The sequence below is a fragment of the Protopterus annectens genome, chromosome 2.part0 (genome assembly GCF_019279795.1).
Source record: "Protopterus annectens isolate FY-2018-M chromosome 2.part0, PAN1.0, whole genome shotgun sequence".
NCBI classification, from domain to species: domain Eukaryota; kingdom Metazoa; phylum Chordata; order Ceratodontiformes; family Protopteridae; genus Protopterus; species Protopterus annectens.
Window position 1 is genome coordinate 1,246,963,415 of NC_056728.1, and position 144,179 is coordinate 1,247,107,593.

Genomic DNA, 144,179 nt, shown 5'->3' on the forward strand with positions numbered 1-144,179 from the left:
CGTGCAGACAAGTGGCTACAGCAATCACACACATGCACATGGAAGGTAGGTCCATGGCTGTTGAATTCTAACAATACATGAGGTAGCAATGTTGACCGAGGAAACATTCCCTCTGTACTAGTAACCCATGACACCCATCATATCATACAACAGTCCATGTGTTATGCATGTCATCACACATGTCCACCAATTGCAATGCATACAAACATGGCTACATGACAGGCATGTAGGACCAACACACATGTACATGTAGTGGTGTGCATGCAGCTACCATGCATGTGCAGTAGCTGATGTATGTAATTCATCTGTGCCTAACTACAAAATGCAGTTGCACTGCAGCCCCATCATTGACACCTGTATATGGTGAAATACTGACAGTACGGTAGGATGTACATCAGGTATGGATGGATGTGTGTACATAAAGTGGTGATCCACCTTTGCAGATGGATATTTGCCGGGGATGGCTCACAGGTGTGTCACAAGCCATCCTACCATTACATGTGCAAAAAGTACACTATGTTACTGTTACTTGATGGTGAAGACATAATACCTACACTGTGGTCGGGTGTTACTGACTGTAAGTCACTTGACATCTGTAACGCTTACATCCTCCCGTGTGCATATAGCAGTACAATTGCCGAAGGTAGCGTTGGTACACATAATGCGGCCAATACTGCTGCATGTCTGTCAGATGTATCATCATACAGCAGGTGTATCATTCACAGTACTGCCATGTGTGTTTGCTTGTGTGACCATATATGCCACATATGGTGGGGAATACATCCCAATTGTTACACACCCCTGTACACTGTTGTAGAGATCTGTACATACTGCAGTGTGGAAAGCATGATGTAGGCAGGGGTGGTGTGTGTATCGCACACATGTCAGCTATCCGTATGTAAATGACATTTGTGGACTCCAGTGTGTGTGTGTGTGTGTGTGTGTGTGTGTGTGTGTGTGTGTGTGTGTGTGTGTGTGTATGTATGTATGGCTGTCTGGTCTGGTGCATGGAGTGAGGGTGTATGCTACCATACAGAACAGACAGGATCCCTAACCCCTCATGGTGATGCAGTCTACTACCCTGTTGATGCCATCGGTCTCAGCCTTACTGGCTACCTGTACATGTTCATTCTCTGTGTCGCGTCGTGTGGGTGCATAGTACTGTGAGGGTGATTACCACATAGGCAGAGATCCTCACCTCAACACTATCGAGTGTCCGTTATAGTGTTGTTGACCCCGTGAGTGTGGGCATGTTACTGTGTGTTTCTGTGCATGTCTGTGTGTGTTCTCATCCTGTAATGTGACAGGGTATTACTGCTACACAGTGAGGCCTCATGCTATCAAGTGGCCTCTAATGTTATCACCGGCCAGACCGCTGTGTAAACCCCCCGCACCATGTCAACATACCTGCGATGTGACATGGTATGGATGTCACGTCTCTAGCCACTGTAGCCTGTTAAACAGCCCACATGCTTCTGGATCAGTAGATGTGTGGACATCTGTGGTATGGTAGCTTTTCTAACAGTCAGGTTGAGGTTACGTATAGCATGCTGGTATTGCCATACATGCCTGTGAGTACTCCACATTTACACATGGGAAACTGCAAACACTGCTACTTGTTGGCACATGCAAGTAGACCATAAGGAGGGAACCAGAGCATCATTACCAACATGCAGTTACTGTTGTTACCAAGACACATACTGTGAATATATAACAATGCATTATAAACCTGTACTACATGGTATGTCTGGTGCATGTCAACAGTGCACAACTAATGTAATATACACTTCTCTCACTATTCTGTTCACCCTGTGCATCAGACCATTTGAGCATGTCCCTGCACCGATGGTGTGGATGACAGGGATGCTGCGCAGGCATCATCATATGCACAGGGTGATAATGTTTGCCAGGGGCATAGGCTGCACCAGTGGATGACATCATGTGTGTGGGTAAGGGCTGGTGATCTGATTGGACATGTGTGGTAGTTATGCATGTGGGTGTTGCGGTACCCTACAGATGTTTTTGCTGTGTGCGTGTATGAGTGCACACAGTTCTGCCTTTTACCAGGCCTACACAGGGGTATTATTGACAGCTCCAGATTGTGCAGACCAGGACGTACAGCTCACTGTGTCCGGCCACGCCACGTGACCTGTGCCTGCCAGGGATTGCACGGGCACTACCAGGCGGAGGTACAGATTGGCTACTGTCCGATGACACATGTCCACTGGAACCGTGTCCCTGCTGGGAACATCCAGGGCCACATCCACATGGCCTGCTGTGTCCTGGTGTGGACAGCGCAGCACCAGCTGCACTGCTACTGCTACCAGCACTATGGGAGCGGGCATATGAGATGGCTCATTCACGTTGACCTGCACTAGGTGGTGTAGCTGGCCTACGTCCACATGGCCTACGCCTCACTCCTACCAGATGTTCCAGCACAGACAGCTCATGCTCGCAGATTGCCATGCCACAGTCAAGGAGTCTGACCATGTCACACAATCGCCTGTCCAGAACATCAGCAATCTGCTGTTGAGCATTTGCCAATGCCTGGATGTTATCATTTAGAGTACAGATAGCAGCCCTCTGAAGCCTCTGCCCTTCTCTGTTCTGCTGTTCAGCACATGCCTGTGCCAACATTACAGTCTGGAACATGCGTCTGGTGACACCAGCTGCTGTGCTCTGTCCTGCAGGTGCATGTCTGCCAGAGGTCCTCCTACGAGCAGCACTGGCCACATGCCTGTGTGGCACATCTGCAGTCATTACACTGACACCATGGTGTGGAGAAACACCTTCTGTAGCCACCACATGTTCCTGTTCCAAGCTAACACATGCTGTCTGTCCTTCCTCTATGGCCACTGGTGATGGGGTATGTGTTGGCATGAGAACTGTTTGCTGGGAAGAGGGAGACATAGCTGGGATGGCAACCACTGGCATAGATTCAGCCCTGACAACCCTGCCTGTACCTCATGCATATGTTCATCACTGCTAGTATCTTTGGGGACACTCACATCAGATGGACCTCAGGAGGGTAACGCACCTACATCACCTGTGAATGCAAAGAAAGACTCTACATTACAATAGACACACACAGACAGACAGACACACACACACAGACAGACACGCACACACACAGACACACACACACACACAGACACACACACACAGACACACACACACACACACACACAGACACACACACACTATGCATGTGATTTGACAGACGGCATGCAGCATGCATGTGATACAGCAGACGGCATGCAGCTCAGACATTAATAGTGGTAGTTACCATACCTCCCTGGGTTGCACACAACAGCAAGCAGGTGTTATATCAGTAGCCATGCAGTTCACACAATCATGGTAATAAGCATGCATCCCTGTGATACACCATGTGGACCAGCAAGGTTAACAGTACATATGGCTGAAGTGACCTTGACATGTAATCTGCTGACGTGTGCATTGACATGCATACATGTCTGACACAATGGTGTCCTGACACATGTACAGCATTGTAATGGATATCACATTGCAGTGTTGTCTGTATGCCCTACAGGTAGAATGCACGTTTAGCAAATGTGCATGAGCATGGAAGGGTAGTGTGAGGCGTCTACATTGCTATACAGTGTGAAGTACAGACACTGTGCCATTGCATGGCATCATGAGGCATCTATATTGCTATACAGTGTGTAATATGCACACATTGCATAGCCATAACTGCGTGCATACACATGACATAACTGTGGATTGTGACCCACGTTGCTGAGGTGTATACACACCAAACCATGCTGTGTCATGTGACAGGTCACTGGAAGATCTACGGATGACACCCCTGCACAACTACTACAGTGTCATAGCTGCCTGGCAACCATGTCCACACATGGCAGACTTGTCAATACACCATGTCCCACATGACATTGATGTACCACACACACGAGGTGCACGGCTGATGGTGATGTCCTACAGCAGCAAGGGAAATGTATGGTATCTGTGGCCTGATGTGGTGTCAATGTATGTGGAAGCTGTACAGGTGACTACTGTCATGCTATGACACAGTCCTGATGCTCAACACATCTTATATGGTCGACTTATGTGACACCTCCACTAGCTGTGCACAGGCTTTTAGGATGTCCAGTGTACCACATCAACTGTATAATCAGTCAACTAAGGCTATAGTTGGACCATGTGTGGACAATGTGCAACAGGGTGTATACACATCACATCTACTGTGTGGCTACATGTCTCTGGCCATCCTCCATGGCCATGTGTGAACATGTGTTGGCCAAATGTTTGTGATGGCCATCTATCTCACATGTCTGTGTAGTCCCACATGACATACACCCATAGATGTCAGATATGTCACCATCCACAGGGCTATGCAGACAACAGGTTGTATGTTTGGTATGTGGGGTATGTATTATAGGATAGTGTGACAATATTGCAGCCAGAACACTACATGTCTGGGTCATGTCAGATGGCACATCACAATGTGTGCACCCATTGCAGGGGCATATAACACCCAGCTCACTGTGTGGTACTGTTTGCGTACCACTCATGTGTTGTTCTAATGTATAGTACATATGCCTACATTGAACAACACCTCCACCGTTGTATGCACAGCTGTCCACACATGTAGCAATGACAGATACTGTGGTTTCATGTCGGTGTTTCATTTCATTTGTATATATTGCACATGGGTAGCCAGTGTGAATGATGGGAGATGCGACCTGTATATCATGACTGGACCATACATCATGTGTACGTGTGTTAACTGGCCACATGGTGAATAGATATATGCATTAACATGCCTGATACTGATGACAGTCTCACCTGCAATGGACTGATGTCTGTGTGGCACACCAGAGGTACCTATATAGGGGTGACACAGCAGTTTGAACATTATCCATGACTGTATGACAGCCACAGGGTGCACTGTGCATGTTAACACATTTGCCTGTACAATAGCATATAGTATGCACATGTGTGCATACACAGGGTAGCATACTGTAGTATGCAGCACGTGTGTAAACAACCCTTACATATGTTACATTACATATTGTACAGTGACACATGCAACTAAATGGGATATAATAGTCATATGTGCAGTAGTGACTTACCAGGCAACTCCAGGCTCATTGGTTGGGAGACACCCACCTCCATGATGGCAGCTAGTGTTTGTGGATGCTGTTCTGAGGGTGTCCCCAGGCTGGCCAGTAGCTCCTCAGTGTGTGTGAGTGGGGGCTAGGTTGGTGGCCCACCACCTGTTCCACCTTGTTCCCTGGTGATTGCAGTGGCACGCTGTTTCGCATGTCGTATCAAGTTTGTGCAGTGTCTGCACACCTGCTGGTAGGTGCAGTTATGGCCACCCACAACATTAACCATCCTGCGAAGGTCCTGCCACAGGTTGTCATGCTGCTGGGCATGCTGTGGCACATGGCTGAACAACACCTCATAGTTCTCATGGAGGTACAGGATGAGGACATCATCCTCCTGGTGGCTGTACGCTGGCAGGCATGAACGAGGCATTATCTGGAAGACATAATGATGGTGACAGGTCACAGTATCACAGAGATGTACAGAGATACAGATGCACATACTTTTGTATTAAATATAGTACATCTGCACCGTTATGTTTGCAAATCATCATGACACTGACATGGCTGACATGTTTGTGTCACACACATGTAACACCCATTATGCATTGGATATCATCGCCCTATATGTGTGTCACCTCTTTACATTGTTCATACTCCATGTGAATGCTGTCTTGATGTGGGCATGTCTGTTTGCCTGTACTGGTGTTCTTACCTATCAGCACATGCCTGGATGTGTCCACAGTGATGCTGTTGACCGTGATGCTGTGTATATGTCACATATCAACACATACACTGCCTTAATGGACATGAGCAGTGACAATGCACACATACGCACGGAACCTTTACATGCATGTGTTTTGCCATATACATCTACATGGCACTGTACAGTAGTTCAACATCTTGCCATGGATCGTCTGTGTTGCACATGTGATAGACATGGGGCAATGGCTAGCTGGACGTCATTCGCAGGGATGGTTATCAACTATAGTATGTACGGGCAAGGTTTCCTAGCTGTATCCGACAGCCATTTTGCCACCGCGAGGTGCATCAGTGCCACATTACTGATCCAGACAGTTAATAATACATCTACCATGCGGTCATCACACCATGTATGACAGAGATGACATGTGCAGCTTTGATGGACAGGGTTGCATGGTATGGCAGGAGTATGTAACATGTATGGCACAGGGATCTGTCCAGCATGTGGCGATCCTTGTAGTAGGACGGTGGCTGTCCATGACGTATGTCTTTCAGATCAGGATATGTACGTGTAGCATGTCCAACATCACAGTGTAGCACATGTCTTTATGCAAAGTAGCCAGCATGCTGCATAGTGGAGGTGAGAATAGTGAAGGCTGGTATCGCCCATCCACGCATGGCCAATACCCCTTAAAGGTGATATGTGATCCGATATTGGTCACCTGAGTGCTGAGTATGCCTGTCCAATGATCTCCATGCTCATGGATGGCACCCTGTCATGACATGGGTTCCTCATATGACTACCTAATAGGCCTGGAGACGTCACCAACTCAGGGAGGTGAACTGCACAGCACCATCCCTTACACAGTGTCCATAATGTTGACCGCTGCCTAGGTGGTAGTTAATGGGTACAGGGTTATTCACCTAGTGGTGACAATGCTATTATCAGCTGTCAGATTGTGCACATATGTCACACACCTCACCCACAAAGCCCATTCTGTATGTTGTCCACAACACTGAGACAGCTATTGCTTCTAGGTCATGGCCATTCACATCCTTACATACACAGATGCCTCCCATTTGTCTTTGTGGTATGGGCTACAATGAGGGGGAGTACAAAACATTAACCCTGTTTTACTGTAGCTGCCACTGGTGTGATATGCACATGTCACTCTGACACCTTTTGTAGTGTTGATTCTGTCAACAGGCCACTGGTAGAACACTCCTGTGACATACGAAGGTACATCTAGTATACTCAGTGTAGCTGGAACACGGTATGGGTGGTGATGTCCTATGACCTGTCACAGGTATGCTATGCAGTGTGAAATCATCTGCACTGTCATCTACTTCTGTACTGCTAACATCTACGTTGATAAAGGTTCATAGACTTGCAGACCATACTCAGCAGGGTAATAGTGCAGTGCCTCCAATTATGACTGTCGTCTCCACTTGTGGGTTGCAGTGGGTTGATATTATCTAACACCCTATCTGTATTGCATATTCATGCTCAGCATTTGTTCAGAACTTGCGAGCACTTCATGAGCTACTAATTACTATAGCACCCATTCCAACTCATTTCTTACAAGTACACTGTCTGTCCTTACATTTCCAGCTTGCTTACAGTACAACAGCTGTTGTACACACGTAACTCACATATCTTGTGAGACATGGTTGAATATACAGGCATGTCCAACTGTCACATACCAGTGCTATTGCCTGTCTATATGATGAATATGGCGAACATGTGGCAATAGAGCAATTGCTCACCTCCCAACATACGACACTACAGCTTGTGGGAGATGCACATATGTAGCCATGCTGGGGTAATGCTTTCACCAACCCAGACTGAACCTGACATTCATGTGGGGACATGTAACATTTGCAACACAACCCACTCATCACATAGTCTCACAATATCTCCACCACCTCAGGCCACACATAGTATGAGTACGACATTTGCAGAACCTCTCCATACTCTGTGTAGGCACCAGAGGCAGCCCCCATCACCAAACACAATAACAATTACTTATAGCCCACAGACTCATGTGTGACCATCAAATACAGACAATAGGGTGTTATAACATACCCAACACACCAGCCATAGGTGACTCTGTGGGCGGTCACACTGATATCCCACTCAGCAGGCTACACAAGGCGATAGTCGCTTACATCTAGCTGTCGGGTAACTGGTTCTGCAACATAACCTATGCACCCATGCCACACCTCACCAGGTACAATTTGACTGTCATTCTCATGTTAAGTGTGACTGCCCTGAGATGTAACTTCCCAGACTACATGTGCAGGGACATGCAATAGCTCTCCGGTCTTGTAGCCCAGCAGGTATCGGCCAAGCCCTGGGGAGCATTCTGCATTCATCCAGATTAGATACCACTGTACAACAACTGACTGTTTCACTTCAACAGTTGCCTGTGCTTCTGCTGTCATTCCACAGGCATCCAGTATCTATCCACTTTGAATGACATGGTCAACAAAACACGATGCTTTGGCACAGATGACCTGCACCTGTCAGCCCTGGGAGTATAGATAACATGTAAGGCTCTTGCTGCTTCTATACTGCCTGTCTTGCATAGTTTCCAATAACATTCACCACCAGAACGGGAACAGGCAAGCAAAACATGGGGTCATGTGACTCAATGCTTGACATCATCTCTGACACACGCAGGCAAGACACTCCTTATAATGGACCACTTCAATATCTCTGCAGTGACTGGGACCTGGCTCTAGGCTCTGCAGAGCACACCTGCACTGACAGGTTATACCCAGACCACACCTTTCAGTCATGTAACCTGGACCGGAACACCCACAACTGAGGTGTGTCCATATTTCACTATGTTGTACACACCTCCTGGCTGGTTACTTAGCACAAAGCATCAGCGGTGATCCACATGCAACCAACTGTGGCCAGAACTGCTATACACATTGTAACATGTTATGGATTCAACAACATAACCACGGTTACCGGCCCTCATTTCTTGGTGTACTGGACAGTAGGGCTCAGACAGGTACTACTGATGTGCGACTGACACTACCCCACACGTAACTGGGATAGCTACTCATGTACCGACAGATTAGGCCAACGCTGTCCAGGATTCATAACCTCCACTCGGCTGGATCAACCCATACACACCACCAACAATATCCTAGACATGGACATTACCAACATGTCACTGGTATTCCACACCTGTGGTTATCCCCTCGTTGGTAGTTTCCGAACATATGCTAATCACCCTTGTTATCCACATCCCGGCACCACACCCTTCACGGCATACACAGTACAAGATTAGTACAACGCCTACTACAGACGTCTTATGAAAGCAGTAGTAAACGTTATGACACCCGTGCAGATGGACAATGCACATACAAAAGCTGAAACAAACCCCAGTGCACTTCATTAGCACTTACACGACTGCATGAATCATGCTATTCCAAACAGAACCATGATGGTACCCACCAGATAACGGACGCCACTCTGGGGGTCCAGTTCCATGGACATAATGTACAACAAAAGGTGGAGGCTGTTGCAAGGTGGAGTACAATCCCATGGGTGGGGTAGCTCACTGGTCAGCCTCAGTAGGGCTCCGGGATCCCTTATCACATCCTCCAAACCTAGCTACGTAAACATTACTGTGACACATTCCAGGGTGTACCACAAAGCATTATGGAGGTATGTCAGTCAATGGCAATACCCACATCTGCTCTGACATACGACGGTTACTCAGGAACATTACAGAACTGAGTGATGTTGGCAACATCCTGGTGGATGGGTTCAATGCTAACTTTACACCCTCTCACTCCCTACAGGACCATAATCCATGCAGGAACATTGTGGGGTCCCTGCGGTCACAACTACACAGTTCCAACCTGCACTCTCTAAGGCCTGGAACACAGACCCCATGTGACCATCCAACATCCCAGGCTGTGATTTACACAAACCTCAGAACGACATGAAACCCCACTTGGCCACCAGATTCACTAATAGCCTTCTATCAGACATTGTGGCCCCTGGATGGCACACAGCAACAGTTATCACACTCCACACAGGTGGCTCCACAATGAACCAGAGGGACTATTGCCCTATACACCTGACTGGACTGTTCTGCAAGGCTATGGGGCACATCATCATGGAAGTCATTCACAGAGACATTGGTGGCTCCAGACCTTTGATGCCACCCAGGTTGGACTTGTTAGGGCCAGACCATGGCTCCTACACCTGGTGTACTCCTTTGATACAGTTACCAGGGTAGTTGATGACGGTAAGGGGAGTCCACACAGCCTACATTGTCCTCTCATTGGCTTTCAGCACCGTTCTCCATTCTGGTATTGACAACATAAACATCCACCTGCACATTGACCCCTACATCTCAGGATGTTTTGCAAAGTGGCTCATGGACAGGACCCACACAATGAGGGTAGCATACAGTAGTACCTACTGTATTTCAGTTACACTTGGCATGCCACAGTCCTCAGTCATAGGGCCCCTCATGTTCGGTATATGCTTCCCTGAGGTACAGGCTAGCACAGAGGGACTTTCCCTGACTAGGTTTCCAGACAACTGCATACAAGGTGCCATGACTGATCCACCAGCTGATACAGACTCCCTCCATAAGGGTGTCACTGTGATGGATACCTGATGTCGATAACATGGCCTCAAGCTGCATGACACATGGTGCATGAACATCCCCTTTGGATTACACCAATCACCCACTGACTATCACATAGGTGGTAGTCCCCTACATACATGTGACATTATACGGAATCTTAGTACACAAGTATGTAGCACCCACTCCTTTGATAACCATATTGCCAATGTGGTGTGGATATCCTTCTATGTGGCCACCCTTATCTGTACTGGGTTTGTAGCTGGAACAAAGGCACCCATTGTACCTCTAAACTCCTGACGTATACACACATTTAAGGGTACAACACCCCATTTAGGGTGTACCTTACAGAACATCTACGGCTTTACATACCACAACATTAACACGCCATGATGTTTATTGAGCTCCGATGGTTGACGTATGCGGCAGAACTATGGACACCATGACTGTACACATTTGCATACTGCATACTCAGGGGTGACCTCTGCTGAACATACAGGGCCCGTGTCCACAACAATATTCATGGAAATACTCCACATAAGCGACATAAGCAAAAGCCAATGAGAGCAACATGCTCATGGATATGTGCACAAACGCAACAATGAGTGGGATGTTCTTGAGGCTTACATTCCCAAACCAGACACTCACCATGCTTTGGAACATGATTCCTATGTACATCATGCAGGGACACTCAGTAGCACTGTTTATGAGATACCTCACTTGGTGGATGGGAGACACACATGTACGCCAGGGATCACTGTAGTGGCTGTACTGTGCAGAGGTGCAGGTAACACATGGCTCTGCTGTTCACAGACAGAACACTACCCTAGAGAGGTGCTGCCGGTGTAAACACTGTAGTTGGGCTTACACATAGACTTGCCAGACAGCATAGTACCTCACTATGAACCTGTGAAGCTATTACATGTCCTTTGTGCATGGTTAATTGAGTAGCTCTTCCATTTCGATTAGCTATCATGCTGTTACAGTGTCCCGTGACTACAAGCCATATGTATCCTGTTATTGTGTATTGTACATGCCAATAGACGATACCTTTTGTTTGCATGATATAACTGTTATGCTGTGTAGAATATCTGACATATCTACCTACAATACTGTACATTACACATATTTTACATATTATCCCATAATGTAAAGCATACTTGCACAGCAGGACCACCTTAGGCATGTTATTGTCGTTATATGCCCATACACATGCCTACTGTGACAGTTATATCAACATATACTATCCCCTGCTATGGCACATACTTGTTGGACATACCCTACAACTGACGGCGGGTGGTGTGGAATTGTTCTGTTTAAAGCCCTCATGTGGCATCCCTTGTGGTGTCTGTGATGTTTACCTTGTGGCCCACAGCAGGACACACAATTTCTACAAGCGTTACTATGCTCAGCAAGACATCACTACATAATACCTTTTCCCACTTTATCCATTGCGGACACTTTTAATTAATACAAAACAGGCTATACATACACTAACATACTGAGTGTTCTACATATCTTGTTAGCGTTCCGAACTTTCGTACATATCTCTCTTACATCTTTACTGTTTAAATGGTTCTATGGTATAAGCATACGGTTTGAATGTCTGGCAAGTCATCCTTATATACGTCGATACCTGTAACATGTGGTTTTCTGCCGCCAGTTGGTGTTCCTGAGTCGATTATTACATGCACATCAGCTGTGCAACTACTCCATTCGCCAATTATGTGGCAACAGTGAGGTATAATTGAATTCTCTACTTGGGCATTGCCCTTTTGCCCTACCTTCGGGGAGATGGCCTGTATGTGTTTTGTTGTGTGGAATTGCAACTGCTATTTGTAGAGACACAGATATTTTGGATTCATGTCCCCTGTGGATTGTGTGTGACGGCTAGAGTATGTGGTTCTACATGTGAGTGTACCTGTCATCTCAACTGTCTGATAAGGGACTATTGCAAACAAAACCTGTAACATCGCCGTCTGTTCCATTATACAACAGCTACGATTTCACATGGCGCCTTTACAAATGTGTTTTTCACAAGGTATGTTAACGCTTCTGCAGATGTAATTGAGTGAGTGGATGTTTGTAATGTTATTACAGTCTGTATTGCTATTGTTTCATGTGTGGGAGATATAGGTGGGTGTACATAGCATATACAGGTTTGTGGGGACTGCATTTCTACTTATTCCATATATGTGTGTAGGCTCCTTCCCTAATTGAAGACCTATCAGTTAGTAGACTGAAACTATGGTTGTTATGGGCTTATACATTGGGCCGTTGTTAATTGGTTTCTATATAGTATGCAGGTGAGGTTGATACTTCCATACCACGGGAAATACAGTGACATGTAAAGGAATGTTACTAAATGACAGCTGTCCTGTGTATTTCTGTCACAGATATTTGCACTCATTGCAGTTGTGTTGGTGACTGAACCTCTTTGGCATGGGTTGCCACCTTTTCAAATGGCCATAGTGGGACATTTGCAGGACACACATTGGTGTTAACAGGCTGACACATACCCACGGTGAGTACACAGGATAGCACATACTTTTATCCTGAATACATACTTATTCTTGTAGCACTTTAGCTACTTATCATGTTTCATGTAACATTTACGTTTTTTAGATACAGGCATAACTATTTAATGCAACTATTACATACTATATGGGACATAATTATGTCCTACAATCTCGGACATTTGCCCTTTTTAATATTTCTTGTCAGGACACAACTGCCCAGGGAGGGGGCTGTCCCTCTTAAAGTGGGACAGGTGGTAACCGTATGCCTACGGCCAGATATAACCACACCTACCGTAATGATCTACCTCCAAGTTAGCACTAACAGACACACGATGCAAACACACACACACACACACACACACACACACACATTACAGTCCCACGGAAATGCACACGGCACCCTCAACATACACATACACAGACTACGGCAATCACAAACACAATTGAACACAGTACCTACGTGGATCGCAACACCGGCAGCGATAACTAAATGTCCCTTAATATTGTGATAATATTACACATGGTTCTAGTGTTCCGGTACTGTGTTCTTTCGGTCTTTCAGCCTCATGATTACGCGTGTCGGTATGTGACACATTCCATAGTTGGCAGTATCCTATTTATTTGTGCCTCCATGGTTGTGTACATGTCGTTGACCTATCTACATATTTGCAGATATAGGTGAATCCATATATATCAACATATATCTCTCTATCACCCTTTCGATCTCTGTTATGTATATGTATATATATATATATATATATAGATATATATATATATATATCTATATATATATATATATATATACATATATATATATATATATATATATATATATATATATATATATCTACATATATATATATATATATATATATATATATATATATATATGAGACAGAGTGTGACAGGCAGAATACACCTTTCATTGTGTACATGTCAGTGTATACTGTTACCTGGACTCCGCACATTTGTGTTTGAACCTGTCACATTACACACCTGCCGTTGGTACATCTTGGGTGGTTTAGTGTTAGGTTATTGTGTACATGATTGCGTGTTCTACTCCTGGCAGTGGTCATTTTACCCTTCAGAGCAGGCACTATTAGTACAGGGTTGAATAATGCAGGTTTCACCTGTTCTGGACATCACTGACTGTGATTTGCGCTTAGCCCTGTTTCACGCATATCCGTATAGTCATATTTAAACGACGCTTACCAGCACTGGGCAACGCATATTCCCACTAACATGTGCTAAACATGTTCTGATGACCTGCATCCAACATGCATTATTTGTGCCTTCGGGATTACGTTACATCCCTTGCAGGACGTGGGACCGTGAACATGCACGACAGTCACTGCATTTACCACTTGGGCATCTGGGATTTGTACACGTGTTATGGCATTTTATATGTGGACTGTACTACAGCTGATACTCCATACTGTGATCAAATGGGTAACTCAGTTAGTTTACATATGGATGAGACCTATTAATGGTATGTCCAAGTGATGTTTAATGGATGTGCTCCAGCATTGGGTATGTATGTCACAGTGAGCCACACACTATAATGTGCTACACCTTCACACAACCATAGGTGGAGCATGCTGGGGTGACAGATACCTGTCATGGGTAAAACCCATGCTTTGCCACTACATCCATGATTACATTATATGGAGCCCCTCATTAACGCACCAGGGAATCCATGCAGAGTGTGTGGGGAACAGTGATTACACACATGGATCCTGCAACTGGCTCTGCTCTACTGAGCGACAGTTGGTTACTCGATGTGGTGGTGACAGAAGACCCTCTTTGCCTTGATTGATGAATGGCCTCTGACAATCGGGCGTGTACCTACCGATGTACCTAGGAACCTATACACACAGTACCAACATATGCTGATATGTGCATGTACTGTTCAGGTGTTGACATTCCTTGTTCCAATAGCTGTTGTGTGTACAATGGTTGAGGGCTGCCTATGTAGGATTCACACAGTAGGCCACCTATACATTACAATTTACAGGTGGTCGTGTGTGTGTGTGCCATCCATTTTACTGTGTGTGCAGGTGGAGAGGTGTGTCAGTCCGTAGGGGCCTACACTGTCAGAGTATGTGCTATACGTTCCCTCTTTGCAAGGCATAGGCATATTGGGCATGCCTCCATCTGCCTACTGGGGCAGGCACAGGGTGCTTGTGTCCTGAATCCCTCTGTGCCTATGATGGCCTTGGCAATTGCAGTGGGCTGTGAGGGCCTTCACCATTTTGTCCCTGCTGCAGCTGTTTCCTCAGGATCATATTATGTAGCATGGCATATACTATGAGAATGTGGGCACAAGTGCCTGGAGAGTACTGCAAGGCTCCACCAGATATGTCCAAGCAACGGAACCGTGATTTCAGCATCCCAAACACACGCTCTATGATGATTCTGGTTTGTGCATGTGCCTCATTATGGCGTTCTTGCATGGGTGTGTGTGCATTTCTGATGGGAGTCATCATCCACGGCTCCAGTGCATAGCCAGCATCCCCCACAAGGTGGCCATGTGGGATGTCCCCCCCTGACAAATACCTGATACAGCTGTGAGGCATGCCAGATGTGGGAGTCATGGTAGCTTCCAGGGCTGCCAGCACACACATCCATGATAATGCCCTGGGCATTGCACATGACCTGGCAGTTGATGGAGTGGAATCCCTTGCGGTTTATGTAGCGTCTACCATGCTCACCAAGTGGTGACTTGATCTGTATGTGCGTGCAGTCTATCGCACCCAGTACCTCCGGGTAGTGTGCCACACAGTGGAAGTGATGCATATTGCTGGCCAACTCCTCCTGAGTTCGGGGGAAGTATATATGCTCATTGGCATGTGGTAACATGGCATCCAGGAACTGGTGTAGTACCCTGGATGCTGATGCCTATGAGATCCCCATTATGTCTCCAGTTGGCCTTTGAAAGTTACCTGTAGCTAGTATTCGCAAGCTTACACATACCTTCGTGTCCACTGGGATAGGTTCTCCTCTGTTGTTTCTGGATCTCAGGCGTGGCTGGCACAGCTCAACTATTTGCTGTAAGATGTCCCTGTTCACCCTGTAATGCTCTACTATCTCCAGATCATGTAGCCCCTGGTAGGTTACCCTTGGTCTGAACACTCTTCTCCTCCTCCGGGGCCTGCGGTGGTTGTCAGCATCATCCTCCACAACACCGTCAGTCTCTAACACATGGTGATGAATCACAGCTATGGCAGCTCCCAACATGTACATTGTAAAAGTTCCCTGTATGTTTACATCTGTGGTGCAGTGTTTGGGAATACACAGGTGTGTGTGGGGTGCTTTCACGCTTTATACTATTGTGCTGTGAACACCCATGATGTCATAGGGTGTGTATGTACGATTGTAGCTACAGGGGATCTTATGTGTTTTATGATAGGAACTACTATTGTGGTGCTTTTGGTGTTGAATTACATTTGGCTGCCATGGATTACCTCTTGCCCTTCTCTTTACATTTCTTCACGTTTCACCTCCCATTTTCTGGCATGCATCCAGCAGCCTGCTTTCATTTGTACTTTCCTACACCTGGCTTATCTTGCGTAATGTGTTCTATGGCCGGTCCACTGCAGGTTTGCTTTGCTCTGCTATGACAGTTCTCTTTCCTTTGCAATCTGACACCTCCCCTATCCTGTTTTGCAGGTCTTTGCGAGCAGACTTGTCAGCTGCCGTCGATTGCCCGCTGTTAGTTAATAGGTGTTAACTGCTTAGTTGTACTCCAATTACCCTACTGTGGCATTTCCTTATTTTCTTCCCCTGACCTTCCTGTTTGAGCTATGGTGCGCAGCACGTGCGTCCGCTTACCGGGTTTCAGGCACGTTTTCCTCCCTGTACACATGCGCTTTTGGGCACCATATGTGCTCTCAGCTAAACGATGCTATACCTACCTCCCCACCCCTGTCCTGCAGCTTTGCTTAGCAATGGCCAGGCCGGATTTGCATTGCTCCAATGTACTTACAGCTATGGTGGCACACCCCACTGCTGATGTCATGTATACCTCTAAGCCACTCCTCAGTGTTGTAGCACTGTGCCGTATGGTACATCCTTAGTCTGGCGGGACGTTTGCGATTCACTATTGCCTGCCTCATTTGCATGGCATTGACTACTAATTCCTAGTTACCGTACAGAACACTGTCAAACACCCTTAGCAACCCTTGCAGCTTGGTTGTGGTGTACCATGCATACCATTGAGTATTATGGTGAAATCATGATTTGTATCACATTGAGATTTTATGACATTTGTATATATTTTCTTTGTGTTCTCATTTGCACACACATGCCCTGCAGTTGTACTTTGCGTTACTGTGGACATTAAATGTTGTTTTTTAGGTGTTGTGCATCTTTTCGTATGCCATTGGCTGTATATTTAGCCATTGGCATATATTAACTTTGTAATACATGAGTCGAGTCCACTTTCATAGCTCCGATGTTCTGTTTGGAAAAATGTAAACCGTGTTTTTTGGTTTACATTTCTGTGGGCTTATGCTACGCCTGCACCACTTCATGAATCGCTATGTACTTTCATTTGCATGGTGCGGCACTGCGCATGGGGTGATTAGCATACCTAAGCCGAGGGTTGCGCAGATCTGGCGTACGCCGGTAGTGCAGGTGGAATTGGATCGTACCTGAATCGCTCGGTGGCCATGTTTGTCGTTATACTGCCTACGCTACGCCTGCACCTGGCACAAGCTTCATGAATCCCGGGGATTGTGTATTTTTTTTCCTAGTTTGGCAATAATCCTGGAAAGATGCATGACAAAGGTGACATTATATTTTCTAATGGGTCTAGTAAAGGAGTGGTAGGTATAGACAATCATTTCCTTGAATCTGGAGGATATGTTCTTGGTTATTAAATGTGCTATTGAGAAAGATTTCCTAAGGTTAGCTGACATGAGAGAGTCAAAAGAGAGTTTGCTTAAAATGAATGTATGCAGATCTTTTATGATGGCATGTGTTTTGAGGGAGGAGGTATCATTTATGAGACAGGTGCAGCAGTGTTTTTGCATCCATAGAGTAGAACACTGTATTTGATTGATGTAAGTATAAGATTGTTGTTCTTTGTGTTGGTTAGGCCATCTTGGGAGATATGGACATTGTCTGGTGAATTGATGACAACTAGAAGATCATAGGCACCAGAAAATTTAATTAACCAGTGTCTATCCACATTGACATCAAAATACAAATTCCATGAAAATTCTAATCAAACACATCAAATAAAATCAATTATGTTTTAAAGTAAAACTCTTCCTAACTGATTTCTACCAATTATTTCAAACAAAAAAATCTAAATCCTAGTCAATGTATATTGTATTTAAAACACTGTATAAAACAATACAAAAGACTTTGTTAGACAGTGTAGGAATGCAATTTTAAAAGGTTGCTTAGACTCAAACCATCATTTAACCCAGGATATAGATGTGTGTTGAGTTTTACCTGCCAACATAGTTCCTTAATTTCAAACAGATCTTCCCATGGCCCACCTCGAGGATCTTGGGATACTCTTTCTACCACTAAGAATTTAAAACCATGTGTTGGATATTTTTCTATATATCTGAAAAGCGCACTGTTAAGATTATGGTTTCTGATATCTCTAACGTGTTTGTATATTCGTTCTCTGAGTTTTCTCTTAGTTTTTCTGATGTAGAAGCCCCTACATTATGAACATAGGGCAGCATAAACAACCCCCTGAGTGTTGCATGAGTACTTCCCTTGTGCTTTAATGATAGTATAATTAATCTTAATTCTATCAGTGTGTATAATAAAACTACACTGTGCACAAAAAACACATTTTTTAGTACCTGTATCTACATGTAGGGGAGGAACACTACCTTTACCTTACAACAAATTGTTAATTGTCGTCCCTCTCTTAAACACCAGCCGTGGTCTTGATCCTAATTTTTCTAACATTCCATCATGACCGTGAAAGATACACCAGTTTTTCAATAAAATATCATATGTACTCTGGTGGTCCACATAAAATTTAGTAACAAAAGAACAGGTATACTCCTTAACATTGGTGTCTTGTTCTGGAGAAAAAGTTTTAACCAAATTAGTCACAAGGCCTACTCTATTGTTATTCAATAGCGGTACAATACTGTCCCTCCCTCTTTTAGTACAAACTTCTTTCTGTATCCTCTCTAACAAGTCAGGTGGATACTCTCTGGATCTAAACATCTCCATCAACATGTCACATTGGGTTTAAAAATCATCATTCTTACTGACCAGCCGAGCAAGTCTTACGAATTGGCCCTTAACTAAACCTTTTTTGACATGTGTGGGATGGTTACTATGATAGTGTAAAAGACTGTTACAATAGGTGGGCTTTCTGTAAAGATCACTTAGAAATTGTGAGTTTGAATCCTTTTTAATTGACACATACAAATAATGCTGTCAAAACTGTATGTATGTGTGAATTTTAAAAACTCAGTAGTGCCATTAATGTAAACTTTGATTCCTGTTTTTTATGGAGTTTGTGTTTGACCAAACCTGAGAATGGATTCTTCTTTGTGAACATTTACTTTAGGGGAGGACACCGTGGAGAACATCGGACTTTTAACACAGCTTATTCAACAGATTTCCCGTGCAGTTCCTAATGAGAATAGAGGTAACAGTTTTTTGGATGTTACCCAAGCTGAATGTATTCCATAAGGTCAGAGATCAAACTCTGACGGTAATTTTTTGGAAGGTGGTAACAATTATGGTTCTATTGTCAACACAGCAACTTCTTACAACCTCCAAAACTGGTTTAAGAAAGACTCTACATTTGGTTGAAATGTTAGTGTAGCCCGTGAAGCATGTACTTTTCAACAGTCTCTGAGTATATTTTAAAACAAACTACTTAAATGTAGGAAATTCCCGTTAGAGAATGCATACTTCATGGAGTGCATTAAAAGCAAAATTGCACCAAAATGGCTCAGACACTGGAAATACCTGGTGGGGTTAGTAGTGTACTCATGCTTGCACCAAGAACTTATTGCTTTGCTCGACCGGCAAGGATTAGAGTTACTAGACATTCTTATCAAGCACAATCACAAGTTTATTGAAGTCCTTCATAAAGAACTGACTGACCTGGATAAGGTCATTCATGATGATTTACTGTCTGAACACTCTGTCATGGCTTACAAGGGTGTTTTTGATAAGACTGACAAATTGGTAGGGGATGTAAAGGCTTGTAAAGAGAAAAAACTTGTCAGAGACAAGAGAGCCTATACTTCAGGGGCTGCTTATCCAAAGCCACTGCCAAATTCATCTATACACTCCCACAATCAGGTTTCTACCAATGAAACTCCAATTGAGGAAGGAGTAACAGCTACCAATTCATTCAATCAGGCCCCTTTAGGGCAAGACCTCCCATGGAGGTCGGAGAGGATACACAACCAGACATGACAGGTGAACTACAGACCTCCATGGATCCACAGGGAACAGAGCTACCGGAATCAACCACAACAGAACACGAGAAGGCAACAAACCAGGTGGAATTAATACTGGATATTTCAGTGGTTACGGGTAAAGAACTTGAACTTAGTTTTGGATCTTTCGAGTGTACGGACACTGAACAACTAGAACTTTCACATGAATTTCCTGTCTATATTACCAATGACAGATGTGACTTTACAGTTTATAATTTTACATCACAGTTCTTTGACTCTGAAGTTGCAAACGTGTTTAGCAAAGGTTTTAACTTTGTACCCACTAAGCGTTTGAGCCTAGTAGAGGTTATATTGGACTTAAAACTGTTTGTTAAGAATTTGAATTTATGTATAACAACTCCCTGAGGGCAGACAGTAACACTGTTTTACGAAAAAAGAGTCTAATTGCTTTTCACTGTTTGAGAAAATGTTTGATTTTGATTTTAGGGCTTTATTTGAGAGTAACTCAAATAATGTTTTATATAATTTGTCTGATAAAGAAAGAGCTCTATTGGTGAAACATTGTAGTGACAAAACAATATGGGTTATGAAGCCTGATAAAGGGGGAGGGGGTGGTAGTGATGTCTAAGCAGGATTACAACAATAGGATGAATGTCTTTTTTTTTGATGGTACCATTTATGAAGAAGTATCTATAAATTTGATAAACATTTCTTATCACAAAATTGACTTGATTATGCAAGATATGCATGACCAGGGATTGATAGATGTTGGTCTCTTGGATTTTTTACTTACTAAATATCCTAGGGTGCCTTATATCTTCGGAATCCCGAAGATACACAAAGATTGAGAAGACCCCCCCTTTGAGACCAATAGTAAGTGCCAATGGTTCTAAGACACGTTCCCTAGGGAAATATATTGACAGTGTTCTTAAGGATGTTCTGAAAGGGGAGGAACAGACATTTTTTGAGTAAGTTTAACAACTTACAATACGATGATAGAACGACGTTTTTAACAATAGACGTGGTCAATCTTTTTAATCGTATTCCACATTCTACAGGCATTGAATGGTTTGAGGAGTTTTTATACGATAGTCATCTCTACAACAATAACAAAGTAGCAGTTTTAATAACCCTTATGAAGGTGGTCTTAAAGAATACTTTTGTTCTATTTGAAGGACAGTACTTCCTTCAGAAAGCGAGGATTGCGATGGGGGCCATTTGTGCCCCTATTTTTGCAAACATCATTATGTTGATGTGGGAAAGAAAGTTCCTCTTTACTTCCCCATATACCCACAAGTGGAGCCTGTATTTACGTTATATTGATGATTTATTTTTTCTTTGGACAGGAGACACTAAGGATGTCTTAAGAGTTTGTGTCGTACATTAATGGCACTACTGAGTTTTTAAAATTCACACATACACACAATTTTGACAGCATTAATGTGTCAATTAGAAAGGATTAAAACTCACAATTTCTAAGTCACCTTTACAGAAAGCCCAGCTATTGTAGCAGTTTTTTATACTATCATAGTAACCATCCCACACATGTCAAAAAAGGTTTAGTTAAGGGCCAATTCGTCAGACTTGCTCGGATGGTCAGTAAGGACGATGATTTTTATACACAATGTGACATGTTGATGGAGATGTTTAGATCCAGAGAGTATCCACCTGACTTGTTAAAGAGGATACAGAAAGAAGTTTCTACTGTTCCTTCAAGAATGCATGGACCGAGCCATCCCAAGTAAAATCAAGACCGACTCCTCAAAAAAGAGGAAGACAGTCTGGTGGACCCCGGCCATAAATAAACTTTACAACAGAAGGAGGAAACTCCTGCAAGATAGAACAAAATCCCAAAATAAGAAGGCATCTCTGATTAACATCAGTAAAAAACTGCGCTCCCTCATTTAATCATCCAAGGCCAACTTCGAAAGAAAAATAGCCAATGACTCTAAGGATAACCACAAGGCCTTCTTTAACTATGTCAAGAGTCTAGGGGCAAACTCTCAGATATGCTCCGAGCTAGTGCATAATGGCCATAAATACACTGAATCAACCGACATTGCCATCATCCTGGCTGACAAGTTCAGTGCAAACTTCACCCCCCCTCTCCAACAAAGGGGCTAGCACCCATCCCAGAAGAATGTGGAGCTCCAGATATCGCAGACACACAAGTAAAGACAGCCCTTGCAAAGGCCAAAAACACAGCATCAATGGGACCAGATGCTATCCCAGGATGTGTCTTACACAAGCTTCAAAATGAACTTACCCCCCATCTCAAATCACTATTCAAACTCAGCCTCTCTACAGGCTATGTTACCCAAAGAATGACGTACAGCAACAGTCGTACCACTCCACAAAGGTGGTGCCACAACTGACCCTGGGAACTATCGCCCTATAAGCTTGACTAGCTTGGTCTGCAAAGCCATGGAATGCATTATCATGGAGCTCATTAACAGGGACATTGGGAACCTCCAGACACTGGACCCCACCCAGTTTGGCTTTGTTAAAGGCAGATCTTGCCTCCTGAACTTGGTCGACTTCTTCGAAACAGTCACCAAGGCCATAGATGAAGGGAAGGTGATCCACGCAGCATATCTGGACCTCGCTAAGGCGTTCAACACCATCCCACACTCAGGAATCATAGACAAACTCACCAGCTTAAATATTAAACCCTATGTCATGAGATGGGTTGCCAATTGGCTCTCAGACAGAACCCACACGGTAAGAGTGGCAGGCACCATGTCTGACTCTAAACCAGTCACAAGCGGAGTCCCACAGGGCTCAGTCCTGGGACCCCTCCTGTTCGGTATATATTTTTCCGAAGTACAGACAAAGGTGGAGGGACTGTGGCTAACCAAGTTCGCAGATGACTGTAAATTGGGTGCAATAATTGACTCTCCAGCTGACACAGACATCCTGCAAAAGGGTCTCACAGAGACAAACACCTGGTGTCAAAGTCACGGCCTCAAGCTAAATGCCAAAAAATGCATAGTAATCCCATTTGGGAAAAAGAAAGTACCTACAAACTACCACATAGATGGGAATTCACTAAGTACAGAAGAAGTAATTGGTGACCTGGGTACCCAAGTAGATAGCATGCTCTCCTTTGATAACCACATAGCCAAAACTGTCAGGAAATCCTTCTATGTGGCACACCTGATCACAAAGGGTTTCTCATCCAGATCCAAGGATGTGATTGTGCCCCTTTACTCCTCACTCATTAGGCCCATAATAGAGTACAATGCCCATTTGGGATGTACCTCACTAGACACCTGCAACAACTAGAAAGACCACAGAAGTACCTCACTAAGAGGATTAAGGGCCTTAAACAATTACCCTATGAAGCACGACTAAAAAAGCTCCAGCTCTTCTCAGTCGCTTACCGTCTGCTCAGAGGTCATCTATGCCTGACCTATAGGGCCATGTCAAACCCTGAACTAATGGACATGCTTCACCTCAAAAAGACGAGATCCCTCAGAATCACATGTTCTAGCGACTTGAACCTATGTACAACAATAAACAGGACACGCTGGAGGGATAGATTCCTGTCCCAGCGACTCCCCTCGCTCTGGAATAGAATCACAATCCATATTCGACAGAGCTCCTCTCTGACCCTCTTCAAGAGAAATCTTGATGAGTGGATGGGTAATCATAAGTTCTACCCTGGGATCACTTCACCTATTGACAGAGGCCCAGGTTACTAATCTAATGGGGAGGCGAAAGCCATCACTCTGTGGCTAGGCTTATAAATGCCCATGGGCAGATAGCCTAGTACTTACCTATGAACCTATGAACTAAAAGAGGGAGGGACAGTATTGTACCTCTATTGAATAACAATGGAGTAGGCTTTGTGACTAATTTGGTTAAAACTTTTTCTCCAGAACAAGACAACAATGTTAAGGAGTATACCTGTTCTTTTGTTACTAAATTTTCTGTGGACCACCAGAGTATATATGATATTTTATTGAAAAAAATGGCGTATCTTTCAAGGTCATGATGGAATGTTAGAAAAATTAGGTTCAAGACCACGGTTGGTGTTTAAGAGAGGGTCGACAATTAAAAATTTGTTGGAAGGTAAAGGGAGTGTTCCTCTCCTACATGTAGCTGTAGGTACTAAGAAATGTGTTTTTTGTGCACAGTGTAGTTTTATTATGCACACTGATAGAATTAAGATTAATTATACCATCATTAAAGCACAAGGGAAGTACTCGTGCAACACTCAGGGGGTTGTTTATGCTGCCCTATGTTCAGAATGTAGGGGCTTCTACATCAGAAAAACTAAGAGAAAACTCAGAGCAAGAATATACAAATGTTAGAGATATCAGAAACCATAATCTTAACAATGCGCTATTCAGACACATAGAAAAATATCCAACACATGGTTTTAAATTCTTAGTGGTAGAAAGAGTACCCCAAGATCCTCTGGGTGGGCCATGGGAAGATCTTCTTGAATTTAAGGAACTATGTTGGCAGGTAAGACTCAACTCACATGTATATCCTGGGTTAAATGACAGTTTGAATCTAAGCAGCCTTTTAAAACTGCATTCCTACATGGTCTAACAAAGTCTATTTTACTGTTTTATCTTCTTCTTCTTTCGGCTTTTCCCAGTTAGGGGTCGCCACAGCAGAACATCTGTCCGCTCATGATTGGCAGTGGAGTTTTATGGTGTCGAGTTGCCAGCCCGCCGCCCAACCTTCCACAGAAGGCACACACATGCACCCACTCACACCTAGGGGCAATTTAGAGTATCCATTCCACCTACTGCATGTCTTTGGGATGTGGGAGGAAACCGGAGCACCAGGAAGAAACCCACGCGACCACAGAGAGGACATGCAGACTCCGCACAGAAGGCACCCCAGCTGAGAATTGAACTGGAGAACCTCTTGCTGTGAGGCGGCAACACTAACTGCTGCACCACCACAGCCATACAGCATACATTGACTAGGATTTCAATTTTATGTTAGAAAAAATAGGTAGAAATCAGTTAGGAAGGGTTTTACTTTAAAGCTTAGTTGATTTTATTTGATGTTTGATTAGCGTTTTCATTAAATTTGTATTTTGATTTGTTTTTTTTTTAGTCATGTGATGTTCTCCAAATACTGTTTAAATACAATTTACTTAGAGTGTTAATTATTTTGAAGAAGTCAACTGTTATACGCTGATGAAAGTGCTAAATAAAGTGAGGTTTAGTTCCAAGGAGGTCTTCTTTTCTGGTTTTGGTTTCTTGGTTGTGTATTCTCTTTGGTTCCTGGTTTTTGGGGACCATTAGAGATTAAGTCAGTGCAATTCTGAGTGCTGTTCCTAAGGTTCCTGACATGGTTATAGAAGGCTTTTTGGTTATCTTTCAAGGAGATGACAAAATATAATTTGTACTTGGCTATGTAGATGCTGATTGTAAAACTGAGGTATTTATTGAGGTTGCATCTAGTGTAGGGTGGTTAGTATTTTTTATCAGGTCTAGCAGTCTTTTTCCCTTTTACTATAAAGTCTTTTGATTTTTATTTATTTATTGACATTTATTTACCGGGAAGGTCCACTGGGCTAGAGAGTCCATTTTCAGTGTATGCCCGGGGAGAAAAGCTCCACTTACATGTTAAAAGCTCCATTATTTATTAACAGCAACCAACTGGGTTACAAAATTTACAAGATTTCTTACAATACATATATATTAAAGAATAATTAATACAAAAGACCATATGAGATAAATGTTGTACAATAATTAAAGTAAGGGATATTGATATTGGAGTTCCACCATTAGAATTGTTTCTAAATGTGGCACTGTATTTGTGGTGGATGAGGACAGATGCCTCTGTGCAGAAGTGTATTTGGGAGTACACAGCAGTGTTAAATATGTCCACATTACCTATTGGGTCCCCATGTGGTAGAGAGCTTTTAAATGTCCTTTGTAATTATGGAGTGCTTGAAAATTTGCTTGTGGGAAATCCATGAAGATAGTAATGTTCAAGGGCATCTTAGGTAGGGTCTATTTGGAAAAAAGGACAATGATGTGGTCTGATTTGATCAATGATGGGGTAACTATAGGTGTGGGGCATATATGTACTATGCTTATAAGAACAAGGCCAAGTAGATTTGACCCTCTAGTAGGAGAGGATATTATTTGCACAACCGAGTTAGCACAAATGATTTCCAGGAACTTATGTGCACATTTGCTGTTTGGGTATATGTTTGCCAATCAATGGGCAAGCAATTGAAATCTCTCGGAATAAATGAGCTAGGTTCAATAGTTAAGGAATGTAATGTGTTTAAATAGGTACCGTGCAGCATGGAAGCATAGAAGGGATTCTATAGTAAGCAATGATATCATAGTTGGACTTGTTTTTATATACCAGGATATATAGATGTCCAGGGTTGTTACCCTACTGGATTTCTTGCAAGGTGAATAGATACAGATGCACTCACACTGGAAATGCAACCACACTCACCATGGGGTTCTGAAAAAATGATAGGCATTAAAACCTAGTAGAGCAGGAGGGTTGTCATTGCATTTGAAGCAAGTGTCTAAATTTATATAAATGTGTACGTTTTCAACAATCAGGAAAGCCTCAAGGTTGGGCATTTTCTTGTTTAATCTAGCACTGAATGGTGTCATGTTGCTTAGGATTTATGAGGTTGATAGGGGTAGAAAACTGATTCTGCCTAACAAAGACACTACAGAGGCAGAGAATATAGTAGCCAATATACAGAAGCCTTACGGGAAAGGTAAAGACCATCCCTAGTCTGGCAGGTAGGACTGTCTACCATATCCCTCCAAGCTGACAGACATTGTATCCCCTAGAGTGACACTGGTTATTAAGCCCATTGCTAAAGTCAGTTGTTTTGTTTGCATTGTAGCATCATCCACTGTGATAGCTCAACTAGTTACTTTCCAGCTCAAGAAATATACCTTGAGAACTCAACTATGTCTCTGTTCATATGTTCCAAAGTGGAAGGGCTAAGGTCATTTCCTCCCATGTGAGTAATGGCCAAGTCATATGCTTGCTTGGGCTGACCAGATCAGAGTGCCCTGGTATCTTTGTGAATTTTGACACCTGAAATACAACTTGCCATCATTCAACATTTGCTCAGCCAAGTGTACAGTGGATCAGTATGTTTGACAATAGATTCCCCTGTGACAAGACAGTGTAATGTGACCAGCGTGTTTGTCAGTATATCTGATTATAGTGCTACCTGTAACATTATCATGTGTGCTACCATGTCTAGGCAGCCATAAGGGCTGAGACATAAAGCTTAGGTGACCCTTGTTTATGGTTGGATAGTATTGATATTGTTGTGAATGTTGGATCAGCTGGAGGTGTTGGGAGCACAACAGGTGAGACGTGAGTGTGCTACAGAGGTTTAAGTGCCTTGCTATATTGACTAGGAGGCTTAGAGTTTAGCCTTGGTGACATGCAGAGTTTGTCTGTAGTTTATATAGGCATCTACAAATCTCACAATTAGACTTAGTGCTAGGTAGCAACATTGGATCATCAGTGAATATTAGGCAGTTGCTATGCAGCCTCATGATAACTAACACCAGGAGACTGACAACAAATCAGTGGAAGGTAAACTGTGGTCTCACTATATCAGTCTAACTGATGGGAGATGGGTTCAGTAATAATAAGTACTATGCCAAAAATGGTAACTGATCTGATGGGGGTGGGTTCAGTAATAATGAGAACTATGCCAAAAATGGTAACTGATCTGATGGGGGTGGGTTCAGTAATGATGAGCACTATGCCAAAAATGGTAACTGATCTGATGGGGGTGGGTTCAGTAATAATGAGAACTATGCCAAAAATGGTAACTGATCTGATGGGGGTGGGTTCAGTAATAATGAGCACTATGCCAAAAATGGTAACTGATCTGATTGGGGTGGGTTCAGTAATAATGAGCACTATGCCAAAAATGGTAACTGATCTGATGGGGGTGGGTTCAGTAATAATGAGCACTATGCCAAAAATGGTAACTGATCTGATGGGGGTGGGTTCAGTGATAATGGTTCAGAGTATTATGAATACTATGAAATTGAGATACAATACTAATAGTTTATGTGCTATACGGCCAGAAACAAGGTGAGATTAGCAGTATGGTTTAACAATGCATATAGTGGAACTGTAAACGAGAATACATATGAGTGTACCTGAGATCTGGCCTTTGTACTGGTATGATCAGAGAGAAAAGCTCTGCACTGAATTATTTGCAACATAGACAAACAATTCATGAAAAAAAGCAAGCTGTGATTATAAAATGAGAAACTACAGATATGAGGCCCCAATTTTAACCAGCCAATAAAAGTTGACAATAAGTGAGAATGAGAAAAATGACAGTGTGATAAGACGAAACAAGATGTTATAGACAGAGTATGATAATGCAGAAACATGCAGGATACAGGCTTGTTCATTTGGCATGCTGACTGTTAAGCACCATAAACCCCAGCCAGTACTGGGATGGATCTGTTTGTAAGTCACAGTAAACACACATATAGTTTAAGGACAGCATCCTATTGTACATTGCAATGAAATATGAATGCATTAAATGGCAGTCACAGGTGTGACAAAATAATACTGCAATACCTGAAGCTTGCTGACGACACTCTCAATTCAGGAAAAAATAACCTTGTTATAGCGAGGTTCCTATGCATAAACCTTGCTATTAGTAATAATTTTGTTACTACACACAGATCACAGCTACTACAGAACTTTATTGGAAATCTGACAACCTTGACGAAGGCAAACAGTGCCAGAGCAAAGTGTCTAATGGCTTTTATAGCAGTCAGTGCAATGATGGAGCATTTTTCTTCTATTATTTGTGCAGCAGCGTGTCTTAAAAACATTGTGCTCTTACACTTTTTAACTGGTTATACAGTAGGACAGTTAAAACTCTCCATGTGTTCTTGGAATTCATTTTGAGAGCACATAACAAATTGGTCAAGATTAGTCATCCAGTCGTAATCCTTTATGTTACTAATGAAAGCAGAGCATGTTGAATATTTTATATGCAATATATATGTATATTGTTTGTTTCGGTTTTTCCACTGCATTCTGTTTTAAAACTGGGAAACGTTTTTAACAGTGTGACTTTAGTGTCATTCTCTATCAGTAATGTGTGTAATTGACAGTTATATTCTGAATGCTACATTTTTTCCAGTGACAGTTGAAAACTCAGTAAGTAGGCTCAGATCTGTCATTGTTTTTCAGGACATTGCCTCCACTGTGCATTCACAGATGTGCTTACAGTCAAACAGCATCCATCTGTTAGATCAATTAAAATTTAATTCTGATAGATTTGATATGTTGTGGGCTCGTAACAGTCAGCTTTTGATTAGGAGCTACTGCAGTCAGAATTTTTGAGCACTTAATATTTTATCATCTTTTATTGGCTGGGTAAACTGGGGCCTCATTTCTGTAGTTTATAATTTTATAATCACAGCTTGCTTTTTTTCTTGGATTGTTTGTCTATGCTCCAAATGATTCAGTGCGGAGCTTTTCTCCCTGATCATACCAGTAAAATGGCCAGATCTCAATAAGATTTCTACAGCTAGCAGATTTCAATAAAACTTTCCACATCTAAACAGAAGGAAATACATATAAAAAATGAAATAATGATTGGCTGCGTTTTATTGATTGCAGCTCAATTACTTAAACCTGTGAATCTGTTGCTTTTAAGTATTTCAGCAGATCTTTTTCCTGTAAACTACAACCCCAGTGCAGGTCTCAAGCTTGAGTAGCTGTGGTGGATTTCATCTTGATAGTTTTCAATAACTGTCCACAATCTAGTACATTATTATTCTTACCTTCCTGCCTTAAACATCCAAATCTTTGTACCAGAACAAAACACTGCTATCTAATTAAATGTACGCACGGTGCCTCATTTATGCACTTTGGCATGAATGACCATTGCTTCTGGTCATCTAATACCACATACTAGAAAAGTGCAGGGTGTTTCTCAGGTGACTGTGGCATGCATGAACATCTGTCACATTTATTCAGTCTCTTTGGTGGAGACTTCAGGTTGTTTGCTATGTGAAGACAGATTCTCCAACTACAGAAAAACAAATTAACACAGTTTTGCAATCTTGGTTTCAGATTTAATTCCAAATGTTAATTATCTGATTATCAGTCTGAGTAAACAGTTTGTGAGGTGGAATAACTTTATTTATTCACTCAAGACAGCTAACACAGGAGTGCCTCAAGGGTCAGTGCTAGGACCTCTCTTTTATTTTAAATGTATGTGAATGAAATAGTCCCAGAGTGGAGGAGTTAAATTAATGCAATATGCAGGCAATGTAATGACTGCACATATAGATGCTTCCTTTAAGATTATTACCCCTAAAATGTAGCATTTGTTCTACAAAATTGGTTAAGTTATATGGGACTGTATCAGTTCTCCCCTAAAATTTTGGTTGAGTAATGTGGGAATGTATTTGAATGTCACAAAGACCATATCAATGCTATTCACCCCCCCGCCCCACAAAAAAATACTACTAATTTTTCATTTTAGTTCTCCTATTCCAGTATATCTACCCTGCATTGTGACTGATGTGTGTGTTATTACTTCCCAGGACTCAATGTTAAAGAAAAGGTTACTTCTAGAAAAACTTCAAGATTCATTCTAAATAATCACCTAAAAGATTGGCACCCATATATAAGCCCATTAGTAAAACTAATACAGAACTAGACAAGCTCTAGAAAGACAAATCATTCCTAAACAACTTTGCTTGTGTTACTATAGACATTTCCTTTTGCCTGCCTCACTTATGTACACAACTCATCCTTTAAATGGGATCTCACCTTCACTTCAACATAAGCCTGTGCAAGCTTACGACAGAATCTCAAAATATGAGGAATGAAATTGGTCTACATTATAAACACATTTCAGGACTTTTGTCATATAACAATTATAGCAAACAGATTAACATATATTCTACACAGTCTAATAGAGTGAGATCAAACATGTTTATAATAAATCATTAGATAAAGGATAACTTAAAAATTTTACATTAATAGATTATGTGGATAGTACATTCCATATTGCTTTTCAAATATTAAAAACCCATGGTTTCCCACAAAAATGGATGACATTGTTTGGATGTATACATACAAATTAACAGTCGTACAATAAAATCAGAAGTTTTATGTTTCAGTTAATAAAACTAACAAAATAAAGAAAACAGGGATGCAATTTGCCTTGTCTGCAATTTGCCATGACCACAGAATTACTGGCTATTAGAGCAATAACAATATAGAGGGATTTCAAATTAAAGACAATTATCATTCAAAAATATCACTTTTTGTAGATGATAATTTATTGAATGAAGGTGATAAAACACTCATTAAATCCATATTCAGGCTAAAGCCTTTACTGCATAGTACCTTTTTTTTAGGCAGAGTCAGTTTGATGAACATTCAAGCCTAGTAAGTCACATTAAAGTACATATACTAAATACCAGAAGTCTTTAAAAAATGCCTGAACTTCAGACCTTCCTGCAACTTGAACACATTAATAAGTGTGGTGACATAGACATGGATGTAAAGCAATGAAAGCACCCCCTGTCCTCACTAGTTTAGTTTCTGTTATGTTTTCTACCTAACAGAAATTGCTGGGGTATATAATTATTTATTAAGGAAGCCATTGCCTCAAAACTGATTTCTTAGGAACCTAAATTTAAGCTCTTAGATGTACAAATTACTCAAAGCAAGATTAATTGGCATTTCAGTAGCTAGATGTTCTAAATTGTCTATATTCTTATTGTCCATAGTTAGTTAGTTAGTTAGTTAGTTAGTTAGTTAGTTAGTTAGTTAGCTAGTTAGTTACATAATGCTTATAAGAAGTCCCATTTTATCCACCTTAAGAGTACAATTAAGTAAACTAAGCTTAATGGTACCATTATGAATCACAAAGTTGACTATAAACTTAAGGTAGGCATTTAAACAAAAAATAATTATAAAACTGCAAATATGTCTTTATATCGGAAAGTTAAGAATGTGCATCCATTCATGCTTGGAGCCAATCCAAAATAGTACTGCTCACTCTGACCTGAAATAAATAGCTAATATCCTAGCTAACAAATTTAGTGCAAATTTTGCTTCATATAGCTGCGGTACCATTGTCGCCTTACAGTAAGATGCTGTCCGGATCGATTCTCAGCTAGAGCGTCTTCTGCATGGAGACATGCGTGAATGGGCGTACCTTCATTGAAGGTTGTGCATCAGGGCTGGTAACTCGGCATGTAAAAATCAACTACCAATCATTAGCGGACCAGAGTTCCGCTGTGGCGACCCCTAACCGGGAAAAGCCGAAAGACACAACATAGTCGGAATTATTCCCAAGATTCCAAAGGCTTGAACATCAACAATAATTATTTTACAACAAATTCGCTCAGCCCTCTCAAAAGCTAAGGACACCTCAACATACCAGGTTACATGAGCATCAGTAACAAATATGGCCTATCTGAACCCCTTCTTAACCTGTTTAATCTAAGCCTCTCTAGTCCCAAAGCCTATAAAAATGGCCATTGCAATGCTGTTGCAAAAGAATGTTCCAGGACAAACCCTAATAACCTTAAACACATTAGTCTCACTAAATATTATATGTAAAGATATGGAATACATTACCCCTAACATTATTAATCTGACATTGAAAATCTCTTAACCTTGGACCCTTATGTATTCATCTACTTGATTAGTAGGTCCTGCTTTCTTAACTTCATTAATTCTTCTGAAAGCATCACTGAAGCAGTGGGTACTGATTATGCAGTACATACAGTGGTACATACAGCATCATCAGGACCTGGCCAGTGCATTTACTTCCATTTCCCATGCAGGTATTATCAAGGAACTTATAAATCCATATGTTGTGCATTGACTAGGTAACTGTTGTCCTGTTGAACCTATGTGGGTAGAATCACAGCTGTCATTCTTAAAGAAAGAGCTATCAGAGGTATGCCGGTGGGCTGACTTCTCGGCTGTCTCCTATTTGGTACCTGTTTGTCCTGTCTTCAAGCCCACACTCTCCTGTCCAATCTTCAGGCCCACACTCCTCTCCTGTGGTTATCCAGGTTGGTGGATGGAAGTAAACTGGTGCTGTTATTTGCTCCTCCACTGTCTCACAAATGCCCCAGTAAGGGTTAGACTATGTGAACAATCGTTGCAATCATGATTCAAATTAAACATGATAAAATGTTGTATTTGTCATTTTGGTAAACAAAACCACTGGCAGATCCAAATATGGTATGGTTGACTGAATGACTTTTGAATGTTATGCACTCACTACAAACCCATGTGCAGCAGCTGTCTTCGTCTGCACTGTTCCTGTCATCCTGCTGTAGTTAATTTCCTTGTCATCCTTCTGGGAACACATAATGAAAACGTCTTCCTTAGAACAGCATCAGCTCATTTACCACAACATCTTTGAAACCCAGCAATGCAATTTTCAGTTGTGACTTTGCAAACCTGTAAGTCCCATGTTATTAAATCTGAACTTATTCAACCCCCTGATAAGCTCCAAAATCTATCTTATAAAGTGATTGTACCTTGTAAGGCATAATCCTTTTAACAGAGTTAATAAACCAGGCCTGAATAACAAAAGTTGGTTAAAGTATCTTAATTGCAACAGCATGTTGTGCCAAATAAAGTAATTGCATTATAACCAGCTAAACTACCCAAAGACATGATGCGGATAATGAATGCAAACATTCTGCCGTATCTATTTCTGTGCAAAAGATCAGAGCAGTTCAAAATGATCATGCAGAAAGGGTATCAGTCACTTTAGATGTATTCAACTGTATGATTTAGTAGGATGTCCTTTTATCAAAATCCAAAAAGCCATGTCTCTGCAGTCAGCAACATATCAGCAATATGGCGTTTTTCACCCATTCTTTCTAGCATCCTCCAATGCACAATAATACACAATACACCTGCCCATTTCAATTATGAGCTGTCCATACTTACTTGTTTTCACTTAAAACATGATTACTTGTTATCAACCAGATGTTTCTGAAATATTATATCTCGTATCCGTCAGTTACTTAGGAGTCAGTTTTTACTGCCATTGTACACTTCTAATGATTTCTTAATTAGAGCATAATACACTATTGCACTTCATAGATGTACTGACAGAATGGTATGCATTAAAACTGATTCTTTTCTGATGCTTCTATTAGAAAAACATATCCATGTCATCTAGCATTTGCCTTGGTGTTTCATGCCTATTATATCTTCTACAACCCATTTATCTCAGTAAATAACATATTTTAATGCAAGCTTACCTCATAAGCTTGTCAGCCAGTTTGTTATATATGAATTTAGGTTGTCCAAACAATATTTTGATTTTTGTAAATTCATGCTAAGTATTTTTCCACACTCCTTAGACAGTCAGGGGAAATTCTAGGATGCAGACTACCTTAAGTACTGGCAGGAACGGCCTTAGATCAGTTGGTGCCCTTGGCAAAAGGCCTCCACAGCACTCCCCACCACACTACCCAGTGCCTCCATCTTGGTCTACCTACTCAAATAAATACTGAAAAAGTGCCCCTGCTAGAGTGGCACCCTAGGCGGCCGCCTAGTTGGCCTATGCCTAAGGCCGGCTATGAGTCCTGGTAAAACAATCAATTTCATAGAAGCTTTCCTTTTAGACTATATCACTTAATTTTGTCTTATATTCATTGTATGGACCACTGGCAGTTAACTATATTTAGTGTCCTGTATCTAAAATATGATTTAACTTTGCTTTTGCAAAGTCAAAAACTAGATATCAAATCACAGAAGTGACAGGAAACTACAGAAACATTCTCTAGTACTGTTATTTATTCATTTAATTGCTTAAGGGAACTAGTCCTCAGACTCTTTTCAGACACAGCACAGGCCACAAGGCAAAGATAAAACCCTTACAATTCCACCTGATAAAATGGAAGCTCATTCATTTAATAACTGTAAACCACTGGCCTTGCTTATGATGAATACCTTGGTATATGCCAAGTAAATACTCCATCTCCAGCACCATATGGTGCAGAACAAGTCTAAATGTGACACATGAACCTATGGATCACAGTTCCAGGGTTGGACTTAATGCAGGCTGTATGGGCCTTTTATAGTATGACAGTTTTGTATATAGTAATCATTTTGCTGAATTGTTAAAGTGGGACAAATGACACAGAGGTATGCAATATATTCTGCTACTTAACCCACCCCCTTTGATACATAAAAGTACATTTATTGGCCTCTCTCTGATCACAACTCTGATCAATGAAGTTTGTAACTGTGAAAAAGTACAATGAATATAATAATTATGTATGGCATAAACATAAAGTAAATAGCATTAATGTGTTGTTTTTAATTTAAGTGAATTCTGACGTTGTGCATCAATACAGCATTCTTTTCAAGAGAAAAACAAATTCATTAACAAAACAGTTTACTAAATGCAACAAATGCAGTTTAATATAAGGTAATGTAAACTCAGACTACTTTTACAGTTTTTCTTTGCGGTCCAAAATGCAAAAGGCACATTGATTATCTGCTAATTGACATAATGGCCACATTTCACACCTACAGACTGACTGCCTTCACAATCAGGAAGTTATAAATGAAAGCAGAACTTGAATTTGTAAAACACAGAAACACAAACAAAGTGGAAAACCTGATTCAAAACTATTTAAATTTAGATGGCTAATTCTGTTTTGATGGGGTAGGGAAGCCATAGTACACATGCAATGCCTGCAAATCTGTCTGGGGAACGTGCCCACATCATACTGTACAGGGGACAGACCCTTTCCAGACACAGTTGTAAGGGATCTAGGCACTCTTTTTTTTTTTCAAAATAAATAACCTTTATTAATTTTAGTATACAACCCCACAATGAGATAACATCATGTCACACGATTACCTGTTGTCAGACATGTTTCTTTATATATATATATATATATATATATATATATATATATATATATATATATATATATATATATATATGTATATATATAATATCAAATTATATCAAATATTTCAACATTCCCAAATACACAATATTTCCCTTGCTCAGCCCACAAGATTGTATATATTATTACATTTTGTGGATTTTCTCATTAGAAACAAATTGACACATACAATACTAGCATAATTTAAGCTTCTTTTGCATAAATAACTTTGCCATATGCACTTGTTTATTTACAGCTCATCAAAGCTGTAGCAACAACTCAGAATCCTCTGTAAGCATTCTAAACATTGCTGCACTTTTCCTACTTCTATCCATGTCGTCTGGTAACCTATCTATGGTGGGGTTCACCACTGTATTGAACTTCCCTTCAATAATGATTTTGTTCATATTTTACTTATTTTCATCTATTTCCTCATAAAATTCAGTGTATAGGGTGGCATCATGCACATTAGAACCCTAAAAATTCCGAATCATATTTTCTTACATGCTATTTTTATCAATATAACCCACCTACCAGCCTTATTCATTAACTCTTTTAACTTGGTTATTTCCACAGAATTAAGTATGAGTATTATCCTCTTTTAGCTGACCCATAAAAATGTGCTTATTTCTAGCTGTTCCACAACCTCTTTAGCCTCTGTTTATATTTATGGTTCAAATTAATTTCCTATAAACACGTTTATTTTGCATTATTTGTATATACATAGTTGCAAATTGCCTTTCTTTTGTATGGTGTAAAAATGCCACTTACATTAAGTGACAGGCCCACAACTGCCATTTGTACTGTTGTGTTAGTTTAATCTACTAAATGGCCATTTTTTGTATATGGCAGTTATTTTGTTTCTGCCCCCCCAGACACCTGCTTGTCATCTCAAAAACTTTGACACCCTGCTTATGAACTGGTGTTATTGAAAGTCTTTGAAAAACAAAACTAGATCAAGACACAAACAGAATAGATCCTTTTAAGGAGTGGTTGAATGAACCCACCCTGACCTACTTGTTGTCATTCCCTTTTGTGTAGAAAAATGATGCTTCTTTTCTTCTTCTTCTTTCAGCTTTTCCCGGTTAGGGGTCGCCACAGTGTATCACATGTCCGCTCATGATTGGTAGTGGAGTTTTATGGTGTCAAGTTGCCAGCCCGGCGCCCAACCTTCCACAGAAGACACACACATGCACTCACACCTAGGGCCAATTTAGAGTGTCCAATCCACCTACAGCATGTCTTTGGGATGTGGGAGGAAACCGGAGCACCCGGAGGAAACCCACGCGGTCACAGGGAGGACATGCATACTCTGCACAGAAGGCACCCCAGCCAAGGATCGAACCAGGGGACCTCTTGCTGTGAGGCGACAACACTAACCGCTGCACTACTGTGGCGAAAAATTATGCTAAGCAACCCAAAACCCAAATTGACTCACACTTTCTTATATTACCCTGGGTAAACAATATTTTCACTTTGATAAACAATTCTAGACGCAATCACCTTATCATGTCCCACATTGTATTTCTGACCATAAACCATTGTACCTTACCAATGTTGTGGACACAGTGTGCCACTTTAATATCCGTAATTGCTCATGTTATGGGATCCTATATCACAGCTCTGCATGTCAGGCTTTTATTGCAATTAAACTTAGCAGATGCCAATGCACATACCAGCAGCTCAGCAGTAGTTATCCTTTGAAATGCTGCTACCTATAAAGCCCACATGCATCCTTAATACACATCTCAAAAGCAAAGAGCCAAACCCATCATTATTAATCACCTCTGACACTGTGTACAAACATGTGTATTAAAAAAGGCAAGAGTCCACACTTCAACAGTCTACCAGCTTCTTGGGGTTCGGCAACCCTCATTTGCACTTACTTGGTCACAACAGTTATAGCCTTACACCTCCTCACATATTTGATGACATAATTAGGTCATTTGATCCAGCCAGTCTACTGAACCTGGCATTGGCAGGCTCATTCCATGAGGCTTATTTAGAATCCACTCCAGTTACCTGTATTTCTGGGCCATGAAAATCTATTTCCAACTGTCAGCCTTTCTTGTCTGAGCTGGATAGTGTTGATAGTGGATCATATTTTTTGACACCTCCACCCTGTCATTTTGTACATATTCCTGCTGGAGATTATTTGAGTTATACACCTGCGAGTCCATATGTGATGCTTTCTTAACCTCCCCTTTGTGGACTACCATAAAATTGGTGATGGAGGATGTCACCGGTCTTTCCCTCTTTCTAGAAAGTGACCCTGAGTAGGGTAGTGTATGCAGTTACCTCTGAGAACATTTTTTTCTTATGGCTGGCTTTACTGAAGTATATTTTTCCACATCCTCTATAGCAGTAAACATGTATACTTGGTTGCCTTTTGCTAAGTATAGACATGCTAGAAACCTGAATTGCACGGTGAAACCTCTTTCTTTGAAAAATCTGAGATAAGAGGCCAAGGCTTTCCTTTTTTATGAATAATGCAATACTCACCTGTCTCTCTGCAGATCCCATATTTTGAGCTCATTTCCTAACTGCCTGACTTTTAACATAATCGTTTCTTTATCTGAATCATTTAGACACTTAAAATGAATTGCTTTGATATCTAGCACTGGGTATTCTAGGAGTTATTCTGTGAACATGCTCAGTAACAATGACAGTTTCCAAGCCCAGCATATTTTTCAGTTCTGCTGCAATTAATAGCCATGAGATTGTTCCCCTCTATACGATCTGGCAAGCCCAGTATTCTAACATTATTTCACCTTTCCCTATTTCCATATAATCCAGTCTAGAATTAAGTGCACTTACTGTTTGGTATAACTGCAGAGAGCTTGCTTTATGTCTCTGCAGATTACGCTTGTTCTCAGAGATTTTCTTCTACCGTGCTGTAATGAGGGAGTGCAAGTGATTATGCTGTGCCTCATGGTTAGTTGTGGTGTTTTCACTGGGATCTAGGCAGATTTGTTGATAATTCCTTATCACTTGACCAGTATGTCTGCAGTATTCAAGAAATCTTTCTATCTTTTTCAGCTAATTTCCAAAGGATCATCTTTTCAAAAAGTCAAAGAAGACATAATTCCCTTCTACTTATCAATCATTACAATTATTATTATTGTTATTATTATTTTATCCCACCATGGCTGACCTCTGGTTCCTACACTTGTACCCAATAATCCATGTCCACAGTTCCATGCATGTTCCACAGTCTCCCAAGAGTTAACCACACTGGGATGTTCTCCATACTGGGGAAGTCCCTGAACACAAAGCTCCCAATCTATGTCAAGTTGCTCAAGGATGTACCTGTTGGCACACCATGGAGCAGATAGGTTAAGTGATATCATAACATTGTGCCTGATGATACCTGATGAGGGATTTTTCATGGCCTAGTATCCCTGCCCTTTAGGCTGGTGTTACTTGTGTAGCCTGGACAGCAATGGAGGATTACATGAGCACATACCCATCCACAGCCATAAGGAGTACATGAGCACATACCCACCCACAGCCACAAGGAGTACATGAGCACATATGTACCCACTCACAGCCACAATGAGTACATGAGCACATATCCACCCACAGCCAGAATGAGTACATGAGGACATACCTACTCACAGCCACAAGGAGTACATGAGCACATTCCCACCCACAGCCACAAGGAGTACATGAGCACATACATACCCACCCACAGCCACAAGGAGTGCATGAGCACATACGTACCCACCCACAGCCACAAGGAGTGCATGAGCACATACCCACCCACAGCCACAAGGAGTGCATGAGCACATACCCACCCTCAGCCACAAGGAGTACATGAGCACATACCCACCCACAGCCACAAGGAGTACATAAGCACATACCCACCCACAGCCACAAGGAGTAGATGAGCACATACCCACCCACAGCCACAAGGAGTACATGAGCACATACCCACCCACAGCCAGAAGAATTACTTGAGCACATACATACCCACCCACAGCCACAAGGAGTACATGAGCACATACGTACCTACCCACAGCCACAAGGAGTACATGAGCACATACCCTCCCACAGCCACAAGGAGTACATGAGCACATACCCACCCACAGCCAGAAGGATTACTTGAGCACATATGTGCCCACCCACAGCCAAAAAGAGTACATGAGTACATACCCATCCACAGCCACAAGGAGATCATGCCTACTCAATCATATTTGCTTCCCAGTTTGGCCCTTACATTTTAAGAAATCAGGCCTCTGTCAGGTCTTATACAACCACCCACAGCACAAGCCCCCCCCCCGCCTCCAGAACAGATATACCCATCTGTCCATGTCACTCTGTCTGCAGCCTGTGCTGTTAATCAAACCAAGGTTGTCTGTGCTGTAGTCAGGACTTCATCCTTATCTGCCACTGGAATGACGATTAGACCCATTATTGAATATAATATCCCTTTGTCATGTATTTGTGTTAAAATGTGTCACTCGCCTGAGAAACTTCAGAGATTTATAACTAAAAAGATAAATGTCCTCAAGTCCCTCTATTATCCAGATTGGCATCCTTATCCCTGAACTTGATCTCTTATAGACTCCTCCTCTGTGAGCTGTATCTAGCATTTTGAGCCATGAAAGACCAAATCTTCTTTAACGTCCAATTCCTTTGCAGAACAAATGATTCCATAAATACTGGGATAAGGGCCTAAACCTTTATCAGCAAATAAATAAGAGAAGTCGGTGTCATAGAATTTTAGAGAATGGACGACCTCTGATTGGAGAAACATTCTCCAGTAGGATGTTAAAGTACAGGTAATGCCTACTGAAGAATAGTATACTGCCATGGACCTCAGACTATAACCACCATTAATTTAGTTTCGCTAAGCAGTGCTTTTGCTGTTCAGTGAGTGGAAAATTTAAAAAAACAAATAGAAAGTTAAAAATAAATAAAATAAAGTGTGTGTGTGTGTGTGTGTGTGTGTGTGTGTGTGTGTGTGTGTGTGTGTGTGTGTGTGTGTGTGTGTGTTTATGTTTCTGTCTGCGTGTGTCAGTGTATGGGGGATGAAGGCTCAACAATAGGGATAGATTTTAAATATTGTTTTTATAAAACTAGAAAGGTGATATAATAAAATTTATGTTAACATCCATTTTCTGAAGGATACGAAGTCCATACCTCTCACCTGTCCATGATTTTTAGGGACTCCCCTGATTTTAACTCAAATTTTAGCTGTCCTTTCCTTTATTCCTCCTAAAAACTGGTGGCTTTTGGAGAAAGGTGGTGAATTACCCTAAATACGCAATGATAATAAATAAAGTTCATAGGTTCATAGGTTCATAGGTAGGTACTAGGCTATTGCCCCTAGGGCCTATATAAGCCTAGCCAAATGGTACCCTGGCTTTTCCCAACCAAGAAAATTATTTTCCTATGCCCCTGTCAAGCAGAGCAACAAAAGTGATCTCCAGGGTGAATTTCCTATTACCCATCCAATCATCAAGATTTTTCTTGAAGAGTGCTAATGAGGAGGTTTGTTTGATATAGATAGGTAGTCTGTTCCAGAGTATGGGAAGTCTCTGGGACAGGAATCTATCCCTCCAGCATGTTCTGTTTATTGTGGTGACAAGGTTTAGGTCCCTACAGCGTGTAGCTCGAAGGGATTGGGATTTCTTTATGTGGAGCATGTCCAACAGCTCTGGGTTTGACATAGCTTTGTATGTTAGGCAGAGATCACCTCTGAGTAGGCGATATGTGAAAGAGTAAAGCTGGAGTTTTTTGAGATGGTCTGCGTAGGGCATCTGTTTGAGGCAGGTAATCCTCTTTGTGAGGTACTTCTGTGGCCTTTCCAGTTGTTGTAGATGTCTTGTGAGGTACATACCAAAAGGGGCGTTGTACTCTATAATAGGTCTAATGAATGATGAGTAGAGGGGAACAATGACCTCTTTTTTCCTGGATGCGAAACCTTTTGTGATGAGGTGTGCCACGTAAAAGGATTTCCTAACTACTGTGGTGATGTGATTATCAAAGGAGAGACTACTGTCCACTTGTGTCCCAAGGTCTCTTATCACACTTTCAGTGTTAAGTAGACTACCGCCTATGTGGTAGTTCATGGGTGCAGAGTTTTTACCAAAAGGGATGACAATGCACTTTTTGGCATTGAGCTTGAGGCCATGGCTTTGACACCAGGCATATGTCTCAGTGAGGCCCTTTTGTAGGATGTCCACATCGTTAGGAGTTTTGATTATGGCTCCTAGTTTGCAGTCATCTGTGAACTTTGTTAGCCAAAGACCTTCTGTGTTAGCCTGTACTTCAGAGAAGTAGATACCAAACAGGAGAGGACCTAGGACTGAACCCACTGGTTCTCCACTTGTCACTGGTCTGAAGTTGGATTTAGAGTCTGCTACTTTCACAGTGTGGGTTCAGTCAGTGAGCCATTTAGCAGCCCATCTTGTGACATAGGGATTTATACCTAGTTTAGTGAGTTTGTCTATAATTCCAGAGTGAAGGATGGTGTTGAAAGCCTTGGCAAGATCTAGATAGGCTGTGTAAACCACCTTACCCTCATCTACGGCTTTGGTGACCTCTTCAAAGAAGTCTATCAGGTTTAGGAGACATGATCTGCCTTTTACAAACCCGAACTGGGTAGGGTCCAGAGTTTAGAGATTACCAATGTCATTGTTTATAAGTTCCATGATGATACGCTCCATAGCCTTGCAGACCAGGCTCATCAGGCTAATGGGGCAGTAGTTCCCAGGGTCCGTGGTGGCTCCCCCTTTGTGGAGTGGGATAACTGTTGCTGTGTACCATTCAGTGGGCACAAAGCCTGAGGTGAGGCTATGATTGAACATGGTACTTAGGTGGGGTGCCAGTTCGTTCTGTAGTTCATGTAGAACGCAGCCTGGGATGTTGTCAGGTCCCATGGATGCTGTGTTCTTGGCTTTGAAGAGTGTATTTTTTACAATGCTCCCCCCTTGTCCGCCTTTTTTATTATTATGGAATCATTGTTAGCTAATTCTTTCAAAGCTTTAGCCTGCTCTGTAGTTAAGTTATAGTATTTAGAAAAAAGACCTTCAGTGTAATATTTAGCCAAATCCTTCTCACAAGCACTCAAAAAAAGATGTAATGTAGGTGAAAGCTGTGGTATGAATCCACTGGCCTTCCTGGGCGTGTTACAATCATATGTATCATTCCCAAACATACTTTTCAACATTAAACTTCTACAGAACAACATAATGTCCATAATTACCTCATTGTGCCACAATTGTTGCTAGGCACAAAGGTTAGTCCCTTGTTCAAAACGAACAGTTCATCATTGGTTAAAGAATGTGAAGATAGATTGTAAACAATATCGTGAGAGAGGCCAGGAGTCACTGGAGGGTTCTCCTCCTTTTCCCTGCCTCTCTGTCGTCGCTTTGTGATCTTTTTCCGACCCCTTTCTTCTTGACAGGTGCCGGTAAAAGTTCCAAAAAACGCTTTTGTCCCTGTGATACCTTGGGACGTGCTCCAGTCCCTGTATCCACCTCTTGCATGTCCTGTTCAACGGTCGACATGACGTCCTCTTCTACCGGCAAGGTAGAGGTACCTGCTTCAATCCTGAACTGCTCCCCAGAAGAACATAAACCGGCACTGGTAGTGTCGGTGGCCAGAGCCAAGCCTTTGGAAATATCCCCTGTGACTATGTCGCCTCCCGGAGAAGGGCGAGTAGATGGTAAAAACAGGTTAGCAGTATCCGCTGTGGTAGTGCGTCGTCCATTGACGACGCCGGCAAGCTCAGTGCGTCCTGCGGCAGTATGTGCCTCAACTGGCAGCTCATCACGCCCTCTGGAATCCCCCTGGTGCCCGGTACGTCCTGTGACAATACGTGCCTCAACCGGCCGCTCATCACGCTCTCTGGAATCCCTCTGGTACCGTGGGTTTCTGGGCCAAATGAAGATGTTTCCCCTGGTGAAATCCTCATGGTCCCTCTTGATCTTGTTCATCTTATCGAGGCGTAATTTCTCGGCATTATCTTGAAGTATGCCGCATGTTTGTTGTAGGCATTGCTTGCTTCTGTGGTCGGTGAAATCACTCTCTAATTTACATAAGAGGAGCTGCACCTCCTCGCTTAACCTCTCCATTTCAGGTGCAAAAAAGCTGATTAACAATTCCATATACTTGTAACTGGTGTTAATGTTTAACGCCTGCCATTTAGCCAGCAACTCTGGAAACCGGTCTCCTTGTGCCGGCATGCACATGACCCTCATACCTCTAGGTACGATGCCGTATTCAAGGCAGGCTTCTAAATGGAATTTTTGCCACTGTAGACGTTGTAATTTATTCATTTTAAAATTCAAATCTTTTAACAAGTCCTCAAAGGTCTTATCGACCGGTGCAGGCACATCATTGTTCTCATTTCCATTTTTGACTACATCAAAACCCAAATTTAACAGCGGATTTAACGATGGTGTAAGAAGCTTCTTGGACCAACCTCCATTCGTTGGTCCCAAGACGGAAGCACCAACATGGGAGTTGTTCAACTCACCCAATGTATCAGCAGCATGCATGGCTTGTAGAATAAAAAGCAGCAGCGAACAAAAAACAAATCCTCTCAGCCGTGCTAAAGTCCTGCTACTCCAAAATTTTTAGCAATGCAGAAAGAAAGGTGGCAGGACACTGCTGCTGCTCAATAAAATCTTTTAATAAAAACTTAAAAACAAAATAATCCAAGTACAAGTAAGATTGAAAAGTGAGCGCTTTCGGGTTACACCCTTCATCAGACATCAAACACTTCATACATCTTCTTTTTATATAATTATTAACCAATGAAATCCTTCTAAATCAGTGAAACACACGCCTTTTCAAAAGTGTAGGTTTTAAAGGAATGACATCATTGAGACCAGGGGGTATGTGTGCCATTTTTACCTGTGCAGCCATGATTACAGGAACTTTGCATTCTTCCGGTACAGAGATGGGCCCTTTAGGGGGTGAGAGGGGGATAAAGTTAGCACTGAACCTATCTGCCAGAATGTTGGCAATATCAGTTGGTTCTGTATATTTAGTACCATTGTGCTGTAACTCAGAGCAGATCTGAGTGTTGCCATTGAGATTCTTGACATAGCATTAGAATGCTTTGTGGTTGTCTTTAGAATCAGTGGCGATTTTGTTTTCGTAACTAGCTTTGGAGGATTTTATAAGGGATCTCAGCTTCTTACTGAGGCTGTCCACGGAGTTCCTCCAAACAAGGGATTTTACTCTTTTCTGCAACAGTTTCTTTCTTCTGTTGTAGAGTTTGTTTATAGCAGGGAACCACCAGATTGGCTTCCTTTTTTTGGAGAATAGCATCTTGGTTCTCTTAGGGATTGCACAATCAGTGCACTCGTGTAAGTGCTTATAAAGTGCAATTGTATAGGATTCAACAGTCATATCTCTATTGTCCGTCAGTTGTAGACTTTAACTTTAGAAAATGTATATTAATTAACATTCTCTTATTATGTCAATGTCTCACATTAATAGTACTAATATTTTAAGTGTCCCTCATTGCTTCTGGATTTCTCCCTGATTCTACTGAAATTTGCCCCTGATTAGTTGAGCTCTGATAAAGTCTGAAACTCAAATGTAACTCATTATTTAGTGACTTCAACCCCCAATGATTTGCCAGTATATACTACAGCAAGTTTGAAACAGTAGGGGAGGAAATATTTTAGATCAAAATTACTAAAAAATAATAATAAAAAATGTGTATATATAACATAGTTGAAGTCTTATAATTTTGAACATATAATGTTTGAACCATTATGTTCAAAGTTACAAAACTTTGACTATGGATTAAAAAAAAAAACAACAGACAAAAAAATAAATTGTTTATGGAGATTTCCATTGAAACACTCAAACTTTTACAAATTTGAACTTATGGTCTCGACCATATGAGGTTCGAACTTGTAAAAGTTGAACTACGTGATAGGAACCCATGAATACACACACATATATATATATATATATATATATATATATATATATATTTTTTTTTTTTTTTTACTGTATATATATATATATATATATATATATATAAATACACACACACACACACACACACACACACACACACACACACACACACACACACACACACACACATATACAGTAATTTAAAAACATCAAAAGCAAACAAATACAAAACAATTTAACAGCCCATTCTCTAAGCACAATAATGCCCCCCCAGGGTGTGTATTATTGTGTAAATTTATTGTGTAAATAATACCTGTAGCATCGGGCCTCAGAAGACCCCTGGTCGGGCATTATTTACACAATAACATACACCCTGTCAGGCATTATTGCTTGCATATCACTGTGTATACTCTGCCTCTGGAGCAAACTTCTACTAAATGTCAAGCAGAGTTTCACTCATAGCACCTTCAAGATAAACCCAAGTAATGGGTTGGTAACCTCAAAAGTATCTGTTCCTATCTATTTATTTTTCCTCCTTAAGGCTGTAGGGAATTGTTGAATATGGTCTACTAGCTAAGACTGTAATGGCTTTTAGACTGACTGCTAAGTACTTAGCTATGAACCTGTTTTTTGTCACTCAGTAATCTTCACTAGCTAGATCTTCATAATGATTCTTCAAGTGTTCGGCTATCCATTGTCACAAATATCATCCTAAATTTTAAGACTTCATTTCATAGAGACATTTTTCTCGAGCTTAGAGAATTAATGCATAGCTATTCAACCTATGGAAAAAAACAGCTTTATTGATTGTAGCTTTATTGTACTCAGAGGTAAACTATGGAACAAGCTGCCACATACCATAAGATGCACTGTTGAGAGGAAACCCTTCAAGGCAAAGCTGAAAGATATCCTACATAGACATTGGTCTTGCTACATTTGTGCAACATAGCAACATTGTTAAGTATTTTTTTTTTATTTTTGTTTTTCTTATTATTACACCTCACACCTCTCTTTCACTCTCTTACAGCTCTTCAGTAAAGTGCCATTTTAAGCCAATGTCCCTCTAAAGTTTCTGAAATATTTATGTTAACATGGTTGCTGCTTTTGATGTTTATATTTGCTTTCTGTTTATTTTACTGTGCACATGCAATATTTAATGATGCAAATTTCCTTTGTCTTCTGTATACTATACTACAATGCATTTGACTTATAACATTTCTTTCTTGAATTGTCACTGACATGTGATTTTGTTATATATACCAATGCTGATTACTCATTTTACTACTTGGAGATTTTGTTCTCCCAGAGCTATAGTAAAAATGGGAAGTCCCAGCTGGATATTGCCTGTTGACAAATATGCATATGCATAACTAAGTATGGGTAAGCCCTGTTGGCAAAGAGGGGTAAAGCACTGTTTCTTACCCAAGTGACCCCAAGTATGGTTTGCAGCTCAGGTGTCTATTGGCATTGTGTGATGAAGGAATAATATGACCTTGCCTTCTCATCTTTCCTTGGGGGATGGACAGGACTAGTATGTTGGGAAGGCTGGCAATTTCCCAGTAGCACTAGTGGAGATTAGGGCTTGGAAAGACTGGTGGGCTAGGTAAATATAAGGTACTTCACTTACTTAGTGCCTGGGAAGGGGAATGCTCCAAAACTATGCCTCATTACTCACTTAGCTTATATCAATGATGCCAGTATATAAAGGGATAGAGCTACGCCCATTCAAACCTGCCTATGTGAACAGCAGAAGGAGCTCTGAAGCTCACTCACCTCTTATGGGAAACCTGTCATCACAGGAGTTGGAAATAGAGACCTATACAAGTGACCACAAATAAAGGCCTGCAGTATTAGAGGGAATTTGGAGCTAAAAAGTGGCCAGGCTGCTGCTGAGCATCACACACAGTACAACTGAATGAGAAAACATCTGCAAAACAGTGAGAAGATAACTAGTCTATTGGTTAGTTAATTAATAGTTATGTATGTATTGCTCTGCATAAGAATTGTCTCCACTTCCTCATTTTCAGGGTGGTCAGTGGTGGATGCCTTTGTCTAATGAACCTGTAACTGTATTATATTCAAGAAGATTATTCTGTCTATCTACTCTGTATTTTTATAAAGCATCACAAAGCCATTCTTTTGATACAAAATGTGCATTTCTTTCTCTCTGTCTATGAAATGTGACTTTAATAAAATTATGTTTTCTCCTTTCTTTAATGTTTTTATTTTATTTGTCTTCATTGTCTCTACCATGAAAAGCTCTAAGCATGTTAACTTGATTTTGGTATGCCTGGGTGTGTGTGTTGGGTGGACGGGAGGTGCAGAGAGAGAGGAAGAGAGATTGTGTGCACATCTTTTGCAATGGACTGCCCAGGACTGGTCATTTGCCTTATGTCTGTTGAACTCAAGATAGACTTGCTCTGTCTTGTGATGCATAGGGTAAAGAAGGCATCAGAAAATGAATGAATGAATGAATGAATGAATGAATGAATGAATGAATTGATTAATTATTGGGCAGCACAGACATGTCAGCAGTTCATGTTACTTCTGCACAAGGACTGGTCTTTTGATTTCTAAGAGGCGGCTTTTTTACAGAGTCTATTTGTCTTTCCTTTGTTTACATTGGTTTTCAATAAATGCTTCAGTTTCCTTCTACGTCCCAAAGACATGCAGTAGGTAAGTTAACTAGTGATCTCTACACTGCCTGTACCTTGTTTGAGTAAGTCTGTCTGCACAGGTTGTAATGGGCCATCCCACATACAGTAATTACTCAATTGTTTACACTTGCTGAGTGTGAAGATAGCTTCTGATTCTCTGACAACTGTTTAAAGGATAAAGTTGGTATCAGAAAATTACTTTTTTTTTAATTGTAGCACCTGGCATTGCATGTTGTCAGCTCCCTTAAAAACTGATGCAGTGTGTGCATTTGCTGCATGTATATTCCTTTTACTGGCTTGTGCTCATACCTCCCTTTTAGTATGTAGCATGCATTGTTATTGTACATGGGGACCAGTTCAAAGAGATGGCAGAAAGGCTGTGTTGCTGACAAGTTAATCTCCTCACAGAAAGAACTACTAAAGTAAGTAAGGCTGCCTGAGAAGGGTATATTATTATGCAATAGTAAAGATCAACCCCTTAGCACAAGAAGCCTGTACCACTGCACCAAGCTGAGCTATCATAAGGTCAGGGTGTAACTAAACACCAAGGGTTAATGTGATCTCTACAGACAGCTCTAGCTTACCACTGGACAACGGGATACATTTAGACAACAATAATTATGGATTAGAGGTCTGGCTACCCCCTGACACTAGAGAACAATATCAGTTAGCCCATCTCTAAACCAGTGGTTGGAATGTTGTTGAACAACAGGAAATGTTTATGCTATGAAACTGACTACCAGATGTCAGAATGGAATGTCAAAAGATTAAAGGAAGTGGACAACACTCTACATTTAATTAAGTCTGGCAGTTTAGATCTTAAGTTACAGATTGATACCAAGGGCGGCTTGCCTGTCTGCTAGGCCTTAAATGAAACAGTGTGTAAGTACCATTGTGTCTCAAGCAATGCTTATTGCTCATCTGAGTTGGAGTAGCAGGTATCAGCATATACAATGGACTCTCTTATTTATAACTGAGATCAGAGGAAATTATGTGATTTTGCCACCAGATAAACAGTAAGTGACAGCAGGCTGTGGATCGTGTTACTTTGGGGCATTCATGGAGTTTGTCACAGTGCTAAAACCAGAGTGAGCAAATGACCCCTACCCTTTGTAAATGCTAGCACAATTTAATATCCAGCTATTACTTTTTAGTTTTAAGCAAAAGAAATTAGCTATTTGTTTGCATTTCCAGCATTAGGTTATCGATTGTGTTCCTCCACTGGGCTTTAATTGGCCCCTTTTCTTCTGACCTTTCATATTCAGGACAAGCTAGTGACATAAAGATGAGAAGGATGTTATTCTGTTACTCCTCCCTGTACAGACTACCCAATGTGTTCTACAATAGAATCTTAAACACCAGAATGCCAAGGAAACAAAACACCAGCAAGGAAGTCTGAAGCACAAAAGGGGAAAAATCAGATTGCAAAGTGTTTTTGCAGGTGAACAAGCCCCCTTGCACTCATAATATGGGTGGCAAGACCCCAAACTCAGATATATCTGTATATCAAGTCAACAGCTGCACCACCTCAAAGAAGGGAGAAATCTTCCCAAACTAAGGAAGCACAGACTTCAAACCAGCAGTAATTTCCTATGGAAAACAGTGATTGGTGTTCTGTTGTTTGGTGCCATGTGCTTTGGACAATTGAGCTCAGGGAATTTCACCTTGGCTACCTGTAAGCCTTCACCTTGCCAGAGATGCTCAGACATGTATCCCTTACTTCTATTACATAACTGCAAGGAGTCATTTTATGCACTGGCACCTAAATACAGCACTGGGCAGGTCCAATGCCATAGGGTCTGCAGTTACTATTCATGGTTTTGTATTCGTTGCTGTTTAATTCTACATTTCCCTATCATGCCATTGTCTTATACTGGACAGCAACTGCACATTATCATGCGGACTATGATTACTGTAGCTAAAATGGCTGTGAAATTCTAAACTGGTAATATTGACTTGCTGTTTTGGGCTATAGTTCTACAGATGAACAATGTGTGAGGGCCTAGATTTGATCCCTTTCCCATCACAATGTATATACTACATGACTAAGTAAATCACAGCCAGGTCCCATTTCCTGGCCTGTTGCTAAAACCACAGTTGTGCTGAGCTGGTTCTGTTTGCTTGTCAAAGAAAACATAAATATGGTGTTTTGCTTTAGCACAGTTTTTAGAAAAAAGATGTTGAACCAGAAATTCAAATGCTAGACAAGTGCCCAATGTGGCATTATGCTATATGCATGGAGTTTGTGCCTGAAAATCTTAACAGGATTACATGTTCTAAAATGCAGCAACGGCTGGGGACCATTTCCTCTTTCCTAGACATCTAGACATATTTAGCTGTTATTTTTATGATAACACACATATGTTGAGTATCTCTCGCTTCATCCATACTTGCATCTAACACCAGCTTCTCTTTACAGGTTGCTGGTAAGTAACTGTTTCAATCACTCAGTATGGTAATAGAATTGCAAAGGCTTAACTTGTTACTATAGCCTGAATCCTGCATTAAACGTGCAGTGCTCAGCTAAACTTTAAGAAAAACAGACATGAAAGATTTTAGCTGTTACTCAACTAAAGCCAGCAGACAGCATTTGACACCAACCAGACGGTGACTACTGCATATAATTAAAGTGATAAAAATATTTACTCAGCAGTCCCAAAAATTATAACTTGAATCAGGGAGTGTGTTAACTTGGTTATTTATACTCACACTTCGTAAGTGATCTTAGAAGAAACAGCAAACACTTCGTTTTTGGCACTTGTGTGGATTTCATTGCTTTAAGTGCCCATATAATTTCATTAAACCTGTTGCAGTATCAATACTATTCTGTATGTGTAATGACTGTGCGAAGATGAAGGAGTGGCACATGCCTGTATGGGTTGTAATATTGTCATTGCATATTTCACATAGGGCAATGAGGAAAAAATGGAATGTTTTATATAACTGAAAGGGCTGTTAAAGAGAGGCTGGCAGACAGCCAAGATGATGATTAAGGTCATTTTTTTTTCTATGGTGCTGGAAGACAAATATGAACTCTGCTGAAAGAAAAGGTTGTGGAATAACTTGAACCAAGTGAAACATGGGACTCAAAATACTTTTTTCTAGATGATAGAGAAGTGCCGGAGAGTTGTGAAGAGAATAAAAGATGAACAACTGTAATGAAAGTGTTTGCGTTGCCATCTTACATTTCAGTGAGTTTACCACTCTTCTACCAGACAGACTACTAATGCAGCATGGGTAACTTAGAATATAGCCCAAAAAGTATATAAATTAATAAGGAACTGGTAAGCAGAAATGCAGCATATGGCATTTCTGTTGATGGCAGGTCAGCCAATGCTATAATAGACTCATAGGCAAGTACTAAGCTACCTGCTCTTAGAGGCAATTTTAAGCTTAGCTAATTTCCCTTAGTGAGAATGAAACTCTGTACCTCTTGTTTTTGAAGTAAACATCTTAACCATTACACTAACCCACAATGAAGAAATGCTGTAAATAATATGATCAAATGAATGCAAAGGTATGGGCAGATATTCTGCTTTTGTAGACATAGATTCCAAATTCCATCCCAGCAACTGCACTCCTCATCAGAAATATGCACACCTCTCTTTGCTACCTATTTAACCAATTAAAAGAACATATATCTGCATTTTAAATAAGTTGAATACAGCACAGTCTTATAAACAAAGATTTTAATCAAATACTTATAGAATTGCATGGTCCTGTCATTTCAGCACTGCAACAATAACTGCAGAGTCATCTAAGATATTGGTGGTGCTCAGACACAGGCTACAGTAGGCATTCATGGCTACAGTAATACACAAACACAGCCAATGTTGGGAAAGGTAACACAGATGTTGCTGGGATAACCTGTAAATGCAAGTAAAAGACAGGCTTCCGCTGTGAATGGATGAATGCAAAAGCATCAAGGATCAAAGTTCTCCAACTGCATTCACCAAAAAAAATCTTGCTGAAAAAGAGCCCAAACGTATATATACCAACTCCACAATTGCACCTTCTTGAAGAAGGGGAAATTCCCCCCAAAAAATGAAATAATTTCCAGCACAGCTTGAAGACAGTGATTTCCTATGCAGGAACTCTTGACTGTCAGCAAGTTGAACCTTGGGCAACTAAAGCTCAAGTATTCAGTCCTTGTCCACCAGTAGGTTACATATCTGACACTGAGCAGTGTCACTGCTACATACATGATCACTGTTGCCTTATAGGTACTGTCAGCTCTGCTAATGTGTTTTTTTTCACCATGATCAACACTAAAACTGAATAATTTATTGTTGTTTTATTTACCTTACAAGACTTGCTTAAAAGTTGTTCACCTGACCTGTGCACATAGGTAATGTTAATTCCTTACAGCATCCCCTGTCTCTCCACCCCTTTCTACCATTTGACTTTTCTAATCCAGAGAAATGCTATTAGTGCAAAAATCTAGCATAGGCAAGGCACTAATAACAAAATAGTGTTGTTCAATGTGGAAGACACAGGAAGCTCCCATAATGAGACCTGAAATTGTTAGTATTTATTTAAATGTGTTAATCTGGTTGGGAAGCTGATTCATGAACCCTTTTGAAACATGGCCTGAAGCAAAAGCAGTCAAAGTAACATCATACTGAACATTACATTATTTTTTGCATGGTATTGTATTTTACATTTACTTAGCAGTTCATGTTTTCTGACCCTCCCTGCAAAATTTCTAGTAAGGAATCAGTGCAGCTTTTCAAGTTGTTTCAGGTGGCTTGTGTAACATCTCCACTCTGAGCCAGTAATCAAGCAGCCTGAATCCTGACCACTGACGACTGGAGAGGGATGTTCACTTGGAAAAAAATGGATACACCCAGTATTTCCAGATGCAGCTCTCTGCATCAAGCACAATTTCCCTTAAGAGCACACAGGGAAAGCACTCAGTCCAGGGGCTGGTTTTCCCTCTTTCCAGATCCCCAGTAAGACTCCCCACTAGCACAGCTATAGAGTTGAGTCCTCATCCGACTGTCCAAACCAAGTCCTCCACCACTCACTCTGTGAAACTAGTGCTTTGTGTCTGTGTTCCAAGCAGCTGACACATACATATTTGATTTTCACACACACACACACACACACACACACACACACACACACACACACACACACACACACACACACACACACACCTGGGAAAGGTTGGCACATATTTACTAGCTATGCCCCTTCTGCCCAGACTATTAGGTAATTACACTGCCATCAGACACTTTAAAGCCAGCTACTCTAATGCTTTAATAAGGGTACCCAATTATATTGAATGAAATTAATATTAATACAAATTATAGTGTTTGGCCAATGCAGTAAGGCTTTCAGGAGTGGCCACAGTGTCACCAAATAGATATAAGTCCTCTCAAAGTTTCAAATATTCATTAAAGGACCAGCCACAATGAAAAGTTTAAATATATTTAATAATAAATAATGAAAGAACATGAAAATACTAAATATCTATTTACAATAAACATCTGTGTTTCAGTCACAAGAAATATTAAAATAACACAGATGAACAGATTTATCTAGATACAGAAAAACAGTACTTAACTAATCTCACTATATTTTTCTGACTGATCCAAAGAATTACTATTCCCTGGTTCACTTACTAGAGCAAGGCAAGATGAAGTAGGTGAGGGGTCCTTCCTTGTCAGTTTACAAAAAAAGACTGTCTTGAGACTTCTTTCTCATCTGTCCAAGATTACAGAATGATATCACATATATCTGGTCATCTGACTTCTGTTTCCTACACTACCCCCTTCACCAGAAGCTGCTATGATTTAGCACATATGTGTTACAATACATATCTTGAGCTTTGCTAAAGTTTATTGCAACATCTAAAAGCTGTAAAACAATTTCAACACTTCTGCTCTTCTTATAGAGACTAACAAACCATACTTCTTACAGACACTGGGTTTCTGGCTTCATTAAACACTGTGAGGTAACATCTTTATGGCCTAGGCCCAGTAATTTAATTTTAGAACATTTTCCAAAGTTAGCTGAAGCTGGACTGTGATTAACCTCATTCATTCTAGTATCCTCTGATAAAATATATATTTAATTCAGTTATAATACAGTCAGACCCCACTGTTGGTACATTTTTAACACAAGCAACTTTACAAATACATTTTCAACACAAATATCTGTACACATCAGTTTGATATACAAGTTACATATAATTCTTTACAACATTCCATCTAGCTGTGCTGGCATATGTTACACATCCACTATGCTACTTCTGGCATAGCTGGCAATACCTCACATTGTCACAGCTTGTTTGAAAACTATGGAATGCAGCACTGTTTTCAGGTTAGATCATTTAGATATAAGGCACTGCAATGATTCCTTCTGAGTTATTAGACATGCCCTTTAGAATTAAAATATGCTTTTTTGACTTTGGTAGATGTATGCTCTTACAAGCATAAACTGTAATCTACTATTTTCTCTAGATGGTGTTTTTATAATATGACCATTTATTTTATAATAATAATTTTTGCACTTGTTGCAAATCTTACAGTGCTGTATTTACTGACATAAATGGTAAAGCCCCTTATTACTGCACCAGATGCTCATATTTGAGAACTTTGACATATTTTATTGAAGTAATTATGCTACCAAGTTTACATACATTAACATATTTGGTTAACCAGAGTCCATTTCCCATTTTTATATCTGAGAAGAATATGTCTAAAAGAAACTGCCCCATTGCAGAGACATTGCAGCATCGTAGAGCCTTCTCGGATGTCACCCATTGGTAACCCCCATTGAGACAGACACTACACACACACAGACATACACACACACACACACACACACACACACACACACACACACACACACACACACACACACACACACACACACACATACATAGATACATACATGCATACATACACACACATAGACACAGCCCTGCTTTGTGCCTTGATGCTTACCCAGTGTTTTACATTTTCCATTATATACAATTTGACAAAAGTTTTTTATTTGTCAATTATTCTCTCATAATGAATAGTGTCAGATGCCTTAGCATCTGGTCAAGGTAACTACAATGAAACTGCAAGCCCTTTGTCAAGTGCTGTTGTCACCTTTCAAAAGTGTTCCACAGGAATCTCTTTCCATGATTTTTCATAGAATAGTGCTCAGACAAATCCCAAACATTGTTTTTCTTCTTAAAGCTTCTTTCTTGCAGGTGGGGCAAGCCACACTTGCATGACCTGATGTGGAGGGCAAGGTCCCACACCTCCTGAAATTATATATACATATCTATATATCTCTATAGTCTGAGAAATGGCCATCTCAAATTTAATAGTATAATTCTGTTTTTTCCTGTCATTCAGTGTCATTATTATTGGACTCACTAAAGCAAGTCCTATCAGTTTAAACAGTTACTATTTCAGTCTGATGTCACTCTCTGTGAATTAAAAAGATTATAGCCTCTGCCCCCTGTATAAATTAGAATGATTATAGTCTTTCACCAAAGTTCAGAGTCCGTATCTACATGTTGACATTTTGTTAAACATGATTGACCGGGGTTAACTATAAATTGAAGATCTTTTCCAGCAGTGCATTCTGGGTTTGCTAGCCAAAAGAATGAGCAGCATTTCTGACTAGGCACACAGTACTGCCATTTTCAGATATGATAGTCTCAGTATTTCAGACCTGTTCTTTATTTCAATGCCTGTCTCATTTTATAAGTTATTAATTGTTGCATGGAATAAAACATGGAACCTTTTTTTCTTTCTGATACCTTTTATAGTATGATAAGCCCTGCCAGTTATTAGCCAATGTATTGTCTTAATACAGATCAATATTTTACTACACATCTTCTCCAACTCGATATTAACAGTGTAGCATACTGAATGCACCACTTTGCCTACTCTCATGCAATTCCTTTCACTTGAGTCTGTTTCCCGGTTTTATCTCCAGCTTCCTGCCCATGTCCCATCTCTCTGGTGGATCATATGTTTTTAAATCGGACTTCTCCCTGCACAATGGTTATGGTTATACATGCCTCCTTTATTTTTCTTGCACTTTATGTTTACTTTCCTCCATTCCCAGTAGTGATGAATATTTTCCACTGGCCTGAGGTCATAGTCTACACCTGCCAAATCCTGTACAAATTTCTTTTTCTCAAACATACTGTTGGTGCTGTCCTATTGACACCTGTTACCTCATATAAACCATCCCACCATTGTAGGCATCCATTAATCTACCCAGTTCTCAGCTGAGACATGAACTTCTTTCTGACCTGTCTTTGTTTCACTGCTGCTGGTGAAACTCTATGTCTATAGCTGGCCTTAGGCATAGGCCAACTAGGTGGCCGCCTAGGTTGCCGGTCTAGCAGGGGCATTTTTCCAGTAACCTGGATGGTGTAGATAGACCAGGATGGTGGCACTGGGTGGTGTGGCAGGGTGCTGTGGAGCCCCTGTGCCTAGGACACCAGATGACCAAAGGCCATCCCTGATTATGTCTCTGTTAGGTATCTATGCCTGTTACAGGCCATCAGTTTTATTAAGTGTAGCTAATCATCCAATGTCCTTCCTTCAACTCTAACTCTTTAACCTTATTTAATTCTTTTAGGAATTGCAGATCTTACCCTCTGCACCTGTTTTTTTCTATTCATCATGACATGCATTCTTATCCTTTGACATGACTTTGAGAAGGTAGTCCCTCATGTGGAAAGGCATGTAAAATCAACTCTATTCTTATTATAGCAGACAGACACCTTTTGCTTAGCAATGACACAGGTGGCTGACTTTCATCAAAAATTAAATTGTATATGCTTGAGAGGATATCTTGTCTTCTGAAACTTGTGGACTACTTTTTAAAGGTAACAGCAGATGAGAGACAGATATGTGTCTCAGAGATTGACCCTTCTTTGTAACAGCCTTCCTATTCACATTAAACAGAGCCCTTCCCTGGCTTTCTTCAAATGCAGTTTAGATCAATGGATGGGGAGTCACAAATTCATACCTAGGATGTTGTCTGTACCCCTTATGGACAAGAGCAATCTGTAAGATACTTAATGCATAGGTACAAATCCATGCCATTTTCTTGTTCCTAGGGACCATATATTGAGTAAAATTGGTTTGTATTGGCTAGGGTTGTAAGGGCTGTTAAGGCATTAGACTAGTAATCTCCCATAAACCTTTGAATCTATGAACCTATGTACTCATAAAGGTTGTTGCCTCCCAAACACAAGATACAGGGGGTTGATCACAATCTCCGACCAATGCCTGTGTAGAGTATGTATGTTCTCCTTGTGCCTCTGTGGTGTTCCTCCCACCTCTGAAAAACATGCTGGGAGTTTTAACCTAAAACCCACTCAAATTGAATGGATTTGTGGGAAGTAAGGTTACTGCACAAACTCTAGGCAGTGTCTGTCAGGGGAAGAGTTGTATAAACCAACTGCTTTACGTATCAACTGTGGTGCGCAGTATTCTGTAGACAGGAAAACACGGATTGGAGATCACATGCTAGGGCTAGCCATTGAACAGTATAAAATTGGGTCTAGTTGATTTGGTCATGTTGATTAATGTTGCCAAAAAGGTGGGCATGGGTTGCCAGTAATGGAGGAGGGGGATCTATGTGTTGGCCACTGTGTGTGTCAGAGCTCTCGGGGTCCAGGTGGAAGTCCTCAAGGGAGCGACCCGGGGGAGTCCGCGGGACCCCGAGAGCTCCGGCCCGGCATCCGACCTCCCCGGTACCCGACAGCGTCCTCGAAATATCACAATATCCCGAATAAGTTATTGACTGGGTGGTGAGTTGCCTAGCTCAGGTTTCCCAGGAAGCTCTACTGAGTTAAAGCTGGATGTACAACCAATTAACCAACACTGCATATAGGTTCATAGGTTCATAGATTAGTACTAGGCTAACTGCCCTTGCGAGACATTTTAAGCCTAGCCAATTATCCCCTGTGAGATTCAAACCCTATACCTTGTGTTTGTAAGGCAAACACCTTAACCATTAGGCCACCCTCCCAACCCCTATGAACCTATGAACCTAATCTACTAAATTAAGCAGTTGTTGTTAATATAGGAATTGATTATTCATATTTTAACAAATAGAGCAGGTAGCTTGGGTCTACATGGGTAGAGAAGCAAGAATAAAGAAGGAGAAGCCATTCTGGACTTCTGTCTTACAAATGGTTCATGGTTCACCATGAAAGACAGCCACATGATCACATACAAGAGTTGCCAACATGTAACTCAGGTAGACTTCCTCCTAGTAAGGAAAGGGTACTGGAGTAGGATCAGATATTGATAAGACTTCCTAATAAAACATCCAGCTCATAGCATAAATCACTGATGGCCACAGTCAGTTGCAAGCAATGGCCAGAGAAGGATCTAAGGTAAGCAAAGACTACGCTGAAGATCTGGACATTAACTGGATTGAAAGCACAGGAATTCATGGAAATACTCGGTGGTCTGGTTCTTCTGGATAAAGAGTACACTAGAATGGCAGAATGTCAAAACAGGATGTTTGAAAATTATAGAATAGATACATAGGTGAGCCAGGTATGGAGATAAGGTGCATAAAGAAAGCTGGTGGTGGAATATATAAGTCCAGGAAGTCATCAATAGAAAGGAGTGCAGGAAAAAGTGGGAGATAGAAAAGGCAAACGAGGCTAAGAAGGAATATCAGTTAGATAGCAAAGAGGCTAAGAAAACAGTTGCAATAGCAAAGAACAAGGCATCACAGGCACACTACCAGCTTCTGGAAAGTGACTCAGTAGATTACACAATGAAACTTTATCACATTGCAAGGCAAAGACAGAAAGAAAAAGAAGGTAGTCTTCAGAACCATTCATAAGAGATGTGAGGATGCCAACAATAACCTGTTCTTCAGTCCACAGGACATCAAAGGCAGATGGAAGGAGTACTTCCAGTAGCTTCTAAATGAAGAAAACCTTACACAAGCTGTACTGCCCCAGACAGCCTACAGTGAGAGAAGAGCAACCCACCCTAGAAGAAGTAAGAACAGCACTTAGGAAAATGAAGTCAAGGAAAGCAGCAGGCTCATATGATGTCACAGCAGATATGATCAAGATGTTGGGTGAGTTAGAGCAGAAATTGCACCTGAGGGTCCTAATAGCAGTATGGAGAGAACTCAGAATACTGCCTTTTTCTGACTCATTCCGTTGTTTTGGGCTTCTTTTAAAAGATAACGTAACAGCAAAATTTCACTCAGAAACTTGGTAGAATTTTCATGAACTTTTACTGGAATAACTCCTCATTCATGGATGAAGTCCTACTCTTGCTGCAATAATTATTTTGCCCAATTACTTTCAGACTGACCAGGGCTGAAGTATTTGACCACTGTCTAAATATGTGATTTCTCCTGTTACAGAGCATAACCTGGTGCAGCTTGTTCACAAGGTTGCCCATCTGGATTTCAAATTTGTTGCGATGCTGTGTTTACTCTCTCACATGTTCAATCATTTCAGGAGGGTTAGAAACAGCATGGTAGGGCTCATCTTTGAAAAGATGTCCATCACCACACACTCTTTGTGGCATGTCATCATCATCATGTGCCATTGCCTTTTCTTTCTTCAGATCTTCAATAGAAGACTTTATTTGTGACTGCAGTGGAATTATTAATTCAGGCAAAAGTTTCAGCCAAGAACTCAACTTTGCATTTTCATTCTTCAGTTCAGGCTTTTGTAAGGTACTGTCTCTGCTGCAAGAAAATACTTCTACTGTTATTGCATGCTTGGCTGTGCTTCCACTTCCTTACAAAAAAGTACAATTTCCACAACATCAGGCTGCACTGATTTCGATTTGCAAGCTGCATCTCAGTCACTGGTCCAGTTACTCAGTTTTCTTTTGTAGATGACTTCTTTTTGCAGAACATAAGGCAAACAGTCCTTTTTGTTCTTGGTACCTTTTTATGTTTTCTTGATACCTTTAGACTTTCATGAGAAGAAGTGTTATCAGACAGTCAGACACAAGTAGTGAATCTTTCAACTTATACTCCATGACTGTACTATATCCAAAATTAACTACCTGAGGCACAAACTAGTGCACTCCTAGTTTTAGTTGTTTGTGTCTACAGCTTCAGATTTTGCACCTGTTTATGCTGCAACCATATCACACTGACCAGTCTATTGTATGATGGCACAGTTTTGTTTAGCTGTCTTTGTTATGAAACTCAGGCCAAAATATCTTTGCAGTTCTCTCTCTGAAACATCTCTTTCAGCTTTGGAGAATTATTTTCCTTTTGCAGGCCTGGTACCCCAGTGTGGCTATTCAATGCACTTTTGAAGGCACAAAATTGCTCAGTAAGTGTCTTTATCTGTGATTCTAGTACACTAACAATATTTTCATTCCCTTGGAATTTGCCTTCCAAGGCTCTGTGATTATATCAGTCTATTTGTTTTGTGCCTCTACTCCCTAGTGACTCATGCATCATGTTTTCACACACACACACACACACACACACACACACACACACACACACACACACACACACACACACGCACGCACACGCACGCACACGCACGCAGACACACACGCACACACATGCACAAACACACACGTGCATACACACACACATACACACACACACACACACACACACACACACACACACACACACACACACACACACACACACATACATACACATATACACACACACACACACACACACACACACACACACACACACACACACACACACACACATACATACACAAACACACACACACATACGCACACACACACACACACACACACACATACACACACACCACATGCACGCAGACACACACATGCGCGCGCACACACACATGCACACACACGCACACACACGCGCATACACACACACACACACATGCATACACATATACATACGCACACACACGCGCACAGACACACACACATACGCACAGGCACATACACACACGCGCACACACACACACACACACACACACACACACACACACACACACACACACACACACACACATACACATATACATATGCGCACACACACACCCGCACACACACACACACACACACACACACACACACACACACACACACACACACACACACACACACGCACATATTAACATAACCACAAGTCCATTGTCTTTGCTGAACTTACCTGCACTTTGACTGTTTCCATAGGAATGAATGGGTCACCACCTGCTTTCGACAGAATTTTCTTTTTCCTACAAAAGTGACATTTTTACATGGCCAAGCAATTCCCTGAATTACTCAGTAGTGTAAATTGGGAACTGCTTGCATTTCTAGGGAGATAGCGCTTGAATATTTAGCATTAGCCACTCCCATAGACTGTTGCATTATCATGCAGCTCTGCTCATGAAACTGACCTTTGTGATGAGGCCTCCGCTAGTGGGAAACCTCAGTGGACAGCAGTCTATGATTAGAAAGGCTTATACTGAGGGGGGGAAAACAGTTGTATTAGGCTTTTCCCCATGGTGAGCCTTTCTGAATCCCAGCCATGCGCACACACACACACACACACACACACACACACACACACACACACACACACACACACACACACACACACACACACACACCTCTAAATTTATCATTCATCATCATCAACCCCTATTTTTCCATTTATTAAATGGGGTTGGGGTGTTGTGTCAACTGTCATCATCTCTCCATATTCAGTGCCATTCTCCTACCTTCCTTGATTATTATAAGCTTGACTGTCCTTCTCTTTGCTAGACACCCTTGTTTATTCTTGCCTTCTTCCTGTCTGTCCCAAATCTTCTTCATCAGATTGTCTTCTGCTTTTCTGCATGTGCCCAAAACACCCAATTTATCTAAATGGGGTTTAAAACAAGAACAAAAAAAATGTTCTTGCACCTCACATACCCAGAACTCCAGATATGCTAACTGGGAAATCACAAAAAAAGTGAGGATAAGTAAAAACTTCCTTAAATGCTCTCTTTACTCTAACATGCACAGTATGCTTTTAACAGCATACTCTTTTAATGATAGACAGAATCTGATAAAGTGAATGAAACCTGATACCAATTCACAAAGAGAAGGGGGGCTGTGACATCAGACTAGACAACATTAAACCCATCAAGCTGATCATCACTCTATGTAAAAATCCTGTAAAGAGTCATGAAGTAGTTTATCCAACTATAACCCAAGGGACCTGACTGTGTTAGATAAGAAACTTTGGATGTGCTAAGGATAGATCTTATGGCATTATCCAAAGAGCAAAGGGCAATTCTTGACAAATAACATACAGTGTATGTTGCATACCTAGACCTTGCTAAGGCACCTGAAATATATGGAAATGTTATTGTTTTCGGCTTTTCCCGGTTAGGGGTCGCCACAGCGGAACTCCGGTCCGCTAATGATTGGTAGTTGATTTTTACGTGCCGAGTTACCAGCCCTGACGCACAACCTTCAATGAAGGTACGCCCCATTCACGCATGTCTCCACACAGAAGACGCTCTAGCTGAGAATCGAACTGGACAGCGTCTTACTGTGAGGAGACAATGCTACCGCAGCAGCACCACCGCAGGTCTACAAGGGAATAACTGAAAATTAAAAGCATTACGTGCTTAAACAAGAGGACAGTAATCAAGGTGAAAGGTGTCACAATCTGTCTGTCCCATATAGGATCATCACTACTATATACAGGTTTCAGTACTGGAGCTAGTTATTTTGGACTATTTATCTTAGCTATAAACATGCAACATGGATTCTTTATTAACAAATATGCTGATGACTGCAAATGGGCAAAATATTTTATTAAAAAAAAGAAGATGAGGGTTCGCAAGGCAATCTACAAAAACAGACATTTTATGCAGTAGCAGTGACCTCACTTTTAGTGTCAGTAAACTTGGTAAAACATAGATAAACTACAGCTACAAAATAAAGGAACATGTCATAAGAACTGACACCCAAAGATCTAAGGACAATGGTAGACAATAATTTAAACTTTGATTAGTGTGCACCTACCAAAGTCAGAAAAGCATATTCTGTTGTTTATCTTATTCTAAAGGGGCATTCAGACTCTCTAAGGAGATTATAGTACCACCTTATATATCTCTGACATTACCAGTTAATGAATACAGAGTTACGTTGCATTTCTTGAGAACAAATCACCTGAAACACCTTGAAAAGATTCCCCAGTTCCTTTCTAGAAAAAGCATTGGCTTTTAAATCTGAGCTACACCAAAAGGCTTCAGTAATTGCTATAAATTCTCATGAGTTACATGTACATAATATGGCTGATCCAGTTACTCTATGCTGAGAACTCACCACTAGGGAAGTTAACGCAAGATCAAGGAACCATATACTATCAATAAATAAATAAATAAATATCAACAGCACATGAAACATAACAGATGTAATACACAACCTGTTCCAAGTTTATAGAATATACTTTACTTTACATTTAGAACAAGTTAGCATTAACTTTCTACAAACTAATTTTGATATAGTGGCCACAAAATACAAAGGTGGATTAAGGGACTCAAGTTTCTTTAAAGTCAGAAGTTCATAACCTTGACAATCAAACTTATGATCCTATGAACTTGTATGCAACCAAACTCATTAAAATTCAACTGTGCTTGATTTATGACAGCAAATAATGGAATCACAACTAAAAATCATGATTAATCATGACCAGTGCAGCTATAAGGAAAGAACAGTGTGAACTGAAACAGGAGTTTTGCACATGATACATTAACCTAGGGTATAAAGATATTTTCCTTATTTGAGTTATTTTCTGTTTCTGCAAATTTGTTAAGCAATTCCAGGTACCATGAATGGTGCAAATAGATATTTACCTTCCACCTAAAATAGAATTGTTAACTTTTTGTGTTAAGCTTCTCTAGTCCACACCCCCCCCATCAGTAGTCAAAGTTTTTAGTAGCAGGCAACTCACTTTAAAAAATGAAGGATATTTTTGAAAGACACAAAGATATACTCAAGAATTATCAACGCTCCATAATTTCAGATAAAATATGTGAGAAGAAAGCAGCTGAAATGAAAATCTGCAAGATACACATTTAAATCAGTCCCAAGGAAGAGATTCCATTTGTTCCAATATGTCTCAGAAAAAGAGTCAGTCATTTCATCAAACAAAATTGTTCATGCATTCCACATAGTAAATTACTACAGTGATTGTCTCATCCCACTGAACCATAAAGGCTTACATACACTTTAAAGAAGCAAAATATCACACACACACACACACACACACACACACACACACACACACACACACACACACACACACACACACACACACACACACACACGTGCATCTTTACCTATTTATATATTATCACCACAAACTACTCCATTATATATAAAACATTCATTATTTGAATATATTGGCACTCCTGCAGCTGCTTATTGCAGGACCGTGTTTCAATTTGGTTTGTTTGCTGGTGCATTCATACAACTGCCACTAAAGGCATTAAGGGATCTCAGTTTTTCTAATCACAGGAAAAGAAAAAGCATGTGTCTTGACTAGAATATTTTCAAAGCAGAAGACCTTCATATTGCATCCTAGTTTTCAGTTGCATTTTAAGTGACAGTTCTTTCATTGCAGGTGCTTTAATCTAAATAAACACCTTATGTTAATTCTCTCTAATTTTACTTTTTGATTGTGGCGTATGCTGTACTATGTAATCTAAAAGCAAAAATGTACCACTGAATTATTTAAAAGTCTAGGCAGTACTGAACTAAAGACACCTTCAGCAGCAACAATGAAAATCTAACATTAATGCATACTAATTGACAGTCATCAGAATGCAGCACCATTGGGATTAAAACATTATCTCCCTAAATGATAAGGGAATTGCTTCCTCTGGCAACGTGTACTGCAGAAGCCAGATAAATAGTTCCAGCGGTTGCTGCTGGCTAGAATCTGAATATTTTCTGTGGTTGGATCCTTTCATCAAGATCCTTATCACAATACATTCCAAGCATTGTTAATGATTACCCCATCAACAACTGAGGAATGAATACAACAAAAGAAATGCAACTATTGCATGGCAAAAATGATTTCATATTTCACTACGACGCCTTCACTTAAGTCAAGAAAAACAGAAGCACAAAGTATATTTTTGTCAAGCATTACACAAACTAGTAGTTTAGTAGACTAGTTGAGGGGGTAAAATATGGCAGCTTATGCCCCCAGGTTACCAGCAAAGTAAACAAATAAAAGCATAGCATTTTTATTCAGATATGCAGTGCAGTAATGGCGTGTGGTCCTATGATATTTTATAAATCAAGTTCTTTCACTAGCCATCATTCTCATCTGATTTACATTTATATTATTTTTAAGGTTTTCACTACTCTGTGTAAATTAATGAATATCATGCGATACTTGATATTTTTGAACTGTTATGAAGTATTATGGTTGTTCTGTGAATAATAATAATCATAATAATTATAATAACCACTGTATTTAACATGAACAAAATTTACTCAGACAGAAATAGAATAATTTGCCTCTGGTAAAAAATGTCATTAGAAACTTTTTTTTTTTTAAATTATACTCAAAATTGTACCATATCATTTGCAGCTTTATTACCTGTAATAAAATAGGCTTTAAACATGGAAAACAAAATCGTAGTCCATTAACCTCAAGGTAAATTGCACCCAGAACCTTCCAAAGAATGTTCAGTAATTTAAATAGTTTCATTTAAAAGTAATTAAATGCACATGCTCGGTGAAATTTATACATTGGAGAAAGCAACAACAGAAAGCAGCATTTACATTCAAGACAATTGTCTTTAAAGAAATGATGTATGGAAAAATATACTTGGTGGAAAAGTGTACATCAGATAGATACGGGTATGTGCATGTGCCCCCCCCCCCCCCCCACACACACACACAGACAAAGATGTAAAGTTGCCTATGTATGTTTTTGCACGTGAATGGCTGTATACTATATGTGTGCATGAATGTGTGTGTGTGTGTGTGTGTGTGTGTGTGTGTGTGTGTGTGTGTGTGTGTGTGTGTGTGTGTGTGTGTGTGTGTGTGTGGTGAATTATAACAGGAAATATTGTGTACAATTCTTGGTTAATTTCCACAATTTAATTACAATAATAGTAAAAAATATTAAAAAGCTACTGGAAAGAGATATTTCTAGGAATATTTATTATAGTTGCAAAGTAGGTACATTTAGTTATAAAATTTGTAAAAAGTGCAGGTATATAAGTGGATTGAGTAGTGTAGAATTTCCACATTTGAATTTGGTTAATAAAAGTCAGTACAGGTACACCTGTACTAGTACGAATATTGTTTATTTGGCTGTCTATAGTTCTTGCCCATGTTATTATGTTGGCAAAACTATTAGGCAGCTCAGATATAGAATTAGAGAACACATTAGGGGTATAAAAATTAAGGATGAAAATAATGCCTTGTTTAAACACAGTTTAAAATGTCAGGCTTTTAGAAAGTTTCATTTCATAGTGCTTGAGCAAATTAATAGTACAGATTTTGTTAGTGGGTGAAATGGTGTGTAGAAATCCAGACAGCTGGATTGGTGAACTTTTCCTAGAGCTGACCAGCTCCCAGGCTTAAACGAGTCTGCAGAACAATTGGCAGTGGAGTTCTACAGTGTCAAGTTGCCAGCCTGGCACCCAACCTTCCATAGGAGGCACATACAGACACTCACACCTATAGTTGATTTTAGTGTGTCCAATCCACCTACAGCATGCCTTTGGGAGGAAACTGTAGCACCCAGAAAAAAAAACATTTGACCAGAGGGAGAGAAGGCACCCCAGCCAAGAATCGAACCAGAGAACTGCTTGTTGTGAGGTAGCAATGCTAACCACTGCAGCACTGTGGCCACCCAAATGAGTCTATTAATATTGTGTCTTTATAAAATAGAATAATGTAAGAGGTATTTATTGATTGATTTATTATTACATATCATGTAATATATATTTATACAAGTATTTATTTGTGTCTATTTATTATATATATAAAAAAATGAATTAGTTATTTGGACACGTGATTTGTTTGGAATGTGGTGATAGGATAAATTTGAATAATTTTGTGCCTAAAATCAGATTTAAAAGAAAGATAAATGGCTGAATAAACATTTTCTGATGAGGTTCCGTTGAATATAAAAAGTATAGTGTTCGGTTTGTCCATTCTGCTGACAGCAAGCAAGGATAGTAGCTGTATCTATACGGTGGTTGTTTAATTTCAGTCTTTTCTAACCTGATTAGTGGTTTAGTTTCTTGGTTATATTTCTTAAAAATGTTCACATATCATTCTGTCACCCTTTTTTTACAAATAATCCAAGAAAGCTGTCTATTGACAATCTCAGTACATGACATTTTCTTCACTACTCTGGCTTCCCATGTGTCCATTTTATCCATCAGTTGCAGACATCTGCCTCATTTGATTTCCATTATGTACTGGTTGCTTTTTTCCACTGTAAACATCTGTACATTCTTATTTTCAGCTATTTGTATTTGTCTGTCTTATGCTAACAGGGACTGTGTGTGGGCTAGTATCACGTCATACTGTAGCCCAGCATTAGATATCTCAACTCTAGTTTGAGGCTCTCTAATTTAGGATATGTTAAGAAGATTTATTCCCATCTCCCAAAATCCACATTGTGACATCTCCAACATGCAGAGATTGCAGTGAAGAAAATAAGACTTAGGGCCGGATTCACGAAGGCTTGCATGGAGTCTGAGTAGAGTAAGACTCCATGCAGCCAACATGTCCGCCAAGTGATCCAGGAACAGCCGGTAGGGGCATGCAACTGAGCTCTCCAAACTAGTCCTACACGGACAGGGCTTGGATATGCAAATTACCTCAATTGCAGGTGAAAGCTATGCAAATGAGGTAAATTTGCGATCCAGGAAACCCGAACCTGTCCGAGTAGGAGTAGTGTTATTTGCAGAAATGTACTCAGTTGATAACTGAGTACGGTTCTGCAAATAGCAAAATGGAGCTGTGACAGCTGCAAAAAAAGCATGCATTTACAGGAGGAAGCATGCCAATGGCCAAACATATGGCCATTGACAATGGGAAGTGATGCAAAATAAAAATAAAATAACTTTTTTTTCATCCAGATCTCCGGGGTTTAACCGTAGCACAGCGCTGCACAAACGCGCTGCACCCTAAAAACCAGAAAATTAATAATTAAGATCCACAAATGTGGATTTTATAGCTAAAATGAATTTACAATGCAAGTGAATGGCAGGCTGAAGACAACATGGCCCCTGAGTAGAGGTTGCTTAAGGGGGAAGCTCAGTCTAAGAGATGTAACCAAGCATTAGTAGGCAATCCTATACAAATGACAGTTAGGATAGTGAATCGCAAGTTTACATAGGAAATGAGCACAGTCAGTGGAGTGTAGGAGTAGGATAAGGGGAGTAACAGAGTAGAAGATAGGTGACATCATGAGGGGGGTATGTATGAAAGGAGTGAAGCTCATTGGAGCAGAGTGTCATGTGTCAGCTGACAATTACATATTATTGAAAGAGGTGTGTCAACTGGTTGTCTAGGTAAAGTCAAGAAATTGAAGGTGTATGCTGTGGATAACACCAAAGTTTCTTGCTGAGCATGCATGTGCACGTGTGCACGCCAGTAAACCTGAGTAAGACAGTGTGTGCACGTGTTAACGTGTGGGCATGCATGTAAGCTTGAGTAAGTATATGTAAGGTTGTGTAAACAGTTATAAGCGCGTTTGCGCCGGTGTGCGCGTGTTTTAACAAGAATAAGTAAGTTTTAGTCTGTGTAAGCATGTGTGTGTGCGTGTTAGTTGCTGTGCACATGTTTGCGCTTGTGTGTGCGGCACTCCCCCCCTGAGTAAACAGAAAGGAAAAAGGAAGCACACCAAATAGTAGGGAAGTTACCAGGGAGTACTAGCAGAGCTAGCAGGTGAAAACAATCAGAATCAGGCAATTACTCAGGCAGAACACTAGCCCAGCCCAGCACTTAAATCTCTGCAAACAACAGTCCATTATGTTTCTCTCAAGAGACTGAAACACTGCAGTAAGCTAATAGAAGTGAAAACTGAAAAAGCTTTACTGAGACAAAAATGTTAGGGTTGCCATTGCTGTTATAAGGTGACATATGCAACATGCTGAGGGTGGTGATAATGCAAATGCTGCTGGACAACCCACAGTGAGGAGATGGAGAAGAGTGTACAGGCCCAGGGTAACCTACCGGGGGCTACATGAGCTGGAGATAGTGGAGCGCTATAGAGTGGACAGAGACCTTTTGCAGCATATTGTTGAGCTGTGCAGGCCACCCCTCACACACAGAACCAACAAATGGGAACCCATCCCAGTGGAAACTAAGGTATGTGTTGGCCTAAGAATATTAGCAACAGGTACCTTCCAGCTATTTGTATTTGTCTGTCTTATGCTAACAGGGACTGTGTGTGGGCTAGTATCACGTCATACTGTATCCCAGCATTAGATATCTCAACTCTAGTTTGAGGCTCTCTAATTTAGGATATGTTAAGAAGATTTATTCCCATCTCCCAAAATCCACATTGTGACATCTCCAACATGCAGAGATTGCAGTGAAGAAAATAAGACTTAGGGCCGGATTCACGAAGGCTTGCATGGAGTCTGAGTAGAGTAAGACTCCATGCAGCCAACATGTCCGCCAAGTGATCCAGGAACAGCCGGTAGGGGCATGCAACTGAGCTCTCCAAACTAGTCCTACATGGACAGGGCTTGGATATGCAAATTACCTCAATTGCAGGTGAAAGCTATGCAAATGAGGTAAATTTGCGATCCAGGAAACCCGAACCTGTCCGAGTAGGAGTAGTGTTATTTGCAGAAATGTACTCAGTTGATAACTGAGTACGGTTCTGCAAATAGCAAAATGGAGCTGTGACAGCTGCAAAAAAAGCATGCATTTACAGGAGGAAGCATGCCAATGGCCAAACATATGGCCATTGACAATGGGAAGTGATGCAAAATAAAAATAAAATAACTTTTTTTTCATCCAGATCTCCGGGGTTTAACTGTAGCACAGCGCTGCGCAAACGCGCTGCACCCTAAAAACCAGAAAATTAATAATTAAGATCCACAAATGTGGATTTTATAGCTAAAATGAAATTACAATGCAAGTGAATGGCAGGCTGAAGAAAACATGGCTCCTGAGTAGAGGTTGCTTAAGGGGGAAGCTCAGTCTAAGAGATGTAACCAAGCATTAGTAGGCAATCCTATGCAAATGAGAGTTAGGATAGTGAATCACAAGTTTACATAGGAAATGAGCACAGTCAGTGGAGTGTAGGAGTAGGATAAGGGGAGTAACAGAGTAGAAGATAGGTGACATCACGAGGGGGGGTATGTATGAAAGGAGTGAAGCTCATTGGAGCAGAGTGTCATGTGTCAGCTGACAATTACATATTATTGAAAGAGGTGTGTCAACTGGTAGTCTAGGTAAAGTCAAGAAATTGAAGGTGTATGCCGTGGATAACACCAAAGTTTCTTGCTGAGCATGCATGTGCACGTGTGCGCGCCAGTAAACCTGAGTAAGACAGTGTGTGCACGTGTTAAGGTGTGGGCACGTATGTAAGCTTGAGTAAGCATATGTAAGGTTGTGTAAACAGTTGTAAGCGTGTTTGCGCTGGTGTGCGTGTGTTTTAACAAGAATAAGCAAGTTTTAGTCTGTGTAAGCATGTGTGTGTGCATGTTAGCTGCTGTGCGCGTGTTTGCGCTTGTGTGTGTTGCGCTCCCCCCTGAGGAAACAGAAAAGAAAAAGGAAGCACACCAAATAGTAGGGAAATTACCAGTGAGTACTAGCAGAGCTAGCAGGTGAAAACAATCAGAATCAGGCAATTACTCAGGCAGAACACTAGCCCAGCCCAGCCCAGCACTTAAATCTCTGCAAACAACAGTCCATTATGTTTCTCTCAAGAGACTGAAACACTGCAGTAAGCTAATAGAAGTGAAAACTGAAAAAGCTTTACTGAGACAAAAATGTTAGGGGCTGCCATTGCTGTTATAAGGTGACATATGCAACATGCTGAGGGTGGTGATAATGCAAATGCTGCTGGACAACCCACAGTGAGGAGACGGAGAAGAGTGTACAGGCCCAGGGTAACCTACCGGGGGCTACATGAGCTGGAGATAGTGGAGCGCTATAGAGTGGACAGAGACCTTTTGCAGCAAATTGTTGAGCTGTGCAGGCCACCCCTCACACACAGAACCAACAGATGGGAACCCATCCCAGTGGAAACTAAGGTATGTGTTGGCCTAAGAATATTAGCAACAGGTACCTTCCAGAGACCAACTGGTGATATGATGGGGATATCACAGGCATCAGCATCCAGGGTACTGCACCAGTTCCTGGATGCCATGTCAGCACATGTCGGTGATCATGTATACTTCCCGAATTCCCATGAGGTATTGGCCAGCAATATGCATCTCTTCCAGCAAATAGCGGAATACCCTGAGGTAGTGGGTGCAATAGACTGCACACACATATGCATCAAAGCACCAGCCGGTGAGCGGGGTATGGTCTACTTCAACCGCAAGGGCTTCCCCTCCATCAACTGCCAGGTCGTGTGTGATGCCCAAGGCATAATACTGAATGTGTGTGCTGGTTGCCCTGGAAGCTACCATGATTCCCATATCTGGCATCTGATGCAGCTGTACCAGATATTTGCCAATGGGGACATCCCACATGGTCACCTAGTGGGGGATGCTGGCTATGCACTGGAGCTGTGGCTGATGACACCCATCAGAAATGTACATACACCTGAACAGGAACGCCATAATGAGGCACATGCACAACCACGAAATGTAATAGAGCGTGTGTTTGGCCTGCTCAAGTCACGATTCCGGTGCCTGGACACATCTGGTGGAGCCTTGCAGTACTCACCAACTACATGTACCCAAATTGTCATGGTATGTGCTATGCTACATAATATGATCCTGCGAAAACAGCTGCAGCAGGACCAGCATAGGCCCGGGCCAAACAGCCCCCTACCATTGCCAAGGCCATCACAGGCACTGCATGTCTCAGAGGAGGAACAACCTGAGCCTGCCCCAGTAGGCAGAAGGAGGTGTGCCCAGTATGCTTTGGCCTTGGCAAAGAGGCAATGCATAGCACATACACTGGCTCAGTAGGAACTCTGGAAATGATACCTCTCTCTGACCTGCACTTATAGTAAAAGGGATGCCTACATTGACACTACCTGCTTTCAAACATGTATAGGGAGTGTAGTATGTGCATCCGACATAGGCAGCCCTACATCAACACCTGAGGCATGATTGCCATGTGTTAAGCAATATAAAGCAGTGCTAAACAGCATTTACCACCATGTAGTATATGTAAACAAAATCGCACACACCAACTAGTACAAATGTGGTCAATGTTGAGTAATATTGGCCAACGTCCAGCAATGATAGTTAATATTGAGCAATGTTGGACAAGCTGGGTCTAAGTAGGGCATAGCTGAACAAAAGCCAACATGCTCATAGTTGCTCTACTGGCCCTTAAGCAGTCTGGTCTGCTCAGTATGAAAATATAAGCGGTGATGGGCCTTGAACCCAGGATACTGTGCACTATAGTCATAGTACTGAACCACTAAACCATGACAGTATTGCAGTGGTTTGCCTCTATGAAGAAATGTTGATAAGTCTATGCAAAGTATTCCATGGAAACCCTACAGGCACAGCATAATCCCTGTCGAGTTATGACACAAAGGTGAGTCCTGCAGTAAGAATAGAACCTGACTTTCAACACACACAGTAGAAATGTTAATATTGGACATGTACACATACATCAACAAATGTAGTGGACCTCAGACAGCAACATACTGAAAGGTCACACCGGGCATGCTCACACACTTGAATACATGAGACAAATGTCAGGCAACAGAACACTGACAGTCTGAACTGGGCATGCTCACACACTTAGGCCATGTTGGAGTACAGCAGTGGGCCACACATATCAGACAGTTGCATGTGTTAACCCAGGAACATCTCACTATCCAGCAATCTGCCCTGTGCACACACTTATATGAAAACAGACACGTATATAATATAGTGAACCCTGTCATAATCAAATATGTTCTGCAGATACCTAAGTGGTTCATAGGAAGTGGGAAAGTAAAGATGATAAAAACCTGCAAACAGTATCAGCAATAAACATTGTGCATCATGAACATTATCATAGGTACAGAGGTTGATACTAGGCTATCTGCCCTAGGGCGTGTACAAGCATAGCCAGAGTGTGTTTGGCTTCTGCAACCCAGTCAAATCAGAACACTGTGCCTGTAAATAGTAGGTCACACAAGATAGCCCATTTACGTTTAGTGTATTGTGCATCTGTCTAGCAGGGACCCAGAAGATATCCCATGGGTAAACATACAATCACCCATCCACTTGTCAAGATGTCACCTGTAGGTTGTCAGTGGGTAGCTCTGCCTATGCAAAACAGGGACTACACTCCGCAGTGAGTGGAGCCTTTTGGATAAAAATCTGTCCCCCCAGCATGTCCTATTAACATCTGTGCTGAGGTATATATCCCTGGAATGTGTAGCTCCAAAGGAGTTGGATATCCTGAGGTGGAGCATGTCCATTAATTCTGTGTCAGATATTGCCTTAAACTACAGGCACACAACACATCCGTGTAGGTGGTAAGTGACTGAGTAGAGCTGGAGTTACTGTATTTGAACTGTGCAGGGCATCCATGTGAGTGCCTACATCTGCTTGATGAGTAACATTTCTGGCCATTACAGTTGCTGCAGGTGTCGGGTAAGGTACATCCCAAATGTGGCATAGTAACCAAGCATGGTCGTGATGAGTATAGGGGCACAATGACCACACATGATCAACATATGAAACCATGTAGGATATGGTGCGCTATGTAGAAGTACTGTCTAACCACTTTGGCAATGTGATTGTCAAAGGCGAGAGTACGAACAGGCCATGTCCCCAAACCCATAACAACTACTACCATATGTAATGGATTACTATCTATGTGGTAATGTGTGGGCATGTTGTCATTCTCAAAGGGGATGACTATGCCACTAATGGGATGTAGCCGTAGGCCATGGCTCAGGCACCAGTCATCCTATCTCTGTGGGACCCTGTATGAGTATGCATGTGCCAGCTGGAGAGTTGATTATGGCACCCAGTTTGCAGTCATCTGTGAACATGGGCAGACATATCCCTCCTGTGATAGCCTATACATCACACAAGTATATACTGAACAAGAGAGGTCCCATGACTGAGCCTTGTGGGATGCCATGTGTAACTGGTGTGTAGTCAGACACGGCACCTACAACACTGAGCATGTGGGTGCTATCCCTGATCCAGGTAGCAATCCATTGTGTGAGATATGTGTCGATATTGATGCCGGTGAGCCTATGCATAATGGCCGAGTGGGGTATTGTGTTGAAGGGTTGTGCAAGGTCCAGGCAGGCTGTGTGGACAACCATCCCAACACTGATGGACCTGGTAACTGTTTAAAGAATACGAACTGGTCCAACAGGCAAGATCTGCCCACAACAATGCTGTAATGTGTAGGACCCAGTGTCTGTAGGTTTCCCATGTCTATGTGCATGAGTCCCATTACAATACGCTCCATAGCTTCACAGAACAGGCTAGTTAGCCTTATAGGCCAATGTTGTCTGTGGTCTGTTGTGGCAGTATTCAGTGGAGCGGGACCACTATCGCTGTACGCCATTCCGTGGGTACAAATCCTGCAGTAACTCTGATATCAAACAGTGACGTAATGTGAGGGTTATGTCTGTCATGAAGGCTGTGTACGACACAGGCTGGGACACCGTCTGGTCCCATTGATGCTGTGTTGTCCGCTGTGGGGAGGGCAGCACTCACCTGTTTATTCGTGATGTCAGGGAGGTTACACTCTGTTGGGATGGACAGTACCTCCTTAGGGGGGATGGCGGGGAGACATCTGCACTGAACCTGTTTGCCAGGATGTTGGCAATGTCTGTGGGTTCAGGGTATGTTCAGTCAGTATGCAGTAACACACAGCATATCAGTGAGTGTCCAGCCAGGTACCTGAATTAACTGAATAAGGCCTTGTAAATGTCTGATGTGTCTGGTGCAATTGTCCGTTAGAAGCGGGACTGACATAACTACACAAGTGATTGTAGCTGTCTGGTAGTACAGATCACAGATGCCTTCCCTGTCTGGGATTATGCTCTATCATGTAGTAGCTTCCTCCTTTTGTTGTATGGCGTATTAATGGCCGGGGTCTACCAGACAGGTCTCCTGCCATTGGAGGAGTGAGTCCAGGTGTTATTTTGGATAGCACGATCCATGCAGTCCACTAGGTGTCCATAGAATGTGTATGTAAAGGATTCAGCAGTCTGAGCCATACTTACCACTGACCCAGGGTCTCTGAAGGATACCATCGTGGTATGGAGAAGTGTGATATTTGCTTTTGGGAAGTCCACCAAGATTACCCAGGATGGGTGTGGGGACGGGATATGGATGTCCAGTGAGATAAAGTATGTTCTGACCTTACCAATGAGGGGTATATCACAGGTGTGGAACATAGAGTCCCCATGTTGGTGATGATCATGTCCAATATGTTGTCCCCTCTTGTGGGTGTGGTGACCGGTTGTGCCATAGCATATGAGTTTACAAATAGTAGCAACTGTTGGGCGAGGGTGTTGCGGCCTGAGTATTATCCCCAGTCAATGTGTGGGTATTTGACGTCACCCAATATAATGGTGTTTGGGGAGACCTTCATATTGTCCAGTGTTCCCTGGAAAGCCGGGTATGGTTGCTGAGTTTGTGAGTGGGGTCTGCAGCAGGCAACAAACCAAAAGGCAGATTTGCACAATGTTAGGTGCATACGTATGGTCTGTGATGCTTTGTGCAGTGCTACCAACCCGGAGGTATGTGTATCTGTGATGTATATGGATACTCCCCCTATTTGTGTTTGCCATTCCGAGTTATGTGGTCAGAAAGCATGGTACAAAATATAACCTGGTAGTGCTGGTGTGCATGTGGGAGCCTGAACCATGTGACTGTTAGTGCACAGATATTGGTATTCTCCATACTGAGGAGATTCCTGAGTGGGCGCAATTTGAGGGTAATACATCTGGTGTTGAGCAGCATTACCCTCAGTGTCATGTACTCTGTAATGTCTGTGGAGGTGGGTCTGTCTTTTGAGCCCCACTTAAATAAGGCAGTATGGTGGCAGCAAGTGCCTTGGCCAGTATTCAAAAGTCCAAGGGTGACAGGTGCAAGCTGTCCATAGGGAAGCTACATGGCATGTCGAGCATGTCACCCCAGGCTGACAGACACTGTATCCCCTTTGAATAACACCAATATGTTAGCCAACTGTTAAACGTGATCAGTTTGTTGGTATACTGAGACATCATACTTGGTGAGTGTAAGATGCTAGACAAGGTCAGGGTCATACTGGCCTGGGCTACATGATCAGAGAGTTCCTCTGTGTATCATGTCATGTGGTCCAGGGAGGAATGTCTGAGGTTGTACGCAACAGCATGGACAATGATGGAGCCAGTCCTGGACTTGCTTTGGAGTGACCTGAGTGCATGTGTTATGTGACGGATCCCGGCACCTGAGAGACAGCTCAAAGTGACTATTCCCTTGTTTGACCTGGTGAGTGGGACGTCAGTGTGTCTGACATTGTCACCTATTACAAGTGTATCAGGTGTGTTGATTAGCCCGAAGGGCAGTGACTGTGTGGCACACTGACATTGTGAACTATGTGATATGTGGGTATTGTAGTGGGGTAGCAGTTGTTTGTGTGTCTGCTTTGGAGGTCTCTGCTGCTTAGGCAGAGTGTATGTAGAGCCTCCGAATATGAGTATGTGTGATAATGTGGTTTGATTGCTGTCGCCATCGGTGTATGTGAGACTGATATGTGGTGTGTGTGTGGTCACCTTCACCACCTGATAGACTATGCCAGTCATGGGTCGAGAGAGCTCAGCCTCCTGTATGTCAATATAGTATTCAAAATGAAACGCTGTACAACAATGGCCAACGAAGTAAAGTTCTCTTGGAGAATAGGCAGTGTGGTTAAATGATATAAAACTTAAAGTGCAACATATATAACAAAAAACTTGCATACATTTCCAGTACTTAAATTAAATGCACTTACAAGATATTCACGCTGTGAATGCAGGTATACCATAGCGAAATGAATTATTCTACATCAAGATTTTAACTTGACATGAAGATTTTAACGTTTCCTACAATAAAAGGATTTTAACTGCCATTAAAGCTAGAAGCTTTTATTTGATCTGTTAGACTGGTTAAGCTGTTATCACAGTTCATCACAGTCACATAGCAGCTACTACATCTTCAGTGTGGATACTTTGTATATCAGACCAAAAAGATTGGATACTTTGAAGCCATCATAAGACTGGATACTTTGGAGCCATCATTTCGCTATGGTATAACTGCATTCACAGCGTGAATATCTTGTAAGTGCATTTAATTTAAGTACTGGAAATGTATGCAAGTTTTTTGCTATATATGTTGCACTTTAAGTTTTATATCATTTAACCACACTGCCTATTCTCCAAGAGAACTTTACTTCATTGGCCATTGTTGTACAGTGTTTCATTTTGAATACTGTTTTTACTTGTTACTGATAGCTGTACTTTAGCATTAGGAGGTACCCTTTCTTTCCTGTATGTCAATATTGTTGCATCTGTCACATATATCTGAGTGTGTTGGGAGGAGGAGAGGGTTGTCTGTGTACATGAGGCAGATGTGACATTGTGTCATAACCACAATATTCACTAGCTGGACTGGAGAGTATACACAAAACTGACCCCTGGACATGCCAGTATATTATGATGACATACTCTGTAGCCTGATCACAAAGGATCAGTAGGGTGTTAAGTGTGTAAAAGACCCTGCCCCTGAACAGTCTGTTGAGCCTTACCCACTCCACAGGATCTGGAACCGTCGAATGTGTTACAGCAACATATGGCACTCCCCACAAGTGTGGGTGCACAACACACCATGGGAAGTATAGTCCAGTAAGCCTATAACGTCTGATCTGCAAGGCCATGGAGTGCATCATGGCTGAAGTCATAAACAGAACTAGTGGAAGCTGACAAACACACAACCCTACCAACTGTGGTATGTTCATGTGCAGATCATGGTTCCCAAACATGCTACACCATTTGCAAGGCAGCCACCCAGGACATACATCACTGAACAGAGCTACACATGTCCCACATAGACTTTGAATAGCTCTTCATCAACATCACAGACACATGTTGTATCCACAAAACCAACAATCTGTGCATAGATATGTGTTGACATATGAAGGGATGTCACTGTGTCCACAGATAGATCACACAAGGTGAGACTCACAGGCTCCTGTTCAAGCTGTTGATACCTGCCGACCCACATGGATCATTCCTGGGATTGCATAAAAGAAAGTGTACACATATTACCATGTCTAGTCTGATGATGTCAGCATCGTACAAATATACCAGGAGAACAGAAACCACCCTGTAAAGCGTATCGCGTGCCGTGTTAATGCGTATCTCTCTAGTATCATAACATAGTTAGGTTTGGGTTTGAATCCTGCAAACATTGATAGTGTGTTAGTGTGGGAGGGTGTATGTGTGTGATGTCCTTTGAGAGGAGTAGCCTTTTTGGAGACTGGGAAAAAACATTAAAAGAGGTACATCCCTCTTTGGTATGTCTGATGTCAGCATCCTACAAATATTTCAGGAGAACAAAAGCCACCCAATAAAGCATGTAGCGCACCATATTAATGCGTATTTCTCTAGTGTTATAACATAGTTAGGTAGGGGTTTGAATCCTGCAAGCACTGACAGTGTGGGGGGTGGTTTGTGTGTGATTTCCTTTGAGAGGAGTTGTCTTTTTGCAGACTGGGAAAACACAATAAAAGAGGTACATCCCTCTTTGGAATGTCTGATGATGTCAGCATCCTACAAATATATCAGGAGAATAGAAACCACCCAGTAAAGCATTGAGTGTGCCGTGTTAATGTGTATCTCTCTAGTATCATAACATAGTTAGGGAGGGGTTTGAATCCTACAAATGCTGACAGTGAGTGGTAGTGTGTGTGTATATTGGTGATTTCCTTTGAGAGGAGTAGCCTTTTTATGTTTGTGATTTCCTTTGAGAGGAGTAGCATTTTTGGAGACTGGGAAAACACAATAAAAGAGGTACATCCCTCTTTGGAATGTCTGATGATGTCAGCATCCTACAAATATATTAGGAGAACAGAAACCACCCAATAAAGCATACAGCGCTCCGTGTTAATGCATATCTCTCTAGTATCATAACCTAATTAGGTAGAGGTTTGAATCTTGCTGACAGTGGGGGGTGTATGTGTGTGATTTGCTTTGAGAGGAATAGCCTTTTTGGAGACTGGGAAAACACAATAAAAGAGGTACATCCCTCTATGGCATGTCTGATGATGTCAGCATCCTACAAATATATCAGGAGAACAGATACCACTCAGTAAAGCATATAGCGTGCCGTGTTAATGCATATCTTTCTAGTGTCATAACATAGTTAGGTAGGGATTTGAATCCTGCAAATGCTGACAGTGTATGTATGTGATTTCCTTAGAGAGGAGTAGCCTTTTTGGAGACTGGGAAAACACAATAAAAGAGGTACATCCCTCTTTGGAATGTCTGATGATGTCAGCATCCTACAAATATATCAGGAGAACAGAAACCATCCAATAAAGCATATAGCACACCGTGTTAATGTATATCTCTCTAATATCATAACTTAGTTAGGTAGGGGTTCGAATCCTGCAAACACTGAGTGCGTGTGTGCGCCACAGGTGGTCAACACAGTGTGGGTTTTGCTTTTACTACGGTATGACTAAAACAGTATGTGCATTGCACACATCGGGTATCTGCATGGCAAATAAATATGTGTATATGTGACCTCAATCAGTACATAGGTGTGAAGCCTGCATACTACATGAATACATTTGTTACCTTCGACAGTTTGTGCCGCTGCTTCTCAGATCATAGGTCACATATGTATGTATACGACAAGCCCGGCCACTGTAGTGATACATGGTCAAGGTCATCTGTGCCACACACACCCATGACACGTACTATAGAGTACTGTGAGTGAGGGTAATTGCCTGGGGTATATGTCAGACATATTCATACACAACGACTGGCAATAATGGACAGTCATTATAGGTGTACAACAGCTCTGTGGATATGCATGCAGGCCCCTAATGTGTTATGTGAAACACCAATGGACCCCACAATACCTATTGATATGTGGATACCAAGGGACAGATGACATAACACGTGTCTGTCTGTACACATTGGTACCCAGCATACATGATGAGGGCTACCACCTATGTGGTATTGTCGGGATAGTATGTCTAGTAAATATGGATGACTATGCCATAGTTGGCTTACTACTATACAGCATGTATTGGACAACAGGTATTTGTCTGTATGATACCCTTGTGTAGGATATGCTTCCCATCCAGGGAATGCAGTGTAGGGTAATGCATGCATTTCCAGATGTGGATGGACATATCCCTAGTGTGTTTGCATGTACCTAAGTGGGCTATATGCCACACAGATATGGTCCCAGGAACGTGTGGCGGTCAATACCACTGGTTACTGTTATAGTATAGTACCGGAAGGATGCAACTGTTACTGAGTTCCCTACAACTGTGTGTCATTTTTCAGGACATCATCTAATGATTGGTTATAGTCATGCTGTTGAGGTGGTGTATACTACCAGACTGCAGATCATTGACAGATATCAACAGTATCACCCACAGCATAGTGTCAACCCATGTCATACACACATGTGTACCCATGTTAGTACATATCTGTAGTAGAATGCATACTGGCCATTGAAAGATACCATGAGATGTTAACAATGTGTACAACAGGGTATGTCGCACATCCCATGTGTCCACTATGCACGTACATGCAGACAGTGCACACACACCATGTTCACAGATGTACACCTGCTAATTTGTAATGAACACATCACACATGTACTGTCCACTCACTAACACATGCTGGCAACACTGTACACTTCAGCCAAGTGGCACATGGGTGGACAATACATACTCAGACCTAACACTGGTGTAAACAATGCTACAGTGACTATCAGAGCTGTGATGCATAATGCCTGCTCAGATATACCTACAAGGATATCATTACACTTTCCTGTTGGCAACTTGTTACTATTGCTACACTGCTATAATGTCACCCTGTGCATCAGAACCATGTTAGCCTATTCCTGCATCAATGTTACAGATGACAGGAGGTGGCACAGGTGTCATCATATGCACAGGGTGTGTTGTTGGTTTGTCAGAGCCCGACATTGACCCATCCAAGCGACATGTCTGTGTGTGTGTGTGTGTGTGTGTGTGTGTGTGTGTGTGTGTGTGTGTGTGTGTGTGTGTGTGTGTGTGTGAGACAACAGTACAGTATGGGCCAATGTTGATGTAATGTGTATGTGTATGTGTGAGCCCTAGTTGTTTGGTTAATGTGTGTGTGTCTGCATGCACACAACTCCACCATGTGGCTGCCATATACAGGCGGTTGTGGGACAGCCACAGATTGTACCTGCTAGGCTGTACAGATCACTGTCTCTGGCCATGGACACGGTACCTGTGCCTGGCAGGGGTGCTACGGGCAGTATCGGGTACCAACCCTGACTGGGTGCTATCATCAGAGGCAGAGGTATGATGACTGGACCCATGTCCCTGCTGGGACTGGCCAGTGCCACGTGCACGTGGTTTAGTAGGATGGTCAATGGACAGGCCAGCCCCAGCATTGCTGGGGCTGGTACTGCCACTAGAGGAGCAGCTGTGATCCGTGGTCCATCCGTAATGACTGTCAGCTGATGCTGTTGCTGGCATGCATCCACATTGGCTTCCCATCCATCCCGCATGGTCCTGGCTCATGGCTAACACATTGTGGAGGACATCTAATGTCTCCCTCCAATGGCTATCAATGACCTTGGTGTAATTCTGGATGGCACCGGCAAGGTCACGGATGCTGTCATTGATAGCAGTGTAATGGGTCCTCTGCGCCCTTAGTCCCTGTTGGGTGTACCATTCCATATGTGCCTCTGCCTGCATTACAGCCCGGAACATACTGGAGGTTGTAATACCTCTGGGGGCACGTCTGCCAGGGGCAATACGACCAGTGGTGCTCCCCCGAGAACCCCTGGACATCCGCCTATGTAGTACCGTTCCAGTAATCCGGCTATGGCTGCTGTGAGGGGATGCACATGCCATGGGTATCACACTCTCCTGGTCAATGCCGACTGTATGCTGTCCCTCAGCTAAGGCCATTGGTGATGAGGGATGTATTGGCAGTATGAGTGTGCGCATAGATGGGGTTGAACGCTGTGTACTGTTGATTGGTGGACCAACGACAGACTCTGTCAGACTTTCCTGTGCCACAATACATGTCTCATCATCTCCACTATTAGAGGCAGTGACATCAGGTTCCCTGCTGCAGACACCCCTAACTCAGCACCTGTTGAAGGAAAACAGGAAACACACTTCACAATCTGTACATGATGTTAGCACACATGCACACATGCACACATGAAGACATGCACACATGCACACATAAACACATGCACACATGCACACATGAACACATGAACACATGCACACATGAACACAAATACACCGCTCACCACAGCACATACACACACACCAGCAATCCAACACATACACAATAGTGGGTGAAGGTGAGTGACAGTATCACAAGGCAAACAGTCACCTCACACGTGTCAGCATGCAGAATATTTGTTGCTCAAGACCATGCAGTGCAAGTGTAGACGGCCCTATTTAATGACATTATACATGGCTTTAATGCATGTGTGTAGTTGTTCAGTGATTATCTACACCCTGGAACACAATATGTACATGGACACAACATTGCTGTGCAGGTATTATCTGCTCTGCAATATCCTGTGCACCATCACTCAATAGAATACATACCATGGCTGCATGTGTTATCTGTGTGACACATAGATTGCCATGTCTGATTACAGTGTCTGTGTCCATAGCAAATAATAGTGGGCACAGGTGTAACAAATGCATGCAATGTACAGACATGGGATGAGTGGTGCATGTAGACATGAAGGAATCCCAATGCTCGACATGGCCATTGTATAGTGGTTATGGTGAGTGTGGGATATATTGCAGATATGTTGGTGCCAGCCATGACATGGCATGCTACACGATTGCAACATTAAACACCACACATACCCAATGTGTGTCATGTGACCTATACACCCAATAGCATTCCAGGACATATATGAGACTCTTTGTACAGATGGCGACAGCTGTGCATATTGTGTATACTGGCATATGTAAGCACACACACACAACATGCTATGCATATTGTGTATAAGAGCATATGTTTGCACACACACACAACAATGAGGTGCAAAGCAAAGACCGCTATGTGTAGTACTGTGGTCACTGTAACTGGATGGGGTGTAGTACCATGTGCCATCATCATCATCATTATGCATCTTGTGGTCACTCATGGCTACTACTGTGTAACAGACCACCGCCTAGCATGCTGTACATGAACTGCAGTACCGTGGCTACATTCACTATTACACAGCCATTTTGTACATGGATGTATGAGGTGCCCAATAGGAAGCATTGCCTAACATGACCGTGTTATGTGTTGAAGAATGTTGCACAGCACCATGATAGACCTCTACCCCTGAGGTACATCATGTGTGTGTGGATGACATGTGGGATACTGAAGTGTGACCTTACAGCAGTTGTGTGGTTACACCATATGTAGCATGTCTTTGTGCACTGCGTATGATAAACGTGTTATGTTGTGTACAGGTGTTGCAACTATGCCTATCCAATGTGCAGTACGGGGTTGCCACAACTGTGTCTTATGCTCTGTGTATTGCATGTCAGTGAGGCACCTACTGGCATTATTGAGCTGTGCAACGTCTTACAGCAAACATGCACGGCATGCATTATGCGTAGGTGTGTTATGTGTACATGGCCTACACCTCACCTATGGCATGCATATTTCATTACCAACATTGCAGTTATAACACACTCACCAGCATGGATCGGCTTTCCTGCTGTCACACCAGAGGGACCTACGAGAACATGAGAGAGTTCATCATTGGCCACAACTGTGGCATTGCTACAGTAGAAAATAAAATGAAATTCGAACCACAGTGTGCACTGAATGAATACTCAAGATCTGAAACATGAAAATTTATTCAACCAACAACAGACTAAGCATATGCTTTCACCAGCAACCTGACTTCTTCAGAGTCTGACAGTAAAACACTCCATATAAAAAACATTCCACATTTAAAGCAAGAATGCATTCTCCCCACCCATCCAATTAATCAATAAATCAATCAAACAGACAATCTCTTAAGAATACATTTACAACCAAGTATTAGTTTAAAAAAACAATTCATAACATTTAATAAACTTATAATAGTCATACACTACATATGTATACATATAAAAATGTAATATAAAATTGCAGTTCCTCTAAATAACACTACTTAAGTATTTTAACTGAGGCTTTATGGTGACACATTCATTTAGCCAGAGCCTGGTAGCATTGAGCCTAAGCTGCCATTCCATTTCTAACCTTGCTACCCTGTTCTGTGCATCACACTGAATGTTAGACTTAACACTATCTGTAATAAAAAATAAAAATTTGTTAAAATTCCCACATACTGCACTATGCAAATAAAGTGCATTGTGCTCATCCTTTCTCCTGATTGAACTGACATGTTCCCCTATTCTTGTTTTCAAGCTTCGTGTAGTCATGCCCACATAAAATGCATGCATGACATACCGAAGCAAGATATACAATTCTTGGTGCTACAATTACAAGCACCTGGACAAGATATCGTGCGTTGATACCCCACTACACTTGCGTCCCAACTGCTATGTATCTACATCCTCTACAGGAGCCACATTTGCTCATGGCAGATCTAGTGTTGCTTCTACCCTCTCTTTCAAGTATACTCTTCAAGTTCTTTCCTTTTCCATAGACAATCACCGGGGTATCACCTAGGATCAATTTAATATCTTTACTCAGAAAATATTTCCACAAATTTCTGAGACTAGAACCTAGTTCATTAGCTCTTTCATTGTATGTTAAAACAAATTTTGCTTTATTTGTTTTATTCAATGTGCTGACACTACTACCTATGTTTACACCCTCCTCCCCTTGCCCTCTTAAAATAGGACTATATTTGTTTCTTCTTCTTCTATATACTTCTTTTTTGATGTTAGTTAACATTGATAGCGGGTACCCCCTGTCAACAAACATTCCAATCAATGTATAAATTTCCTTCTTAAATAAATCATCATTACTGATTAATCTACATAGCCGGACCATCTGGCCCTTAACTACACCTCTCCTTTGGTGCAGAGGGTGACAACTTGTGTAGTGCAGCATCGAGTTTGAATAACTAGGTTTCCTGTAAATTGTACTCACCAGTCCTTCTTTAGTCTTAAATAAGGTAATGTCCAGGTAATTTACTCTCTCTTTGTTCCAGGTGTGTGTAAATCTAAGGAAATCTGTGGTTTCATTAATGTAAGAGCAAAATTCCTTAACACTTGTTGTGCCCCTGTCTATGCTAATTTAGTGCTATGGGCATGGGAAAAGCAATTTGTGTTAAACTCAAAGTACAAGGGCAACATTCTTTTGTACTGTAGGTTTTTAGATGACCTCCTTATATTTTGGAAAGGGGATGAGGAAAGTGTTAAGGAATTTTGCTCTTACATTAATGAAACCACAGATTTCCTTAGATTTACACACACCTGGAACAAAGAGAGAGTAAATTACCTGGACATTACCTTATTTAAGACCAAAGAAGGACTGGTGAGTACAATTTACAGGAAACCTAGTTATTCAAACTCGATGCTGCACTACACAAGTTGTCACCCTCTGCACCAAAGGAGAGGTGTAGTTAAGGGCCAGATGGTCCGGCTATGTAGATTAATCAGGAATGATGATTTATTTAAGAAGGAAATTTATACATTGATTGGAATGTTTGTTGACAGGGGGTACCTGCTATCAATGTTAACTAACATCAAAAAAGAAGTATATAGAAGAAGAAGAAACAAATATAGTCCTATTCTAAGAGGGCAAGGGGAGGAGGTAAACATAGGTAGTAGTGTCAGCACATTGAATAAAACAAATAAAGCAAAATTTGTTTTAACATACAATGAAAGAGCTAATGAACTAGGTTCTAGTCTCAGAAATTTGTGGAAATATTTTCTGAGTAAAGATATTAAAATGATCCTAGGAGATACCCGGTGATTGTCTATGGAAAAGGAAAGAACTTGAAGAGTATACTTGAAAGAGAGGGTAGAAGCAACACTAGATCTGCCATGAGCAAATGTGGTTCCTGTAGAGGATGTAGATACATAGCAGTTGGGACGTAAGTGTAGTGGGGTATCAATGTACGATATCTTGTCCAGGTGCTTGTAATTGTAGCACCAAGAATTGTATATCTTGCTTCAGGTATGTCATGCGATGCATTTTATGTGGGCATGACTACACGAAGCTTGAAAACAAGAATAGGGAACATGTCAGTTCAATCAGGAGAAAGGATGAGCACAATGCACTTTATTTGCATAGTGCAGTATGTGGGAATTTTAACAAATTTTTATTTTTTATTATAGATAGGGTTAAGTCTTACATTCAGTGTGATGCACAGAACAGGGTAGCAAGGTTAGAAATGGAATGGCAGCTTAGGCTCAATGCTACCAGGCCTGGCTAAATGAATGTGTCACCATAAAGCCTCAGTTAAAATACTTAAGTAGTGTTATTTAGAGGAACTGCAATTTTATATTACATTTTTATATGTATACATATGTAGTGTATGACTATTATAAGTTTATTAAATGTTATGAATTGTTTTTTTAAAGTAATACTTGGCTGTAAATGTATTCTTAAGAAATTGTCTGTTTGATTGATTTATTGATTAATTGGATGGGTGGGGAGAATGCATTCTTGCTTTAAATGTGGAATGTTTTTTATATGGAGTGTTTTACTGTCAGACTCTGAAGAAGCCAGGTTGCTGGTGAAAGCATATGCTTAGTCTGTTGTTGGTTGAATAAATCTTCGTGTTTCAGATCTTGAGTATTCATTCAGTGCACACTGTGGTTCGAATTTCATTTTATTTTCTTGGTTGAACCTTTGTTGGTTCTGGTGGAGTGCATTGCTACAGTAGGTATGCTAAACTGCAGTATAACAACAGTCAACAGTCACAGGTGTAGAGATAGTATTCGAAATATCAGTATTGCACAACACTAGGCAGCAGAACTGCTAAACACACAGTACACATCTCACATAGACATAATCTAGCAATACAGTTAACTGTCGTCTACAGATAGGGCATGTTACCTGCTTGCTCCAGGTGGACGTGCTGGATGGCTCCGGCCTCCATGACAACACATGTCAGAGGATGGTGTTGCTGTTGTCCGGGAGCCACCACGTTTAGGAGCATCTCCTCCACTCTGGTGAGGGGGGATGAATGGCCACCCCACCACCTGTGGCAAGCTGTTGTCTTTGGATATCAGACACATGCCGCCGGACTAATTAAATCAATGCAGCCATGGCGTACCTGCTCATATGTCTGGTTATGCATGCCTATGTCATTTACCCAACGAACAAGTTCCTGCCACAGTGCAGTCCACTCCTGCTTGTGCTGGCTGCTTCTGGAGAACAGCATCGTGTACTGCTGCAATAGGCTTTGCAGTATCACCTCTTCCTTATCCGCTGTGTACGATGGGTTGCGTTGGTGGGCCATCTGGCTGAAAAAGATATGAACAATATGTGTGAGCGAGTCCTGTGGCACACTTTACAACTTTAACCACAGATATTACTTTACTGACATATATACCATCCTATTGTCTGTCAGAGGTTACACACGTTCAATACCACTTATTGGTTCTCAGGCCACAACTAACTAACAGTGTCTGGCACACTCTATATATCACACCACTATACAACAGTACCCGACACACTGTTTGTGACACATTGCACAACCTCAAGACAGGGGTATATATCACACCAATGCACGAACAGAGATGTCATCCATTGCAGTGGATGTAAAGTACAGGTACAGTAGTACCAGTCAACCACCCTAGTCATTGATGCCATAGCCCTGCCTAACAGATGTGTACAGTTGTTACTATAGGTGGCATACTGCTGTAACAGAGTATATATGTTGCTGGATACACATGTATACCCTGTAACACACATATGCTTGCAGCCATTGTGCAGGCATAATTACACACACATCAGACAAACATACAACACACCACTGCATGTCAACACAGATGAGCATTACCTGTGTACCATACAGTACTGTGTGCCACTACTTACACACCCTTATGCCTGAGTTTTGTCCTCTGTGCAGACTACAGGAAACACACATGACAGAGTTTCCAAGCAATGTGAACACACACCATGCTGTGCTGTTTAGGCCTACAGCTTCAGGTAGTACTACAGTTCATATGGGAGTTGGATTCACCAGCAGTACCACTCACTAAGCATACATGTATTGTTTTAGCCTACAACAATAAGACACCACATTCATCAACAAGGAACTACGTCACATCATATGCCGTACTACTATATCTGCCTAACAGTACATTACACATCATTTGCTATCCTCACAGCTAGGATAGACATTACCATGTCAGATACAACTTCACACTAAGCTATCACACCTTTACAGACCTTGCATACATTCAGCGTTACACTTATTCAACCTCACATAGCAGGTATTGCATTGAGTACGTGTGAGTGCATAGTGTCATAGGTAGGTAATAGGCTGTTGGCCCTAGGGCCTATGGCAGCTTAGCCATATACTACCCTGGCCTTTGACACACATGTACTTTGATTTCACTTGCCCCTGCCAACCAGAACTACAGAGGTGTTTCCTGGGGTGTATTACCAATCTCCCACACAATCATCAGGGGTATTAATGACAACTGCTAATGAGGAGCCTTATTTGCTATTGCTAGGTGGTCTATTCTGATGTATGGCATATCTCTGAGATGGGAACCTATCCCTCCAGCATGTGCTGTTTAGTGAGCTGACAAGGTTTAGGGCCCTAGAGCGTGTATCCAGGAGGGATTGTGATATGTTGCCATGGTGGTTGTCACCCAGCTATGGGTGTGACATACCTCTGTATGTCCGGTAGAGGTCACCTCTGTGTAGCCAGTATGCAATACTGTGTAGATGTGGTTTTGTGAGTCAGTCTGCATAGGGCATCTGTTTGTGGCCAGTATTACCCTTTGGGAGGTATGTCTGTGGCCTTTTCACCTGGTGTAGTTGTCATGTGAGGTACATACCATACAGGGCATTGTGATCAGTAGAGGGGAACACTGCCCTATATTTCTATAGATGACACACCTGTTGTCATGACATATACCACACAGACTGATTAAAGGTGTATTGTGGCACTGTCTTCATCAAAGCGGAGACTACTGTCTACTTGTGTCCCATGTTCCCTTATCACACCTTCACTGTTAGGTAGATCTCTACCTCTGTGGTAGTTAATGGGTACAGTGTTTTGGAAAGGAGGAATGGCACTGTAGTATCAACACTTGTCTACAGTCCATGCCTTGGTCACCACACACCTGTTGCAGTACATATGACCCCATGTCTCTCTGTCTCTCTGTCTCTCCCTCTCTCTCTATATGTATATATATATATATCTATCTATATATATATATATATATATATATATATATATATATATATATATGTGTGTGTGTGTGTGTGTGTGTATATATATATATATATATATATATATATATATATATATATATATATATATATATATATATATATATATATTATATATACACATACATGTACACATCCATTGCTGTACACATGGATGTACATATAGGCACATGTACAGTCCACCTTTCATGGTGGGGATATCACTTATGCAACAGTTGTGGGATGTACAGTTATGTGATTATATTTCACAGTGTTGTGCAGAATGCATGTGGGTGTCCTCAGCCCAAGTAGCATTAGCAGGCCTCACTGGCTGTAACACAGCAGATCTGACAAATCAGTCTCACAGCATTTAACCACCACATGACATATATCAGCACTGCATGCTGTTTTCTAGGCCACACACTACAACCTATATAGATATATGCAGATATCAACCTTCAATGACAGATATCTGTCCACCCTTCACTAACAGTTGCAGTATGTTCCTTGCCCTATGCACATGTGCAGATACAGATAGATATGTACTGCTGCCACACATGGATGATTTGCAGTGTGTAGAGTACTCTTCAGGAACATCTACTACATGCCAACACATACATGTGAGTTACATACCTTACCTTTGTATTTCCCTGCTCTGTGTGTTACGGTTTTGTAGGTTTTTATTTATTTATTTTTTTTGGTTGTTTGTTTTGGGTTTTCCCCCTCTATTTCGGTTTATGTCTCAGTTTCTCTCTCTGTTGTGTCTCTGTCTCTGTCTGTGTCTGTGTCCACGTCTCTCTCTCTCTCACTATCTCCCAGCACCTGCAATGGTAGAATTGCATGTGTGGACTGCAGGTACAGCTTGCTTTTCTAGGTATCTGCACTTGTGCATGTGACAGCCTCTGCACCAATTGCTGCCCACCATTCAGTAATTGCATGCAGCCTGCTGTGTGGTGATTGCATTACTCACTGTGATTGCAGCCCACTGCTATAAAATGCTAGGTTAGGTAGGCATAGCCCTTTCAGCTTTCCAAGGTGGGGCCCATGCTTGTTTGCTCTGGACACCATTGTGTCAGTCAGAAGGTTGGTATATGTCTCTTATCTGAAGCTAGGGTTGTAGCCAGTTATATGCATGTTGTACTCAAACCTGATTGTTGCTGCTTCCAGTACACACTTCTCAGTATAGACATGTACTCACCCCTCCAAATGTTAACACAGGATACATGGGAGTATGTACTTTATTTCTGACTTACACAATTAACTGCCATACAAATGTGTTATTGCACTGTATTCCTGTGGCACATGCAGTGTTTGTGAACTGCTATACTGTAATTATTACGTTACTCACTTCTGAACAGTTTGTGGTTTGTTTGTGTTGACATTAGCACAGGCTGCTCAACACAACTGGACATAGTTCAGTACTGAGTATGCCTACCTACACCCTGGTTTTTGCCTGAATACACAGGTGTGTTGTACCTTTGGGTAGGGGTGCAGAACTGCAAAGAGCATTTCTTATTATCATGTGAGGTTTATCTTACTGAACATACAGGGTTGCTGTGTACCTGTTAGTCTAATAAGGGAAGTAGTTTGTCTGTGTAGCTCACATCTGTGGACATATCCAGATGGTAGCTAGAGGTTAGCCTATTATACTTTGTCTGTGCAGCACACCAGTCTTTTCAGCAGTGGCACATTGGCATTATCACAGTTGTTTGCTAGCAGTACATGGCTACATCCTGTGATATTTCTGTGTTGTACTCCTGCATAAGGGCATGCTTGTGGAACTCCTTCCAAAGCTATTTGCAGAGTGTGTAACAGCAGTAATGCTGATATGCCTATGTGTTTCTGCCTCTGCCAGGCCTCATATACTCTCAGGTATATATTTGAATGGCCTCAGTGAAAGGTACATATAAGTGAGATACACCTGCAATATATTACTGACATATTGCAGTTGAGACTTTCTTGGGAATCAGAGCATATGTATAAGTACACCTTTTCTGACGTGCAAGCAGTGTCTACTCTCAACTATTGACATTATTCACTAAGTGTGATTCCACACTTGTCTGCCTACAGTTAGTACTTTTCAGAGTGATTTAGTGGGGCACAGCTAACATTGGTTTACAAATCAGGGACATCCCTGTAAAGCAGTCAGAGTTGGGGAGTCTGGCCTCTGCCCTATTCAACTTTGCCAGTATTTATCCTGGACTGATACTGTGTGGTGTTTGTAAAGTGCTACTGTAACATTATTCTCTGCTAGGATGGCTGGTTCTCCTTTCACAGTCATGTCATGCAATTCCACAGCAACTGCTGGTAAAGACCCACAAAACAGGATTTGTGTTATACCATTCCTAATTTCCATTTCCATTCCCTCATTGTAATGCATGATATATTTATTTCAGAACCAAGTTATTTGTATATCTGCTGTGGCTTAGTGGTAATTCATGCAGTCTATTGTGTCAATGGTCTGGGGTCCGAGACTGGCAGAGGCGTTTTCTTTTGCTGCTCAGCAGAACAAAGGCCCTGCCATAGAGTGACTAAGGCACTTTTAAGCAGTTGTAAGCAGGTTTGCGTGGGTTTGCACGACGCTTACCTACGCTTAGCTAAGCACACACATGTGCACACTCGCTTAAACCCACTTACTACTACTTAAAAGTGCTTACTCCCACTAACCCCCACGCTAATTTCTTTGAAAGAAAAGAAAATGGGGAGATAGGAAAGTGGTGAAAAAGGGGGCACAAAGAGGGACAGACAGTAGGTAAACAAGCTCTTGATGTGCAGGACGGGTATAGGGAAGGTCCAGAGCTGCCCATTTCTTTACCAGCAACAGCTGTGCATATGCAATAAATTTGGAGTGATATTTAAAACCTTCCACCCCTGGGAGAGGGGTGAGGACAACAAAGTATGTTGTACTGCCAATTATAATTATCAGTTTACATGTCCAATGGACATGTGTGCGAAATGGGCAGCTATGTATGGGGCGTAATTTTTTTGTGGGTACAGATTGCCCTTTTTTTTTTTTTTCAGGTGAGAGTGGGAAGTGAGGTAGAGGAAGTAGGTATGTCCGGGGAGGTAGGTTGGGGAGGTAAACAGACAAGACAGACAAGATGCATACAGGGGTGGTGTATGACACATGGGGTGGGTGAACACAATTGACAGGGTTGGATGTTTGGAAATCGCAAGCCCATGAGCCCACAGATGGTAACAGTGGAACTGAGATCCCCACCCATGGGCAGTCACCACTGCACCTTCACAGCCCTGAGGGTGGTTGTGCTGGGGGCTGCGTAGGATGGGCAGGCTCACCTGTGAGACGCGCCACTCTCGCCTCGAGCTGGAGTAGGAGATCAGCGACTGAACACTGGATCTCCCTACGCACCACAACCCAGACCCTTCGAAGGGTGACAGGTGGCCCTTCTCTACCCACGCTTGCATGGGGGGGGGACAAGCCCCATCCCCTGCAGTGCTTCCACCCAAAGGTGGCACATGACCAATGGAGGAGGGGAGCCCAGGCTGGGCACCAGATCTGCTGGTGCCAGGTGCACTTGCCAGCTGAGGAGGGACAGGTGGGTCCGCTGGGACTGGCCTTCCCATACTTTCTGTGATTAGGTGTGTTTAATTACAACATAAACAACAGCATTCCAGATTAGTTGTAACAGCATGCAGTAATATTCCCATTAACCCAACACACCAAGGTTCCAACAGTTGAACAGCAAGCATAACACACGCATATATTGAACCACAGTGGATATTCCAACAGCATGCAGGGATGTTTGGTAGCAACAGGCCACCATGATTGTGATGTTTAAACAGGGCACATGCATCAACGTGAAAGCAAATATTTATAGAACAATAGGACATATGTCCCAACAAATATTTAAGATTACACATACCCATTGAGGTGTGAAATTGCATGGTTTATGCACATACAGTAGAGTGTAGAAAAAAACCTCGGTTAACATCTTATAATTACCTTTTAGTCTACACTACATTCCTAGTGACTGCAGGTGTATATCCCTACATGTATTATCACACTTGCCACCATACATTAAGTTGTGTAATGGGTTTGGCTAGTTCAATATATGCCTGACCTATATCTGACATACTAACTGTCCAGATTGCATTTCTCTTTCTTTATCTACATATCTGGGATGTTTTCACATGACATTTTCACTTCGATTTGTACAGAACCCTGCATTTCTTGACACACACTCACATTTCTGGGGAAAGATAACATTCTACACGTGTGCCAGATTTATTTATGCATGCCAGCCAGTAACTGACTGTTGCGGACTGTATATATGCTTCACAGCTACTAGCACTTCCATCACCCACTTTATATGGGACTGCACAACTCTGGTTTGCCAGCACTTTTTCAAACAGTACTATTTGTATAATGCAAGGGTACAACAATATTTCAAACTCTGTGACACAGACACACTCCGGGTTTTAGACCTTTATTAATGACATTACACACTTTTCCACAAGCTCACTCCTTTATTTGTTTTAACGGTGCATATGGCAGACATGTTCAAGACATATTATACCTTTATTAATAGGTTAGAACACTGTTTTTTCAGGCTCACACACTTATTTTATATGACAGTGCCTGCAGAGATATTATTCCAGACATATGTTACTTTTCCTAATGGGTTACTACACTCTTTTTCTGACTCTCTGACGTTTTTATCTGACAGTACATACAGAGGACTTATTCAGGCAATTTTATGGCTGTATTATTGGACTACAACACTTTCTTTCATGCTCTCTCCCATATTTTATATAACAATACATGCAGAATAATCACTAACCCACCTGGTTGCGCAGACTTAGCAGCCTATCAGCATAGGCTTGCTGATTCGCAGCATGGTCACCTGCAGCTGTAAAGTAAATGAGGGGATATTGAGACATACCTATCCGTTATACATACTCAATTATCAATTCTTACATACTGCATTCCATGGCTACATACTCAGTTGTGGGGCATCCTGCATCCCGCGGGCCTCCTGTATCCATTGGTTCAGGCAGTCCTGCTTCCGTCTCTTCAGATCTGCATGGTGGTGACGGACCTGCTCACCAGTCCGAGGAACATCTGTGGCACTGGTGAGGTCATGAGCTAACCGGTTCCAAGCCTCTGCCTTGGACTCCGTCCCTTGGAACTGGCCCTGCAGGAGTCTTGACTCATGACGGTGGACAAGGAGCCAAACCATGTATTTCGACTCCTCGATGCCCCAACGTTGCGCTCAGAACTGTGTTCCCTCTCCGACACCAGCTATTCTAACTGCAGATGTGAGCTACAATCAGTTATGGAGTGTATTCCCGCCTATGGGGCTTAAATATGCTGCATTTCCCACACTTTTTTGTGATTGGCCGTTTTTTAAAATTCTCGGCTGACTGCAGACCTGCTTAGCAATGGTTAAACTACCATTAGTAAGTATATGTATGTTAACAGTGGCTGTTTCCCCTAAGTTGTCATGGCTTAGTGGTTCTTTACACTGCTTCTGATGCACAGAGTCCCGGGTTCAAACCTTGCTATTCATTTTATTTTCATACTGTCCAAACAGGCTAGGGGGTGTGGCTGCGTTTAAGCAACTTTGCTCTACGTTGCTCCTCGGTGCCCTATGTTGCCCTGGTTGGCACGGCGCACACGTCCGCTCAAACACATTGCGCTGGTTAAAGCACTATTTCGCTATGGGTACCTCTATTGTGCTGGGTTAAGCGTTATTAAACTATAGGCAACTCTATTGTGCTGGGTGAAGCACTGCTTAACTACAGGCAATTATATATCAGGATCATTTAAAATATTTATTTTGTTCACTGATACATTGGCCATTTCACTGCGTTTTAGTACTGTTTAAACATATTTGTCTGGCATTATTTCATATACTGATTTAAAAAAAATATGAAGGGGAGTGGTGGGACTCGAACCGTGAATACGTCTTCTTTGTGCAAACACTCTACCATTACGCTATTACTATTTACTATAAACATTCTTTCTTATGCTCTTCCATGTCAGAATTGCTAACTCTAGCTAAGCAATGGGCACACCCGCGCACACACGTGCAAATACGGGCAGCTATTTTGGGAATTTAAAAAAATAAATTTAATGTTTTGCTTTTTATAACTGTGATGGGGGTTTACAATATCAGGGAGTGTGGTGTTGGGTGCAGGGACATTTGAGCAGACTCGCTCTTGTGTATTTGCTTTTACTTTTCAAACACTTGCAGGGGCATTGACATTTAGACTGCTCGGCAGTCGGCCATGCCCCCTGCTTTCTTACACGGTCCGTGTACGACTTACAGTTGAGTCAGCATGCCCTCATGCATATTCATGGCACGCTGATGTCATACCGTTCAGCTGCAGCCTCCGAGTAAGACTTATTAAGTCTTACATGGAGGATTCGTGAATCCGGGGGTTAATCTTTGTAGTACATGGAAGTATTCTTGCAAACACATCCAAACAAAGATCTTAAACCTCCCTAAACTGGTCACATACGGGGGTAGCTGATATACCTAACACCATATGGAGCAATCAGAATAAGTGAGAAAGAATTCCATCTCTCCTGCATCAATTTCTGTTGTCAGTCCAGCTTTAACTCTTTTGGGGCCTTATATGTTTTCGTCACCATTTTTTCAAGACAGGTGTTTAGCTTTTACTTTTAGCACCACAAAAATCACCACAGGAGAGTTTTCAAAATAGATCAGTTATACCCATCAGTGTGTCTACACTTACCATTACCTCAAATTCCTCCCTCAATATACCTTACAAAGCATATTTATGTAAGGTCTGTGTCCAGGTACCCTTTGTCTGACCACCAAAGCTGCTTCTAGAAAACTGACTGTGCCCCATGTTCCCACCATCTTTTCCAGCCATCTTCCCCTTGGTATCCCAACCTGGTTTATTCAGGTAGCAGCATTAGGTTCTCAGAGCTGGTCCACAGAATAATGATTTGAAATCTTTAAGAGGCTGCTTAATCACACAAGGCAGTTTGTTACTTCTTTCATAATATCTCCAGATTGCAACTCTCTCAAACTACAAACACTCATCACATTTGTCATTAAAGGTAACTCTTTCCATCTGGCATTATAAGTATTCATCACCTGAGCATTCTCAAAACAAAACTGGGGATATTATGGCATGCTTAAACCTCCCACTTCCCTTGATGTTCATAAAATCATCACCTGAGTGTTCTCAAAACAAAACTGGGGAGATGGCATGTTTAAACCTCCTACTTCCCTTGATGTTCCAAACAGATTCAATGTCAACTTATGCTTCCGTTTGTCCTGGTACAGTCACCTATTATGTATATATGGATCTTAAAATATTGCTTGGAGGAACTTAAGAGGAATGCTTGAAAAACTAGAGTGGTAATGGCATCACATAAGTTGGCGTCTGTATGCTCTAGGTCAGCACATTTGGCTCATTGGTAAGTTTTCCTTTTCACAGCTCCGCAGTCTTTAATTCAGTTTTGACTTCCTGACACTATGTGGAGTTTACATGCTCTCTCCATGTGTGCATGTTTTTTTTTTTTTTTGTCTGGGAAACCCTGTTTCTCCCCACCTCCCTAAAGTATGCTTATTTAGGTGGTTACTCTAAGTTGTCCATATGTATTGCTTTTTACCTCTTCCTTTGTGGCCCAGGCTGTGGCAAGAAATCTTCTTAGGACCAGTTCACTAATCTGATTAACAAACAAATGCATTAATAAAATATAATACATTTCCACATTCTAGAGTCATCTTTTAGCCGTTCTGTCAATTATTCAAATAGTTTAATTAAAGAAGCCTCTAGAGAATACATGTTCAGACTCCCAAGTTCTTCAAGTGGGAGGATTCCCACAAGTAATTATACAGAGTTTTCTCAGTACCATATAGAGCATAATTCACAATCAACACCCTCAGCCTGAATGCATTTCATATCCAGAGAATTTACCAGACATATCCAGTGCTCCAAAACTGGCATATCAACCTTAAGCGTATCAAGACATTGCATACAAAAAATGATATCTTAACCTTCTAATTCCCAGACTTATGACCATGAAGCTTAGATTTTCTACTCAAACTGCTTATAGTTTAGAATACATCACAGCCTAGAAAAGAGACCTTGGATGTCCCTGTACAATCTTCTGATTAACAGAAAAGAGAAAAGCAGGCCTACATAAGTCTTTACTCTGACCTCTCGTCCTCTAGAGAAGTAGCTTCGGGTAATTCCACTGAAGTTTTATTGAACCTCATAGCCAGCAAACCTCTAGCAAGATAGTACCATTCCACATTGCCTAAGGCCTTCTCCATATCCAAACTGACCACTCCTAAATACTTCAGCTCAGATTGGGGCAAGTACATAAAGAGTCTTGTCTTCAGTATGTTGCCATATATCTGTACTCACACTGATCAAAGCCAAGAAATTCAAGAAGCCCTCCTGCCATGTGGGTTGTCATTATTTGCCATACGTTATTTGTGACTGTGATTCAAAGTAGAAGAGGGTCTATAAGCAGGTTCTAGAACTGGGCTGCTAGTCTGCATGGGAATAATGGCCACAAATGCCTGTTTTCATGATAGAGGAGGGTCCCCTTTTCTTAATTACTTTATATTATTACTTCAAAAAGGGAAGGAATAAGCCTGTCTATATTTAGTTTCTCCTTCTCTATAGAAGTACTATGGCTCCTATAATTTTACCTACCTGATTACCATGATTTCTAGCAATTTGTCCTGGTTATTTGGTGCAGCCAGAGGTTGTTCTGGATAATAAGAAATTTTCTTTGAGTTCAGGCCATTTTAAATAAGCATTTGTTTCATCCTCATCCTGATATCACATAGTCTCCACCTGGTAAAAATGTTAGTAGAACACACAGAAATATATCTGCTATTAATGCAGAGACCTTAATCAAACATATAGTTGCATATTTCAGTAACCAAAGCATGTTAATGCAATGAACTGGTAAGGTGCTGCTTCCTGTAGTTTAGGGTTTGAGCCTGTCAACCCCATTTTGTCTACTGTGTGACTCTGACCAAGATGCTTAACACAACTGTGCTCTTGGGGGAGTCAGGTTATGCTCCTCAGCGGGCTACTTATGCTAACACAGGGTGGAGGTACAAAATAATCTGGATGCTTACTTCTACTGCTTAAAGTCAACTACTTGCAGAGTTCGAGCTTTTCTCATCCAAGTGTACGTTTTACCACTAAAAAATACTCCTGTATTGCCCTATATACAATATGACATAGCCATTCCTCCAATTTATTTATACATTTATTTACTGCTAACCATGTAAATATGCTAGGCCGAACTGTGTCTTGTAATGAGTAATGTAGAAGCACTGTATTGGTAAATGACCTGCTCACAGCATGCAGTAGGCACCTAGAAACTGAAAGATTCAAACAGGATTAGAGAATGACATTTGTTAACAGCTCATAGCTTTAATTATTTGCAGAAAACTAGTAAATTTTTTTTCATGTTGTTTCTATGTTATTCAGCCTACCCACTGCTCAACATAGTAAGTTTGCATGTTATCTTGCATTACTTTCTTTACAAAACTGCCTGAATGGCTGCTACATCTTTTTACATATTATATTCTACAGTTATGGTACTAAAAAGCATGCACATCAAAGTATCTGTACTCATAACATCTTTGGATTCCAGACTAACTAGGAATGCAGTATTACTTAAAATGTTGCTACATCCTACATTTTCAGAAAATGCTTTTAATATGATTTATCAGCCAAAGAGAGTAGCTCAGACCTATAACTGTAACTTGGCAAAATATTTATGGAGAAGATTTCTGGCAAGTTACTTTACTTTCTGAAGATGAAACAAAAGCTGACACCCAGACAAAATGCACTGGTTGAAGGAAATCATTATAAAAATCTTCAAACATTCAAAGAAAGCACAGTAGTGTAGTTTAAAAGGGAACCGAAGACATCTGGAAGGAAGCACATCATTAACTCAGCATACTTTAGGGACAAGAAGTACCTGTCAGGAAAGCAAGCATCAGAATAAAACAAAATAATGCCAGTATTTCAGCTCACATCAGTCAATTCTTGGTTAATAAAGTAGAACCTGTTTGTTTAGACCAACATTTCATAAACGGTGGGCCCAGCCTCCCAGATGAAGCCTCACCAGTTTCAGGAGATGCTTAACCAAGTCTAAAACTGACATATAATTAAACCAGTCACAGTGCAGAGTAGTTTTATGTGGAATCATGCTAAATTCAGAAAAATAACAGTCAATAAATACGCATACTTAAATGAAAATCAACAGTAGAAAAATAATGCAATAAACCAACTATTTATTTCACATTTATGTGTGCTTATGTATGCTTATGCAGGGATGACCATATATAGGAACTCTTCTATGTTTTGTAGCAGGTTCGCCATGATACAGTCTGAGAATCTGTTAATTTGACTGACTTCTTAGCATGATGCTAGTATACATGCATAGTACTAAGGCTACTGCAAGTTAGGATTACACACACACACACACACACACACACACACACATGGTAGGCCCTAGATAAAAGGTAGGATAAAATGTCTCTGGTAGACTATGAAGACATGTTTTAATCTACATATAGGTGCCCCACCAAAACTCAGTCTACATCCTTGGCATCTTATTAAGCATTTATGGGCATCCTAACCTTGTCAGCAACCCACTGTAGCTCACCCCCTGTACTTATTCTGAGAAAAAAAATGCTAAAATATGATTACAAGCACCATAGCTAAGTCTTCAACCCCACAAAACTCCTATCTCTTTATATATATATATATATATATATATATATATATATATATATATATATATATATATATACACCTTACTAATAAAATATGCACTTAATAAATCAAAAATATAACTGACCCCAAAACATTAATTAGAAATGGACAGTATCCAGACAGTCAGATGTGAACACTACCACCAATTTGGACCCCAAAAGTAAAACTCTAATTAAAACTAATTTAAACTATTAAAACTATTTTATTAACCTATACTTCTACCTAAAATATTGAGATCCTATCTGCACTATAAAATACTAGCCTTACTTCTCTCAAATTAGAAAATTTTAAAATTCCTCACCTGCGTAACCATTTACAGAAGAAACAGACAATTAATAAACAACTTGTAAATCTGCACAAAGCCTTATTTAGTAGAAATGTAGGCAATTAAGATAGCTTACTGAGGTGAATGGGAAGCCCTACTCTAAAAAAAAAGAGAGAGAGAGAAAGAAATAAAAATGTGCACATGAAACACATTGGAGGTCTAGTCTGTCTGATACCTGAACTATCATGCACTGCAGGTTTAGGCAACTGGATGAAATTTCAGACTTCAGCACTTCGCACAAAATGTATTCCTTGAAACATGCCTACAGAACAGATACTATACTAACCATGGACCACATAAGAGATACAGTTCCTATGTAGTCTGTTACTTTTATGGGCCTTGCAGTTGCAAAAAATGAAACGCATTTGGTAAAGTAAACAGCAGAAAATCACTGTTATCCAGTTTAAAGGGTTTCTGCAGGGTTCAATCCCTGCCACATCCCTTAATGTGGGGAGCTGTTTCTATCTACACATCAAACCAAGCATGTAGTTTACTAATATGATACATGTTATGATTTTAGGGTAGCGGACATTCTGAGGTAGTGCAGCCATCCTTGAAAAGAGCATACATATTCCAAAAAACATTCTCTTAGTCTTGGAATTCAGAGCATCATTAGTCTGGTTGTCAGGGTAAGGTCTATATTATATCAGCGAACGCTGTATAATCGACCCAAATATGTCGAAACACCAAAAGGCCGAACACACAGAACAGCTATTTTTTTCCCCAGAGAAAAAAAATCACTGCTCTATAAAAAAAACAAAACAAAAAAAAAATACCATAACCTCCCCTACTTAAATATGCCAACTCTGAGATCGCACCACAGTGGAGAAAATGGCAAAGTCCCGAAAATGGTCAAGTGATTTTTTTTCACTGGGAAAAAAAATCACTGTTCCATGCTTTTGAGATTTCACCATTTCGAATAAAAAGGGCTGATTAAACAGTGTTTGCTAAGTTAAGTGTTAGCTGATTTAATAGGAACCCGTCAGGGTCATAGTGGAGGGGGATCCTCCTTTAACATATTGCAGAGGGGGGAGATGAAGGGTTACTATATAGACCTGCGAATGCTTAGTAGGCATGGCTAAGTGGTTAAGGAGATTGCCTTGAAATCCTTTGGGGGGTTCCTTGTGGAGGTTCAAATCCTGCTGATTACAAAAGGTCATAGCAGTGTTGGAACAGTGGTGAGCATAGCAGCCTTATAAGCAGAAGACCCACGTTCACTTCCTGGTAAATACAAGAAGTCTGTACATTTGGGGTTGTGGGTTAGCATTATGGTTCAGGTATTTACCTTAGAGACAGAAGGTGCAGGGTTTGACTCTCTAATGGGATAATCAAATAGCCCACAGGGTAGTTAGCCTACTACTAACCTATGAATGGAAGGACTTATTTGCATTAAAAGTGGACAGGTAAAATCATGCAATGTTAATGATTTCTTCAGGACTTATAATTGTCAGGGACACTACTTAAAATTTAAATTCCATTTTCATGAGATGAAATTTGGAAATTATGCCAGTGATTCTTATGTGCATTTTTCAGTAATTACTGTTGTTGTTGTTTTCTGATTTCATTATATTTTTTGTGTGCGTGCATGTGTATATACAAACACAGAATTAACAGCATATTCTAGGTACAGAGCACTCAGTTCAGCAAACTGTTAGTATTACTAGTAATGAATGAGTACTCTAGGCAAATATGTCAAATTCCATGAAAGACATATGTTTTTAATCAGTCCAAATTTATGATTTTTGGGTAATTTTCTTGGAAAAATAGAAAGCCATTGTCCTTAACAACGTAGCTTCAACTAAGTCAGGAATCTAGCCTGCAAGCAGCAGTAGTGTTTGCTCTAATAGATCATGACACTTAGGTAGATGCACTCGTGAGTTTATTACATGAAGCTTTATATGAGTGCCATCTTAAAACAGGCTATTGTTGAAGGCAAAGCTCTTACAAGCACTCAGACTGGTTACAGATGTTTATGATTATATAGCCTACTAAGAACATAATAACTATACTTAGTTTCATAGTTTAATAGTTTCATAGTAGTGTACTAGGCTATCTGCCCTGGGGCATTTACAAGCCTAGCCAACAGTGATGTGGCTTACGCCACCCCGTATTATATAGTTGCGCCTCTCTAGTAGTGACACATGTGGGACCCCATTATTTAGTAAACTATACCTCTGTCTAGTAGTGACACTGAGGTGACTCCCGGGGTAAACTTACGATCTCCCATCCATGCATCGAGATTTTTCTTGAACAGTGCCAATGAAGGGCTCTGTCTCACATGAACTGGGATTTTGTTCCAGAGTACGGGTAACCTCTGTGTTATGAATCTATCCCTCCAGCATGTTTTATTCATATTTGTGCAGAGGTTGAAATCTTTAGTTCGCGTGGTTCTGGTGGATTTGGATTTTTTGAGCTGGAGCATGTCCATCAGTTCTTGGTTGGACATGGCCCTATATGTTAGGCACAAATCACCTCTGAGCAGGCGGTATGCTACTGAATAGAGCTGGAGTTTCTTTAATCTAGCTGGATAAGGCACATGTTTGAGACCCATGATCCTCTTGGTGAGGTACTTCTGGGGTCTTTCCAGTTGTTGCATGTGCCGGGTGAGATACATCCCAAATGGAGCATTATATTCAATCATGGGCCTGACAAGGGAGGAATATAGAGGTACAATGACCTCCTTTGATCTGGATGAGAATCCCTTCATGATGAGATGGGCAAGGTAGAATGTCTTTCTGACCACTTTGGCAACATGGTTGTCAAAGGAGAGGTCACTATCGACTTGAGTAATACTTTGAATTTTAATTAAGTATCAATTATTTTCACCTAATTTCCATACAGTCAGAACTATTTCTTTACTCTTCTCATATCTCTTCTTGTTACCATGCAGATAGAATCCAGTTATTTATCACAAAATTTTCCTTCAGCCCAAATATTTCTTCTTTGGGATTTGATAGGCCTTAAAGTTTCATTCTTATGAATGCTTTCTACTATTTTCAGCAAAACAGCCTTTTAACTGCAATACATTTCTTTTAGCATATATAAACCTTTCATATTCCTTGTAGGAACAATGCAAAGAGACAAGTATACATTACATGGTCATAGAAAAGAATTGTATATTTACTAGTTTACTATGAATAATCACAGCTCAGTTAACTGATTTGTGATTGTTCAGCCCTGAAACATCTAAAACTTTGGAAAATTTCAACTCAAAAACATTTTTTGCAGGGAGCAAGCCCCTGTATGCACTACTGATATAGGGGCAAGCCCCTGTATGTCAAACTATATAGAAATATATATATATGTATATGTATCTGTATATTATCAACTCTGATTGCACAAACTAAGAAAAAAGGAAAAAGTTATGAAAATGCAGCACTCACCTTCCCATTTTGTTGTTCTTAACTGAGTCTAATAGCCATTATATTAAACTTGCAACCTTCCTGTGATGATATTCTTAATGTTCTCAATTGGCTTACCCACAGATTTCTTCATATTTACATATACCTCATTCATTTGCCATCTGCTACTATTCTGCATACAAGGACTCTTCATCCAAGTATAGATAGAGATGTTCTTTTAAATTTAAGAAGCAGGTTAGGTTACTTGAGCATCTCCCACTGATCCTTAGAGAAGTACTTTTCTGATAAGCAGTCTAAAATGAGTGCCAACACTCAATTACTGTTAAAATAACTGCAGTATATATTATCTGAGTGATTGCCACTGCTCTTTTACTGTGACTGAATGCTGATAAAAGGCATGTCTTGAGGCAAGTGAATCTTCTTTTTCTTCTTGTCGACTTCACACCACAATGCTGCAGCTACTCTCCCAGTGAGATACGTAGTGATATGTAATCAAGCATCTCCTTAATACAGACACCTTCAGGGAGTAATAATAACCTCTAAAATGTGCATTATTTTCATCTTTTATGTATCTTACTTCTTAACAATAACGGCTCCTTGATGTACTACAATGGAAATGTCTAGCTTCAACATCTAAGAAGAAACAGAAGGCTTTTACTATTCATACAAATGAAGTAATGAGGTTCAAACATTTCTGTTATTTAATTTACAAGTTGTGCTGTATGTCATGTGTTATTTTTAATTTACCCATGTTTAAATTCCAAGTATGAGTTCTACTTGCACAGGTGGAACATGCCATGCACAAAAAGGGTCAGAAAGGATCAATCCACATGCACAGTTATCAAATGTTAAATAAAAATAAATAAATAACTAAGGAGTTTGTTAAATGTATGCAGTATAAAGGTATATACTGAGAGAAGACCACTCTTTGAATAATAAGCTACCAATTTTCAGTTGCAAAGTTGTGTTTGGAGATTAAATACCAGAAAAGTATTGCTGATCACGTGCTGAGTAATCAAGTAAAATATCACATCCAGCACACATAAAATATTTTGTTGATATCTAAAATATCATAACAAGCTCACATAAGACATATTGCTGACATCTAAAATATCACAACCAGCTCACATAAAGCACATTGTTAAAAATCTCAGTACACTAAAACTAGCTTTGTCACAGATGTCATTGTGCTTTAACTTTGGATAACAGGTCTTGAAGAAGAGGGCAGAGGTGACTTACATTTTTATTTTACAAACAACAAGTAAATATAAATAAAACTCACCTTTTCTCATTTTCCAAGCTTGTGTGAGTTAGAATATAAAGCTGTCAAATTAGGACATGCAGAGAGGCTTTCTCCTATGCAAAAATGATTGTTAATAGAAAGTGCAGTTATATATTTGTAGAAATATTTTCTGTGTGTGAAGAAAAAAGTTATGGTCTCACCATAACGTTCCATCTGTGTTGTCCATTTTTATTCTCCCACAACTGTTGGGTCCAGATCTGACCCTCAGATCCAACTTGGCTGATTTCTACAGCTCATGGAACACTGAAACCCTCGAGACGTTCCCTTACCCGTAATGCACTACTCTCCTACCATACCTCAGATCTTGTTTTCTAACCTTGTAGTCAATATTGTAATTAACAGATAGCATCTGAAGCTCAAATAAAGGAACATTGGTTCCTTTAGCATCTTCTAATCCTTCCAGAAGTCAAATTGGTAGGGGGTTGGGGGGAGGTAATTTGAGAAAGACTGAACATGGACAACACAGATGGAACATTATGGTGAGTAAATAACTTTTTATCTGATGTCATTTTCATTTGTTCCTTGACTGTTGGGATAGAGTCCCCAGCTACCTAAATCCCAGGAGGACTCTAAGGAAGGATATTCCTGAGCACCGCCGAGGGCTGCTTTTCCACTAGAGACCAGATCCAATTTGTAATGAGCGATAAAGATATGAAGGTTAGCCCAAGTTGCAGCTGCACAAATATCATCCAAGGAAGATCTGGATAAAAATACTGAACAGGTTGCCATATACCTGGTAGAATGAGCTTTTAGAGGTTTTGGCAAAGGCAAAATATTTTTTTTATAAACAAAATGAATATAATCCATTAATCATTTGGCAAAGGTTACTTTAGTAACTGGTTTGCCAAATTTTGAATCTGAAAAGGAGACAAATAATTGATCTGATTTCCTGAAAATGTTTGCTCCCTGCAGACCAAAATATAAATGTCTGTGAACATCCAACAGATGCAACATATACTCTCCTTTGTTTGAAAAATTTAGAAAGAAAACTGGAAGGTTGATAGTTTCATTAATATTGGATTCTGAAACCACCTTAGGAAGGAAGTATGGATTAGTTTGTAAGGATACCCTATCCTTATGAAAAATCACATAAAGAGGTTTAGAAGACAGGGATTGAAGTTCTGATACTCTTCTAGCAGAGGTAATGGCCACTAAAAAGAAGTCTTCCAGGTTACAAATTTTAATTCACACTTGGCTGACAATTCAAAGGGAGATTGGGTCAAAGATTTTAAAACCAAATTCAAATCTCACGGGGGACTGGGGGCTTTAAAATGGGGTCTGAAAAGAGAGGTTACCCATGATAAAAGCCTTGCAAGGTTTGGAAGAAGCTAATTATGAATTGTTTATTCCAATGTGAAAATTAGAAATGGCTGCTAGTTGTACTTTTATAGCTGAAGAACTAACACCTTCATTAAAATTGTAGCTAAAAACTCAGAACCTTTGGGTACTGGTACTGAAAAAGGGTCAGTGTCATTCTTCTCTGCCTAAATAACAAACCTTTTTAATTTACTTCTGTAAATTTTTCTAGTTGAAGCTTTGTGGGAAGATAAAAGAATGTGGCAGACAGGGGAGGGCAGCCTGGGCTCTCTTGCTATCAATGGAAATGGAGAACCATGCGGCCAATCTCAGGACTAAGATGTTTGGGTGTATCACATCTGTTGGATGAGACAGGAAGTCTGGAACTGGATCCAGAATCCATGATAGGTGAAGCAGATGAGGCCAAGGAAAGGGGAAACAAATTTGACGAGGCCAATAAGCAGCAATTAGGATAACTGCACTCTTCAATTAAGATGCTTTCTGAATAAATTTATGGATTAGAGGTACTTGGGGAAAACTGTAAAGGAGACGGGGGGGGACTAATTGTGGAGAAGAGCATCTCTTTGTTATTCACCCGGTGGGGGGACCAGGGCAAAGAACCTGTTGTATTTATCATTGAGGGGAGATGCAGAGATCATAGCAAGGTTGGCCCCATAGACAGAATATCTTTTATGCCACTTTCATCTTGAGTGACCACTTGTGAGGCATTAGAATAGACCTGCTTAATTTGTCTATCACACTGAATTTCGACAGAATGTGCATTGCTATCAGAAATCGATTGGATGAGATCCCCCAGTGCCACACTTTCAAAGCTTCTTGACACAGGGGATACAATCTGGTTCCTCCTTGTCTGTTGATGTACTAGACTATTGACATATTGTCCATCTGAATTGTAATGGTCCTGCAGGGGAGAATGTCTTGGAAGTCCTGTAACATTCTGATTTCTGGGACATTGATATGCGTATTGCCCTTTTTGGGGAATTATGTGCCTTGGACTTTCTTTCCCAATAAATGCCCTCTCCAGCTGATCTGGGAAGCTTCCATGGTAACTATGACCTTTTGCTGAGGGAAAGTGAAGGTGTGACCTTGCATTATCTGATCAGAGTAAATCCACCAAAGAAGGTAATTTTTGTAACCCTGAGTTGTCTTGATTTGGATGGATAGGGGTTGGTGAAGAATAGACCACTGAGTCACTATGGTACAGTGAAGAATTCTCATAGTTTTTCTTGCTAATAGAACCAAAAACTGTCACAGCTGGCATTGACCTCAATGCTTGAAGGATCAATCAAGCTGAGAGAGAGAGAGATTCTGAATGAACTTTTTTACCTGGAATTGTATGGTTTATACCCTTGGTAAAGGGAGGGAGGTTGTCAAGGATACTGTGTCAAGCAAAGCTCTGATAAACTCTAATATTTGTGTCAGTTATAGCTGGGATTTGCTCTGATTTATAGTAATTCCCAGGTGAGAGCATAACCAGAGTACATTATCTCGTGCTTTGATCACATGATGCCTGGATGGAACGGTTATGAGTCAGTCATCCAAGAAAGAAAACACCCAGAATCCTTGCAGTCTCAAGTGAGCTACCACTACTGCCATGCATTTGGCAAACACCCTGGGGGCTGTGGTGAGACCAAAGGGCAGAGCTCTGAATTGGTAATGACTAGCTCCCAGCCAGAAGGGTAGGTATCTTCTGGATCATTTGTTAATTTTTATATAATAGTATGCATCCTGAAAATCTATTGAGTACATCCAATCATCCTTGTGCAGAACTGAACCATGACCTTTTGGAACTTCATGTACTAAACTGACTTGTTCAGATTGCTGAGATCCAAAACTCCAGTCCCCTCTTTTCTTTTGCACTAAAAAGAATCTTGAGTAAGTTCTGGACTCTTTCTAGTCTAGTGGGACCTCTTGAATGACTCTGTTTTTGTAGCAGAGTTTTTATTTATAGTGCTGCTGGTTTCCTCTGATTGGATGGATCATCAGCAATTTTGTTTACTGTTAAGGAGGGGGTAGGGAAAAGGGTATTATATAACCTTTGGAAATAATCCTCTGCACCCATGAATCTTTCGTACTCTCTATTCAGGCTCTCTGGTGCAGGGATACATGACCCCTGACTGCCTCTAGAGGTGGAAAATTGGGCCTCCTTCCAGGAGCACTGGTAGGATCTGTCAGAGAAAGTGTTTCTGGACCCTTGGTTTTGCGGTCCTTCTCGGACGTGTGGGTGCTGTCTTCTGTTAGAGTCCACCCCCCCTGTGCCCTTGACAGAACTATCTCTACTTTGATCTTGGAAGGGACCCTGGGACTTTCTGAACCACATTTTGTGACCACCTCATTGATTGCTAGAAAAGATCCTTTGAGGAGTCGAAAAACATATGCCCACAGCAGACAGGGTCTTACAATCCTGTTCACACCTGAATAATCTGTCTTTATTCTTGGGGCCAAATAAAGAACTTCCATCAAAGGGAGCATTGATGAAGGAAAGCTTGAAGGGCTCTGTGAAATCTCAGAGGTGCATTCAGGCCTGCCTCCTAATGGAAATACCTGACCCTGTCACCCTTGAGGTACCTTCAGATGCATGCAAGATGAAACTCATAGACAAATTTGAAATAGACTGTACAGTAGCCAACTGTGAGGCAACCATGCTCTCTGCCTCAGAAGTGATGGTCCCAGAGAAGGATTTGGTGAGTTCTTTAATCAAATCCCTCTAGTGTCTGGTGAAGTGTACCAAATAATTTAGTAACAGAACTGCAAAGGTTCCTGAAGCATATGCACACTTCCTGAATCTGTGCAGTGGTCTAGACTCCCTGTTGATGGTGGTGAATAGGGGAACTTTGTTCTACAAGTTTCTTTTTTTGTGGCCACTTCTATGACCATGGCATCAACTGTATTCCTTTGCTCCAAAATTCCCTAATCTTGGGTGGTGCCAGTATCCTGTCTGGTCCCTTGAGGATTGGCTCAACAGAATCAGGTTCCTTCCACACCTGTGGAGAGATCAAATCAATGAGCTAATCAGTGGGTGGAGTCACCCAGGAGGTAGATGGGCCAGTTCTAAAGGCTTCCAGGAATACTGATTCGTCTTGGGTAGGGTTGTTGGTTGACCAACCACCCGTTTGCTTGAGGATCTCTAATATGTCTCCAAATTAGATGTTATCAGGTGGTGATCTTGGGGACCCTTCCCCCTCATATAAATCAGTAATCTCCATGACAAACTCTTGAGGAGATTCTAAGTGGCTTCTTTTGCACTTTGTCTTCTTAGGGACTTCTTCAGCGGAATGTTCCAAAGAAATATTGGAAAATATCAATATACCCTGAGGGGTATCCTGGAGACTTTGATCTGGCTGTCCCTGTGGAGTAGAAAGTTGAGGCTCAAGACATAAAGACAAATGGGAAGGAGGAGCCAAGAAAGGTGGATGCATCCATTCTCTTGGAGTAGAGAAAAAACTCGCTACTACCTCAAATGCAGAATGCCTCAAACAGAAAGAAACTGGTGACTCTGACAAGACATGCTTCTGAACCATTGGCTCCCTCTGACCCGAACACAAACCACTCAAAGCAGGGGATGGAACCGAGCTGTCATGAGCCAATGCTCTGAGGGGCAGAGATGGCTCCAACAGTCTTGGAGTTCACTCCAACACCTCCAATCTGGCGCCAGTGCTACAGCTCCAATCTGCTTGAAGCCAGTCTATTCTGAGATGGTATCGGTATAGAAGATACAACGATCTTCAGATCCAATATAAACAGATCTGGGATTATCAGATCCAACTGCTCTGAAACTAAAGGTCGAATCAGAGAAGGAGACAAAATAGGTGGGGTAGTACTAATGATGGTCTCCAGACCTGATGGCGTAGGAGCCAGGAGAACCCCCATTTGAATTTCCATTGAGAGAAATTTCCTCATCATCCTATCCACATCTGTTTCAGTCAGACTTCTGGAGGACTGAGAAGAGGAAACAATGGACGAAGTCCTAGAGTGGTGACATCTTTCCAGGAAAGGAGATGGGAGACAGGAAGATATCGGACCCAGAGTTGGAAGAGACTGGATCTGAGGTGGCCTGTCATTGTATGTCTTTGCAGGTGAGGGGGGTCAGATCTGACATCTTAGATTTTGGACAGGTGTGGCCAATGGTTTAGATATTTTCAGAGACAGTTCCAAGCTCAGAGCAGAAGAACCTGAATGATCCAATGGATGCTTTTTGGCCTCTTTTTATCTCCTTTTTGGGGGGCTTGAGCTTTAGATTCTGTATCAGAGGATGTCAAAGGCACTAATCTTCTTAAAATTAATTTATTTTTATGGTCAATAAGGGCCCTTGGATTAAAGGCCTTACATACATCGCATGCAGAATTTAAATGGGCCAGGCCTAAGCAATAAATGTACAACTTGTGTGCATCTGACAACTGAACTTATGGCCGCAAGCCTTACATTTTTTAAAACCTGAAGGTTTTTCAGACATAGCTGAGGATGTAAATAGTAGCAGACAAGATAGAGAAAGAAAAGGAAGTGTTCTTTTTGTTTAAACTTTTACATAGTTATGAAACAGATGAAAGGAAGCATTACCACCAATGGGAATTTAAAGGGACTTCCTCAAAGTATGGGAAAAGGAAGAGAAAAAGAGAAAATACCAACAATGTTATTGAGAAAAATACACTAAAAAGTGTCATAAGGGCAAGAGATGATGTAAATCGAAAAGGAAAGAAGGTTATATATATAAACAACTATTACTCATGAAAATCAAGTTACAACTCAAGAGCTAATAGCAACCACATCTGTACGCAAAGGTGGCAAACAAGATCTGAGGGATGGTAATGGACTAGTGCATTATGGGTAAGAGAGGCGGTCCAGATCTTCACTGCTACATGAGCTATAAAAAGCAGCTGAGTCAGATCTGAAGGTCAGATCTAAACCCAGCAGTTGAGGACTGAATAAAAATAACATCAGATCATATTATTAGATATTTTAGTTAGGCTTATTCACACCTTAACTAAGTGAGGTATGATTAATTACAACAAACCCACTAAATACAGCACCGTAAAAATGTCAGATGTGAACAGTTCTAACAAATAGCTTTGAGACAGAATTTAACAATGTACTTCATTAAGCAATTAATAAAATCACTCGAGTAGTGCAGAATGTGATTTTGCAAAATGAGATTACATGCTAATTTGGAGAAGTACATTTGTAGCAAGGATCTGGAAAAAGTACCGATATTACATTCAATGTGCACTGTAAAGAAATGACTATATGGCAAATTCTGAGAGGCAAAATGGAAACTCACTAAGATTTTAAGGTTACATTTGTCATGCATAATACAACAGTAACCACTACAGCGTTCAGTTTATAATTAAGATTTTAAATACATATGCCATATATTTTGCCACAGAAATTCTTGTTTCATTAGTCAATCTGCAGTCTTCCATGGAAGGAGAACCTTTGGGACTTAATTGTTGCTTTAAAGTATCATAGAACACATAGGGTATGGGCTCATAAATTCCATGGTGGAAATCTAGAAGGAAGATATTAAGCACTTAGGAAATTATAGTAATTTATTGAAATTCTCACCAAGCACACACTGCTGTCATTTTTAAGCATTTACTTTAAGCAAGCTTGGGAGCTAGAGAGTAATGGTGTGTATGAATTACAGATGCAGATGTACGCAACATAAAATTAGTAGGAATACATTTGTTATGAGAGAACTGCTTTAGGTTGAGGATGATAATGGGTTACTTCTTTACTTCAATGGAAACAAACAAATAAAACTGCTTTGTTTATTTGAGAGACATATCAATGACAAATTGGGCTGTTGCCATTAAGTTGACTGAAATCATTGGAGTGCAGGGTATGTCTCAGTCACTGAAGAAGCATTTTGATATAGGTGGTGGTGGGGTATCAAAATGTAGCCAGTTGATAAAGAAGCTGTATTGTAAATAAATAACCAGGGATGCCCTTTGGTCAGCTAATGTCCTAGGCAAAATGGCTCCAAAGCACCCCCCAACACCACCTGGAGTGCTCATCCTGGTCTACCTACACCATTCAGATCACTTTTTTATTTCATTTTCTCCCAGTTTGTCTTGCTTTTCAGTTTTCCTTTATTCATTTAAAAAAAACATTTCCTTACTATAAAAAAATAAATAAATTCTGGAAAAGTGCACCTGCTAGAGCTGTGCCCTAAATGGCCACCTAACAGGCCTAAGTCAGCTATGTAAATAACACTTGCAATGTGCAAAGGATAGTTTCCTTTATTTGATAAAATGGATACTGGTAGATGGGCTTTTTGCATTATCTATACATGAGAACTTGACAATTGTCACTAAAAGATCATTAAAGAAATAGTGGAACAAAGTGTAAATATACATTTGAATGATGACTGTAAATATTTGTTTTTCAAGTGTTTTTTATCATTTTAACTTAGCATTGTGATGGCATCAAATGCTTCTGTCCAGCCACGATTTACCTGATATAAAATATATAACAACGCAAGCTGATGTTTTATACATATGTGTGTATGTGTATATATATATATATATATATATATATATATATATAGAGAGAGAGAGAGAGAGAAATCAATTTCAGTGAACAAGCAGGAGTTTGATGACACAGCAAAGTGCAAATTGGACAATGTTTTTAACCTGTTTAACCTGTTTAATGACTGTGCAGCTTTTGACCTAATTATAATTAGTTCTGGAGTATGGCAGGTGAAACCTTCTTCACTGGGGTGCAAGGGGACTTTACCATATAAAGAAAACTTTTTTTTTAATTTTCCAGTCACTCTTTTCCTGTGTCATCAGATCTTCATTTGATATTCTCAAACAAAACCATATACCAACCTCCAATAGCAACTACAATGTACATTTATGGCAAAAACAGTGTACTCATATACAGCCTAAATATAAATTGCATATTCTTCAGCTCTCTGGGATCAGAGTAGCTTAATTTAAGTGTCAAAGATGCATATAGGCAAGGTGTACCAGGATATACATCATTACAGTTCTCTGCTTATTCACATATTCATGGAAGATTCTCTTCTTAAAAGTCAAATTGCACATGTTCAGTTGACACAACATTTATCCATTAAACATTGAATCACTAGAACAGGCTCTATCATGGGTCCCGCAAAGAGCACCAGTAGTTTATGTGCAGCATTTAGTAGTCGAATAAAGAGGTGTTTACAAAATTAGCTCAATGAGTCCTGCTTCAACAAAATACTGCTCACCCAATAAATAGTATTTATGTATGTCATAACATAGGCAAACTGTTTACAAACATCTCTAACAAATATTTCAAGATGACCCTAGTAGTGCTCAGAATTCCTGTAACAGAGGATAATTGTCTGGGTCCTGTGTCAAGTCAGGTGTAGAAGTCTCACACACTGTTGTAGAAACCACATTAGTCATTTGACACAAGGTTAAATAAATTTTCAAGCGAAGTACCTCTATCTCACTGCCTTCATCTTTGACTTAACAGTTACAGTCTGTTTACAAAAATCCAGTGACAAACCTGAGTCAAATGAGTCTCACTGGATCAGAACTGTAAATTTCTGCCAGCCATATCATCATCCAAATACCTGTACATACAAAGCTAAATGTACTTAACTTCAGAATAATTATGTATGCACCTAGAATGTTTCCACTATATTAGACCTAAATCATATGTGCATTATGAGCGCATATTCCTAGCAATATTCCTTCACATTTGACAAGTGAGTAAACCATGATGTTTTCATCAGAACTTCTGGTTCTGTGTTTACCTTATCAAAATTTTCCATATGCTTATATTAACCAAATATACTACCTGGTAGTCATGAATAAGGCTCAGTTTACATAGGACAATTCTGTTCATGTATATCTTACTTCTGCAAAGTCTGAATTAGCCTGGGTCACAGACAGAATTTTTCGATCTATCCCTAATAAACCTTTAAAGTGAAATCAGGATATAGCTTCCTCTAAGATGTTTGTGTGTGATGCAGAAAACTTGAACAATAAACAAACCTGACCTACAGCCTAGGCTAACCATTGATAATAATAACCTTGTCATAAGCAAAAACTTGGTGTAACTGTGATAGTCCCCAAGTTGCAATGCATGGTTTTAACAACCATCCCAATTTCCAGCATAACAAAATTGGTGAAGTCCTTTATATACATATATGTCTCTTCCTGACAATTTTTATCTCAGCTATGGCTGCAGTAATAGGAAACGGTTTGAAATAGGAAAAGAAGAAATTGAATGTAACTGTTTTTTGCACAAGTCCAAATCTAAATGTGGAATCAGTACATCATGTTTCACAGATAATTATGAAGTTATGGCTGGTGGCCTACATGCTCCAAATAGTGATTGGGCCACACTCACTGGTGGCAAACCATGGAAAAAGTATTGGATTGATGTGTTGATGTGAAGGCAACATTTCAATAGCTCATTCAGAAGAACCAATATACTAGATGTATGTTGTAAGGGTCAAACAGAACACTTTGGTTAATATATGCAGCTTACATCAAGAGACAGGAAATTCTAACCACCTGAGTTTACACTGCACCCCTTTAGTATAACTTGCTCAAAATCAGGCTATAGAAGTGTTAATAATAAGAAAAAAGTCCATCAGGGTACCTATTAAATTATTTCTGACCACCTATGCAGTTGGTACTGGAACAATATTATGTCAGCACTACAGTTATGTCAGAACTGGGAATGTCTGTCCTGGAAGTTAATTGGAGTGGCTGATACACTTGTTCCAAGTAAGTGGTAATATTTGTTGTATATCACACAAATCACCATCTTGATGGAGCAAAACAATCCAGAAGTTAACAAATGAGAGGAAGCACTACTGGAAGATCTTTAAAAATTGTTTATCTCGGAAACAAAAGGAAAAATACAAAAAAGTTAAATCTGCAGTTAGAAGGCCAATAAGGGTGACCAAAGCAGTGTGATAAAACAGCATGTGAAGGACAGTAAAAAATGTTTCTATAAACATGTAAAGCTGAGTTCAAAGAAAGCATCCAGTAGTCTATCTTGGAGTGTGAGAAACTGACTCAGAACCTGAAATGAAGGATGTGCTGATGGTTTTAGTGACAGTTTTTTCAGTACTTCCAGAAAAAAATAAGCAGATCTGATCCTATCTTCAAACTCTGGTAACATCTACCTTCGATAAAATTAAAAGAAAATTGATAGCAAGACCTGAGGGCCTGAATGGGTACTTTATCAATGGGATTAAGGCTGGATTTGTTCCACATCTAGCACATTTATTCCATCATATCTTCAGCTCTGATTATATACTCACAGTATGGAAATGAGTGCTTGTGGGCAACATTTTCAAAAGGGTGATGTTGGTGTGCTGGATAACTAGAGGCCAATAAGTCTGTAACCAGCAACACAGATAAAATGCCGGATTCATAAAGGCTACCCTAAAGTGTACACTTTGTGCGCACTTTCTGAATTCAAGAACAACCCTACCACAGCTTCTGCTGTCTATTCACTAAGAAAGGTTACACTAAGTGTACACATAGTGTACACCTTGCAGTAACTTTTATGAATCTGACCATAGTCTTTGACAGGATTTAATGGGCCTACTTCTGCCCAATGAATATGGACCTCAACAAAATGGCTTCTATGGCAGATACTTGTATTATGTGAACCTTATACCTTTTTGTAATGTACATTGTGGAAATAAGGAAATGCATGGAGATTGATATGATGTACTTTGATTTAACTAAGGCATTTGACTCAGTGCCCCACCAGGCTATAATAAACAATCTGGTTGTATTAAATATGAACATCAGTTTAATTCTGTGCTTAAAAAATTGGTTGACTGAAAAAACATTCAAGGTTAGAGGAGGCAATACAATGTCCTGTGCAAAGTGATTATACATGAATCTTTGACAAGGTTCAGTCTTGGCACCATTATTGTTCAATATTTTCATTACTCAGTTCCAGTTTCAACTGAGGTATGGCTCAGCAAATTTGCAGATGAAGTCAAAATAGATGCTGTGGTTATGTGCAAATCATCAGTATATTTTGTAAAATTATTTGTACTGCGGTGGTGGTGCTGCGGTAGCGTTGTCGCCTCACAGTAAGACGTTGTCCTGTTTGATTCTCAGCTAGACCGTCTTTTGTGTGGAGACATGCGTGAATGGGTGTACTTTCGTTGAAGGTTGTGCGTCAGGGCCGGCGACTCAGCACATAAAAATCTACTGCCAATCATTAGCGAACCAGAGTTCTGCTGTGGCGACCCCTAACCGGGAAAAGACGAAAGACACAACAACAACAACCTAGATCAGGTTTATGAATGGGCCAATGATAAAAAGATTTCCTTTCACACTTAAAAATGCATGATTTTTCATTTTGGCACCAACAGCCAGGGATATCCTTATTCTATTAACAAGATAGTACTTTCAGCTGTAAGTGCAAAGACACATGGGATAATAATCCTCAAAACCTGGTAATTTGTTACTTTTATTAATATTATTATTGTTAGACTATTGCCCTGATTCTTAAAGGCTACTACAAAGTGTACACAACATGTACACTTTGTATACACTTTCTGAATTCAAGGACAGCCCTACCCCATTACTTGTGCTGTCTATTTGCTCCGAAAGTTTACACTAAGTATACATGTAGTGTACACCTTTCAGTAACCTTTATGAAACCGGCATTTTTTTTTATAATGCAGGATGAAGAATGACCCCAAGACAGCATGTAGTCATGTAACCTTTGTACAAATCTTTGCTATATCCCCACCTTGAATTTGGTCCTGTTTTCTGTCCATATAGAATATCAGAAATAACTAAACTTGAAAATGCTCAGCAATAGTTTACTAAAATGATAAAGTCAATTTAAGCACCTGAGCTAGAAATATAGGCTTAGTATATTTAAGCTGTATCCGGTTTTAGACTTCTTAAGGTTGAGCTACTGGCATCCATGTTGGGAGTCTGTCACATGATATAGGAATTTTCAAATAAAGGTGGAGGACATTTAGAAAAACTACTAAAAGGATTTTTTCTTATGTAAAAGCAGCTTCCTGTGGAGCAAATTAAATCCTAAAATTCAGTAAGACCTTATCTTAGCGAGGTTTAAATCTGAGCTAAATGAATGGTGTTCTGCCATTCTGTACAAGTCTTACACTAAAGAATTCAGACTTGTGACCAAACAACCCATTTTAGGGTTTTTTGAGACTGCTAAAACAGTTATATTTAACAATGAACATGAAAGGCCGGTGTCGAAACCAACCATGCACAGTGTATCAGATGTGATTATACTCACCATGAACAACCTTAGAGGGTTGCCTGACACTGTCAGATGCCACATTTAGCCACTGACCTCTGGCTGGCACTCAAAATTAATCAGATTATGTGCATGAATGTCATCCATGCATAATAAACTGCAACACTGTCCATCGTGGAGCTGACTGCCATATTATATGGCATTCAGAAGGATGCTTTATGACACAGTCAGCAACTCTGTGAGAGCACAAAGATCAGAGACAAAGTAATGATTGGTCTTGTGAGATCTGTTGTGCCACACATCACTTTCATTGATTTGAAATTCCATTACTATTGCCTTTAAGGATAGTGTCATTCATGGTCAGGGTAGATTTTCTACACAGGGTGGCCATACGCAGGGGCTGTCACAGGCTGACACTCAGCACCAAAGTTATGCAGTGTAAGATACTCTGCCATACCTGATTTCCTGGTGTAACAATAAAGTAAAAGAATGGGAGTCTGAATTAGTTAATATTCAAAAATGCATTATAGAAATTAACCTTAAGGATGTAGAGAACCTGGTTGGGAAAAAAAAGAAATTGGAGAATTAAATAAAAAATACAATGACATTATAATGCATAAAACCAATCTGACATTGGAAAAATTAAAATTAAATTCATATGCTGTTTCACCAAAATATATGAATAGCCTAGCAATGAGATTAAAAAGGCATTCCAATACAAACAATATTACAAATATAACGCATGAAGGGGAAAACAAGAAAAATGTATCAGATATAGGTGATATATTAGAAGCCTTCAAATTCCATTTTACAAAGCATTATAATATTAATGATTCTCCTCGTAACAATATATATATATAGTACTAGATTATACAAATTTAAATAAAATACCAGAGAGTTTAAACATAAATATTCAGAAACAAATAACATTTAAAGAAATTAAAGAGAAAATTAAGGAAGGCAAAAATAATAAAGCTCCAGGCATAGACAAAATCATTATAGAAATGTATAAATTATTTCCATCATCAGTCATAACAGTACTTCAGAGGGCATTAAATGAAATTTATCTACAAGGCATTATTCCACCTTCATGGAGATACACATTAATTACACCTATTTTAAAAGAAAATAAACATCCCAACTTGTGTAGCTCATACAGGCCTATTTCACTTCTAAATAATGATTATACATTTTTATGTCTATTCTGGTTAACAGGATTAAAAAATCTCTAACTCAAGTCATTAATGAGGATCAAATTACAATAGACACACTCAAGACAACATACAAAGAATTTTAACCATTATAGATCTCTTAAATACAGACAAAGCTGAAGCTTTAATAGTAACATTAGACACTGAAAAGGCATTTGACTCACTAAATTGGGATTATATTTTCAAAATACTACAAATTTATAATTTCCCCTCAAGATTCATTAATTTAATAAAAAACATTTATAAGGATAATCTGGCTTATGTAAAATTAGGCCCTTTCACATCAGATGTGATTAAAATTACTAAGGGTACCAAACAAGGATGCCCTATCTCACCACTGTTGTTTGCATTAGCAATTGAACTTTTTTTCTTCCACTATTCATCTTAACCCTAAAATTAAAGGTATTGAAATTAATAATCAAATTAATTCCAAAATAAAGCTCTTTGCTGATGATATTCTACTCACTTTATTAAATTCAGAAGAGTCACTATGTGAACTAAATTTATTAGCTGAAAAATGTTATCACATCTCAGGTTTAAAGATTAATGCTTCCAGATCAAAACATATGTTATTAAATAATAAAAATAATTCAATTTATAACATAAATCCAATGGTTGGGAAACAGGTTTCTTCTCTAGACCACTTAGGAATTGTTTTATGTGAAAAGTTAGCATTAACTCTATCTATAAATCATAATAATATTCTGGGTACACTTAAATCATTAATAGTAAAATGGAATAAATTGTTTCTAACAATTGAAGACAGATTGCGGTTAATAAAGATGGTACTTCTCCCAAAGATAAACTACACTGCTTTAGCAATACCTATTATACCTAGTAAAAAAAGTTTTAAAAGAATTAAATGGAATCCTTTTAAGATTCCTTTGGTATCCCAATAAAAATAGGATTGCTTTCCTAAACCATATTAGACCCTGGGAAATGGGGGGGGGGGGCATAAACTTTCCTGATTTAGAATCTTACATTAAAGCATCTATTCTTAAAACAGTTATAAATTGGATAGATCCAAAAAGTTCTTCCGCTTGGAAAACATTACATACTGCTATTTTTCAGGAAGAAAATAAATTAGCAAAAATATACAATTGATTTGACAGAACAATGTACTGTGGAATATCATCTGTATCAACTTACAATACAATTTCACCAAACCTACTAATCTAAATTATATAAATTATATTTGTAACACATTCTGGAATGTCATAAACAATAATATTGAAATTAAATTATGGTTTCAGTAATTAACTCCTTTTAATATTACAAAAAACCTTGTTAATAACATTTCTATAAATACTCAACTCATGGAAAGGAAATAATTTCTCATGTTGGTATCAATGTATAGAAAATCTGACAGTCATGAATGTCAATCGGATAATTAATACATTCAATCTATCAAGTAGTGACTGGTTAGCTCTTAATAGTCTGGTACCATATGTGCAAGATATGTGTAGAACAACAGAAAATTCTTCATTTAACTCCATACCTAAATTTATATTTTATTTATATGAAGTATTATACAGAGACTTTAATTGGACAAATTTAACTTCAAAGTTATATAAAATTATTATTAGTTACTAAACAAAATCTAACCAGAAATTCTGGAATTTTATCAATAAAGATCGTTCATTGTTGTTATCTAAGGAGTCAAAAATAAACATACTATATTCTATTAACTTAACTTCAAATAAGCAATGTTGGAGAATCTTTGCATTGAAATTCTTGCATAGAGCCTTTTACACCCCTAATAAAATAGCTAGATTTAAAAATATTAATGATGCAATATGCTGGAGATGTAATCTAAAATGCAATGCTGATTGGTCACATATTATATATGACTGTATCCATATTAAAACATTTTGGGAGGATATTGATGAATTTCTGCAAGCCATTTTTACTGATTCTTTCATTTTGTCAAATTCATTAATTCTTCTGAATAAAATTGAAACCACTACTATGAAAAAGAAGGAACTTTATCTTCTTTGGACTATAATGGCTGTCTCAAAAAAATGCATCACTAAGAAATGGAACTCCTCTATCGTCCCAGCAATTGATGATTTTCTCACTATATTGAAAGAAGTAGCACTGTTGGAAATTAAAGTCAAGGAAATGAGGATCTTTCCAAAGAAATAGACTAATAATCCTTGGGAGAAAGTTCTCTCCCTAATAGAGACACTTAAAATGGACACAATTTTATCTTCGTAAGAAAAGAGGAAGCAAGAATGCAAGTTATAATTTGTTAATGCTTGTACAATAATCTTTATTATTTGTCTGTGTATCTATGACTGTATTCCTTTTGACTTTATCTAACCTGAGGCCATTGTATATTCTGTAAATAGTTCATTCAATTCACTCTTATTTGATCTGTTATATTTACTATTTATTATTTAAAAAAAAAAGTTTTTCTGAATAAAATTATTTAACTAAAAAAAAAAACACAGTGATGACAAACTGTATGTAAGACACACAAGTATTCTCCGAGCACACTATACAGTGTTACTTTGTTAATTTGATGAGATGACACCATGTCAGCAGCAGCTGTTGTGTCAAGGGAGTGGTGAACTTAAGTAGTAAACAAATTGCCAATATCTACAGCATGGAGTGTAATATAAAATACAAAATCTGTCACTTTCTAGGTTTTTTGCTACCTTGCTTGCTTGACAGACTAGTCCCAGTCATTAACTCATCTTTTTCAGTCTTCTGAAAAAAAACACCACAAAAGACTGAGTGGGCTTAGCCAAGTGACATGTGCATGCAGCTGGACAGAGTGGATGGCTGTACCTGGCAACCATTGCTTGTAGGTGGGCCATTTGGTGCAATAACAGAATCAGGACTTGCAGTTAACAGATGTAATATGTAATTGTGGCCTCTCACCTAAATTTTGTCATTTGAGAGTGTCATATATCATTTTCCTGGTCATTGTCTATATTTTCTTGAAATGCCATCACTACCAAGTCTTGTTTCCCCATCAGTATCTCCATGACTACATGACTTGCACTGCTGCCACAAAGATTTATACACACTTGTTCACTAAGTATCTCTGGCCTCTCAGATTCCAAAATAAATTTGTTCCCCCTTCCTTTAGCTCTTCTGATGCTTAGCCATTCACTATGAACTGAATGTCTTGCACTCCCACTTACTGCACTTAAACTCCATTTTAGTGCACACCTTCTCTGCTTTGCCATTTTTTATACTCCTCCACTGCATCTCTTGTCCCTCCTTCAGTCCATAATTCAGTAACTCCTATAAGCCATGGTTGCATCCTGTCCATCCTACCTTGAACCTTTTGAAATGGTTAGTCTGCTGTCCCTCCTCAACACTTAGACTGATGGATCTTGCTTACAAGAAGGGAATTTATTTTCACTACCTTCCCTCTCATTTTTTTCTCTTCTGATTTCTGAATAGCTGGCTTCCTGACCTCCTTTAATCTCTGCTGTCATACATCACTCCTTCAATAGCTTATGGTCATAAAGTTCGTCTACTCTTTTCCATATTTCTGGGCCTCCAGTACTTTCCATCTTGTTGCAGTATGTCATATTCCAAAGTGCAAAGCATAAGATTTGGGTCAAACTACCAGACAAACTTTTAATGCATCCTAAGAAATCTGAGCACCCCCTATCAGTTCTAGAAGACCATAATAATAGACAAGGGTATAGGCCATGGAAGTGGTATCCACTTGATTTTGGGAAAGTGTCTGGCTCCTTGATATGTGACTCATTTAAGGGGATGCTTATTGATGAAGTGCTGCAGTATGTATGTATAATTGTGTTTTGCCACTGGATGTGTTATAGTTCTGCTGACCTCCTCACACCCACTCTTACATTTTATAAAGAGGTATGTAGTACAGCAAATGTCTCAGCTTCCCAGGCTCAATAGAAAAGAAATTCTGTCCCTGTACCATCATGTCATCCAGGAAGCTATGAGATTTTTGACATTTCTGTATTTACAAAATTATTGTAAGCCTTCTTTCCTCCCTGAGTTTGAAATTCCATTGAGCTGCATGTTACAATATTTCCTGCTGCTCTGTTGGTGATCTAATTTACTTCCTATCTACATACTTCATGCTGAATGTGCTCACTTACTTTCTGCTGCAGTCTGACCACATTCTGCATACATTTTATTTTCATCATTTTCATTGTTTTTTTTTTTTTTTTGTCCCATTTTTATTTATTATACTTATCAACTTCCCAGGGCGGCCATGGTGGTGCAGCAGTTAGCATTGTCGCCTCACAGCAAGAGGTTCTCTGGTTCGATTCTCGGCTGGGGTGCCTTCTGTGCAGAGTCTGCATGTCCTCCTTGTGGTCGTGTGGGTTTCCTCCGGGTGCTCCAGTTTCCTCCCACATCCCAAAGACATGCAGTAGGTGAACTGGACAGTCTAAATTGGCCCTAGGTGTGAGTGTGTGTGTGCCTTCTGTGGAAGGTTGGGTGCCGGGCTGGCAACTTGACACTGTAAAACTCCACTGCCAATCATGAGCAGACAGATGATCCGCTGTGGCGACCCCTAACTGGGAAAAGCCGAAAGAAGAAGAAGAAGATACTTATCAACTTTCCAAACATGCTTTAAGGCCCCTAGTTTATGCCATGATTGCTATTTTATCCATAGTTTGGTCAATTATTTGATTAATAGTGAGCAAATCCTCCTTTGATGCCTGATTTCTTTTTCCTTCCTACCATTTATTACTTCTTTTTTTCTGGGGCAAAGCAAACTTCAAGAAATGAAAAAAATGGGACTTTTACCACGACACTTTAGGGGATAAGAAACTATGCTGTTCCCAGAGCTCAGGGGAATCTTTATCCCCTTATGAAATTGCAAAAACTTGGAACACCCTGTCCCCAGACCTCAGGTTACAAAACCACACTACCACTTTCAAAAAACTTAAATTACACCTTTATGAAAACCATATATGTAACTGTAATGACCCTCCCTGAAACCACTCTATTCTAGGCTATTACTCATTCCTGACTCTGATGAACACTGTTACAATAACTTATACTCTACTTAGGCAAATTGTATAAAGTGTAAATATCTTTTAAATTTGTTCTTACTGTGATGTCAGTTGTATATATTCTGTACCTATGCTCACTATACGGATGTGTTGTGATCATATACTTCTACTACAACCTTGTTTTTGTTGTTTAACTGTTAACCTTACTTGAATATGTTTTTTTCTTAATTATTGTTAAACTTTGTTAAATACTTTTTACTTATCGTTTTGTAACTTTGTGGAGCTTTTTGCCCCAGGACCCCGCTGAAAACGGACACTCAGACTATCCTGGTAAACAAATGTTAAATAAATAAATTCATTTTCAGAGACAAACCAGGCCCCAAGTACATAAACTGTTCTATAGATATATAATTTGATATATATCTTACTCAAAACCATGTCACTAAGTTAACTTGACCAATTGCACCATCACTAACTAGAACTAGGGAATGACATGTGAAACTGGTACAGTGAGCCCAGGACAGAAGCAAAAATGAAAATAGCCTGCTTCTTGCAATGGGAAGAAAAAAATGTGTGTAGTTATAACAGCTCCCAATAGAAATGTCAGGATTCAAAAATCTGAGTCCTGAAGTAATGAAAAAAAGATACTGAAAATATAGAAGAGTGAATATCATGCATCACTCTTCTCTTTTAGACTTTTTTTTTTTTTGCAGAAGTGCAAGCCTGCAGCCCTGATGGTGTAGGAAGCCTTCCAACTCTTTGAATTTATACATTCCAACTCCAAGATTTCCATATCATGGAGAAAAGGGGAATATTTCAGGAAGTGTCAATCTTGGACATAATATATATAAATACAGATTTTTGATCATTGAGTTGTCATGCTCCTGGACTTGGCGTTGCAAGTTCCAACATTTCAAACCATTACCAGTGATGATGACTCCTAGTGCAATCTACGCGCATTACTGAATGCATTTGGTCTGTGCATTAAGATTATGTGTAAATTGCATGTCACGCTGTGGGATGGAAGTAATGTTGGCACTGGTCAAAAATGATGGCAAACCTTTAGCTGACTGACTTCCTGCTGGTTCGCAGATACCCAAGATTTCCAGAGGCCACATTATCCATACCATGGTGATTCAAAGGATGAGATTGGCTATTTTTTCTGCCTCTGGTGATGCTTAAGGGTGATTCACAGTATGTTAGGAGAACTGAGCTGTAGAGGTAAGTCAGTAAATGCACTACTGGGTTAAGAAGATAATGATGGTATCTTCACTGAGAGAGACATAAAAGCTATCTTGAAACCAAATGGTGAGACTTCCATGGGACTCCAATGATAAATTATCTGAAATGCGTTCTAAAATTTGTGTCTGTGTGTGCAGCCATAAAAAAGGTCAAAATTATTTAATTTGCAACGATATATGAGATATTTCTGATTTTCATAAAGGTAATGCATGATAAGAAAAAAGTTCTCAGGCTACTGCTTATTAGACAAGGGATTAAAGCAATTTTGACTCTAATATCAGTAGTAGTGAATAAGTCGACATGCTTCAATATAGTAAAAAATACCATTTAATAAAGTAGAAAGGTGACAGAAAAATTGTAGCTGAAGTTTCTAGTCAGAGAAACATTCTAATAAATACTCCGGAGTCTACAAAGTCACATGCTTTAGATTAATGCAGGGTCAAGTAACCACATACGTAAGGGTTTCTTCTACTTTACACAGATGGCAAAAGTAGTTCTGATTTCTATGTCACAGTGCATCTACTCCCCCGGGATCACATACAACCATTCAGCGCGCTGCATATGAGAAAGTTAGTTTTTAACACTAGTATAGTTTTGTGTACTTTATTGTGAATCTGACAGCAACACATTTTGATCCATTGTTTGCTTAATACAAGTTGTTCTCATTTCACAAAAGAATGAAAGAAAGAAAGGAAAAAAACATTTGCACTGCTCATGATATGTTGGTCAAGGTGATATTAGTATCGAATTTAAAGATGTGATGTGTGATGTCTTTTCCACTTATTGATCAAACTACGTATTAATTGTTTAGCTATGACAGATAATACAAGAATGAATAAAATAAGAAAGGTTTTGCTAGAAATCTTTTCTACATATGCTATTTGGTAGCTTGATGTCTGTGAACACACGTTATAACCTGAAATTAACTCTGTCCTGACTTGCATCTCTCACTGAATCGGGGCAGGATATTATTGTCTGTAACGCTTTCCATGCATAATATGATATACTTTAGCTGACAAAATCTTGATATATGTCTCTAACGGATGAGCATGTCTTGAGGTATTCCTTACAAAAAAGTAATATTTTCATGAGCTGACACCCAGTTGGCAATAGCAAGGCCAGAATGTCAACAAGTGCATATGCCACCATATCAAGGAAAGATATGAGACTTAGCATACTGAGAACCCAATGGTTTTGCATGTAGGCATTTTATTCTGCTACCTATTTGAAGTGCAAAACCTGATCATGGGGTCCCATTACCTTAAAAAATAAACTGCTATTCTAACTGAATTCGCAAATACCCTGTTATAATGCTATTTTTTTTTTTTTTGTTTTTTTTTTTAATAAGGGGATTTTCCTTACAGTGAAACTATTGCTAATTTACCTTTTGTTCTGCAATTAAATATATTATGACTACAGAGTATAGAACTTTGAATTCAAATGTTGTCTTTATTCTCCTGCCTGTAAGTACTATAATAGGACCCATAATATGTTTCCCATCTGCAAATGTTTTTCACTTAAATGAAATCTCCAGCAGACATGCTGAATATAATTGCTCACAGACCTGATGAAAGTAAGAAAAGTGCTTTGAAGTTACCAGCTACCTCTGTTTGAAACTAATATTTATTATGTTTACCAGATAAGTCTGGAAGTTACAATTTTATTTTTCATGTTTGCTAAATAACTCCATTGTATATTGTATTTGCTACTGTCTAGTGTGAAAATAGCCATCCTCATGCTTTGCACTGAAACTTTTCTCTCTGGCGGTTCTCTGGAAATGGGTCTAATAAGCTGGACTTTCCTGATTAACAAATGTAATAAAATACATAAATAAAATAAAAGTTGCAGGGATAACTGAGAGAATACTGACTTGCGTATAAAAAGGCATCACCATTTGAAAGATAGTAGTTTCCCGTCTTTGTATACAGTTGCTGAAACCCAATATGCATATTCTGTGCAGTTCTATGCACACCATCAGTAGACTCTAATAAAAAGTAGAGGGCAGCTGTTCTGAGAGCAACAAAAGACTTGTAAATGATGAGTATCACAAGCATAGCAGGCAGTGAGTGAGATTAACATGGGGAGACAGATAGGGGACACAGGGCACATTTTACAACCCATGTAATCCACTTGTGTGCTATCATATAAAGAGCTATATAAAAGCATGTGCGCATTGAAAAAAGGATGTAGGTAACCTTCAGGACAAACTAAAAGTAATATTTCACAGAGAGTGTAGTGATAACATGGAACGATATCCACAAAGAGGCTGTTATTGAATATCTTCATCCACCACTTATTACCATACTTACATGCACTGCGCGGTGGTCACTAAAAAGGCAGAACACCAATAATATGCACAGTTCCCTTTTAGCACACTAACTGGACCACAAAGTTCCTTATAGCCATCAATACCGGTGCATGGATATTACACATATCAGTATACAGTAGGAATTCTCTGCAGTTCAAAGTCATTTGGGGCAGCCCATCTGTAGTATCATGCAAAGTGTTAACTTATACCACTACCACAATTAGTCACAAGCAGGACAACACAAAGCTGCTAGACAACAGCAAAATATCACTCTGTCTCTCATCACATATGAAAAATACTGTCCAAATGTAAAATTCATATTCAAGAGGGCAGACATGTTGCAGAGCGTGGAAGTAGAACTAAATAAGTAATGTTTTCAAAAAAAGAGATGCATATCATTAAGAAAACATTGGCACAAAATACAAGTTGGCCATTTTAGAAGACACACCTGAAAGGTAGTAACCGACTGATTGTTAGCATAAACAGGCAACAGGGGGAGGGTGATGAAAATTGTTTACATTACAGAACATCTTGACATTAAATAAAATTGATATCCCTGCACATGGTGAGCTGTGGCCTTATAAAATCTGGAGTAACACATGTTATTATCAAAACACAAAAAGCCATTTGTCCATAATACTGATATTACTGCATGACTCATACATTGTGTATTCTACTGTCTGTCTGTCTGCATTATCTGTCAGACAAATACATGTGTTATTCCTGCAATCCATTTCAGTAATAAGAAATGGCATTTATGAAAGGATTCTGGGCATTTGTCTTAATAATCATTGCTGTCTTAAATGTTGCAGTAGAAATAGTGAGTAAATTGTGTATAATGTAAACAAAATTAAACAGCTTTCATAAATGCACAGATACAGCCATTCTGACAGTATATGAGCTTATGCTTTGTAATATGTTATCACAGTAACATGCAGAGATTAGATTCGCCACTGCTTATATCTATTTGAAATGTTGATTGGATCATGTTGAGATATCTTACTGGTAAATCCATTCTGCCTTTCTTCCTGAGGTATTCCCGTCATGAACATGCAAGGTGTTGTTATGCCATGCTGCAGCATTTCCATCAAAACAAAATGGCTGTCAAGGTGCCTCACTAGGGACAGACATCCACTGCCAGTATAAAACGCATGTACTATGCTGACATATACATTATATTTACTCAAACAGTTATGACGGGTATGGTGGTACATTACTACACCTGTACTTTTGACAATAGTCTTAAAAGATGGTGTGCAATACCTTTGAGTCTAAAATGATTGAACAAATCCCTAGATGTACAGTTATCCATCTTTCTTCTACATTCTCTCTGCCATATGTCATCCCCTCAATCGAAGACTGCCACTCACACCTCCCTTCCATACATCCCTTCATTCTACTTCAGAACTGTCACATCCAAGGATGTCCACCCTCTTCTCAAACAGATTACATTTTAGAGCCCCCCTCCCCCCAGTACAGGCAACCTTCTCTCATTGTTTACTTATCACTGTAAGGAGAACATCATAACCCCACTGAAACACATCTACAACCAATGTATTACACCTAAATGTGGAAAAATGCCATTGTAAAACCACTCCATAGGAAACCCTATCCCTCCAATCCATCAGACTTTTGATCCATTTCTCTTCTCCCCACCCTAGGAAAGACTCTGGAAAAATACTTTACTTGCAACTCATTCAATGCATCAACCAATACCACCCTCTCTGTCTCAGAAGCAGAATGTGTTTTGCTCTTGTCTCAGTACATCCACAGCTGTCTGGACACTCGGTAACAACTTTTTGGAATGGACAAAAGCCTAATTACTGGAACTATTTTGTTGACCTCACCAGAGCCTTTGATTTTGTCAATTACTCAATTCTCCTGGACCATCTCACTGAAATAGGCATTGGTGTTGACACTCTGCCCTGGTTAAAAAAGTATTTCTCTAACCGCCACTTCTCACTGGATATCAATTCATCAACCTCAACATCAATCCCTCTGCCAAAAGGTGTCCCCAGTGATATATTCTGGCACCTATCCTCTTTTGTATTTGCATTAAAAAATTTCCTTTTGACTTAACCCGTCTTTCTTTCCTACTTTATGCTGACAACATGGTCTTATTTTGCTTTATCCTCTCTATCTATTCTCTTGAAGTCAAACTTCAAGCTGATTCCTATGCCTTTATTTAATAAATCAATAATAAATTACTGCTAAACTCCTCTAAAATAATAAATAATAATGCTTTTTGACACTAGGCAAAAGCTCACTTCTATCTCCAGGCTTCTAAAAATCCTCAGTCATTTCTATAAGAATACTATAAATATCACTTAATTAAAATACCTTGGAATCTGGTTGGACCCCTTCCTAAATTTCAACTCTACCTTGAATACACACACAAAAGAAAATCAATTCTCTCCTACTCTGGGCTAATAGGATCTCCCCTTTTCTATCCAGAATTGTAAAAATGCCATAGGTACATGTATCTTACTGGCTCAACTAGAATATTGTCCTCCTCTAAGTGCTGCAGAAAATAAAAGACTAGTCTCCACCATTTCCTTCATCTCCAATGCCTTTTGAAGATTCATCACTCTCTCCTCAAGAAATGTAAAAACTATTGATAAAGCTAATTGGCTATTTGTGAAACAATGTGCTGACTTTCTACTTTGCTCTGAACTATTTATAACCTTATAAAGAATGATATAGGTTCAATGGGATCAATGCTCTACCCCCGGTCAATAAATTCAAAATAAAATAAATAAATCACAGCTGCTACAGTCCAAAACCTTACTCTTTACTGGACAGTAACCATAGTGCCACCTATTGAACAGGAAATGCACCAATACTTGAGTTATAACTGACCGGTACGGCCCCCATATAGGAATATGTTAAAAATATATAGGAGTTCTGACTACTATTAAACTAGCTGATCTTGGTAGCAGAGCTACAGAAGACAAATGCAGTCTTGGGACTTATCTGACCAATTACTACTACCATGCATATTTCTGATTAGAAAACATTTGATGACATAGGCACTGTCTTTAATGATGGCAGACAATAGTTATGCATTAACTACCATGTGCAATTCAAGCATGCTAAAATGAAACAGAATGCTAACAAAATATGGGGCACCTTAGCTGCAGTTCTCTAGTTACAGCACTGAAGAGAGAAGCATGGATGCATGCAGCTGGTCGAAGGTGTTATAAAATATTATCAACTGCTATGAAGTGATACCTAACTGATGTATGTTATATGTACAGTGCTTTTTAAATTGCATACCCTAAACTAATACATCAGTATTAGCAGTTCAGAGGCATGTTTTGTGGTAGGTAAGAAAACAAAAGCATTAATGGGATATATCCACAGTGAGAGGAACCAGTCCGTAGGATGAAGCATAAAATGACTTTTAATCGTATCGAACTTTAAAAACAGTACCAGGTCTTCTTTTAACTAGAAAGAACTTTGAAATACATCAAAAAACAATTAAAATCAAGCACTTTCGCTTGGCTCAAATACCAAGCTTTATCAAGATGGATTGCATACTAGAAGGGAGCCATTAATATAGGACTCTCCTCCAACCATGTGACTATGAACCATATTTAAGTCTTAAAGCTATAATTAATTTAAAAATGTTGCACGATTTTTTGAAATACAGAACCATGAATTGTTGTTCATATTTAATCTGCCATACTGGCCTGGCTACACCTATTTAATTCATTTTGAACATACTCCATAACTTTTTACAAAAAATAATAAATGATGAATAATAAATAAAAACTTGAATTAAAAAAATTTTTAGGAACCAGGAACCGCTTACTATGACAAATTGTGTAGTATTTTTAATAGGGCTGGGCTTCAGGTATTAGAAGTAATGATTGAGGAATATGAGGTGAAGGCTGACATTCTTTTAAAGGATTTGAACACTTTAAATGACAAAGTAGTCAATGACACCAGTTTTTTATCTGTAAAGAAGAATTATGATAATGTATTTAATGAGGTGGACCAGTACTGCATGAAAATTCTGAACAGAAAAATTAATAAATTAGAGAGGGATCTAAATGAATATAAGGAAGGGTTAGCTTACCCTGTGTTGGCAAAAAATAAATGGAAAAATGATCGTAGTAGGGATGGGGCTCAGGCCAACGCACATAGGAATGTGTATGTACAACCCCCCACTGAACCACTTAGAAGGAGTGAAAGGTTAGCCGAAAAAAACAGAAAGAATTCCCATCTGGATTTTCAGTTTCCCCAGGACAGATCAGTGGGGAGAGGGGGGAACTTTCAATACCAGAAGTGGAGAAAATTATAGATTTGGACATGACTAATATCATGGATTTCAATGATTCGAATGTTATAGCTTTGGATGAGTGTGGAACCAATAAGGAGTATACGATAGTGAAAGAGAAGAATTTTATGGTATACAATTTCACTGAAATTGAAATAAAGAAAGAGTTTTTTGATTTATTTATTAAAGGTTTACATTTCATCCCTGCCCGTCCTTCTGACTTGACAGAAGCCTTAATAGATCTCAAATTATTCATAAGGCAGCTTAATTTAATTTTGAATTTTAATGGGCAGCCTTATACAAAAACTACATTAGTCAGAGCAAGTACTTTCAACCCCCCAACCCATCCGTCCCTGAAAGTGTTTGAGGAGATGGCAAGTAAAGAAATAAGGAAAATCAACTCCACAAAATCAGATAAAACACCATCTAATATGGGGTCAGAGGAAACTACACTGATACAGCTACTTAAGAGAGAAAGATGTACAATTATGAAGCCTGATAAGGGAGGTGGGTTGGTCTTTATGTACATGCAGGACTATGAGATGTACCTTTTTAACATGTTACAGGATTCTGAGAAATATGAACTGCTTTCTAAAAACAAGATGAATTTAGCCTATTCTAAAATCAATTACACCTTAATGGATAATTTGTTACAAGGATTTATTAGTGAAGAAACTTACAATTATTTGTACGTCAACAAACCCAAGATACCAATAATTTTTGGGATCCCCAAGATACATAAAGGTCTTGAGCCATTAAAATTTAGACCCATTGTGTCAGGTAAAGGGGGTATCCTGGAGCCTTTAGGAAAGTTTGTTGATCATGTGCTCAAAAGGTTTGCAACAACCTTAGAGCACATATGTAAAGATTCTTGGGATTTTCTGAGGAGTATCCAAGCACATCTCTTCCAATATGATTTATTAATGATAACCATAGATGTTGTGGACTTATTCCCCAGTATTCCACACCAGGTGGGTTTAGATTGGTTTAATGAAATATTGGTCAAAGAGTCAGGTCTGCCAGCTAACACCATCAATTTATTAATTGAATTTATGGAGATCATACTGGAAAATAATTTTATGTTTTTTAACGGAGAAATATACAAACAAAAGAAGGGAGTGACGATGGGTGCGCCATGTGCTTCCATGTATGCGAATGTAGTTTTCCACAGATGGGAACAAAAATGTGTTTTTTCCACTAAGTGGGAGAAATACATAAAACATTACACCCGGTTTTTAGATGATATAGGTTTATTGTGGAGTGGTACAGAAGAACAATTTTAGGAATTTTTTGATTATATTAACTCCACCACTTCTTTTTTATCTTTTACACACACTATTAGTAATGAAAAGATGAATTATCTTGATGTAACTCTATCTAAAGATTGTCTTAGTAATAGGTTCACATCCAAATTGTACAGGAAACCCACCTTTTCCAACACATACCTCCATTACACAAGTGGCCATCCATTCTACCAGAAAAAAGGCATAATTAAAGGCCAAATGATAAGAGCTTCAAAAATGTCCAGCACCTTGGAACATTTTTTGGATTAATTGAGATTATTAAAAAGTATGTTCTTGGAAAGAGGATATCCTGAAGCTCTGATAGATAGGTTAAGTAAAGAGGTTTTAGACAACAGGGAGGGCAGATATCCCCCTTTGTTAGACTTAGATCAGATTCAGGAATCAAAACCTAGCCATGCCCATAATATTGGTCATTGTAATAATTACACGCACACTTTCTCAAGTAATTCTCAACAAATTGAAGAAGTAATTTCTAAGTTCTGGCTGGTTTTGACAGCACATGAAGAGTTGAAAAAGTATATCCCAGAACACCCTAGATTTACTAGACATAGGGATACTAATATGAAGGAATTATTTGAAAAGTATCAACCCCGAGGGAGAATGAACAACAGCAAAAACTTGAAAAAAGGCACTTATAAATGTGGGATGTGTAAACAGGGCACATCTATCTTGAACAAAAGCTCTTTACATATTCCCTCAAGGAACTTCCATTTTCAAGCCAATATTTACACGAATTGTGCAACAAAAGAGGTAGTTTATTTGGGTTACTGCATGAAATGCTTTAGTTTCTATGACGGCAAAACAGAAAGATCCCTGAGAAGGAGAATTTATGAGCACTTGTATGAGGTTTCTAGGAAAAAGGAAACCAATGCTTTTTACAAGCACTCCATCACATGCCCAGATATGCAAATAAATTTCATAGTACTAGAACAAGTAAAAACGGATGGTAGGGGGGGGCGACTGGGAGACAAGATTAGAATACAAGGAACTTCTCTGGCAGCTTAAATTAGATGCTGCCAGTAGTCCTTGCTTGAACGACAATATTAATATAAGAAGTGTCTTGAAATTAAGAATGGCTAGATTGTGAACAAGATATGAATAGTAGATGAATTGCATTTAGAAGCTGTTTATGAAATTTGTTTTGATCTACAATTATGTTATTGTTTATTTGAATATATTTACATTAATTCATATACATTTTATATCAGCATCTTTAAAAAAACATTCATTTATATATATTTTTTGTGGGTAAAATTTTATTAATAAGAAGTTGGGATACATAAATAAGAATCAGAGCAATGTATGTTCTGTAGAATGATTTTTCAGTACAAGAATTTTGAATCTAAATTTTTTAATTCAAGTTTTTATTTATTATTCATCATTTATTATTTTTTTGTAAAAAGTTATGGAGTATGTTCAAAATGAATTAAATAGGTGTAGCCAGGCCAGTATGGCAGATTAAATATGAACAACAATTCATGGTTCTGTATTTCAAAAAATCTTGCAACATTTTTAAATTAATTATAGCTTTAAGACTTAAATATGGTTCATAGTCAGATGGTTGGAGGAGAGTCCTATATTAATGGCTCCCTTCTAGTATGCAATCCATCTTGATAAAGCTTGGTATTTGAGCCAAGCGAAAGCACTTGATTTTAATTGTTTTTTGATGTAATTCAAAGTTCCTTCTGGTTAAAAGAAGACCTGGTACTGTTTTTAAAGTTCGATACGATTAAAAGTCATTTTATAGGTTCATAGGTTCATAGGTTCGTACTAGGCTATCTGCCCTAGAGCATTTATAAGCCTAGCCAGAGTGTGTGTGGCTTTCACCACCCCTTAGGATGAGAATACTACACCCTTTTAGGGTTTAGTTTACTATGCCTCTGTCTAGTAGTGACACAGAGATGACCCCCGGGGTAAACCTATGATCTCCCATCCACTCGTCAAGATTTCTCTTGAATAGAGTTAGTGAGGGGCTCTGCCTAACATGGATTGGGATTCTGTTCCAGAGTGTAGGGAGCCTCTGGGTTATGAATCTGTCCCTCCAGCACGTCCTATTTATTTCTGTGTTGAGGTTTAAGTCTCTTGCTCTCGTGGCTCTGATGGATTTGGATATTCTGAGGTGGAGCATGTCCATTAATTCCGGATTGGACATGGCCTTGTACGTCAGGCACAGATCACCTCTGAGTAGGCGGTATGCGACTGAATAGAGCTGGAGTTTTTTCAGTCAGGCAGCATATGACATATGTTTAAGACCCTTTATCCTCTTGGTGAGGAACTTTTGGGGTCTTTCCAACTGCTGCAGGTGTCGGGTAAGATACATCCCAAATGGGGCATTGTACTCAATCATTGGCCTGATAAGAGAAGAGTACAGGGGCACAATGACCTCTCTTGATCTAGATGTGAAACCCTTCATGATAAGGTGGGCAATATAGAAGGTCTTCCTAACCACTTTGGCAATGTGAGTGTCAAATGAGAGGTTACTGTCAACCTGGGTCCCTAGGTCCCTGATTACCTCTTCCGTACTTAATGGATTACCACCTATGTGGTAATTTGTGGGTACCTTGTTTTTCCCAAAGGGTATGACTATACATTTTTTGGCGTTCAGCTTAAGGCCATGCCTCTGGCACCAATTATCCACTTCTATGAGGCCTCTCTGAAGGATGTTTGTGTCCGCTGGAGTATCAATTATGGCGCCCAGTTTGCAGTCATTTGCGAACTTTGTCAGCCACAATCCTCCTATGTTTGCCTGTACCTCGGAAAAATAAATGCCGAACAAGAGGGGTCCCAGGACTGAGCCCTGTGGGACACCGCTTGTGACTGGCTTAGAGTCTGACATAGCTCCAGCAACTCTGACCCTGTGGGTTCTGTCCTTGAGCCAGTTTGCAACCCATCTTGTGACATATGGGTTCACATTTAAGCTGGTGAGTTTGTCTATGATGCCCGAGTGGGGTATTGTGTCAAAGGCTTTTGCAAGGTCAAGGTAGGCTGTGTGAACTGCCTTACCCTCATCAATGGCCTTAGTGACTGTTTCAAAAAGTCGACCAAGTTCAAAAGGCAGGATCTGCCCTTGACAAAGCCAAATTGGGTAGGATCCAATGTCTGTAGGTCCCCAATGTCTTTGTTTATGAGTTCCATAATGATCCTCTCCATAGCTTTGCAGACCAGGCTCATCAAGCTTATGGGGCGGTAATTTCCAGGGTCCGTAGAAGCACCACCTTTGTGAAGTGGGACCACTGTTGCCGTACGCCACTTTTTGGGTACGTATCCTGTAGTAAGGCTAAGATTAAACAGCAGCCTTATGTGTGGGTTTAGTTCCTCTTGGAGTTCCTGTAGCACACAGCTCGGGACACCGTCCGGTCCCATTGATGCTGTGTTTTTAGCTTTAGAGAGGGCGGCTCTCACCTGGGCATCTGAGATGTTAGGGAGGCTACACTCTGCTGGGATAGTTATTTCTCCTTTTGGGGAGAGGGGGAGGAGAAATTTGCACTGAACCTGTCTGCCAGAATGTTGGCAATGTCAGTGGGTTCAGTGTATTTTGTGTCATTTTGGACTAACTCTGAGCATATCTGGGAGTTTCCACCCAGGTTTCTAACATAGTTAAAGAAGGCCTTGTGATTGTCTTTTGTGTCTTTTGCGATTTTTCTCTCAAAGTTGGCCTTGGATGATTTTATGAGTGATCGTAGTTTTTTGCTAGTACTGATCAGAGATGCCTTCCCTTTTAGGGATTTTGCTCTGTCATGTAGTAGCTTTCTCCTCCTGTTGTAAAGTTTGTTTATGGCTGGGGTCCACCAGACCGGGCGCCTGCGTTTGGGGGAATGGGTCTTGGTTTTATTTGGGATTGCATGATCCATGCATTCTTGTAGGTGCCCGTAGAAGGCATTTGCAAAGGATTCAGCAGTGTGGGTTGTGGTTTCCACTGGCCCAGGGGCCTTGAAGGATACCACTTCAGTCTTAAGAAGTGTGAAGTTGGGATTCCAAGATGGCTGCCGACTAGACTAGTCCCTATTCTTTGAGCTCCTCACAGATTTGTAACATCTCTAATTTTTTACAACTTTGTAATAATATTTTTCCTCAGTTTTTTTCATAAAAAGATTCTACAAATCTTTTTACATACATCTGGAATATTTTTATCTTCGGAAATCTTACCTTGGGATATATTTTACCTCAGAACAGTTTGTGGTGTTATCTGATTTGGTCACCTGCTGCTTCAGAATCTTCCTGGAACCTGTCACTCTGTCATCAGCATCTTATCTCTGGGCATGGCTACTAAATCTGACTCCATGGAGACCCAGCCTACGAAGGCCAAATTTTCTTCAGTGCTCTCACCTGAAAAAGACACCAGTTCAAAAAGATTGAGAACATCTAAACATTCTCCTGAAACTTCCAAAGTAAGTAACAAAGACTTGAATGACTCAAATTTTTATTTAGATGAACTAAAGCTAGCATTAAAACCTATACAAAATGCTATTCAAAATTTCTCAGAGCAATTTGCTGACTTTAGCAATAATTTAAAGCAAATAAATGACAGAATAGATATTATTGAAAATAGAAACTCAGCTTTAGAGATAAAAATTGACTCAATGGAAAGTGATCTAAAGTCTAAAGATAAAGCTATTTCTGAAATGCAAACTAAACTGATAGACTTAGAAGCCAGGAGTCGCAGAAACAACATTATTATTCGTGGCTTGCCAGAATCTTATGATAATAAAAATCTGCTGTCTGTGACTAAGAATATCTTTGAAGCATTGTTAAACTGTGAAGCATCCTCAAAAAATATAATTGTAGAGAGAGCACACAGAGCATTACGTGCAAGTCAAGATACTTCTTCACCAAGGATTATTTATACCAAGCTATTAAACTTCCAAGACACTTTTCAAATTTTGCAAGCAGCTAAAAGTAAAAAACAGTTTTTATGGAAATCTCACAAATTGTCATTCTCACAGGATTTTCCTTCTCAAATAAAACTAAATAGACAAAAACTTTCTCCCTATTGTGCAGACTTGATAAAAAGAGGGATAAGATTCCGTATGTCTTATCCAAATACCTTGTCCTTTACATTTAATGAAAAAAGGTTTATGTGTTCTGATCCTAAGGGAGCAAAGGATGTTTTTTTTAAAGCATTTAAAAAGCTTCCGGAATCAGTCTCCTAATATTTCACTTATCTGTTGGCTACAAATGTGATGTTTTTTTTTTCTGTAAATGATATGTTCCTGTAGACATTATGTGTCATCTATTTTTCAATTTATTCTTGCCAAGGGTGTACACAGTGTTTATATATACACATTATATTCTTTTCTTTTCTTTTGAAAACAGGGGAAAAAAAAAAAAAGAAAAGAGATTCTGATTTTATTTGAACAAATATATTCCTTCAGAAATATAGAGTCAGTTTTTGTATTTAAATAAGTCTTGTGGTTCTTTTTATGCTTTGCGAGGTAACATACATGTTTTTTTTTAGTTTTAATAAGTACAATGCCTTATCTCAGTTATAAGCATTTTGGAGGGAGATTTTGTGACTCTCGAGGCTGTACAGAGCGAAAATCTTCTGTTTTCTTCATCAGCTGTTGTTTCACTATGCCACGCACCTTCTATGAAGCTACGGAGTTCAGCGGTGACGTCATCACTCGCAGAGGACACTCGCTACTTTCGTTTCAAAGCAGGCTATTGAATGAAACGTTTGCTTGCTCATATGCATTAAACTAAGTGTTTTTTTCTGTTTTTTTTGTTCTATTTGGCATCTGGGCTTACACAACAGATCTATTCTTCAGTTAAGAAGGCACGCTTCGCTCTAGTCAACCGCTGTTAACAGGATACTTTCTCTTTTTAGCGTGGTTTTGTTTTTATGGAAGAAATGATGGAAATTGCCTGCATAGGTCTAGAAATAGCTCTGTTTCATCTATTTTCAAGGTACAAATTTTATTTAATGCATATAATAGTTTATTTTCAAGTCAATATGTACTGTTTTTTATATTTGGTAAAATAATTTGTTTTTTCAAGTAAAGTGTGCATAGTATGAAGTAACATAAGGGTATTTTAGGTAAATTGATTTTCACATTTGAATACTTGGATAAAACGCTTAACAAATATATTTTGGGTTATGTGTTGTAATAGAAACATGATATAGATGCATATATATGTACAGTATAATAATTTTGTCTTCCTATTCAGACTTAAATGTTTTATTTAAATAATTTTATGTGTGCATACAGGAGAATTGTAGAGTACATTTCCTGCTAGTTTAAAAATTAACTTATTATACCTATGTCAGTATGTAAAATATATTGTATATAGACACATTCCCCCAAATGATTAACTTGTTACATTCCAGCACAAACAAAAAGCCATGGAAATGTATGCTGAATCTGTTCTGAAAACTTAACCACTGTAGAAGATGCATGCATGGGTGGTATTTGTAGAATGTTTTCAGAGACAAACCATACATGTTTGATTAAAAGGCAGGTAAAATGCAATTGGCAAAGTACATGTAACATGCAACAAGATAAGTAGAAACTACTGTGTAAGACTCTAGTAATTTTTCTTTACATTTTTTGGTTTCACTAGTAGATGTTTACTAGTAAAGTGTGTTTGCTTATGATGTTAAAATATGGATACAAACACATTCATAATGTGGTTAGTAGCCCAGTAGCTCTAAACTTTTAATTTGCTGGTTACGGAGGGAGATTTCTTGCTTTTTACCTATTTAATTTTTGGTAACTGCTCTTTTAATTTTAAGAAATATCTCTCAACTATACAACTCATAGTGTTACAGTTTTTATTTTATCTTTTTTGTCTGACTCATTTATTTATTCTGGGATTGATAGCTGAAATGTGTTTTTTAAGGTACAGGCACGTCTGTTTCCAGAACCATTTCATATGTTTATGCTGTGAGTTAGACTTTACTGTCATAGTTATTCACAATATCACTATAGTGAAGCATGATGTATCTTACTGTATGATTATCTGCTTAAATTTATTCATCTCGTTTTGTTATATAATATAGTTATTTCTTATATAACCAAAACATTATTTATGCTTGATACAATCAATACTAGTTTTTCCAGAAGATATTATATGTATGGGGTAATGTCAAATCTATCTTCCTTATACTTTTCATATACGGTAATTTATATAAATTTGTTTCATTTTAATATTTAGATTGTGATGTTGAGGAAATTCTTTAAATTACTGTTTATTTCACTTAAAATTGGAGCTCGTATACTAAATACGTGAGTAGGGATTGAGTATGTTGGACATCTTGAATTTAGTTAGTTATGTAAATATGTTTGATATTATAATAATGTTTTCTTGTTTAGTTAGGCTTTTATATAAAGTTTACTATGCTAATTTGATGCAATTGATATTGATAGTGTTAACCAAAATCACTTACTTGATTCACTTATATTTTTCTTCTCTAGCAGGGGGTGGGTGGTTAGGCACCGGGGTACTTGGGAAGGAATATTATAAGATCTCTAAATTAATCTTTTTGGGAGACATCAAGATACATTATAATAAGTATAAGGAACTGAGGTTTATAGTTATCAATACATTTTGTCAAACCTTAGATATACGTTATATATTTATTTTTATTTAATTATATGACCTTAAACATTGACTCATGGAATGTGAGAGGACTACAAAATAAAAATAAGAGATCCCTACTATTTCATCTTCTATTTAAATCACAGGCTAATATTTGCTTCTTACAAGAGACACACCTAAATAGAGAAGACTTTGACAAAGAAAAAAACAAGAAATGGATTAAAATGATAGTAACAGCTGGTAATAGTACAAAATCAAGTGGGGTGGCCATTATAATTAAAAACAATTTTCAGGGAACTATTTCTGATGTGAAATATGACGTGAATGGCAGATGGTGTTACATTATCTCCTGTTTCCATAACATTGATAAACCAATTATATTTTTTAATCTTTACGGCCCTTGTGAACAACAACATATTTTCTTTATACAAATCTATAATATTCTCTCCTCTTTTAAAGATCATTATTTTATTTTAGGGGGGGACTGGAATGCTATCATTAATCCTGACACTGATCGTACTAGTAGATCCTCCTCGTATAATTTTCAAGCATCCATTGCTCTGGAAGAAATAATAATGGACCTCAACCTTACAGACCCTATTTCTCTCACAACACAGTATGACAGAAAAGACTTTTTCACATACTACTCAAAATGTTATAAGTCTTGGTCAAGATTAGATTTTTTTCTTATTTCCAACTTCCTTACTCATAGGAAAATTAGCTACTCTCATGAACCCAGATTTTTTTCTGACCACTCTAGAATATCTCTTGGAATTAGTTTGGCTTCAAATACACTAGATACATCTCTATACAATAGTTGGACACTGAATAATAATTTACTTTCAAATGAAAATACACATAAATTAATAACTGAAACATTGAAAGAAACATATTTTAATTTAGTCAAATCAGATATTCCTTTAGATATACAATGGGCTGCATGTAAGGCAACCCTTAGAGGTATATTAATTAACAAAGCATCATATCTTAAAAAACAATATAGAAATAAAGAATTACAATTAAAAACAAAAATTCAGATTTTGGAAAATCAATACAGAATGTGTCCTAATTCCTCTGCATATGATCTATTATTAAGTTCCCAAAAAGAATTACTGCTCTTGCATCAACATAATCTTACCATATCAGAACAAAGGCTCTTAGCTACATACTCTGAATGGGCACAAGTTCCTTCTAAAGTGCTAGCCAGAATAATTAAAGGTAACCAATCCCTTCCTAGAATTTCGTCAATAAAACATAACAACAAGTTTTATAATACTGATTTGGAAATTATGCAGCTCTTTACATCATTGTTCTCAGAGATATATTCAAAGGAAAACAAATCTAGGAGTAAACAACATATAGTGAACTTTGCGTCCTCTATTAAATTTCCTAGGTTAAATAATCAACAAAAGAATACACTCTCTGCCCCGTTGACTATTAAAGAAATATCGGAAGCCATTAGCAGACTTAAGACTAGTAAATCTCCGGGACCAGATGGCTTCACACCTGAATTTTTTAAAACTTACTCATCTGAGCTTTCACCCCTTCTTTTTGAAATCTTTAATTACATAATGATTTATGGTATATCCGACCTGTATTGGAACACCTCAAAAACCATTCTAATTTTGAAAAGGGACAAAGAAAAAACTGATCCTAATAATTATAGACCTATTTCTCTGATTAACATTGATATCAAAATCTTAGCTTCTTTACTGGCTTTTAGATTAAAAAATGTCTTACTATTCTTGATCTCTTCGGAGCAGGCGGGCTTTATGTCACATAGACATTCATGGGATAATACCTTGACAATCGATTCTCTTATACACTTTACTAAAAAAGACTCAAACCCAATGTATGCTCTGATCCTTGACGCTAAGGCCTTTGATAGGGTCAATTGGGATTTTCTTTTTCACATTATGTCTTGCTTTAATATACCATCTTCTTATATAGACTTTATTAAAATTTTATATAAAAATTCCTATACCTTTCTTTATATTAATAAGAAAGTATCCAAAAGTATAAAGATCATTAATGGCACAAAACAAGGATGCCCGTTATCTCCTTTTTTATTCAATCTATATGTAGAGCCTTTATTATTATATATAACACAAAATACCTTCCATAAGATTCCTAGAATTCTTAATACTAAAGTTTGTTTGTCGGCTTTTGCAGATGATCTTGTAATATACTTTCAAACACCTTGCTCAGACCTATCAAAATTACTTGGTTCTATTGAAAGATTCTCTGAGGCCTCAGGATATCAGATTAACACTCAAAAAACACATATTCTCCCCATAAACCCACTTGCTCACAAATCATATTTGTTTCCAGATTCCACTTTCCAGATAGTTCAGAATTTTAAATATTTGGGGATTCTTATAAATCATAATGGTCTCTCCACATTTCAAAATAATCTAGCTAAAGTATGGTCGTCTATTATACTTGATTTAAATAGATGGAAACTACTTAATTTATCACTTCCATCAAAAGCAGCAATAATAAAAATGAATATTCTCCCCAGACTGCTATTTCAATTTAATGCTGTGGATCAGTTGATTCCAAAATCTTTTTTTTCAAAAATTAATAAA